The following is a 127,760-nucleotide window of genomic DNA, read 5'->3' as shown; positions in this document are numbered from 1 at the left end:
GACGTTGTTACTCCCGGCAGTGCCACCAGGTGTTAGTTCTAACGAAATTGATGTTAGAGCGTACAGCTTATTGCCTCGCGAATCGGCCACTTTGGGAAACACTATATGTTGGACCATTTGATATTAGGTATTCAATTGTGGAAAATATTATCTGAGAAACGTCTAGGCAGTGGCTCTCATTTTTTTTCAAGTCATCGTCCCCTTATCAAGCTTGTCATATGTTCATCGTCCCCTGAAATCTAAATGTTATAACTTATAAGTAACGAAGTACTTCTACTAATCCAGTAGTCTAGTAAGATTATCTGCTAGTTCACTTACTCAAGTAGTTTTGTTTTCACACTGTTTCTACTTCATCAGTTTTTGATGCTCAAAACTAAATTTTGCATACGATGGATGCAATTCAACGAGGTATTGCTGCGAAGTTGATCCAACTCAGATTTAGGTCGCATTCTAAAAAAATTGGGAGTTGCAGCCTTCTTAACATCACTCGACTCAAATCATCCACCTCAGCAAAAATGCTAATGAACGCTGCGTTTCACGGGCATATGGCAGAAAGTTGTACGCAACGCAGTTCTATGAAACACGGTTCGTTATAAAATGGGACATCGATGCTGTGAGGTTGGTCACTGGAATTCCTGCTTTATAGTATCTTCAATGCATGTCTCCCTTGCATTGTGCGCATCAATGATTTCCATCTGTTTCTGGTCACCAACTCCTGGCAGGAAATTTTCGAGCCCACGGACTCCTGAATCACCCTAATTTGCGATTTTTTATGAGGCCAATCACTGAACATGGAATGTGCGCCCTATGCAAAATATAGGTCTATAAGTGTCAGCCGAAAATGTTCGGGTGCGACGACGATTTCGAGGCTTCCAACCATTCCATATCGCATACGTTGATTATATCTGGTGCAAGTCGTCCGAAGGTCCATACTACATGTTTTTCGAAAATACATATTTACATAATTACGGCATAATTATACAAATTTTGAAGAAAAAAAACTTCCTAAATCGCATTTGTCTACAACTAGGGTTGCATTTAAAACAAAAATCAATTAAAAACAAACATGTTTACAACAAGGCCCATGTTTGAAGCATGTTTTTTAAAGCCGGCGTCACGAATATTCGATTGTGACGTCATAGTTGATTTTCATTGACAATTGGAAATACAGCTCCTTTGACGAGTTATATCCATATCCGACGAGACGGAGCTGGCATATTTGCAGAGTTATTTAAAGTATAGTCATCATCGGTACTCAAGTATAAGTATCAGTAGCGATTTACATGTTTGTAAAAGCAAGTATTTTAGGCCTATATTTTTACCTAAATGACTGAAACCTATGACTGGTAGGAGTATAAAAATAGTCTAAAATCATAAAATCTACTTGAAGTACTTCGAAAAGTAAAAGTACTTCTGACCACCTCTGTGATACTCTGATCAACGACTACTTCGGTAATATCTTAGACGGGTCGTGGATACAGAAAGAAAAAAGGAATTTCCAATTCAACTAATGCTATCAAACCAAAATGCCAAACTATTGTCTAGCGCAGTGGTTCTCAAATATTTTCAGACACGCCCCCTTGGTGATAGTGAATTATTTCGCTCTCCCTTATTATATAACAAAAAATACTAAAGAACATCCAGCATGTTTGCAATACCAACTTATAGTTTGAAGGTTACAACTGTTGATATACCACTCAAATATGAAACCCGGACTATACACAGAACAGAGATGAAAGCAAATCAGTTGAATATTTAGTAAGACATAATCATGTGTAATGGTAGTACGTAGTAGACTATATACTAGGGATGGTGTGAACCTCTGAAAGGTTCAGGTTCGTGTGAACGCGAACCTTTTTAAAAGGTTCTGTGTGAACTCGAACGTGAACCTCATGACGTCACGTGACGTCATATTGCCAATTCCTACCCTATGTTTCAATGAAGTGATAGCCTATATTAATGTACACGATACCTAGCGACGACTTGGGCCACATAATGCAACAATGCTGAAGTACATATTGGCGTTTTAAACATCGCTAAATGTATCAACTGAGGCAATCAAAGGATATAATACTCCCATAAAATCAATATCTTTCGTCGCTTTTCCCACAATTTCGACGAGGACTTACCAGGGAACATACGCTTATCCCTTAACGGTCTAGGCCAGACCGGGCAATCTATTCGGTCTCTGAGTATTGCTACATTGATATTGAGCAGAGTGTAAAATGGATTTCTTTACTTGCTACCGATATTACCTCATTAAGAAGTTATACAACAGTAGCCAACTCCTCAATCGCACGGATTTGATTTTAATGATGCAGTAAAGATATGAAGTCAAGATTGACCCCGTACGCCTTCTCGAACTTTTACATCAGAAAACGATATCAATCTTATTGATTGGTTGAATAAGCATCCTTCGCTGACTACGTATTTCGCTCGTGATGTTGTGTGATGGCGGGTCAAGCTCACAGCAGAGAGTCACTAAATATTCACAAACGGAAAGCTGGATATTTTGAGCTAACTTTTTTCACAAAGCAAGTAAAACTTTGAGATTGTCAAGGTGCATGTTCGTTTAGTGTTGATTTTTAATGCTGCCAGCGCCATGCATAGAGTGGCCTGCAGTTGAAATCCAATAAATTGGAACCAAAGATTTATAATGAAGTGAAAATTTCAATATATGAAAAAGGTTCACAGTGCAAAACCTACCAAGGTTCTGTTGTGAACGCGAACCTCTAAATTTCCGAGGTTCACACACAGAATGCGAACGTGAACCTCACGTTCACACCATCCCTACTATATACATATTTTAGCGATTTCGTTGTTTGATCCCTTCTGTTTCCTGACTTGGGCATGGCTCAAACGTACCTGACCTTAAACTAAATCAGAATCCAATGGCACTTATTTGCGGGACACACAATTTTTCTCTTCGGGTCGCAGGTGTTTTGCAAGAGAATCGTTAAATTGATTACTTTTGGAGTGCTATGAAATGCGCTTCTTAATAGTGGCATACTATACAAAATGTGTCCTAATGAGTATACTCGGAGTGGTTACTTCGACACTCTAAGCCACTCCGACTTGCTTCTTAGAATCAAAAGGCATACTATACATGACAAGCAAATATCTTATTCCTCCATAACTTTGTGTCTTTTTGTGCACTTCTGCAGAGATGTTTGACGGACAGACCATAAAGGCGTCTGTTAACACCTACTCGCATTCAACAGCGAATCCCAACAGTGTTGGGATGACTCGAGTCAACTTTTTCGTATGACTTGACTGGACTCGAGTCACTCTGCAAAAATGACTGGACTTGACTTGACTCGGCGCTTTAGAAATGTGGATTGACTCGTGACTCGGAGTAAAATTTACGATTTCAAGTCATCAAGAAAACAGTGTCGATTAAATCAACGTATCATATGTTGTTCGCGATAAGCCGTGGTCACTTCTGAGAGAAACCCGTATTTCACTGATTGTACGTTTCAGTGGTCCTCCATTGTTACTTACAGCCCAAACTAATTGACCGCAAACGAAAATATCACAGCTTACGCTGTCGTAGTAGGAAGTAGATTTATATAATAGTATCGGATCTCTGTTTCTTGGATGGGTCAGTGCTTACATTGCGCAGTGCTCACATTTACCAACCCTCTTGTATAATTTAAATCAAACAAATATAGTTTATGTGTTTATATTCTCTTGGATGTGTATTTGGGTAGTGTGGTGCACTGTACCGTATCAATTTGTATCAATTTCTCGAGGCTTCGTAATCGATCCTCTCTATTTTGGCTGATAATAACAGACTGTAGCTATACAGTTACTTATGTATTTTATTAGCAGTTCTAGGTGTGCGTTAGCAATGTAATGCCTTTTTGCATCTATATTCAACTTTATATTCATTATTTCATTCAATATAAATGGCCAATTAATCTGCCTTCCACACAGCTAGCAATATGTAATGACTTTGAATCATCACTGATACTTTGACATGACTTGACTCGAGTCACGTTCGAAAATCGATTGACTTGACTTGACTCGAGTCAAAATGAACAATGAATCGAGATGGCTCGTGACTCGACTTGAGCCAACACTGCGAGACAATATCTGATCGGTGCAAGGTCCGGTGTCAGCAAAAATTGTTATTATTATTTGGATAGTGGCGCTAATGACCGATTAGGTCTTTTGCGCCACGTACGTGATGATAAGCGTACATAGGATTTTACAGGTATTTCACACGCGACAGCAGCGACACCAATTTCAGAACCGAGCCGGAAAACCGGCGCCGAAAATGCGAAAATTATATAATTCCTAATAAATATCGTCACAGGTAGGGTTGCATTTAAAATAAAAATCAATTTATAACAAGCACGTTTAAAACAAGGCCCTTGTTTGCAACATGCTTTTTATTGTTTTTGTTATATTTTTTAAGTCATGATGTCATGAATATTCAATTGTGACGTCATAGTAGATTGACATTGACAATTGTAAATAGAGCTCCGTTTGAGGAAACATCTATCTCTATACTATATATATATACTATAGCCGTTGAGCCGACTATTTTCAGGATTTCAACCATCCCAACCGTCTCATATCGTATGCGTCGGCTATATCGGGTGGTAATTGTCCACAGGCTCATAAAACATGTTTTTTTGGAAAGTATTTACACAATTATGGCATAATTTTACAACTAAAAAACACAGTTTTTTAAAGGCCTCTGCCTAAAACACTGTCTACAACCGTGGTTCTTAACCTGGGGGTAATTACCCCCAAAGGGATAATTTGCCAATTTTCGGGGGGTAATTCGAAGTGACATTTCTTATAAACTTATGACGCTGCACTTAAACGTAAATATTAATGTAGGCTAACATATATTTTTGCGAGCTTGTATATTTTGTTTCACTTAACATGCCATGCTCTGATATCATAGTAACTAGAACCAATAGTGATTATGAATAACGGGGTCGAATGTAGTTTAGCATAATGCTAGGTAAGTCCAATTTATTTTGGAGTAGTGAGGATCATATATTGTTACATATGCTGGCAAATTGAAAGACAACATATACCGTCTAAGTTCAGCTTTACGCCTATAATGCAGTAACAATATCGTAAAAATATAGTTGTTAGTATTGAAAAGTGTAGTGGTCTAGTCCAGTCAGAAAAATTATGTCTGACATCATCGAAATGCCTTCCAAGAAAATAAGGGAAGATGTTGGAACCTTTTGGGTTCACCTTCAAAATGAATAACCATTTTTCGTCATAATAGCGTTGAACTTTCTGATGGAATTTCCTTCAATGGTATCAATCAAAACGAAATAGGTTTGCGATTGACAATTGCATGAGCTGCTATCTATTATCCTCCCCCTTTCCTGGATGTGACCACTGGATAACACAAAAACAGCATCAGCCTTCCAATTGATTTGATATTCTTAACAGGCATTTCAGTGTACATTTTGACGTCACTTTGAGTGCAAGATGTAATTTTGAATTTTTGAAAAGGGGTAGTTGCATCCTGTCATTTTCTTCTTGGGGGTAACGGTATAAAAAAGGTTAAGAACCACTGGTCTACAACATGTTTTAAACAAAGTATTTTAAACAACCATTTGTGTTAAATGAAACCCTATAATCACAGATCTTAAGTTCGTGTTCAGGAATAAAGTTTGACCAAAGCCCGTTTGCGCACGAAGCAGAATGTTTCATGAATATGCACAATCCCAACTTCCAGTTACGGTACTTATTCTAACGTTTTGTGATGTTCGTTGGTATACATCATCGGTGCATTCGAACAGCTTATGCATACACGCAATAACCTTGGCGAAAAAATATGAAATATAAATCTTGCAACTGGATATACGTTACCAAGTAGTGTATGAACAGTTTGATTATGTTTAGAAATTATTATTGATTGCTGTATTTTGCGTGCGAAGAAATACGATTTAACTAATTCTAAAACGAGTCGTGTTGGCCAAGTTCGCTCTGTGCGCCTAAAACCCTTGCACAATCAAGCAGACTTCTTTGTGACTTCCATCTACATCAGCACAGACTTGATAACTTCTTTACCGCTTCTTCGAATTTCAGATTCTTGTTTTTGCCAAAGCTTTGTATAATCGCTGGTGTGCATAAAATACGGGGTCTTTTTCGTGGATATGGCGCAGTTTATATCCGTCTTGTCGAAGGAAAAGCTTCTAGCAATGAAAGTGTCGCAGAATTTCAATCTCATAAATCCAGTAATAAACACATCATCCATTCTGTAATAAAGAAAATGTCTGGAAATCTCGTAAATTTCAGACGCCAGCCTGACTGACATTCCATAAAAACCACCTAGGCAAAAAGGAGGATACAAATTGTGCGGGTAGACGTCACGACCTATCGCCCACTTCGAGTCTTTTCTGTGTGGGATACTATGCGATTTGTAATCATACGCGCAAATAATAGGAATCCCTGAAGCAATATCACCGTGTGCTTCTGTTATAAGACGCCGGACGTCCCCCAGCATTCCCATCATATTGGGGTATATGTCATCATCAGCAGAGAAATATAGCCAGTCATCCGGGGCATTCTGCCCAATCCATTGCATCGCTGCAAGAGCTTTCAATCCAATCGTGCTATAAACGTAAAATACATTGCACTGCTGGATGTCTATATTGATTGCGCTATATTGTGTATTTATCGAATGCGATCGAAGAAGAATATGTATGAAGTCCACGTTTAGGATCTACGGGAAATCGTTGACCTGCGGGGAAAATATCGCATATCGCTCGTAACATTATAATTATCTAAATCCAAAGTCATATCGAATCAATACACATTTTGACGATACAAGTCGTTGCATTTCGCATGATGATTACAGTACAGATTTCGTCGAGTTATGGGCATCCAGGTGATTATGCATTCAACGAGGCGTTATTATAACTGTATATCCTTGATGGTAATGACCGCGTAAGCAGTGCGCCATTCTTCCTCCTTAACAAACAAACCAGCTGTATGGCTTATCATCAGTCATCACTAGGGCAATTTTTTTTTTACCTAAAAAACGGAAGATTTTGACCTAAAAAATCTAAATTTTGACCTTTTTTGACCTAAAAAAACTGAAATTTGACCAAATTTTGACCTCACGTATGCAAATTAGGTGTTTTCGCATATAATGTTAAAATTGTACTACTTATCTTCATTTCTGGTTGGAACTGTCTGTCCTTACAAAGTAGATTGGCCTGAAAAAACGTTTTTGGCTCAAAAACTGACAGATTTTTACATGAGAAACTAGTATTTTAACGAAATCTGGCCCTATGAAGAATTCCAGTAGTTACATTACGTATTCTGGTGGAAATGATTAAAATTTGTTGTAGTACAACGAAAGATCCTTTCCTACATTTTCGGGTAGAAAGTGTCTGTCCTTACTACGTAGCTTGCCAAGAACGGAGAAAGAACGTTGAACAGCAGCATTTGTTGGCTGACAACACTCAAGTTGTTCGTACACTACTGTGTGCACACTGCTGGTGACAAACCGTGTTGCTTCATTCTGACAATGTTGTCCATACCACAATTTTTCAACTTGTGCTTCTTGATATAAGAACCATGCAATGTCCGAGCAGTCTTGCTTTAGCTAGGATATTGCGGTACGTTGACCATAAAACCATGTCACTATTTGTTTCATTTGACCATTTGATTCACAATGAGCAGACGATGGTCCGTTTACAATGGTAGGCCTATAAAGTAGGCTGCAAGCTGTAAAATATCAAATGATAAGTTCACCGACAGCGCAAAATCTACGATACAAACGAAATGCAGAGGTCAAAAAATGTTTGACTTTGTAAACGATTTTGACAAATTCTGACCTAACGCTACAATTTTGACCTAATTTTGACTTTTTTTGATATGTCAAAAAAAAATTGCCCTAGTCATCACTCATCAGTCAATAGATAGCAATGCAATACACAATACATACACCTTCTCATTCATACGATACAAATTAAGCCTGCACTGATTGTTGACGAGTCGTTGTCGCGTAATACGTACGGGTATGTCTCGAGTTGATCGACTTGGAGGATATCGCCTTTGCGGAAATTTTCATTCACAAGCTCGAGTTGCTCCGAACGCTTTTCGCTGCGACCGAGGACGAATATAACTTCTATTTGCACACCATCGAGATACCGAACTGCTCCCCAGGAACTTCTCACGACATCGCGTTGCTTCACTCGCTTGAAATCCGACTTAATCATCACCAGCATGGTGAATCGGATATCTAAAATGGACGCTTTTGTAGCTTACATATCCAGGGATTTTAGGAATACTCCGTCATAACTACATTACTCGAAACAATATTTTTATCAAAGCATATATCTACTTGCGAAATCTCGATTAGGGAATGTCATCTCGATTTCGTTATCTTCTCGTACCGGTCTGCGTGTTTCAATAATCCTTTTCATTGGTCTAGTTATCTGATCAGGGACCATGCACATGTTATCCTTCAAATAGAACAGGACAATTTATCCAGATCACCGATTTGAAATCGCATCATGTGGTCTGAATCATGTGATGAGAATCGAACGTGACTGCTGACTGGCGATTGCGATTGTAAATACCCAACTAACAAATACGGTCGCTTACGTAATTAGAAAGTTTTCATGCGGACAGATAATTTTATTGCTTCGTATATTATTGGATGCCTATTCTCCCATCACTATTGCTCCTAGACAAAGCACATCTTTACATATATATGTTATGCCCCGGTGCAACATCGAGTCGAGTCGAGAGTCGAAACATTATGTGGAATTCAGCTTCAACAATAGCACGTGTCGAAAAATTGGTAGAGTTACCATATGGGTTCACTTCACCTCTTCGACCTAGCAATGTTGGGATCAAGTCACTATACCTTCGAGTCACGAGTCATTTCGAGTCATTGCACATTTTGACTCGAGTCAAGTCAAGTCACTCGATTTTCGAAGGGGACTCGAGTCAAGTCTAGTCACTCGTTTTTTGGAGGTGACTCGAGTCAAGTCGAGTCAAGTCAAGTCAAGTCACGAGTCAAGTCACAATTCAAGTCAAATTGAATTTTCGAAGTATGAGAGATGATTCAAAGTCATTACATTTTGCTGGATGTGTGAAAGACAGATGTATTGGTCATATATCTTGAATAAAATACCAAGTATCAAGTCAAATATATATGCAAAAAGGCGTATCGCTCTCGCAGACGTAGAGCAGCTAATAAAATACGTGAGCCGAAATAGAGGATCGAATACAAAGCGTCGAGAAGTTGAAACAAATTGGCATGGTATAATACACTACCCATCCATGAGAATATAAACGCATAAACTATATTCGTTCGATTCAAATCAAATCATACAATGATGATTGTTTAAGGTGAGCAGTGCGCGATGTAAGCACTGAGTCGTCTAAGAAACAGATACGTTGCTATTAGATTATTTTTCTGCTAGCACATAAACGTAAGCTGTCATCATTTGGTTTTCGGTAAATTTATTTGTGATGTAACAAGGGGGATCAGTGAAAGGTGCAATCAGTGTATGACTGGTTTCTCTCAGAAGTCACGCCGGCGTATCGCGAATTATCCGAACATAAACAAGATACAGAGATTTAATCGACACCGTTTGCTTGATGACTTGAAATTGACTCGTAAAGTTTGCTCCGAGTCACGAGTCAATCCACATTTCTGAAGCGGCGAGTCAAGTCACGTCAAGTCATTTTTGCAAAGTGACTCGAGTCAAGTCATGACTCGAGTCATCCCAACACTGGGACCTAGCTTGGAAAATATATTCGTTGGTTTCCCAAACTGTTCGCAAATGTAAGCAAGCCACGCATGTATTTTAGATGCGTTTGTTTGTTTTTGAGGTATTCATGGTGTTTGTCGACTAATATGGTCATTGGTCATTTACACCAGACCGATTTTCTTCATTTTTATTCCGTAGCTCCCGATTTGTAGCACGGGCCACTTCTAGGCTTTTATAAGACACCGCTTACGCAGATGAGATGGCGAGGAGGAGCCTAGATAAACCCCTGACACTTAGGTAGGAATTCTGGAGTCGACCTCGGTCGTACTCGAACCCGCAACCCAGTAGTGTTGCAGCTGTGCAGTATACCACTACGCTATCTCGCCACATTTTAGATATCTTGACGACAGCAGGTTTGTTATTTCCGCCAGTGGAGAAGAGTGCAATGTTGTCGATTATTAGATTCTTTGAACAACAATCTTTGAATTTCATTATAGAGAAAGAGTCTGAAGGATCACTTGCATTTCTTGGGGTATTGGTGGAAAAGAGTAACCTCGGTTTCATCATCTCAGTCTATAGAAGGCCAATACCTTTACAGAGCACTATACACGCTGGTACTCATTGTGCCCTACACAACGGAAATTAAATTTGATTTCGACATTAGTTCACCGAGCTGTATTGTTCTGTTCGGATGTTCGACTCAGGCTGGAACTTGATAATATAAAATCCATTTTGATCGACAACGGATATCAGATTATGCAATTGAATCTTCGATCACGGAGAAAAGTTGGCAATTCAAACAGTCGCCGATATACGGACCAGGCAAATGTTCTGTATATATCCACCTGCCTTGCCTTGGATCGGTGTCGGACCAGTTTGCTAATAAGGTCCATTGAACAGTGCAATCGTGCTATTACATGCTTAACACTAGAGTAGTATTTATGACCAGACCTCTCATGCCTTAAACCAGCAATGATGTACTTCCTGATCTTCAAAATCGGTATGTGGGATGGACATCTTTGCGGCTGTCTGAACTGAACGGGTAAAACAGCATGTGCCCAAATCAACTAGGTCAGTCAATCAACCTATCAATTTATCAAGGCTTATCCTCGCCACGTGATCCGCGTAAGCGCGGTGTCTTATAAAACGCGTAGAAATGAGCCTTGATAATAGTCGATATATACGGAATAAAAAAATGAAGAGAATCGTCCTGGTGTAAAATGACCAATGTAGCCGAAACACCATAAATATCAAACAAACAAACAACGTACCGATTGTTCGGCGCTTGTTCGTCGGTGCAGAGAAGTGGACGACTCTGGTTCCTATAACCAGGTCACAGCACTCAATTCTTCAATCGGTCAACATCTAATGAATACCCGGTCTGTGCCAGTCACTACAATGACGGTATGTTCACCGTGATTGCTAAATGTCGATCTGGTTTCCATTTGTCAGTATATCGGAGACACCTATCATAAAATTGACCAATTCTGATTTATACCGGCAGAAGTAGTTTCTATACCATCTTAAAATATTCCAATAATATATTCCGCTGATTGCCTGTGCAACGTCCTCCGTGTATTTTATAATTTTATTTTCGTTCATTTCCTTGTTATTACTACCGGTACAGCTGACGTTGCCTAGCGTTCTATCTTTTTATTGGCCTGTTAGGTCATACTTTGTCAATTTGGTTTTCGTTTGAATCTATTTGTACATGGTTCTTATTGTGGCGTTAACTCTTAATAAGGTACTCACTACCAAAAGTCTATGAGCTGAATGAATGACTTGCAATTATCATGCAATTATTCTTAAAAAATTGAATACAATATTATCTTTACCTCCAAAAAGCTATTCTGGTAAAGTTGCGCACCGGCAAAATATCCGTCAGATTTCGAAAACTCTTATTGGATTTTCCCAATTAGATGTTAGGAGCGCAACAATTACAATTACTGTCATGTGTTAACCACGTAAAGGTGCCTCGTCACTGGTACTTAAAGATGCATGTGCACTGTGCAGACGTGCTGTATTCTGCCCCATGTTACTCGTGTAACAACGATGGCTCGTGTTTTATTCATTTTTGATGTCCGGCGATTCATTGGCGGGCGGCCAGACACTTTGATGAAGTCTCTACAACAATCACTGTATGGCCGGATCATCACCTATATAAAGGGATCTTCTTTGCAGTTAGATATTACTGTTTGTCGAAATGCCAGCTACTTCGAATAAAGAGTGAATTGCTAACCTTCAACTCCCAAAACTGCAGTTAATTTAACGGCTCTTCGACTGCTACGGAACAGAATTGGCTGATATAATATTTTCATATCGAAATCTCGTACCGGAATTGAGATTATTCGAATCAAAAATTGCCTTCGTGTCATATCCAATTTTTATGCTATAAAAGTGTAAATTATTAAACGAGTCGAAATTCGAATCAAGCTCTGCATAATCGTACATTCAAATGCGATCGAAATCCGACCAAAATCGTTGAATCCGCTTTTCAAATCCAAATATGTGCATATTGCTCATGATGCCCTACCCAGATACTCACGACAACAATTTAGTTTGGTTACACATGAAGCGACATACCTTTTCCGGTCCAGGTGGTAGGCACCTTCCAAGACAGTGCTGAAGGCGTTAGCAGAAAGTTAAATTTATCTCTCGGACTCTCCATACTTTGCAACATTTTTAAGTTGGTCAGATGGAAGACATCAAACAAAGTTTGCGACGCGGAAGTCGGAGATACGTTCGTCGTGTTCTTTGCTTGCGTGTGCTCCGGAGCATAAGTTATCGTGACATTATTGTTGTATGTGTAGGCGTTGAGTCTAACAGAAAACGCATGCTCACATTGTTTTAGGCTTATTACAAGAACTCCAATATAAGGCTAATGGTGCAGACTTCCTCAATACTTCGCTCAGGTCTGAGTATTTTGTTAGCCACCTCAACATTTGAAGACTGTGCAATTGTGCATGTGCTAGTTACTGCATAGGTAAACATAGCTTTAGATTTTACGCGGCATACTATCTAGACTTAAAGTCTAACGGAAATGATCTTCAAGTGAAGCATGGAAGAATATCCGTAACTACATTAAAAAAAAATCGAAGACAAAAACAATTACGAGAATGTGTATAGTTAAACTGGATCATTGATAAGGTCGGGTTGCATTTGGCTGTAACTTACCTTGTTCGGCATTTCATACTTTGAGTGATCCCATTGACGTAGAGGTAGATATATGTCACTGCGCAGCAGGTAAAAATGCAGGGATAAATACATTTCCACCAAATGTGACGAGGCATTTCTCAATTCAATTACAACATTCACTATTGAGCATGACCTGAATATTTGAATGTTTGGGAATGGTTTAATTATATGGCAATAATTCAAACCTGATAACTGCTGTTACTGTCATATCAGTTTTACAAAGCATGGGTTTTACACGCTTCCTTCTGATAAAGCTGCATGCTACATGTCCAAGCTCAGCGTACAAAATTTTTCTGTGTTTGATTTTTGTGGTGGTAAGCAGGAATAGCAGTGAAAAAAATATTTTCAACAGTCTCGTTATTCTGTTTGTACATTATAAAAATGATTCATTCCGGTTTTATATGTTCTTAGAGCGGACTGGAGGAAGATCATGATCATGTATCCCCGTGCCACAGTGGCAGAGTCATCTCGTCGTCTGATAAAATCGTTTATTATTTTTAATTGTTTCTGCTTCGATGTGCAAGATTGTCATTTTGCTCTGACGACTCTCTCCGATGATCATGATTGATCGTTAGCCCTCATTGCCGGGTGGAATGGGAGGCTCCTTCAGACAACACAAAAGCATGGCTGTGGAGTCGGAGTCGGTGGAGTCGGAGTCGGAGTTTGGCTAATTTTCGCTTGATAGAGTCGCAGTCGGAGTCGGAGTCGAGAAAACTGTAGAGCTGGAGTCGGAGTCGTAGTCGGAGTTTGGCTAATTTTCGCTTGATGGAGTCGAGAAAACTGTAGTGGCTGGAGTCGGAGTCGGAGTCGTGGAAGAAATACTGACTGGAGTCGGAGTCGGAGTTTGTGAAAATTACCCTGACTTCGACTCCGATTCCGACTCCGACTCCAACTTCTTCATCATGAACACAATCGCTTACAAATGCATCTTTAAATTACTATAATAAATAGGAATTTTATGTGCCATCAATCACTGTAACGATACAGACCAGGGGCGGCCGAACCGTGTCCCACAGGCCAAATGTGGCCCGCGAGAAGGTTTTGTGTGGCATGCGAGGTAATTCTCGAAATTAGATATAACCTCAGGTAAAATTGCAAGGCCAAACAAAATTTGATTAGCCTGACCGCGAAATTTGATGATGACTAAAATATCAGTTTCGACGCATTGGCGTAACCAGGGGCCAGCCACATCCATCGCAGATCTTCGGATATGACCATAAAGTAGAATATTCCGTACTAGTTTTTCTTACCACCTAGCATGATTTATTATCACATTTCTTGTATTTGGTATTGGAACCCCTCCTGGAAATTATAAATGCGCGTAATTTATAGAATAGGGTCCAACTATACTTGCAATTAGGAGATAACGTGTCGTCCAACATGCGACTTTCTCTTGTGCGCTCGAAGCGAGATCGTCGACGATGAAATATTTGCACTAAATGACAGAAACCGTCGATAATGCTATTGTCACTGTGGCGTGTAATTTTCGAAGTAAATTGGTAATACTGTTGGAGTCGGAGTCGGTAGGTTTTAAGACTCAGGAGTCGGAGTCGGTACGTTTACAGACTCAGGAGTGGGAGTCGGTCCATTGAAAATGTGTGGAGTCGGAGTTGGAGTAAAATTAACCGACTCCACAGCCCTGCACAAAAGTGACCTCGGATCCGATGAATTGTTATCAAAGATTTACTTCAATATCATACCAAGTATCCTGCATGCTATTAGACGTTCGCTCCAGACCAATTTTCGAATTGCACCAAGCGCAATTTGATAATTGAACACAAACGATGCAATATCTTATCGTAACGAGGGCCTGGATAATCAAGGCAAAATGCGTTTTCCCATGCTATACTCGTTTCGAAAAAGGCGATTCGCTAAATTCAGAACACTAATACCGTATTCTTGCTAATTTCGACAATCGAGTTCAAGATTATTATATCAATCGATCTTACGAGGACGGCGATCATAAAGTTAGCAGATCCCGGAGAAGGCAAATTGCACCGAATGAAAAGCAAAAGGAGATAACCAAGAACAGTGGTTCTCAAACTGGCGTCCGCGACATACTATCACGAACAAGAATCTGTGGAGTATACAAATTCAGAAACGTATTTTATAACCAAATTCAAAGCTCGAAGGAAGCCCAAAATCTTTTCGTAAATATACATGAAGCAAAGTATTTGCGGCACAGTTACTCAGTATGCAATTTTATGTCGCGCTTCGTTCTTGTAGTAACTTTTGGTACTTTGGGAATACCCACTCTAGAACAAAATAAACATAATTTGACAGGAATAAGTCGAACTGTATTCCCAATTGATAATATTGCTTGCGAGCGTTCGAATGCTTTAGTCCAGGGTTGTGCAACCTTCGGATCTATTAGTGGCATTTCAGCGTTGATCGTTTCCGCGCCAGGACACACCAAGTAGGGCTTCGCAACCTTTTCATTGGCACCGAGTTTACGATAGTGTAGTGTACCATAAGTACATTGTTAACTGACCTGGATAAAGTTTGTCGCCATTCCCCACACAACATACAAATCTCCCAGAAAATCAGTAAATCCAATCCAAATCCGCTTAGAAAAAAATCTTTATTCCTAATCCAATCCAAATCCGGCAAAATTTCACAAATCCGTTATTTTTCAAATCCTAATCCTAATTCATGCTCATCTCGGGCAGTTTAATACCATGTTTCTAACCTTCTGCAATCGTTGCTGCTGTCCGGTATAATGAAATCTGTCATATCTGGGTGCCGAACAGTGAACAGTTGAAGATTGAAATTGTAACAAACTTTCTGCAATCGTTGCTGTTCCCTGCTTGGCGCTCATGCATTACCAGGATAGCATGGAGGGCTGGTGCATGACTTGAAAAGCCGTAAAAGGCTATATCTGCACTTCCTTGTCCAGCGGCATATGCACATCATGCACTCATGGTATGCATATGCACAGATCGTGTGTATGTGTATCATGAGTTTGTGTACATGCCGCACAAAACATCAAGGACAAAAATATACTATACGTCCTTCCTTCCGGTATAATGATATTTGTCATATCTGGATGCTGAACAGTTGGAGATTGAAATTGTAACACAGCAAAATGACCTCCACCTCAAAGCCCACCAGGCTGCAGCAAGTTTTTGGCGACTTTTTGACACGGAAAAGTTCAGTGGTGTAGGTGCAGTTGCTATGAAAGTTGCAAGTGTGTTTGGTTCAACTACCGTTGAGAATCAGCCTTTTCGGACATGAACTTCATCAAGAACAAACACAGAACACTGTTGCCCTGCCTCGCCCAGACATTGCTTCATTGATCATTTGATACCATCGTTCAATTGTTCATCTATTTTCCTTTTTTAGCTAAACATTTTTTACAGCCAGACTGTTCAGAGTTAAGTGCACCTGTTTGATGCTGGTGTGATCAGATTAGATGACCTTCACGGTCTCATCGATCATTCCCATCTAATACCGAATACTGTGCATGCCTATTTTCTGTACCACCATCACTGCCGTTTGATATGTATTTTATTTGAATGAAAAATAAAGACTCTCTCTCTTTCTTTTTCTATCTCTCTCTCTCTCTCTCTCTCTCTCACTGGAACACTCACTCAGAGTTACAGTGTAAAGTTACACATCAGAGTACAGCGCTCTAGTAGATAGCATGCAATGCCAGGCTTCCCACTAATTGATATAGAAACAGATAACATGATGTCCAGTCTAAAGTGTGACAAGATATATTTGAAAATGCGAGTTGACTGTTGTTGTATAATTTTTACTAACATGATGCGAAGTAATTCATGATTCCCTAAAAAATCTTTGTGGAGATATAGCTAGTTGAAATGAGTTTTTTTGTTTGTTTATTTCACAACATTGGCGTTTATCAACTCATTCGGTCATTTGTGCTCGCACAGTAATTTAGTTAAGGCTTTCGAGGTCTTTGCGTCAGATTTCGGACGGCTCCCATTCATGCCCTCTTCCACCATCGTTCTCTCTCGGTTTCCGTGCGCCTGAATCTTTGCTGACGATTTTCGTCTCGGCTCACCTTCATTGTGGACTTTTTCACACACTGCAATCGTAGTGAGGTTAGCAATGAGAAGCACAGATATACCTCCGACATATAGAAGTTGGTGTCGTGACGATGGTGCATAACCAGCTGCGCCACCAAATGCGCCACTCGCCGAGCACGCCTAGCGAGATAGTGTAATGGTGATGCGTCCGGCCAGGGTTGTAATGACTCGAGTCATGACTCGACTCGAGTCCGACTTGAGTCACGATTTTCGGATGACTCGACTCGACTCAAGTCCTTTTCTCAAAATACGGAAATGACTCGAGTCAATCTGTGTATTGACTCGACTTGGACTCGAGTCATTGCGCATGACTCGAAGCAAGTCATTGACTCGAGATTCAGACGGCCAAGACCGACATTTCATTGTAATTTCGAAGCCAACACACTATTGGGATTTCGTTTGTTGGTACTGGTGCTTGAGAATGCGACCAGAAACCGCTAAAAGTGAGGATAATTTATATATTATAAATGCGAACCATTCAATATCACCAAACACAGTTATGAAAAGTGGGTTTAGAAAGACTTTAACTGGAACTGAGCAGTTAACACAATGACTTGGACTCGGACTCGAGTCATAATACCATGACTCGGACTCGATCCTCTATTCGCTGACTTGGACTCGGACTTGACTCGGTGGAAATTGAAAATGACTCGACTTGACTCGAGTAAAAAATATAAAAGTGAGATTGACTTGTGACTCGGAGCCTTGTGACTTGGTTACAACCCTGCGTCCGGCTTCTTGATCGATAGGTCGTGGGTTCCATCTCCTGCCGGGTCAGACTAAAGACTCGAAAACTGGTATCTGCGCGGCTATCCCGCTAGGCGCTCAGCAATTACGGATAGCATGGTGGAGGAGAAAAAACGGGGGTGCAGACTTGATGAAGGCCGTATCGCATCTCCGTCGTCAAATCATCTCGAAGGTGAGGGCGAAAAAGAATACCATATATATATATCCCCCCCAGTTGAAACGAGATGCTTGGATTTAAAAGACTCTCTTAGAAGTCCTACCACAGTGTGATTCCTGTCCAGTGCTATCAATAGCTCACTACCGTAATGTGATTCCTGTCCAGTGCTATCAATAGCTCAGTGTTATCACGCGGAAAGGATGCTGACACGGGTAAACGGCGGGAGTAGTCTATGGTAACTCGTGATTCAATCAATACCCAAGAAGTGACTCTTGGTTGCAAAAAGGTTGGTGACACCTGACATACCGAAATACGAAGTCGGAGTCGTGTGCGTCTGAGGTATGAAGGTTATCCTAGTATTAGGGTTACCATTCGTCCTCTTATAAGAGGATTTGTCCTCTTTTTTGACTTTTTTGAAAGTGTCCTCGGAGGACGCCCTTTTGTCCTCTTTTTTGAGATTTTGTCCTCTTTTTTGAAAATTTAGGTCAGATTTAGAAGAAATTGCGAGTGATATGCCGTAAATTAGCACCGAAGTGACGCACCGGCGGGTATTTCGGAGTGAAAAAGGGTTACTTTAGCTCCGGGCGGAAAGATGACCTTTTTTATGAGTCATCCACCTAGCAACGCGGGAAGAAAAACGGTATTTTGATCTCTGAGCGGAAAAGATGACCTTTTTTTTTAGTCAACCGATCACAAGGTGGGAAAAATTCACCGGTTTTTGAGAATTCTTCTCCGGTTTTGCAAGTCTCAAATTTCTGAAAAAGTGTCCTCTTTTTAGATTTCCAAAATATGGCAGGCCTACCTAGTATACGTTTGGGCGATTTCATTTTATATTTTGATTATGCCTACAATCCTGATGGTAGGTCAAAAAGAACGACATGTAACAAAGTGAATAATAAAACTGGAAGATGCACATTACTTTTCTGCATAAAATGTTCAAAGACGCCCCCTTCATCAGCTCTAACGGTTAATATGATCACGTGGCCTAAGAATGGATGAATATTTGACAGTAATATATAAAACTGCCAATATTATCGACAAAATTAATTTTCCAGATAACTTTTCGAGGCATATACACTCGCTATTTTGGTGCATAGATAGTAAGCCTGTGGGGGAGTTCCGTTGCTACAGTTAAAAAATCAGTGATGACACTGAAAACCAGAAGGGCTCTCCGTGGTGCGTAGTTCCCAGTAACCAATTTCACACGAGTTGTTGTTGTTGTTAGTATTGTACATATGGTGTTCGGCTACTATGGCCTTTTACACCAGGTCTCAAGAGTCTGGTAAATCCATTAACGTCACACCGGTCTGCCGGTGAGGATAACGAATTCAGCCACTGGTAGTAAAATCCGTGGATCTGATAACAGTTTTGTGAGCTGAAACGGTATGCCTAGATTCGTCGCTGTCGTCTTCAAGTGATCGCGGTGGGTCGAGTAGCGTTCGCAATGAATTAAAAAGTGGTCGACCGTCTCGTCGATGTCGCACGTATTGCATAAACCCGTGTCGTGACACCCGATTCTGTGAAGGTGCCAGTGGAGTCTGCAGTGGCCCGTTTGCAATCTTATCAGAATTGATGAGATTTTTCGTGAGGATATGTTGCAGCTTGGCATGATTGTTTGCGAAGCAAATATTTCGTGATATTGCGAATAATCATCTGATTCCTTGAATTCATCATTCCATCTTTCCTCGCAGTGTTTGGCAATTTGCGATCGTACTTCCTTGATTGACAGCGAGATTTGTTCGACCTCACGAGCTGGGATTGGGCACGCTGCGCTTCTGGCTAGCTGATCAGCCTGCTCGTTTTGACCCACTCCTCTGTGCCCAGGAATCCATATTATATGCGTAATTATGTTGCTCCGCGACAGATTTCTGCAAGACAAAATAATTTGGGTGATTAAAAAATTATCATACTGACGATTGGCTATGGCGCAAATGGCACTCAGACTGTCTGATAAGATAGCCAATTCACACTGTGGGCGAAGATTGTTTTCAGCCCATAAAAGACCCTTTAATATCCCGATAAGCTCCGCAGTAAATACGGACACTCGTTGCGGGAGAGCAACATTAAAAGAGTACTTAACACTCTCGTCAAAGAATCCTGCGCCACATCCGTGGTCGTTTTTAGAGCCGTCACTGTAGATCCTTGTGTGGTTCCTATATTTTTCATTAATGTACTGGTTACAAGTTAGTTCAATGGCAATAGGGTGGTGTAAATTGACAATTTGTGAATAAAACTGTCGTCCACACATATATAAACATCATCCCATGGGGGATTAGGCGGGGATTGTATGCGATGAACATGTAGCTCATCCAGCCACCTAAGTCTACTCAACATGTTGAATGTGATGAATCGCTGAGAGTCTGGAAAGATTTCATGCCATGATTGAATTATCAAGTTACGGCAGGGGTGATTGTCTCTTGCTTTAATGTTACACCGATATTTAAGGCAGGAATACAAGTGTCTAATTTTTACGGGTGGTTCCCTGCAGGAGTGCTGTAGCGCATAGATAGGGGTACTATGCATAGCACCGCTGCATATCCTGAGCGCGGCATTCTGGATCGTTTGTATAGACCTCATTACATAATTTGGCGAGAACAAATAAGCTTCCTGTCCGTATTCAATAACTGATCTAATCAAGGACCTGTAAAGAGCCAACAAGCACTGTTTTGAAGCACCCCATGACGTACCTGCTAAAGAACGAAGAAGGTTTAGACGCTTAGTGCATTTTTCAACCACCATTCGGGAATGGCTTCGGTAATTAAGTTTGGAGTCAAAGATTACCCCCAAGTATTTATATTCCGCTTTAACTTGTACGGGAGAGTCGCATAGCCGTAAATGTATTTCAGGGGTTTTTCTCCGCCGGGTGAAAAGGACTGCCGCTGATTTCTTAAAATTAACTTTGAAACCCCACCGTATGCACCATTCCGAAACGCCATCAAGTGAATTTTGAATTTTACCAGTGAGTTTCGAGATTTCTAAATCCGACTCCCATAAACAGACGTCGTCGGCAAACAAGTTGACACTCGATGCAATAACGTCAGGAAGATCGTTTATCATGATTGTGCACAGCAACGGACTAATTACGCTTCCTTGAGCCGTGCCATTTTCTAATTCAAACGTTTCAGACAACGAGGTACCAACGCGAACTTGGAAAGTGCGTCTGCTAAGGAACGAGTGCATCCAATTAATTATGGTACCAGATAGTCCAAGCCTTTGCAATTTGAAAATCACTCCTTTCCTCCAAACCATATCGTACGCCTTCTCAAAGTCGACAAAGACAGCTAATACTGATCTCTTGTTCCAAATTGACTTGTATACCTCATCGTGAAGAGACATAATGCAATCAGTGGTGGATCTTCCAGGTCGGAAACCACTTTGGTTGATGTTGAAAAAATGTATATCTGTGAGCCACCAATTTAACCTATTTGTTACAAGTCTTTCCATGATTTTGCAAAGGTTGCTGGTGAGGGAGATTGGTCGGTAGGACGACGCAGCGTTGGTTGGTTTACCCTGTTTTGGCAGAGGAATGATTATGGAATGTCTCCAAGAGTCTGGGCACCGTTGAGATGCCCAACATTTGTTTATTGATTCGAGCAGTTTAACTAAGCAATCTGTGTCCAAATTCAATATCATCTTCGAGCATAGTCTGTCTTGACCTGGAGATGTGTTTTTTCTAGGCTTCAGGATTTTTTGGAACTCTTCCCAAGTGAAGGGAGAATTAATGTCCTCACCGTCTATTATGTTTTCGTGCAATGCACACTGAACTTCGCTTTCAACCGCACACCTTCTGAGAATGTGTGAAGGATCAAGGTTACGGTTGCTACTGGCTGATGCAAAGTGGCGAGCGAGCTCATTTGCTTTGTCGATGTCTTCAGTCAGTATTCCATTGGAGGAATCAAGTGATTGAATGTGACTCCATGTTTTCGAGCTAGACATTGATCGTATGGTCCTCCAGACTTCTGGTAATTTCGAGTTGTGTGTGAGTCCGTCGCAAAACTTCCGCCAGAAGTCTCGTTTGGCGGAGAGTATCGTCTTCCTTGCCAAGGCCCGTTGCCTTCGGAAATCAATTATTTCTGTCTCGCGGAAAGTTCTTTTCATTTTCAAGTATGCCACCCTTTTGAGACGCGTAGCTTTTGAACAATCCTTATTCCACCAAGGAACGCATGTCCTTTTTGATGACGGTTTGGTCAGCGGGATAGTTTCAGTGGCCGCTTTAATGATCGCGTTAGTTACTGCTTCAATAGAAAAGGCATCAGGCCCGTCAGAAGCGGATGAAAAATATTTGTGTGCATTGTCTTTAAATTTGACCCAATTTGCAGTTCGCAATGACCAAGACAAGACGTGGGTCTCTTGACACTTCACATGGAAGTTGGATTCACTAGTTATTATATAATGATCGCTTCCCAATAGTTTATCCGTCACAGAGGTTGATATCTTATGACTGACGTCTTTCGAGCATATGGTAAGATCTAACAGAGACGTGGAACCAGCGTTCGGTCTCGATAGGTTCAATCGCGTAGGCACCGTCGTATTGTTGACAAGTTCCATATCATCTATGATATGATATAAATGTCGCCCGTTCCGGTTTGAAGAAGAGGCGCTCCATAGCGTGTGGTGCGCGTTGAAATCGCCAACGATGATACTTTTCGCGCTACGTCCCGAGAAACAGCGTTGCATGACTGGTCGTGATACAACTCGATTCGGAGGAATGTAGACGTTCATAATAGAAATATCGCCTACTTGGATAGCTAACGCTTCTACTGGATCAATGTCTCCTATGTTTATCTCGCTGAAATTTATCCCACACTTTATAAAGAAACAAATTCCTCCACCGTGGATATTTCGGTCTTTCCTCAATAAATTGTAATTAGTAATCTTCGGCGTGTATTTGGATACGAGATGAGTCTCTTGTAACGCAATGATATCTGGTTTCGGGTTCGTAGTTTCGATGAAATGCTTAAACTCGTTGATTTTGCGGTATATTCCCCTACAATTCCATTGTATTAAAGAGAAGAGGGCGTCCGTTGACTGGTACTCGCAGTGTTTTCTGTCATGTTGCTCATACTGAGGTCCATGCATTCACTATTTATTTCCTCTGCGGCTGCAGAGTGCATGGTCGTTGTTCGCGATGATGTGGACTCATTAGGAACAAATCTCTGTACTTCTCGAGGCTGTCGCATTGCAATTTGCGGGCTAGCAGGTGACGATATGGCAGTATTATTGGTTTGACCTTCATCGACATTGTGGACTGGCGTGGGCATCGGTATACCGAAATTTTCTCCGGCGGACTGAGCGATAATTGCGTCAATTTGCGGAGCTTTTCCATCCGCCATAGATAGTAGCGTGTTCTTCATAACCTCGGCTACAAAGTTGAAAAATGTTGCCAAGGGAATCGTGATGTTTCCGTCGCTAGTGACCGCGAGAGGTGAAGGTGCGGAGCTTTTATTCATGACAGTATGGGGCGATTTCGGAGCGTTCGATATGTTCGAGGTTGAAGGACTCGCGCGATGAAAATTCTTATTAGGTTCATACACTGATCCCGGCAAAGTAGGAAATTCGGAACGCGATTGGATATCAGGAGCCTGTGCTTCTCGCAGATGCAGCTGTCTCGCCTGCCAATAATTGATTTTTTGATCAGTCATTATTGCGTTTATCTTCGCCTCTTGTTTGTACCGTGTACATCCGCCGTAACTCGCCGAATGAGCCGCTCCGCAATTAACGCAATAAGGTTCATTTGAACATTTCTTGTCTACATGCCTCATCCCACATCTGGTACATCGCTGAGCACTACGACAGTGTTTGGACTTATGACCATAACGATTACAATTGAAGCAACGGGTCGGGGTGGGTTATACGGACGTGTCCTAAATCTAAGAAATCCGATATTGACTATAGGCGGTAGTATGTTTGAACCAAAGCAAAGCAACACAGATCTACTAGGCTTTGATTCTCCGTCGGATCTATACGAAAACCGGCGCACGTAAGTAGTATATAGGGTCGCTCAACCGGTGGCAGGGGCTCTTATGGCGGGGTGGCATGGTGCCGAGAAACCGGGGGTGGCGATTCGCCTTTTTAGACCCCCCTCTGGGCCGCGATTCGCCATGTGTTCTTATGGGTGCGGTCGTGATTCGCCTTTTTTGCTATAGGCGGTGGCGGTGATTCGCCTGAAAACCCGGGGTCGTGATTCGCCTTTTTTTGCTATAGGCGGTGGTGGTGATTCGCCATGTATTCTTACACGGTCTCTACTGATTCGCCATGTGTTCTTATGGGTGCGGTCGTGATTCGCACTTTCAGGCATCTCTCGCATGGTGTTGAATAGTCACCAACAATAATCGCCAAGATAACACATCAGAATAGTCATCTCTCGTGGTTTGGTGTTACAAAGGTAGGAATTATAAGTAATATTTTGGACGACAATGATATATCGTTATTCTTATGGACGCGGCGACATGATAACGTTACAGGTATAGGTTGTGGTGGTGATTCGCCATGTGTTCTTATGCGTGCGCTCGCACGTCGTACTTTCAAGTATAGGTATCTCTCGCATGTCGTATTGGAAACTCGTGTTGGCTCGCTCACGCGGTGAAATTTTAGTAATCAGTTTGTCACAGAACTTGATTTCGCTGGTAAGATTTAACAAGTAACGAATAACAGACCGCGGTAACTTGAATAGCGACAAATTGTCACTTATTTCCGCTCTAACCCTAATCCTTTGTGAAGTGAACGCTTATTCAAAAGGATGTGATATAATTTTAAAATCCAACGACCACTCACCGGATAATGCTTCAGACATATAGCAATCCCTCATACCCGCTCACAAGGTAATATTTCAGTAATAAGTTTGTCACAGAGCCGTCGCAGACGGTGATTCGAAAACCAACAATTTGTCACTCGCCCGCGATCGCTATATGTTTCACGCCTCCAGAATAGTGGCTGACTCTAGTTGCGTGATAAGATCCATGAAAATATTCAATCAATGTGTTAGTTTATCAACTTGAAATGAAACTCACTACACAAATCAAGTCGATTCGTATCTGAATGTTTTAAATCGGTACAACTCTAATCCTTTGACAAATCCCTTAACGCGTTTTTGTTGAATCGAACGTAACCCGAATATTACTGACGCCGACTTTCAGCCGCATCGAATTATTCGCACATTCCGCGTCACTGTTTTCGCACTTATAGAATCAATACCAACTATAACTCTACAAGAATCAAGAATCACAAGTATGTGCATTACACAGTTATTGTCTTTATTAACTTGAAATCAAACACTTGACAAAAACACGCAACTAATCATTTGGCAACTCTAGCATCACCAAAGAATTCCAGTATTGTTGATTGAAAATCCTTGAGTCATTATTATCAAAAATGTTATAGTACCGCATCGGGATCCATTCGCGGGATGTACTAAAGGTAAATCCAAATAATCCACATTCGCGGGATGTAGTAAAGGTAAATCCAAATAATCCACATTCGCGGGATGTACTAAAGGTAAATCCAAATAATCCAGAATGAAATATTTGGACTTTGACATAGTCTGAATTGAAATAGATTGACAAACATGACTAACAACTTTCAACCCAGGTATATTTAGAGATTATACGCGCATTGATTCGAAACAAGTAATGAAACATTACAACTCTATTCGCGACCTGTCTTTACGTTTGTCAAAGAGAGTTTCAGAAATATTATCACTATGACATCTCAACATCTTAACATCTTGCCATCAACAAAAGAGTAAAATACAAAAACCTTGTCAAGTCTATCCGTTTGTAACTCACCGAACCAAAGCAAAAAGTGTCCATACGAAAAGTAGACAAGACTACGCAAGTAATCACTGCAACCCACAAACATATCATGTTCGGTTTTAGGCATATACCACCAACTCGTCTTTTTTGTTCAACTGTAAAAGTCGTTACTATGCCGCGAGACAAAGAAATTACTATGCGGTATATTTTGTAAGACAAAAGTAATTACTTCTCGGTGTCGGCGACTTGAGGTTAACATAATATATTTGAGTATACGACATTTGAAAGTATGACCATCGTAGTTTCTTACAATCGAACGCAGGTGTTATATCGAAAATTATCGTGATGTAAACATAAGGATTGTCACATTGATTTGACATATGAGATTTTGTAATAGTTGATCATTACTTTATTATTAAATTATTTGTGTTAATTAGACCCGGCATTGTGGTAAATGTTACGACAGCAACAAACTTTTCAGTACCAATGTTATTAACATATTAAGCTGTATAACTATGTGTGTCTGAAATGTTCTTGATAGGAAAATTACTCCACCTTGGTAAAAATCACTCTGCGTATCGCGGATATCAGAAAATATTACCAGTAACCAAGACTAAAGATGAAACGACAATATCGGTATTATTACATTCAACAATCAGTACAATTATTAAAATCTATCGTTCGCGATAAACAACACTAAAGATGTAATAATTCCAGTATTCATATATTGAACATCCGATACAAAATGCTTTATTATCCCGATTCCCAACGGGTAATTGAAACGACTAAGTGTAGAATCAGTATATCACAATATCGTTACTATTGAATCCAACGATTTATTGTCGGAATTTGCGACAGAGAATTGAAACATATACACTTTACAGAGTATGAAAATATCACTTTGAGTATCGAGTACCGTTCGAAGCTAGCGATCAATTCTTAATCATTTCTGTAACTCCCCATTGTGCTTGCTAAATGTAAAATATCGCGAGGTTATACACTCTAAGACTTTGATTATTGTAAAAGTAAATTGTGATATGTTTGTTAGATGCATCCAATTCAACTAGAAGTGTCTAGTGCCCAACACTCGTAATATCAAAAAGTACTTGCTACACTGTTATTTGCTAAACGTGTTTTGCATTGTTGTTCATTTCTAGTATTGATTGAAATTGTTTTTGAACCCTCAAATAATAATTCCCGACATGAAACTAAGCCGCCGAAAGTCGTTACCATCACAAAGAAACAATTTGCACGATGTTTACTAAATGTGTCCTATAGTTAGGTGTACTGGAATTATTTGTAAAACACACACACACACACACACACACACACACACACACGATCAGAGAAATTGGAAATTTTTCCGTTGTCATTCGCTAAAGTAAATGTCATCACAATACTCTGTCACTAAAAGACGTTACTTGGACGTGCTTGAATTCTAGACATAGTTCTGATTTACCCAACACAAGACCCAAGGACAACCCTAGTTTCAGCCGAACACAGATACAAAATAATACTTGTTGTGTTGTTGCGGCATCATCACTCAACAATATCACCCTCAATACAAATGATGTTTATGTGTAACATGCTATTGATTTGAACCACACCCACCTGACGGAAGAGGATTTACTCAATCTTTACAAAATGGATATTGACCAACATCACATCACCGGATTGTATCTGTTTCGCTGGATACGAGTTATGTTAGTTTAACAGTAAACAAATTTCACCCTCTTGGATTATGAACTCAATGCGTTAGCAGTCATTCAATATTTTGTTTGTGTCAACTAGTTACTTGGTATGTTACGCCACAACTCTTACAAAAGTACGAAGGATATTAACATCGCACTAAGTAATTAACTTTACTCGATATTCTCGCATTACGAAACTAAAGAATGGTTGGTTAGACTCTACAAACTGTTTCGATATCACAAGACCTTTATTGTCTGAATGGGTGTTCATGTGTCTTAAGAACCAAATAGTTCAACACAGCACTAGTACCAACAGAAACATCAGAGTTGTTTACACAAAAGTTTGTATGCGTGCAGTATGCGAATACCATGTGTAAGTCCAGCACAATTGTGGTATCCATCCGGGTTTAGTTAACACAATTTACGACACCGAGGTCACCTCATCTTTCGTAAGACAACAAACCAACCAAGGTTTCAGGATATGTCCATGTCATAGCAATAAATCAGCTACTCCAACAACACAGTACATATGTTTTCTAGTTACGGTGCTTACATCTTACACACAAATCAATCTACTTTGCTAACAAAAAGTGCTGGGTCATCAAGTGATTGTCCTAACAACAAAACAGCTAAACGTACTATCATACAAAATGGTCGTTATAGTCACCAACGGTACATGGTACAAGTAACAAGTCTCGAGAATCCAGTTATTGAAAAAAACATGAAAGTGTTTCTCCTGCGCCAAGTCGTTATGTTGACGAAAGCGTATATTGTAATATCATGATCGATTTGCATTCGTTGGTCACAAAATGTCACTACTCTAAATAATTATTTTTCACTCAAACACAAACGCATACTTGTCACCAATCGTTTTCATCAAGCACGAGTTCAAGAAACCTGCTACGACATGAATTCCGATTTAGTTTTACAAATATTTTATAATTGTTTTTATTAACACTATATCAATGTCATCAAGTTGAGTGTTTACGATATTAGTGTGTAGGTGTCTGTGTCATACTTGGAGGATCCGTATTACAATTGACTCGAATTGACTAAATGTAAGAAGGGTTGAAATGTTTCGAATCGATTCATAAGTGGTCTTCGTTGTGGTTTTCGTCGGACATACAGCACGAACTAACTGTAGACTCCTCTCTGTTGTGCAGCTACTCGGTAATCGAAATGCATTAACATGTAAACAACGATCTTGTTTCGTCACACCAAAAATAAGTTCACTATCGCGATACTCTGCACAAGACGTGCATAGCCTTTTCACACTCGTAATAGTATACCAACGTCAAGCGATAACGTTTAACAAGACCAACGACACTGAACCCACGACGTTTACCTATGTAAAATTACCACTTTCACTTGTCAATCCATCGTTTACCTGACTAAACATATTATTTTCCTTTGGAGATCTGACGTTTACCCAGAGTAAGAAACCATTTTCACTTGTAAATATATTTTTTCCTTGGCTAACAAACCTTTTTTCACTTGGAAATATATTTTTTCTCTGGGTAACAAACCTTTTTCACTTGGAAATATATTTTTTCTCTGGTTAACAAACCTTTTTCACTTGGAAATATATTTTTTCTCTGGTTAACAAACCTTTTTCACTTGGAAATATATTTTTTCTCTGGTTAACAAACCTTTTCCTCTGAGCAACAAACCATTTTCACTTGGTGGTCCGTCGTTTAGCCGAGTAAAAATATCATTTTCCTTTGGAGATCTGGCGTTTACCCAGTGTAACAATGCATTTTCACTTGGAAAAATACTTTTACCTAGAGTAACTAATCATTTTCTCCTGGGCAACAAGCCCTTTTCGTCTGGAAACTATCATTTAACTGAGTACCAATACCGTTTTCACTTGGAAATACATTTTTTCCCTGGGTAACAATACCATTTTCGTTATGAAAACTGACAACCACACCGGCCAATTTGATATTTTTGTATATTGTTACAACGAACAGTGACGGAAATATACACAGACTACCGGTTTCAGAGTATACCCATCGGTCGTATCCAGGGCTGTGGAGTCGGTAAATTTTACCACCGACTCCGGCTCCGACTCCGACTCCACACATTTTCAATATACCGACTCCGACTCCGACTCCGACTCCTGAGTTCTTAAACGTACCGACTCCGACTCCGACTCCTGGGTCTTTAAACGTACCGACTCCGACTCCGACTCCCGACTCCGACTCCAGCATTATTACCAATTTACTTCGAAAATTATATGCCACATTGTCGGTTGAATGACTATCATACAACCATTAAACATATGCAAACATATGATTAACTGTGGCATGCTAAATTGTTTCATTGTGGCACAGCTCGAATTATCCACTATGCAATTAACATGAAATGAAGATTTGCTAAATTTCCTTCCTTATTCAAGTTTTTATAACATGGACTCTCTAATATCCTGAAATGTATGAATCATTCAAATATGGCAGATATCCAATCCTGTTTAATAAAAATGTAGATAAAAAATCCAAGTGTAGCTCATACGTATGACTCAGCAACTAATAAAGAAATTGAACTTACTAATTTTGTCATTGCACACTATCCTGATTACAAGCACAAACACTCTTACTACTAACAATAGACATTGGTCAGAAATGGAATTTAGTTAAGTAGTCTAAGACCATAGCCCATGTCTAGTCTGCATGTACTTAATCAAGTATTCAAGGATTGGGACTTGCAGTCTTTCTTAATCACTTGTTCGACCCAAACAGCTAAGCTACACTACAAATATTTTTAATTTTGTCAAGTGGGGAGCATCGTTTGGTCATATCTACATCAATTTTACAATTTTGCAAAACCAGCCGATGTATTTTCTCTGTCACAGTATCATGGTATAATTCCAAAAATTGCATCAATTTTGACTGCATCGCGAAAACGCATATTGCGATTTTCTTACCCTCTGCAACTGATTGTAATTTGCAAGTAATGTCTAATTTTATCTATATCAGGGGTGGGCAACTTTTTCGTCGAAAGGGACACCTGAGATTTACGAACCATTGCGCGGGCAACTGGAATGTTGATAACCTTTTTTCAGTCGTCGATAGGAGCGAACCGAATTAGGTAACATTGCAAACAAGACTTATATTAATACGCTCTAAAATTGATAACAATATGTCATGCAACTGTGCAGTGCGCAATCAGGCTCTGGTCGCGAGAAGCACGAAATTTTTTTGCAAGATAACGACTGAATTAGGCTATAGCTATATCAATAAATATGTCGCTAACATACATTGGGGGTCGCATCTGTATACCACTGGGCTCATTTGGCAAGGACAGGATTATTCGACGTTTAGACATAGCAAAATCGATGGTATCAGTGAACATGCCTCTATCATTTTGTGCAAATGTTTTGTCGACGATCTCGCTGCGAGTGCACAAGCGAAGCCGTGTCTCCTAATTGCGAATACAGTTAGACTCAATTCTGTGCATAGCCTAATATGTATTTATAATTTTCAGAAGGGTGCTCAAATACTGAATGCAAGAAATCTAGTGACAATGAATCATGCGAAGTACTGAGAAAAATTTCAAGTCCAATAAATCTGCTATGAAATATTCTACTTCATGGTCATATACGAAGATCTGGGATAAATGTGGCTGGCCCCTGGATACGTCAATGCGTTAGAACTGTTGTTTTAGTCATCATCAAATTTCGCGGTCATGCTAATCAAATTTTGGCTGGCTTTGCAATTGTACCTGATGTCATAAATAATTTCGAGAATTACCTCGCAGGCCACACCTAACCTTCTCGTGTGCCAAATTTGGCCTTCGTGCCACGGGCTGGCCGCACCTGATCTGTATGGGTAATAATAGCAGTGGTTGGTGGTACATAAAAATTCTATTGAAAATTCTTTGAAAGCAAATGTTTTCATGATGGAAGAGTTGGAGTCGGAGTCGGAGTCGAAGTCATAGTCATTCTCACAAACTCCGACTCCGACTCTAGTCAGTATTTTCCCACCGACTCCGACTCCAACTCCGACTCCAGCTATCATAGTTTTCACGACTCCGACTCCGACTCCGACTCCATCAAGCGAAAATTACCCCGACTCCGACTCCGACTCCACCGACTCCGACTCCGACTCCACAGCCCAGGTCGTATCACATCAATATCATCGGTTAACCACATACAATATGCTCTTGTACACCGAAATGCACGCTTTGGAAAATTGGACAATAGGCTTCGATAGTTCTGTGATGTCCGGGTTCGTGCTTTGGATTTTCCAGAGTCAAAATGTCTGAATAAAACACCTCCTCGACGATGGTTGGTATGTGGATAACGGTGTTCGGAAAACGGTTGGATTTATGTCGCCCATCGCGATAACAATTCCTGGTCGAGTTTTCTCCCACATGTTTACTATATTGTGTCTTTATTGGTCAATGTATGTCTCGACATTCAGTTTGAAATCGGAAATGATAAAGTATGTAACCGGATCCGGATATCAACTCTGAATCGATAAACCAATGAACAATATTCAAAGTAAGCATGTTACACCCTGTGTTTCCACGAAAAAATACCATCCAGACATACGTCGCACTTGTTTGCCCACATCAGTATACGCGCAAATGGAGGTGTGTGACATTGCATGCAATGTGTTGGTATACAAACATCGATCCACAGACATTATCATAGCCGGTAGTTTTGATGTAGATCGAATGTCATCACACCCGATAACAATGTCATACCAATAAGCCACATTGCAATGACTCTGAGTCAATCTGAAGTATGACATATAGACACACAAACATGGAACCTTGACATGGTTATTCACACGACGGTGAAAGTAAACTGTACAACATATACCAATATTGTGATCACAGTGAAATATGCGAACCATGCACAATCATATACCCAGATTTTTGTTGGATATGTACAAATCCGATAAATCGATACATTTCTTTCCCTTCGACGTCAATAATACAAAGGTCATTCCAATTCGTCGCTCGAATGTGAGGTTCGTCTGGTGTAAAATCCATGTCAAATAACACCAAAGTGTGCCTTCCGTGTTTTATTATTTCCACCGTCGCATCTTGTCTGTGTCGTAACACTATGGTGTAGGGACTTGAAAAACGGTACTTTGTAAAACGGATTGACATGACCAACTGAATCGACGTCAATAGCCTTGTGACGACACCGTTTTAAAATGCTCCGATATGACGAGACCAACCCCGATCTCTTGTGGTGACGACCGTTTCGAAATGTCGCCGGACGAGCTAGACCCTTACGAAAGTGTGTTTTATGATTGCGTGTGAAATCGCGAGGTAGTGTTCTATTGTGGTGTACGATTGCAGTCTTCATTCCACAGAAACACACCTTAATGAATCACAGTATCAGTCCGAGATTTGCAGAATCACTGTTCGCGATATTTATCTGGAGTCGTTATGTGGGAGTAGCGACATCCATGCATCGTGACTGAAAGACTGATCGCAATCATTTCGAGCACCCATACTTCGATAGTTCACATAGGTCAAACGCTGCAGTCTCAGCAGAACATTTCTGTGTCGACAACACGACGGATATTGACCGATGTATCCAGTTACTAGCGATCTGGGTGATCTGTCCGGAGATAGGGCCATGACTATCTTGTAATGTTACAACACGATAACACCATCGAGTAAATCAGTGAACGGTGTCGAAATATCGATGTAATAGCGCGGACTCAGAGTCATTGCAATGTGGCTTATTGGTATGACATTGTTATCGGGTGTGATGACATTCGATCTACATCAAAACTACCGGCTATGATAATGTCTGTGGATCGATGTTTGTATACCAACACATTGCATGCAATGTCACACACCTCCATTTGCGCGTATACTGATGTGGGCAAACAAGTGCGACGTATGTCTGGATGGTATTTTTTCGTGGAAACACAGGGTGTAACATGCTTACTTTGAATATTGTTCATTGGTTTATCGATTCAGAGTTGATATCCGGATCCGGTTACATACTTTATCATTTCCGATTTCAAACTGAATGTCGAGACATACATTGACCAATAAAGACACAATATAGTAAACATGTGGGAGAAAACTCGACCAGGAATTGTTATCGCGATGGGCGACATAAATCCAACCGTTTTCCGAACACCGTTATCCACATACCAACCATCGTCGAGGAGGTGTTTTATTCAGACATTTTGACTCTGGAAAATCCAAAGCACGAACCCGGACATCACAGAACTATCGAAGCCTATTGTCCAATTTTCCAAAGCGTGCATTTCGGTGTACAAGAGCATATTGTATGTGGTTAACCGATGATATTGATGTGATACGACCGATGGGTATACTCTGAAACCGGTAGTCTGTGTATATTTCCGTCACTGTTCGTTGTAACAATATACAAAAATATCAAATTGGCCGGTGTGGTTGTCAGTTTTCATAACGAAAATGGTATTGTTACCCAGGGAAAAAATGTATTTCCAAGTGAAAACGGTATTGGTACTCAGTTAAATGATAGTTTCCAGACGAAAAGGGCTTGTTGCCCAGGAGAAAATGATTAGTTACTCTAGGTAAAAGTATTTTTCCAAGTGAAAATGCATTGTTACACTGGGTAAACGCCAGATCTCCAAAGGAAAATGATATTTTTACTCGGCTAAACGACGGACCACCAAGTGAAAATGGTTTGTTGCTCAGAGGAAAAGGTTTGTTAACCAGAGAAAAAATATATTTCCAAGTGAAAAAGGTTTGTTAACCAGAGAAAAAATATATTTCCAAGTGAAAAAGGTTTGTTAACCAGAGAAAAAATATATTTCCAAGTGAAAAAGGTTTGTTACCCAGAGAAAAAATATATTTCCAAGTGAAAAAAGGTTTGTTAGCCAAGGAAAAAATATATTTACAAGTGAAAATGGTTTCTTACTCTGGGTAAACGTCAGATCTCCAAAGGAAAATAATATGTTTAGTCAGGTAAACGATGGATTGACAAGTGAAAGTGGTAATTTTACATAGGTAAACGTCGTGGGTTCAGTGTCGTTGGTCTTGTTAAACGTTATCGCTTGACGTTGGTATACTATTACGAGTGTGAAAAGGCTATGCACGTCTTGTGCAGAGTATCGCGATAGTGAACTTATTTTTGGTGTGACGAAACAAGATCGTTGTTTACATGTTAATGCATTTCGATTACCGAGTAGCTGCACAACAGAGAGGAGTCTACAGTTAGTTCGTGCTGTATGTCCGACGAAAACCACAACGAAGACCACTTATGAATCGATTCGAAACATTTCAACCCTTCTTACATTTAGTCAATTCGAGTCAATTGTAATACGGATCCTCCAAGTATGACACAGACACCTACACACTAATATCGTAAACACTCAACTTGATGACATTGATATAGTGTTAATAAAAACAATTATAAAATATTTGTAAAACTAAATCGGAATTCATGTCGTAGCAGGTTTCTTGAACTCGTGCTTGATGAAAACGATTGGTGACAAGTATGCGTTTGTGTTTGAGTGAAAAATAATTATTTAGAGTAGTGACATTTTGTGACCAACGAATGCAAATCGATCATGATATTACAATATACGCTTTCGTCAACATAACGACTTGGCGCAGGAGAAACACTTTCATGTTTTTTTCAATAACTGGATTCTCGAGACTTGTTACTTGTACCATGTACCGTTGGTGACTATAACGACCATTTTGTATGATAGTACGTTTAGCTGTTTTGTTGTTAGGACAATCACTTGATGACCCAGCACTTTTTGTTAGCAAAGTAGATTGATTTGTGTGTAAGATGTAAGCACCGTAACTAGAAAACATATGTACTGTGTTGTTGGAGTAGCTGATTTATTGCTATGACATGGACATATCCTGAAACCTTGGTTGGTTTGTTGTCTTACGAAAGATGAGGTGACCTCGGTGTCGTAAATTGTGTTAACTAAACCCGGATGGATACCACAATTGTGCTGGACTTACACATGGTATTCGCATACTGCACGCATACAAACTTTTGTGTAAACAACTCTGATGTTTCTGTTGGTACTAGTGCTGTGTTGAACTATTTGGTTCTTAAGACACATGAACACCCATTCAGACAATAAAGGTCTTGTGATATCGAAACAGTTTGTAGAGTCTAACCAACCATTCTTTAGTTTCGTAATGCGAGAATATCGAGTAAAGTTAATTACTTAGTGCGATGTTAATATCCTTCGTACTTTTGTAAGAGTTGTGGCGTAACATACCAAGTAACTAGTTGACACAAACAAAATATTGAATGACTGCTAACGCATTGAGTTCATAATCCAAGAGGGTGAAATTTGTTTACTGTTAAACTAACATAACTCGTATCCAGCGAAACAGATACAATCCGGTGATGTGATGTTGGTCAATATCCATTTTGTAAAGATTGAGTAAATCCTCTTCCGTCAGGTGGGTGTGGTTCAAATCAATAGCATGTTACACATAAACATCATTTGTATTGAGGGTGATATTGTTGAGTGATGATGCCGCAACAACACAACAAGTATTATTTTGTATCTGTGTTCGGCTGAAACTAGGGTTGTCCTTGGGTCTTGTGTTGGGTAAATCAGAACTATGTCTAGAATTCAAGCACGTCCAAGTAACGTCTTTTAGTGACAGAGTATTGTGATGACATTTACTTTAGCGAATGACAACGGAAAAATTTCCAATTTCTCTGATCGTGTGTGTGTGTGTGTGTGTGTGTGTGTGTGTTTTACAAATAATTCCAGTACACCTAACTATAGGACACATTTAGTAAACATCGTGCAAATTGTTTCTTTGTGATGGTAACGACTTTCGGCGGCTTAGTTTCATGTCGGGAATTATTATTTGAGGGTTCAAAAACAATTTCAATCAATACTAGAAATGAACAACAATGCAAAACACGTTTAGCAAATAACAGTGTAGCAAGTACTTTTTGATATTACGAGTGTTGGGCACTAGACACTTCTAGTTGAATTGGATGCATCTAACAAACATATCACAATTTACTTTTACAATAATCAAAGTCTTAGAGTGTATAACCTCGCGATATTTTACATTTAGCAAGCACAATGGGGAGTTACAGAAATGATTAAGAATTGATCGCTAGCTTCGAACGGTACTCGATACTCAAAGTGATATTTTCATACTCTGTAAAGTGTATATGTTTCAATTCTCTGTCGCAAATTCCGACAATAAATCGTTGGATTCAATAGTAACGATATTGTGATATACTGATTCTACACTTAGTCGTTTCAATTACCCGTTGGGAATCGGGATAATAAAGCATTTTGTATCGGATGTTCAATATATGAATACTGGAATTATTACATCTTTAGTGTTGTTTATCGCGAACGATAGATTTTAATAATTGTACTGATTGTTGAATGTAATAATACCGATATTGTCGTTTCATCTTTAGTCTTGGTTACTGGTAATATTTTCTGATATCCGCGATACGCAGAGTGATTTTTACCAAGGTGGAGTAATTTTCCTATCAAGAACATTTCAGACACACATAGTTATACAGCTTAATATGTTAATAACATTGGTACTGAAAAGTTTGTTGCTGTCGTAACATTTACCACAATGCCGGGTCTAATTAACACAAATAATTTAATAATAAAGTAATGATCAACTATTACAAAATCTCATATGTCAAATCAATGTGACAATCCTTATGTTTACATCACGATAATTTTCGATATAACACCTGCGTTCGATTGTAAGAAACTACGATGGTCATACTTTCAAATGTCGTATACTCAAATATATTATGTTAACCTCAAGTCGCCGACACCGAGAAGTAATTACTTTTGTCTTACAAAATATACCGCATAGTAATTTCTTTGTCTCGCGGCATAGTAACGACTTTTACAGTTGAACAAAAAAGACGAGTTGGTGGTATATGCCTAAAACCGAACATGATATGTTTGTGGGTTGCAGTGATTACTTGCGTAGTCTTGTCTACTTTTCGTATGGACACTTTTTGCTTTGGTTCGGTGAGTTACAAACGGATAGACTTGACAAGGTTTTTGTATTTTACTCTTTTGTTGATGGCAAGATGTTAAGATGTTGAGATGTCATAGTGATAATATTTCTGAAACTCTCTTTGACAAACGTAAAGACAGGTCGCGAATAGAGTTGTAATGTTTCATTACTTGTTTCGAATCAATGCGCGTATAATCTCTAAATATACCTGGGTTGAAAGTTGTTAGTCATGTTTGTCAATCTATTTCAATTCAGACTATGTCAAAGTCCAAATATTTCATTCTGGATTATTTGGATTTACCTTTAGTACATCCCGCGAATGTGGATTATTTGGATTTACCTTTACTACATCCCGCGAATGTGGATTATTTGGATTTACCTTTAGTACATCCCGCGAATGGATCCCGATGCGGTACTATAACATTTTTGATAATAATGACTCAAGGATTTTCAATCAACAATACTGGAATTCTTTGGTGATGCTAGAGTTGCCAAATGATTAGTTGCGTGTTTTTGTTAAGTGTTTGATTTCAAGTTAATAAAGACAATAACTGTGTAATGCACATACTTGTGATTCTTGATTCTTGTAGAGTTATAGTTGGTATTGATTCTATAAGTGCGAAAACAGTGACGCGGAATGTGCGAATAATTCGATGCGGCTGAAAGTCGGCGTCAGTAATATTCGGGTTACGTTCGATTCAACAAAAACGCGTTAAGGGATTTGTCAAAGGATTAGAGTTGTACCGATTTAAAACATTCAGATACGAATCGACTTGATTTGTGTAGTGAGTTTCATTTCAAGTTGATAAACTAACACATTGATTGAATATTTTCATGGATCTTATCACGCAACTAGAGTCAGCCACTATTCTGGAGGCGTGAAACATATAGCGATCGCGGGCGAGTGACAAATTGTTGGTTTTCGAATCACCGTCTGCGACGGCTCTGTGACAAACTTATTACTGAAATATTACCTTGTGAGCGGGTATGAGGGATTGCTATATGTCTGAAGCATTATCCGGTGAGTGGTCGTTGGATTTTAAAATTATATCACATCCTTTTGAATAAGCGTTCACTTCACAAAGGATTAGGGTTAGAGCGGAAATAAGTGACAATTTGTCGCTATTCAAGTTACCGCGGTCTGTTATTCGTTACTTGTTAAATCTTACCAGCGAAATCAAGTTCTGTGACAAACTGATTACTAAAATTTCACCGCGTGAGCGAGCCAACACGAGTTTCCAATACGACATTCGAGAGATACCTATACTTGAAAGTACGACGTGCGAGCGCACGCATAAGAACACATGGCGAATCACCACCACAACCTATACCTGTAACGTTATCATGTCGCCGCGTCCATAAGAATAACGATATATCATTGTCGTCCAAAATATTACTTATAATTCCTACCTTTGTAACACCAAACCACGAGAGATGACTATTCTGATGTGTTATCTTGGCGATTATTGTTGGTGACTATTCAACACCATGCGAGAGATGCCTGAAAGTGCGAATCACGACCGCACCCATAAGAACACATGGCGAATCAGTAGAGACCGTGTAAGAATACATGGCGAATCACCACCACCGCCTATAGCAAAAAAAGGCGAATCACGACCCCGGGTTTTCAGGCGAATCACCGCCACCGCCTATAGCAAAAAAGGCGAATCACGACCGCACCCATAAGAACACATGGCGAATCGCGGCCCAGAGGGGGGTCTAAAAAGGCGAATCGCCACCCCCGGTTTCTCGGCACCATGCCACCCCGCCATAAGAGCCCCTGCCACCGGTTGAGCGACCCTATATACTACTCACGTACACTACGCGTTGATCACTCAAGATCTGTTTCAAATCGTCGTCTGACATATCCAAGGGTACATTAGCAATAACTCCACGAACCTCTGGCGCTCTGACTTTATGGAGTTCGGCGCGAACTTCCACTTTTTTGTCGTTATCTCCAAGATTATTGCAAGCCATGAGATTAGATAGCTGTTTGGCATTGCTGCACTTAACCCACAAATCCCCCGATGGCAAAACTTTGATTTCACTATAAGACCCCCCAAGTACACGATGAAGCCCGTTGTTAATGGTAATCGGGTTATATTGACGTAAAGGTTTCGTTATTCCTTTGACCACTGCAGCCAAATTTACTTCCGCGACTACAGTATCACTAGCCATCCCTTTAGACGCAGGACCTTCTAAAACATCGCTAGCGAAACGCTTTTGTCCGCCGCTTACGCTAGGCATCTGATGCCAAATATATCAGTCGACGAACTATTTCTATATTCACTATACTGTTATAACAACAAATATAACGACTACACCTGGTTTAGAGACGTAAATCTCTGGTCGATGTCACAGCAGTCGTACGTTCCGTTGATTAGGATTGGACGTCCTTCCTCGACGACGTTCGCCACTCGAATGTCACATTATGAGTATATGACGTCCAGATGGGCCATGAGGACTCTCTGCCGGAATACACCCGTATGCTGTGATCGAAATACCAACAATGAGGTTATAAACACACCTGCATCAAGCTTAGGCTACTATATACGGAATCAGTGTGTTATGTGGTCTGGGGTGTACGAGTTTCGAGTAAACGATAAAAGTGTGTGCCATGACAAAAAAGGTTTGAAGAGCAGTCACCTAGAATCACAATTATCTTTATAAATTACCCGAATTATAAATTAAATTTTATGTCTGTTATTGATTTTTGGAAAAGTGTCCTCTTTTTCTGATCTGAAAATATGGTAACTCTAACATACATACAATCATACATGAATTAGGGTTACCGCACGTCCTCGTTCAGGAGGATTTGTCCTCCTTTTTCGGGTTTTTGAAAATGTCCTCCGAGGACGCCTATAAATGTCCTCCTTTTTAGATTTTGTCCTCTTTTTGAGGAACTTTGGTCAAATTCAAAGCATATTCGACCGAGATGCCGTAAATCAGCTCCGACGGGTATTTCGGGAGCTGAGAGAAAAGTTGACCTTTTTTTAGTCAACCACCTGATAAAGTGAAGGAAAAAAAACAGTATTTTGAGAAAGATGACCTTTTTTTTCAAAATATTCCAAAATATGGTAACCAAATATTCCAAAATAAGGTATGTAATTTTAACTCTCTACGTCATTCCCACTGTGATGACGTAATAATGGCGTCATGTGACTAGATTCAAAATAGAGGTCGACCGATATTGATATTTACAGGCCGATACCGATACCGATATATCGGCTCTCTCACAAGGCCGATACCGATATCATAGGCCGATATTAATATGGAAGGAGCAGAGAACAATTTCACCAAAAATATTATATATTAGGCAAGGTGGTACTTGTACATGCCACAGAAAGCTGAACAACAAACGAGAAAACTTAAATTGAAAAGAATTATTGCTTTATTGTGCACATTCGATGAAATTTGCGATAACCCAAAAAGCAAAATATGATATAGAATTGCTGATCAGTCCAGAAAAGGTAGATTTTAATGCAGGAAGCATATAGTTTCTCTGCATGCTCATTGCTCACCCAGCTAAACTCAGCCTGCAAGGGTAAATCTGTCATATATCGCCCTTTGTGTCGTCGATTTCTTGAGATTGAAAACACGGAGCATTGAATTTCCGAAATTTTTGAATTTTTTTAAAATATAAAATCAATCAATCAATCAATCAGGTTTATTAATATTTTCATCGTTTCAAAACATCACAAGACTGCGATACAATGAAAAGATAGGAAGGTGTCGAAACAACTTGGAGTAGCCATTAAGATCAGACACCCACCTTAGCCTAGAGGCATGCACACTGAATGAAAAGTAATGCAAAGAATATAAGACGCAAGTGACAAAATGAGGTGGCATGTGGCAGCGGAGGGCGAGGTCGATGTTAGGTCGTGCTCCGGTAATCCTGAAGACTGGCTAGTATTGATTTAGAAGAAATTGCTTGTATTTCGACTTGAATGCGGACATGCTCGACGACTGTCGGATAGCCGGCGAGATGCTGTTCCACAATTAGGGTCCGGCATACTGGATAGAGCAGTGGTTCTCAACCTTTTTGTCTTAGCGGACCCCTTTCGGACCGTCATGGACCTCGCGGACCCCCAATAAATTTTAGTTCCAATTTAGCTCAAATATCGTGCAATTATCATCTGTCTCGTGCAAATGATAACTGTAGGCTTAGTGATAAACAGCAACAAAATGACTTTTCTTGAAAATAATATCATATATTTCATTAGGGATGGTGTGATCGTGAGGTTCACGTTCTCGTTCTGTGTGTGGATCTCTTAAATTTAGAGGTTCACGTTCGCAAACGAACCTTGGTGGGTTCTACACTCTGAAACTTTTTCATATATTACATTTTTTCACATCTTCATAACATCTTTGGTACAAATTCTCTGCATTTCAGCTTGGGACCACTCTATGCATGGCGCTGGCAGCATAAAAAATTAAACACTAAACGAGCGTGCACCTTGCCAGTCTCCAAAACTTTACTTGCTTTGTTACAAACGTTCGCTCAAAATAATCAGTTTTCCGTTAGTGAATATTTAGTGACTCAGACTCAGACTGTGAGCTTTACCCGCAATCACACAACATCAGGAACGAAATACACCACATGTAGGTAGTCAGCGAATGATGCTCATTACACCAATCAATGAAATTGATACATCGTCGTCTAACGTAAACAATCGATCAGTAGTACCGGATCCCTATTGATTTGATATCTTTATTGTATCATAAAAAACAAATCCGTGCGATTGGGGCGTTGGCTACTGCATAACTTGATGATGTATAGTGATATCGGTAGCAAGTATAGAAACATTTTTAGACTCTACTCAATATCAATGTAGCAATAGTCAGACGCCGAATAGGCCTACATTGTCCGGTCTGGCCTAGACCGTTAAGGCGTAAGCAGGCTGGTAACATCACTTCGTCTGCCCCCCCCCCCCAAACGTTGGTCTTGCCCCCCCCCCATAGGGTGATAAATCGTACTTCCGGGGGGCGTCATAGATTAATGTTCACGTTCACACAGAATCTTTCAAAAAGGTTCGCGTTTACACGAGCCTGAACCTCTCAGGGTTCGCACCATCCCTTTATTCATGTAAAAAGTTTGTTGACTTCTATTATTTCAAAGCGTTTCTGCATTTCTTGAAATACGTGGTCGTTTCTTGAAAATCCGTTCCTTCAATTTGATATGAACGAGTGCCGAAAATACATTTCCACAAATATAGGTGGTGGTGAATTTAAAATTTACGCGTAACGCTTCCGTCGACACAGTTGGGTATGATCGCTACAAATGTGGCACCAAAATTGACAAACAAATTTATATGAACATATAACGTCAAGCCTGGTCATTTTTATCTAGCAGATTATCTTGAAGTTATTGTGGAAGAATGGTTATGTATATCACAGGAGAAAATGGATTTTTGTAAACATTATCAAGTCATCGTGATTAACTTTACTCATCCTACTTTTTTTCCACAATCGCCAACAAACATGTCTAAACAGCAAAATGTTTGTATCAGTATAAGCTAGTGACAATTTAGCAATTTAAATGAGTCTGCATAGTAGGATATTTCAACTCAGATGGTTATTCTGTTGATGTGAGCTCTTGACTTTTACTAGCAATGAAGCGAAACTGCCTCGTCATTTTCCGAATTAAAAAAAATACAAATTAGGTTTTCAACTATTTTGAGGCTTCGCGGACCCCCTGAAAATGCTTCACGGACCCTCAGGGGTCCGCGGACCCCCGGTTGAGAACCGCTGGGATAGAGCAATGCGTTTTCTTGTATTCAGTCCTGATCATATGGTAGTTATTGTTCTTCGATGACGCGCATGTGCTGTACTTGTACGCTTTTGTCTCCGAGGTGAAGTAGTCGTTGAAATTTGAGGGACATTGACCGCAATGGAACTGATACATAAACTTGGCAATTTCTAGCTGTCTCATATCTTCTAAGTTTTTTTTCATCATCATCATTGGTTTATTAGCAATTTTATCAGTTCAATACACCACAAAAATGCGATACAATGAAAAGACAGGAAAATGTCGAAGCGACAAGGAGTAGTCTATGGAATCTGACACCCACCTTGGCCTAGGCGATGTAAAGAGGAGGCATGCACACTGAATGAAAGTAAAGAAGATGGTATAGAAAAAGAATGCGACAAGAAATAGGGCGGCATATCATGGGAAGCGAGATCGATAGGTCAGTCGTGGTCCGGTAATCTTGAGGATGGACTGTATTTATTTAGTAGTAATTGCTTGTATTTCGACTTGAATGTGGACATGCTCGTCGACTGTCGGATGGCCGGCGGGATACTGTTCCACACATCAGGTCCGGCATATTTGATGGAGCGATGATCTTTTCGGTCGATCATATGATATTTGGACGACGTGGACGCGCGTGTGTTGTACTTGTGCGCTTTTGATTCAGAGGTAAAGAAGTCATTGAAATATTCGGGGCAACGACCGCAGTGAAACTGATACATAAACTTGATACATAAACTGATACTGAAACTGAACTGAACTGAAACTGATACATAAACTAGAACACCAAATCTTCTGAGAAGCGATTTATCAGTTGCACATCCAGGCATCCGTGGTGCTTTGGCAATGATACGGATGATCCGATGTTGAAGTTCTTGCAGTGGGTCAATTGTATTCTTGCAGGCAGCACCCCAACAAAGAATTCCGTATTGTAACTTTGATAGGAATAGAGTGTTGAAGAGAGAAAATATCGGCCGCGATATCTTCATAGGTCGATATCGATAATCGGGAAAGCTCCAAATATCGGTCTCGATAATCGTCCATGTCGATAATCGGTCGACCTCTAATTCAAAACCGAATCACTCAGATTGATATGCTAAGATCTACAAATTATGTACAAACTGCTTTTCACGGCGTCAATGATATAGACGTGACGCATCAGTGACAACGGCGGCGCTTTCGCATCAACTTGAGAGGCTTTGTTTCTTTGTTTGTTCGCATTCGCAATTCGCGCATAGTTGGGTAAAATTTCGACTTCGAACCTCCCGTGAGGACCCAAGTTTTCTGGTGAAGCTTCTAATCCAGCTGAGTAGGTTGAATTCTTTCGGATAAACTAAATTTATTATATCTGCCCACATAGTTCACTGTAGTGTGCATGCCTCCTCTTTACATCGCCTAGGCCAAGGTGGGTGTCAGATTCCATAGACTACTCCTTGTCGCTTCGACATCTTCCTGTCTTTTCATTGTATCGCATTTTTTGTGGTGTATTGAACTGATAAAAATTGCTAATAAACCAATGATGATGATGATGATGTAGTTAAACAATGTGGCATCTGTGGTGTGCTTGTGGAACAGCATCTCGCCGACCATCCGACAGTCGTCGAGCATGTGCAATGTGCATGTCCGCATTTAAATAGAAATACAAGTAATTTCTACTGAATCAATACTAATCAGCCCCCAAGATTGCCGGACCCCAATATGACATATCGACCTCGCTTACTGACACATGCAGCATTCAGTTGTGTCTTTACTTTTTATGTTATCCTTTCTTGGATCCCAGATTGGAATTGGTGACAACGTCAACATCAACTTTTCGTTTAAATAATTAATTATTCAATGTGAGAAACCTGAATTGCAGAAAACAACGGTTACAACGCAATACAATAATTGTAAAATCGAGTAGGTTATTCAATTGCATGATTGCAAAATTTTGCAAAGATATTTTCACGCTTCACAGCTATATACTTGTACTCGTTCTTAGTTGCTAACAAGATGGCGAATGATGAAAGATTTGACAGCAGAGCAAACTGGTTTAATAGTTGCCATGATCTATTGTACTAATCTTCTCTCTGACGCCACTGGGGTTGAATATCTTTGGTTACAATTGTCTGAACAAGGCATTTATTTATAGTCTTCATCATCCGGCTGCAAATTCATAGAACCTGAATGAAGTTCTGTACCCGCTTGAGAATCTCTTATTTAAATTTAAATCGTACACTGATCAACTATTGAACTACCATCCACCAATGTTTTAGTCATGTGAATTGCTAATGTTGAATGTGGTGTACGACTGTACGTTATGTGGTATCTGCATATTTTCTTAGGCATGAAGGCATCTGTCACTACTACTGAAGCGTCCAGAACATGAAGACACTTGCACCTACAAACCACCAGGAATAGAGTGAGCGATTCTGGAGAACAAATGATGATGGAGTGGCTGCCTTTGGAAATCCAAGCTTCTATTCTAAAACTGCTAACATTTTCAGATCTACAAAACCTGAAAAAGGTATAATCACATTTCACAGCTATTCTTCTACTGATCCTTGGTTGCTAACCTGGTGGCAAATGATGAAAGATATGTCAGTAGAGCAAACCGCTTCAGTAGTTTGCCGTGATCTATTGTACTAATCTTCTCTCTGATGCCACTGGGGTTGAATATCTCTGGTTAGAATTGTCTGAACAAAGCTTTTATTTATAACCCTGCGTATTAATAGAACTTGAATGTGTTCCAATTTTAGGTTTCCAAACACTTCTATCATCTGGTAACTACAGAACGCGATAGCTGGCTTCGGGATATGTCTCTACAGGATGCATTACCTTGCTCGAAATCTCTATTTGGACTGCTTTGGTATGTTCTCTATATCAAGGCATAGGTCCATATATAGTCAGCTTTATAACTGGAATTATTATACTAGTATTGACTGTCTGATATGAAAGTGATCTCCTGGCCTATGTCTGAGATTCCCCCGTCTATAATACATGTGTGTGCTCTGTGGAATGCTTCTCTGTCCTGAACGATAGCCTTTTGACCCAGATTGATAACAGGCAACTCTGCAGGTAAAATTATAATTATATGCATTGAGTCCAGACCGCTAGCGAGTAAGTAGCTGTTCCTGCCATAGACGAAATTTACTTATAATGACAGTGCTAACTGCTATTACAATGTTATCAACTTGAATGCAATATTTTGATGAGGTTGGAACACTTAAGAAAATTCCACAAGGGCGCCAACTTGTGGAAGTCGCTCATTCATTCTACTAATATCAAGTTGGACAAATTCGAGAATCTTGAATAATTATAATGCATTCGGCTGTTGATATGTTGTTGGTATTGAAAAATAACTTTACTCTCCCATTTCAATTTCACAGGCTGTCAGACAACGGTAACATTGAAGCACAGTTGAAGCTGGCTGTGATCCTGCTGTACAGCAGAACTGGTGAGTGTAATTTTTCGGCTAGTACATAAATGTGTGCAGAATTTTCACGTGTTTGTTTTGCAGACTACATTCATTTACAAACTATTCAAGTATTCATTGCTTGATTTTCTAGATATAATGTGGTGCATGTTTTGCTTGGTTATTTTTATATGAAATAAACAAAAGTGCTCCTATTTTGGTTTTTACAATGAGTCCTTTGTGTGTTTCTTTCGGATGCCTTTACAAGAGAGAGAGTTTGAGGTGAACTATCCCTCCAGTGTCCCTAGACGCAATCATTTATCGACATGAATGTTACTATTTAGCCGACAACGCCCCAACGAAGACTGCCAAACTACTTTTCGGGCTTGAAAAAAGCGGGGCGGTATGGAATGGCTTTGTTTGGTTACGGAGAACATACTTGCAACGCGAAGTCTTTTATTAAGCTGACGCGTCCTATAACTCATGTGCTCATCCGTCCTCCGTGGTCTGACGCTAGGATTTGTAGGAAGGAGATGGTCTTCCAGGAATTGAAAAAAAGGGCTCTCGACGAGGACAATGCGGGGGTCTGCTTTTCGATAGGTGTCATCCACTTGCGTATCGAGGTAAAAGCAGTTTGCCGTTAAAACAGGAGCGATTGAACTGTATTGAATGTTCCAGCAAGTTCCCCTGTTACGCTTGCTTATGCGAGTGTAACTCTTCGGTTTAGAGGTGCCTTGATGGGAAGAAGCTGTCTGAATTCTGGATGGAGAAAGCTGCAAGGCTTGGGGATGACAACGCAAAGTATTTCCTTCCAGAGATGATGACTCGCCCACCCGGATGGTTTGGCGCGAACCGTTTTGAGACTTTTGCTCATCTCGAGTCAGGAACTCGGTTGAGTAGGATGCGTGATTTGCGCGAGATCGCCTCAATGAATTGCCAGAACGCCAAGGTCAGATCTTACCCGGAGTCCGAACATTGGGGTCTAGTGTATCTGTGTGCTTAGGGTATGAGTTGAGAGTTCAAGTATCATACATTTTGTCGAAAGAGTATGGAGGGTGTGGAAAGTTTAAAGATGTAACTTTTTCGAGACCAAGGAAAATAGCGACAGTTATACACCACCAGTAGATAATTCTGGATTTTTTCACCATACCTATTTTCCAACTTCAATTTGAAACAGCATCATATTTAGAATGTGGTGCCACTTCAACGTTGCTTCTCGTGGCATTGGCAATTTCTCATACGGTTAACAATTCCCGGGGGCCTGAAGACTCTCGAAATTGAATGTGAAATCTTTTCAAGAATATATCATAGATGGTGTCGGTCTTATCCAAACGTATGACAAATTTTGGGAATCACTTCTCTTACAGATTCGACTATGCGGGCTCTATGCTCTTGGGCACCATGACGGCATATCGGCACCTGAGTCGCGTTCCGTCGTTAGAAGTTTTTTCGCCGAATCCAAGCCTGCTTGGCGGAAGTCGCTTTTCTGCTTTCAGCACGATATCAGGCCGTACATGAGGTTAGTTGTTCTGTGAATCAAAGCTCCTTGTATGTGTAACAGTTTTAATTGGAGCCTGACAAATATCGGATTTTTGAGACAATAGCGTTAAAAACGCATGACGAGCACCTTCACTGATAACCTTGATATATTCGGCCGATATTCGAAAGGTCTATTGGCTAGCTCAATTCATTTATTTCAACAGCTCTACAGCCATCACTATGCTTGAGACATGCAATCAACTAGAAAGGCTGCATCATGATACTAGTACTAAGAAATATCAATATTCCCAGTGTAAGAGTCGCAGATTTATTTCTCCCACTTAGTGCTCAGATGCTGAGATGTCATGCAAATTGCCAATATATTTTACTAGTAAAGGCCGATACCGATAGTTTCCTTTTCACATTGTGATATAGACTCGATTATATCAGCTAGCCGATTTAGTTTTGATATGAATGACGAAGTCTATTGATTTCAAAAATTTAGAATTGAAATGAAAGTTGGAACTGGGCAGTGAAGTTGCATGAAATTATGCGATGCACGTGAACCGTTCCATGGGCAATTTGAGCATGTGACAGCTCACAGGTGGCACTCGAGCTTCTGGATTAAATGTAGAGTTGGGTTTGCATTTTGGTTACTTTTTGGGTTGTTACATACCAAGCTCATTTGTGTGCTTGAATGTCGGTCAACGGCTAGAGCAGGGGTACTTGACCTTACTTTATCCCTAACTGTATTTGGGGGTTGGGTGGACCCTCTGACCGCAAAATTTGGAAGTCGATTCAGAGAAAAAGGTCATCACTTTCGCCAAGAGTCGCGGCGTCATTTCAATCTAGTCAAGCTTATGACTAATACTGCGAAAATAATTGTAATCGCTTTCAACTAACCCTCATCATGGGCTGATTACCTGTTTAAAGCAATAGATAGTGTTTGTATTGTATGCGTGGCATGTGGTGAGTAGGCCTACTGAAGATATGACAAAATAAGGACGTAGTCAAAAGTAGGGGAAGATCTTGAAAGGACAATTTAGTTTCATAGAGGTTCAACATTGGCCATTCATGAACCCCGTCAAACTAGTCTGTGGGCCCTCTGTGCTAGAGCCAACTAAACCATGGCTTGTGGCTTTTGGTGAATCACTGACGAGAATATGATTATAACAATGTTGCTTGACTGATACATCCCGAATATGATTTTTTGTGCTCACTATTCGATGTCGATATCTCGAGGGATTAAGGTAAGAAATAGCTTTTGATGAACGGGCGTTCTATTTTACCTAGATTCGTCCTAGTCGATTGGCTGATAGAAGTCGCTACGCTGAAGTCATTTGGCAGCTCCATGTTACACAAGACTGTGCGATGCCTTGATGAATATTTGCGTGTGAGGCGTGTCAAGCGCAAGTCGTTTCAACTGATCGGCATTGCCTGCATGGTGTTATGCTCCAGGTAGGATAGTCGCTTTTTGAGTTACGCGCAAAGGTTTTGTAGAGGGCGGCGCCTTTGACTTTGGGGCCAGAGTAATTCATCATGTTTCAACTATTGACCTTTGCGTGAATAATTGGAATGAGATTGTAATTGTCTTGTGTGATTGCAACAAACGATTTGTTGACGATGCCAAATGATACTGCTGTCATTTTAAAGAGAAGAGAAAAAGGCAATGTAAGATTTATTTGTTGTATGGTCTGTACAACATTTGCAACATTATGACGTACGATCAAAGCAAACACCATGACGACCCCATGGAGAATAAAAGTTTGAAATTTCTTAATCGATTTACAATTTTATTTCTCTGATGGAAAATTGTTTTAGAATTGAAACAGAATATTATAATATATTTAGCGGACCGGCAGAAAACATGCCGCGGCCCGGCGGTTGAGAACCACTGCTCCAGAGTGGAAATCATTCTTTTATTTGATCTTTCTCTGTAGACTTTATGAGAATGATGTGTTGTCTGTGAGAGAAGCAGTGTGGCTCACCGATTCCAACTTCACGTACCAAGACCTGGTATTGAGATTGGCTGAGATTGTCGCGGCTCTCAAGGGGAACATTCAGGTATAGAGTAGGCTGCTTCATCCAGTGTTATTCTTGATGTGTTATCGGCTATATGTGACTTGAAAAACTAGTGCGTGCCAACCGCCTCTGCTTTCGAGGGGGTTTATCTCGCAGAGTTGGAATGAATCGAGTGATTTTCTTGCAGGGTTGTAACCAAGTCGCAAGGTTTCCGAATCACAAGTCAATCTCGCTTTTATAGTTTTGACTCTCGAGAGTCATTTTCAATTTACCACCGAGTCAAGTCCAAGTCAGTGAGTGGAGGGTCTGGTCAGAGTCTTAGCGTTGTGACTAGAGTCCAAGTCATTGTGTTCTATGTTTAGTTTTGAGTGCAATTCACTTTTCTCAAGTCTGCGAGTGATATAGAATGGGTCGCATTCATAATATGGTAATGGCCCTATTTTCCAACTAACAAGATTGATCGACGAAATACCAATAATGTGGCAACTTTACTATTCTTCGCGAAGTTACAAATGAAATGGCCGTTCTAGTCTCGAGTCATATGACTTGGTTTGAGTCATGCACAATGACTCGGGTACAAGTCGAGGTCAAGTCATTACAACCCTGTTTTCTTGAATATCAAAAATAGACTCAATTTACGTCACAGCCTATGTTCTGGTGTGTCTCATTTTATAGTATCATAAGTGGAGATACATTCGTAGTTGTTGCGAGAGAAAAGCCGCATTAAGGTTTGTATGTTATCCATTATAAGTTCGTAATGAGGGTGTGTAGTTTCTTGATTGGTCGTGCCGGTTAGATTAGCATCACTGTTTGTTTTGCATTCAAGTACCAGCGTTAACTCATGTTTAGTGGTCGGATTCAGGAAATTTCATGAGATCCATGAACTGGTTAGCATTGCTGGTTACTGTTGATCACTTGTTGTAACAGAATTGGCTGAAAAATTGACTTTTATGGCCGAAATTATCCTTCGAAATGTTTTTCAGCGCACGTCAATACTGGATTACCTTCAAGTGTTGAGTAAATTAAAAAGCATAAATAACAACACTGCGAGCGTGTCCGGGTTTGTTCGGCAATGTAGATGTAACTGGAAAGGTTTGACGCCAACGAATGTTATCGTTTTTAGGTTCATAGCGGATTCAACTTTGCTCTATGCAGATACTGGGTTGTTTTCGTGTGCCGTTGTGGCCTGTTGCTGCTTGCTCATGGCCAATCTCACCGTTGAGCCGGGTTTGTGACAGACGTGAAGATTTGTATAGTCAATGCAACCCCGGGCTGTCTTTTCAGATAGCTGTCCATGGAACGAAGAGCTGGTGGCGTTTACCGGGATTTTCACAAGGGATCTTCGCCAACCTGCTATTGCTTTGCATGAAAATTGGTGAGTTTCGGCAGTGGCGGGACCCGAAAGAAAGTATGATTTGGGCTGAGTGGTTGGGTGAGAATGTGATGAACTAACTCGAAGAATCCCAGGCAACGTGAGAATAATCATCGGTGCTGATGCTGACTGAGGCATATCCACGGGTGGGGTCAGATCCCCTTTCAAAATTTGGAAATGATGTCAAATACTGCTTTGCCTGCTGTAAACTGATCATGATCATTTATCGGTTCAATAAGGTCTACCCTTTCTGATAATTACACCTCTGACTTGTGTCAGCCGAAAATGTTCAGGTTCATTTCAATATCATGATATTATTCAACAGTTTATTATAGTAAATTTTTTACAGTAAGGCAAATATGTATCCTCATATTAGTTAGGTTGTCGAAAAAAATCATTCGGAATGTTGGAATTTTCCTAGTTAATAGGAAACTACCAATAACGTTGATTTATTTTGCTAATCCTGTGAACGCTCCAGCTATGACTGTTATTGGCTGTTGAAATAGAAACCTCCGCCACTAATCCGGTACGAATGAAACTCCATGAATTGAGGATAATAATACTTCAACGTTTCATGTTCTTGCGCAGCCCACTACTGGCCAGCGTGTTTTTAATGTGATTGAATATTGTGTTGATCTGAGACGGAGATGCAGTAATTTTTCGGCCCAACACACCTTATCCATTTTTACAGCATATCCATGAAAAACCCAGAGGCTATGAAATTACTCAAGTACTTTTCATTGGATGAAAGACATACGAGAAGTTCTGGACCGATTGCCCGAACTGACGTACGTTGATTTGGTGTGAACCGATGTGTTCTTAGCATCTTACATCTGAATGACGACTGAGAGCTCTTATTCAACTTGCAAAAAATTATTGTGGCGGTACAACAATGGCCTGATAGGCAGATGATACTTTGTCATATTCAAAAACGAGTCGGAATGTGATCAATTCCTTGTTCGTTAAAACTCGCTTCACCCTGCCATTCACAGTCGAAAAAGAATGCAATATATCGCTGTCATTTTTGGACGTTTTAGTCGAAAAGCATGATACCAGTAAATTTGAAACATCTATCTTCCGAAAACCGACATTCACAGGCCAATAACTACGTTGGAATTCATTTAGTCCTTGACCAACCTCGTAGACACCCTGGTGTATAGAGCGCGCGTTATTGATATGTTCGGGTAACAAACTGCGTTTAGAGCTTGACAACATCCGCAAAACCTTACTCGATAACGTTTACCCTGAACGCATCATCAACTTCTGCATCAAGAAAAATTATTGAGACGATAGATTTCGCGTTGTCGGAAGAGGCTGTACGCACTTTAATAGATGTGCCTTTGAGTCGACTTTTATCAAAAAACGCCAACTAAGTCTGTGCCAACAGAAGAAGTGATTGTAGTAATTGTACTATATCTCTGCGCCCCGATTATTCTATATTACATGCCTGTGACGTAGTATTTTTTGTGATACGATTGTTGACATACAACGTTCTTTCCAATTCTCTACTAGTTTCTGACGATTACCCCTGACGAGTGTCAGCTGAAAATATTCAGGTTCATTTCCATATGAATATACCATTCAATTGTATATTGAAATTATGTATCCCCAAGAAGCCCTCCAATAATAATTGTGAACGGGAGAGTGCAGTCTTCTGATTTCAAATCACTCGATTGGGCAAAGTTTGTACGCCTGTTATCTTTCTTGAAATGCGGTTTGATATTCTTGCCCGCTCGATTTTGCAGATTGTCAGTTATGAAAAGTTGCTCAGTTTCTTTGAAGCCGAAGAGAGTCGCCGTGACACCGTACACTGCCCGTTAACTTCAAGTACTGTCGGTGAGTGTCGCTGGCTTGTCTTTTTGCTGATCTGTTAAATGGTGGGAGATGTACTGTAGACCATGCGTTGGAATATATCCCACCATCCATTGTGTCGCTTATTGCTGGAGGTGCCTTAATGTCGACATGTCCTTGTATGATCTTTCTTGCATCAGCAATTGCGTAGCTTGGCTTGTATTTGCCAGGCTTTTATCATCACTATAATGAAGTGGCTGCTAGTGGTGTGGTTAGGCTGTGTCACTTGAGTTCATACTCCCAGTATGTCTGGTCTATTGGAATTGGCGCAGTAACCTTCTACTCAATTACCTGTAGAACTTTCGATTTCCGAGAGATTTGATAACTGCTTTGTATTAGAATGTGAAAGGTTTTCAAAGTACTGAATTAGTTTTGAAAAGTCTTGTCTGCAAAGCAAGTAGATTCGGTCGTTGGTTTGCATACTTTTGGCAGTCAGTCAGTGGTGGCTGCTTTCAAAATTGTAAGATGGAGCTCTGTGACTAATGCGAAACAACTAAGGAGGTATGCAAATATGTGCAATTGTGCATTGGTGCAATCTTCGAAAATACATTCAGCAGTTACTAGGGATGGTGTGAATGTGAGGTTTGCGTACAGTATCTATCTTGATTTGATATGTTTATTGTATCATAAACCCTAGCACTATCCGTAGCAAGTATGGAAACCAGTATTTCTCTGATCAACATCAATGTAGCAATAGTCTGATGCTTTGATAGTACATTGTCCGGTCTAGCTTGGACTGTTAAGGGTTAAGCTTCTACTCCCTTGAAAATTCTTATCGAAATTGTGGACAAAGCGGCGTTCACATGAACCGGAACCTTTGAGGGACTCGCACCATCCCTAGCAGGTGCCGTGATGGCTATTTCATGTACAAACCACCGAAACAAATTTCTGTTTTTCAAAATCCAAAGCGTGTAAGTCAGGTTTGTAACGACTCGACTTGGACTCAAGTCGTTGCGCAATGCGTATGACTCGGACCAAGTCATATGAATCTAGTATCAGACGGCCAAGACCGACATATCATTGTAACTTCGAAGAATAGTAAAGTAACCACAGTTGGTATTTCGCCTATTGGCACTGCTACTTGTGAATGCAACCATAAAATGTTGAAATTGATGAAAATTAGTGTATTTTGAATGCGAACAATTCGATATCACCTTCACCGAACAGAGTTTAAACAGGACTTCCAACTCGAAACTGAACAGTAGGGCTGTTCAAAAATAACTTTTTTTCCTGAATCTTGCAGGTTACGTGATTAAATCGTTAGGTTGCCTTGAAAAACGACGCACACCAAATTTGAATTCATTCCAACCAAAATTCGCGGATTTCTTAGAGTTTGAAAATTTCGAATTTGCCTATGAATGCAAAAAATTTTTTTTTTCAAATTTTTCTTCCAACCCCATAAAATTGTTGCGCTGTCTTCAAAGATGATGCAAAACAAATTTGACTCAATTCCAAGCCGTAGAAGCGGAGTTATTTGAGCTTTTCGATGACAATTCTGGGATTATCCCCCAATCAAGGATAATCCAAGAATTATCATCGAAAAAGTCAAATAACTCCGCTTCTACGGCCTGGAATTGAGTCAAATTTGTTTTGCATCATCTTTGAAGACAGCGCAACAATTTTATGGGGTTGGAAGAAAAATTTGATAAAAAAATTTTATTGCATTCATAGGCAAATTCGAAATTTTCAAACTCTACGAAATCCGCGAATATTGGTTCGAATGAATTCAAATTTGGTGTGCGTCGTTTTTTAAGGCAACCTAACGATTTAATCATGTAACCCGCAAGATTCAGGAAAAAAAGTTATTTTTGAACAGCCCTACTGAACAGTCAATGCGACGACTTGAACTCAGACTCAAGTCATTATACCATGACTTGGACTCGACCCTCTGCTCGCAGACTTGGACTCAGTGAATTGAAATTACCTCGACTTGACTTGAGTCAAATCCATAAAATTGAGTTTGACTTGGGGCCTTGTGACTCGGTTACAACCCTGCTGTAAATCGAATTGTTTTGCCTAAAAAATTGTTCAGGTAGAAGTGGAAGTAGTGTGAAAATGATCACTTGACTTAGTAGTGCAAGTACGCGTAACCTACTTAAGTACTTCCAATGAGTAGAAATAATTCGTCACTGACTCCTTAGCGTGTATGTCAAATATATGTTATTGCCACGCTTTTTCGCAGTTGTTCCACTGAGCATTCGAACAAAATCTTTAGTGTCTGATTTATGTCCCAGTTGTACGTTGCCTATTTACAGACTCTCACCGCTCCGCCGTTATCGCCGGCGACTCTGCGGCCTTCGAGGACTGCAATATAGATACAGAATCGGAAACTCCGCATCTCCTGTCCTCTGCCTGCGTGGATCAAGCGCACACGAGAGCTCGCAAAAGAGTGGGTGGTGGCTACCAGAACGGTGCGCTTGTCGTTGGCGCTGGTCGCGAATCGGAGAGTGCCGGCGACGCCCTGCCGCAGTTGAAATCCGTGAAATACACTTGATGATATGTTCTGTAATCATTATTTTTATGTATCATTTACCTGAGCTATATTGTATTGCCTTTTTAATGTACTCTATTTTTAACATGAAATCATAAATATATTCGAATTTGTGATATGAATGTCAGAAGAATCTGCCAAATCGCTTCCCATCCACTTGGCGAAGGCGGGGTGCACATCGGTAAATATTAAATAGCCATCAGTGTTTGGAGCGCAAAACGAGTAGCTGTCCCGTTCTAAAATTTGATCGACTATGGTCGTGCCCACTGCCCATCCTTGTATGTGATTGTCTGAGGCTACGAAATCTCAGAAATTTGCGCATGACAATTCTAGTCAAAAGCAAATGATCAATAAATCTAAATAGGGCTCGATGTGAAGTTAGTACATTCGGCAAATCAAAATTGCTGTCACGACCGCAATCTCCTTACCCCGTGAATTGGGTTCACCTGACATAATATCGCGCGCCTTGAAGGCTGGATTCAATTTTGCACAGTAGATGATTGATCGCAGAGAAGAGCGGCGGCGCCTGCATGCGTGCCAATGCATATCTCAATTCCTCATTGTCTTCCTAATCACCAACGAGAGATGAACTTCTTTGGTAGTGATGTTCAGTGTTTTAGTTTATAAATGCAAATCGCAAACCCATCCCCGTTGCGATTACTTAAGGTAGCGTACCAGCACTGCCGTTAGTAGGGATGGTGTGAACGTGAGGAAATTTGGAGGTTCACGCTCACAAACGAACCTTCGTATGTTCTGCACTGTGAATCTTTATATATAAGCCTACAATTTCCCACGTCATTATAACACCTTTGGTTGAAATTCTTTTCATTTTAACTTCGGGGGCGCAGACTAGATGACCTCATGGGGCCGTATCGCAACTCCGTCGCCAAAGCATCTCGATGGTGCAGGCGAAAAAGAATATCATATCTCTCTCTCTCTCGGGCCGCTCTATATGCATGGCGCTGGCAGCATAAAATATCGGCACTAAGCTAGCACCTTGACAATCTCAAGAATTTTTCTTGATTTGTCGCAAAAGTTTGCTCAAAATATCCCGTTTTCCGTTTGTGAATGTTTGGGGAGTCTGCTGTGAGCTTGACCCCTAATCACACAACATCAAGCAAGAGCGAAATAGGTTACAGTGGGGTAAAACACGCACACCATCAATATGACAGAACAAAGCGATCGTTGAATTATATGACTATAGTTAGTTATCCATAGTTGAATGCGTCACAGTATCACAAAAATCACCTAATGGTCAGACGAAACTGTCACTTTGATTTCCACGCTCGAATAAAGATTTGTAATGTTTTATGAGAATTTATGACTTATACACATTTTCTTACCAAAAGAGAGCCTTCTGCAACCAGGTGAAATGTCATATTTAACGAATGCAACAGAGAGGTTTCCGGTCCTATTTAGGATTTCACTACGCGTAGTTAAAATTAAACCATATTCCGAAGGCGAATTCACGCAATAACCACTTGTTAGCTGATCCACAAACCATGGCGACCTCGAGGCTAAAACGCCCGCCTACCCGTGGGGTATAACGTCTCACCCCATAAAGTCCACTAAATATCGACTGAGTAGCCGTTTATGGGTTCATCACTCAAGGATCTCTTCCCGAAGAACGCTATTTCTATCAAAATTGCGATTCAGCTGGCGAATGGAGGCTATCCCGCTGAGTAAACATTTTTAAGAACTTCCGATATACATTTGGGGACGGTTAAAAAGTCAGTAGACTATGTAGGCTGCTTCACCATTGTAGCATAATGTAGCCCGAATTGTCGCTAGATATCGTGTACACAGTACAGTACATTAATATATCAAATCATTGAAATTTACGGTTAGAAAATTAGCATCCCCATTCCCTAGCCGTTGGGCTCGGAGCGCAACGTTATGTTACATACGACGAATTTGAGAATTGAGAAGTAATAAAAGTGATCAAATTATATCAGTTAACAAATTTCCCAGTCACACTCAGGTTTATATTGTCCGTGTTTGTTGGAACTAAAATTGGTGGCTGGCAGTCGAATTATTGAGGAATTGCTATCCTCACTGAGCGAAATAGCGTGATGGTGAATCACCATTGGTGATGCGTCCGGCTTCTCAATCTGCAGGTTGTGGGTTCGATCCCCGGCCGGGTCACACCAACGGTCGTATCACATCTCCTTCGTCAAAGCATCTCGATGGTGCAGGCGAAAAAGAATATCAAATATCATATCTCTCTCACGCGTGCTACGCGAAATGCGTTTGGCATCCATGTATTTTGTGTAGGCCTACGCCTTTGTATTCGCTCGTGGCGATCGTGTTTGGCCTCTTCGTCAGTGCGCAGAGTTAATTGTCAAACAAATCTTATGGAATTGTATCGAAGCGCAGCCCGAAGTTTCATAGAGAGGCAGCAGGCCAGTTATGTGGTAGCAACCCGAGCGAGTTAGAGTAATACCTAAAAATGCAAAACCCCATGGAAGTGTAGAAGTTTATTCTTCCCGCCTGCAATAAAATTGTAAAAAAAAAGAAGTTTGGGACCACAGCTGCGGAATAATTGAAAGCGATTCCATGTCAAATGATACCATTCGTAGACATATTTGTGACATGTCCGCAGATATAGAAGACAATGTAATTTATTCTTTGAAGCAGAGTAAATCCTACTTGAGTGCTCTGAAAAGGTAGAAGTAGTTCGTCAGAGACCACCTCAGAACGACTGTGGGTACTGCTAACTGCTAAGTATTCTAGTAGTTTGCAGGTTCCGTAAGCCAGAAAACGTTGAGAACCACTGTGCTAAGGTGCCACGAACTATTTTTTTAATTTCAAAGGGTGCCGGGAGGTCAAAAAGGTTGAGAGCCACAGGGCTAAGCGAATACTTCAAAGTCATTTCTCTTTACTGACATACATCTAGGGTTGCATTTGAAACAAAAATCAATTTAAAACAAACGTGTTTAAAACGATGCCCTTGTTAAAAACATGTTTTTTTTAGCCATGACGTCACGAATATTCAATTGTGATGTCATAGTGGATTGACATTGACAATTGAGGATAGAGGGTAACGAAATATCAGTACTAAAACTGTTGAACCGACTATTTTGAGGGTTCCAACCATCACTTGCAGCAAAATGAAACCCTTACCACTTGCCATTTATACTCACTCTTAAACCGCACTTTACAGTATGCCTACATATAAATTTCAGATATCCTTGTAAGACACAATGCGCACAATGATATGATCGCGTTGACATTTATGACACAAATCCATAGCAAAGACTATACGATACCAAGATTAACGCATATGTATAGTTCAGAAAACATAGTAAAACAATCCAACTGCCGTTGAAGATGAGATCGCAGTGACGTAAGGGTCTTGCTATGAGACAATAGATATATTTAACTTAAAGTCAAGTTCTGGCATACCGTGTAAATCGGTAAAGTATAGTCAACAGAAGAAAAAGTAATGCTTTCAGCTCAACTTCTGCCGAGTTCGACGTGAAAGCTACAGAACACATTCTGTCCACAGTTCGCACGAACCGCAAACAGAGAGAAAAAAAATCGATTCTTTTAAACAAACGCACATTAAAACAGTAGATAAATTCGCGACAAACATCACTTATAATTGGACCCGGTGAAGTTATAATAGTACTCTGATTAAGCATAAATTTAAGGCTACGCGTCCGATTTGCATAGAGTGTGATCATCTTAATACATAGATATATTGTAGACTGGAATCCGTCTTTGAAAATATTCGCACGTCACAATGTTACATCGGGATTGTTACCATAAATATTCGTTCGTCAACGGTACACAGTATACTGAATTACTGAATCAGGTTGGCCGTGCTTGTGCACTGTGCAACTACGCTGTCTACATCAGGGACATACGAGTGTCGCATCTGATGCTTGGATCGGGATAGGAACTAGTGTAATGAGATTTCATAAACGAATCGGTGACGGTATATATTAGAATTTTCGCACAAAACTGGAAACATTGGCGATATCTTATTGCGCTTTGGTGGATTTTCGGTATGGGCCAATGTTGCAAATGACAGAAAAAATGTGGGTAGTGCACAATGTCACGAAATTTTGCTGAAAATTTTGATTTCACCCCCGCTGCTAAACTTTCTACAACCATTATGTAAAAGGGTGACGAAATCTCAGACAAATCGCGGCCAGATGCTTCGATATGAACTCAATTTCGAGAGACTCCTGAACACACAGGTTCAGCCGCAAGTTCAGGATGATATATTTTACAATTACGCCTTTGGCGACTTATTTACGGTGTTCGCGTGAAGAATAAAATAAATTTAAAAGATATGATTGTGGTTACAGCCGAGCGCACGCAACGGCTTACGTTATAGAGAAACAACCTATTCATGACTCCGAGCAGCACGGTCATGATTTTCCAAATCCCCATCACTGAAAACTTTTCCATAAAAACGAAACGCAGCTATTTACAAAGGCGAGAAACGGAAAAACGGTTTGGGACACTTTCCACGTGACGTGATTTCGAGTCGTAACAGTCTTATTGCACTTGTTTTGATATCGTTGCACGCTTTATCTCATGTTCGGACTTCTGGGCGGCAGCGCCGGCCTGCCTTCCACGACGGACGGTCGACTTTCGCGCGGGGGAACGGGCGGGGCGCTTTCCCCGTGCATCGTCGGGTTATGAGGGCCCCTGAAGTCATACGGAGACGGTCTGTAAAGATTTCAGTGTTGATGGTTGGCAGTGGAGATAATGAAAGTGTAGCCAGGTATAAGTAGCAATTTCCACGACGTGTCAAAACTACTTCAAGTGGAGACACAAATGAATAATAAGTAAAGAAGTAAATAAATTTGAAAAAAGGAGAATTAGTCCAGAAGGGGCTTACTTTCAGCAGTTCATTGGAGGTGGCTATAACTTGAAAATTGCAAGATGTATACAAGCGACTAACGCAAAATGACTAATTATAGTACGAATATGTAGAACCTTCGAAAATATAGTCGGTTAACGTGAAACAGTGGCTATTCTGATAGTGTCATATAACGATTTCATTTATAAGAGGATGCAGACTTATATCCCAAACTACTTCTTACATTTGATAATTCAAACGATAACGTAGTTTTAACAAGAAGCGTTAACGCATCGGTACTGCAGGAAATATTGCCGATGCGTGAATACATTTTACGGTGTTGCAAGCGTATACGCGCTTATGGACAGTCATCCGCGTGCTTTGTACTTTTGTAAATCTGAACCGAATCGAACCAGGTAATTGACGGAACCGATTCAGGGTGTTCGGATCGCCCGCAAAAACATTCACCATTGCCGACTCTTCGGGCTGGTCGGTCACACTTTTCAGGTAAAACCACTTGCATCTGCATTTTGAAAGTAGGTTTGGGATATGCTGGCGTTGCTTGTCGGAGTGAAATCGCCACCAACAACGGAAAAGCGCCTTACATCACGGTAACTTAATATATTTTTGAAAATCGAATAGATTTATAGTGTCATGTGTCATTACGCGTTGGTGACTATGACGATGCACCTTGTAATGTCTACCACAGATTAACTGAAAAAGCATGCGACACGTCGACTATTACTTCAGTCCTTTTCATATCTTTATTTCCTACTTCTACTTGGTAGATTCGACATGTCTTTGAAAATTTATATACATGAAATTGAGAAGAAATTTACAGTAGCTCCTACTGACCATTGACCATGAACAGTGACCACCCATGCTGCTCGCGATAAATTGAGAGGTTTCGTAATCGGAGAGGCTCCGCGATCACTTCAACAACAGTGATTGATATTTTCCAAACCGTGACAAACACAAATTAACGCGTACAGATGGTCTACGAAGCCTTTCTAAGCGCAAAGTCCGGTAAGGAAAGGCCGTGGTATATTTTTGCCCTCGGTGTATTTGTGGCATATACACCGTATACACCCAAACACACACGATATGTCCATATGCATTCAATGAATGCATTGTGCGCATATGCCGATGGACAAGAAACGTGCAGATATATCGTTGTAGGGCTTTCTAAGTCATGTCAGCAGGGAAGTCATGTATACCGGTGTTAATAATAGGGTCTGTGGTCTGACCCGGCCGGGGATCGAACCCACGACCAACTGAACGAGAAGCCGGACGCTTCACCATTACGCTATCTTGTCGAATGTCCGGTATGGCTTCTGATAACGTGTATTGCGACGGGACCTTCATTGAGACGTGTCGTCGGTGCGAAAAATGACTGCACCGTTTCATGCAGGAGCAGTGGTCCCCAGCCCTCGCAGAAGTGGTCTGCTACCTACCCGGACATTGGTGCATCCCGTGGCGCAGGTGTGGGAGGTGGGTGACGGCTTGGAGAATCGCTTGGATTGGACTTGACCGAGGACGAAGAAGAGCCCTGAAAACGGGAAAACTGAATTTCATCTGTCATAACGATAGCTAACAGAATACGTGAGCACGCAGACATAATCGAAGCAACTCACCTTTGAATCTACAGACCAGCGAGTGCGAGTTATGCCGGATGAGTCTGGGCGATGTGTGGGTGACTGTTCGAATGACCTCTGAAACGGACGTTTAGCGTGATATTGCGCAATACGAGACTGCGGAATTCAAAACCTCACCCGTAGGCTGGTACGGAAGCGTCGAAATGACGGATTCGGAGACGAAACTTCGGAACCAGAACCAGATCCGGAGTTGAGACTCGCTGGAAAGGTATATATTGGATTTACTTAATCAACTAGTCAACTATTTGAGTATTGCCCCGCTTTCAGCCAAGAGTGGCATTTTATAAACCGTATTAATACATAGCGTACCACCACGCTACGGAAGGCTATATCAATGAAGGTAACGGGAATAATCGATATGGAATACTTAAAACAGGCAGCGTTGGTACTCAAGTAGAAGGAGAAGCCATAACTACGGTGTTATGAGGATTTCATTATCAAAAGCAAGTAGTTCTGTCCGACAAACTGTTGAACTCAGAGGTGCAAGTATTTTAAAACACAAGTTCTTGCGTAAGTACTGCAAGTACGGAAACAAAACATGACTACCCCGAAAAAAGTTGAAGTAATGTATTACTGGTTAATAGCTCGATTTTGGGCATTGGATTTGTCGACAGGCATAATATAACGCACACTCATTCGGGTGCTGGTGATGAGAAGAGTACCCATGGCAACGCCTTGAGGCGCGCTACGTTCCATTTGGGAAGATGAAATGAATTCGATATGACTTACGTTGCCGTGTTCGTGGCTCTATCCTTGGAGGCCTGTTCTCTTGCGCGCCCTGCAAAGTAATCAATCCGCGATAAACCACGCGATCACAATTGCGACCCGCCGAAGCCACTCACGTTTCCCGACGTGGTCTCCCCGTACCCGCCGGCCATCTTCATCGCTTCGTTTCGCGTTTTCAGCAACACTTGCCCGTACGTGGACGACCCGGCGATGATAGGATCTGATATTTTAATGCTGCCGCTTTCTCCTGCAGCGATGAGCATGGGTTTGTATATGGATTTCGAAAGTACTTCAATTTGAAGAGTTTGAGGCCAGATTTTGAGTAGCTATTTTCACAAATTCGTATATATTTGGAATTATACATGAGATTTCTAATAACTTATTATACAGTAACTTGATTTGAAATGAATTCCTGATACCGATTTAAACTAGGATTTGAAAGCGAAAATGTTTTATTTCCGTCACGAAAAATTACTGTAAAACTAAGCAGGACTGCGCTTCGAATCCAACGGCAAGGCGCAGCCGATTCTACCTCTTGATTTCTTTTCGTCCCTGGATCGCATCAGACTCTGCCTCACTCTTTGCAGGTTTTCTTGTTGAAACTGAAACGACGCCGCTCTTTCCTTGTGTTTTCTCTCCCATTCTTTAAACCGAAAGACGGCCTGCGTGTAAGATGAGTGATGACTGATGAGTATTCAAAATACTACATAACTGCTTATTTACGTCTGTTTGCGATAGAAAATAGCGGACGTTTATTTAGTGGTCGTGAGGAAACTAATAAAACCATTACGAATTAGTGGTGTAAGAGGTGGAGAACCAGATTCGTGTTTCCTACAGCAAACGTTTTGACTGGTTGAAAGATATTCACCTGATTAATTGTTATTTCGCTGTCTTTCACTTTTTTCTGCAGGGCGATCAACTCTTCTTGGGCCGGGGATACATTTGAATGAATTTCCGGTAATAGTTCTGAAACGTGGGTCACATATTTTGTTGCGATTGGTGTGAATAGCGAAAAGGATAAAATGTTCAGTTTGATGTCAGTCTGATGTTGCGATAGTGCGCTCTAAGTATCGTCAAATTGATATCGAGACATTCATCAACATTTTTTATATTAGATCTCACAAGGGATTGGTCGAATTGTGAAATATGCTATTGCATAAAGATATACCGCAAAGTTCTCTTCGTAATTATAATAAGTATTCACAATATCAAACATCAAAAGTGAAAATACTAATAGCATCGTCATTGCCGAGCTGAACATGTTGAGAGTTTGTGGACATCAGTATATGCATCTTCTATAGCAGGGGTTCTCAACCCGCGGCCCGCGGGCCGCATGCGGCCCGCAGACGATTATTTTGTGGCCCGCGACATCCTTCATTATAAACACAATTATTGCTGACACGTATTGTAACAAATTAATTTAGATACTTAGCTCTTTTATCGCACCGTCCCTGTTTCGTTTGATTACTAATTTTTGAATGCAGTGGTTCTCGAACTGGGAGGCGCGCCCCTTAGGAGCGTGAAAGCAGCTGAAAGGGGTGCGACGCTGCGGTCAACTGAAAAAAAATTTCGCGCTGCGCGCAATTTGTCTTCGGTTCATAGTTATTTCTCTGTATATAGTCCGAATTTCATATTTGAGACTTCTCTCATCAACAGTCATAACCTTCCATGCCATCAAACTAGCCGTTAGTAGCATTCTGGTTGCATTTTTTTATATGACGATAAGGTGGCACGAAATTATTCTCCATCAAAAAGGGGGGGGGGGTGTCTGAAAAAGTTTGAGAACCACTGCTTTAATGTGCTCTCGTTTCTTGATATATGCTCGACTTCAGATTGTTATTGTTTTGAATCGGTATTCTGCTGGACTGTGGTTCAAGAGAATCCCGCTTCGTAGTTGGCCTGCAATTTTAAAGAGTGTTTGACTCACTGCGAACGGTTGTTGAGATTGCCGACAACGTTACAGACGCATCGTTCGAAATTACTTGGAATATCGCTAAATCCTATAAATCTGCTACAGAAGGTGCGATTTCAATAAGACCTTAACATACTGTGCGAATATTTGCTGTTTCCGGAACTTGGCAGCAAAGACAATATCACCTGACAAATTTCGAAGATACAGTCGTCTGATTCAATCGTGTCCAGACGAGTTACGTCAATGTCAGTCGGTCGCATGTTCTGAAACACGTTGCCGCGTAGACTGCTTTAACCCAACCTCGGAGAAATCCACCGACATTGCATAACTAATTATCTGGTTGAATTTTATCAGAGTGGACATATATGCAGAGGATATGCTGGCTGGGCAAACGTGGTGAGGGGGCCAGCGAAAAATATTAACTTGGCAAAGCTAACTCTGTAACTGTTGATGTAGGGCCCCAGGCATGGAAGGAAAAGAGAATGGTTGATTGGTTTACTCAGAAATGGCCCCCAACGCCAGACTTCCTCTCATATCACTCAGAGCTCAGTGTGATAATGGCCTCTGTAACGCAAAAGTTACCGTAATTTTATAATTGCTCACTCAGGCATTGAAACAGAGAGTTCGGTTCTCTGGTGGAAGGGTTTTAAGTTGCATATACCGACTTGGCAATGAATGCAATGCACGCTGCATGAAGGGATTTAATTGCGCCGCTACAAGATACATATTCTCACAATAAGCAGCAGCTGCAAACTTACGAAATCTGTCCTTTGATGCTTTATAATGCATAAAAATGTACTAAATGCCCGTATACGAGTGGTAAATAGGCTACAGTAGCCTAAATTTAATTGTAGCCCACAAATACACGGTAATATTGTTCTGCGGCCCGCAGCGTCTTTTGCTGTTAAAATGCGGCCCGTTACACAAGAGAAGTTGAGAACCCCTGTTCTATAGCATTTTATTTCAAAACATTGAAGGTCAAAAGTATGTGTGTTTTGATGTCAGTCTTCGTACCTCTGGGTTCGAAATTCAACATACTGCCTAACGTTCGATCATCACTTTCTCTGGGAGGTGGAAGCGGAGGAGGCGGGGAAAATCCATCTGTAAATATAACGAAACTTGTAGTTCGTACCAATGATTGTCATATACGAAACGGTTTCAGGTCGACGGCGAACACACATTCTTAAACACATGATGATCGAAACATATTATCCAGCATGCATTCACTAACACATATTAGATAACACACACCGATGAGCACACATTTGCTGACGGACTATCTATTTCCGAATGGTGTGTATACTTACGACTTGACAGTACGCTTCCCGGTCTCGACGGTGGTATTTCCTGCGGTTTGTCAAGAATTTCGTAATCGGTCTCCGGCTCCTGTGAACCTCCCTGCAACATTCTCCGGATCATAGATTCGGAGCCTTCTTTGGAATGTGGCTCGGCTTTCATTAACGGCTGCATGGGCAGATATCCAACTTCGGCGGATATGGGTGTCAAGACTCCGTCCAGTTGGATGTAGATGCTATTGAATAACAGTTGAGTTAACAGGATCACATGCAGGTCAACATTGCATTTGTATATTTGTGCGTGAATGCTTATTGCTTACGCGTGTGTTTGCACCCCGCACTCTGACAATATTCATTCTCATAATGCCTTTGCAAAACTGCAACAATATTATTAATCGCAGAGAGGACTTGAATTGTTCAAAGCAATATACAATCGAATATACTGGATTTTGTAACAAGCCAATAGAAATAGGTCGATGTAATGAATTTTGCTGAAACAGATATACTTAGTTTGAGCATCTGTCGATTCGGCGGTTGCAAAACTACATCGATTAGTATTCAAAATAGTATTCAATAATTCCCCGTTTTAATGTGCATACAGTTTCGAAATACTCTTAACAGGCTAGGCTGCATGGAAGATATTGTATATTGAAAGGAAGAGTGTCAGTAATTTTAGAAATGCGGAAGCATTATGGCGATGGGCGTGCGTTCCGAGAATGGAAATTCGGGCCCAAAGAGAATGAAGACGATACAGCGCTTTGTGTGATATGATCTTATAAGATCAGTCTATTGTGGTATTCAAACTGAATTGGATAGCTTGTCTATGTGAATTGTGAAGCTATGACATGGTGAAAATGATGGAAGTGTACATGTACAATCTCCTTGCCGAAGGGCTATCCTTCTGTTGTGAACTTGAACCTCGAGTTATGTTCGCTTGCTTTGCATCGCCCAGTGCTTGTGCGTTTACACGCATTTGAATATTGGTAACCGTCAGTATGAAAGAGCGAAGCTACATTTTACTAAGTGAGTGACACAGCGCATTCTTTCCTGTCCCGGTGGATTAGCATTCTAAAACCGCCGCTTTTGCGGGAATTTGAATAGAATTGCGACTGTGAGCAACACGCGGAAAGATGTTATCGCTGACATATCAAAAGAGAATAGCGTAGGCTATACAGTTGCTGAAGAAGCAGAAACCTATTCAATACGAGGATGAATCGCGAGACACAATCGCTGTCGTGCTATCGGGTGGGAATGGTAACTTTCGATGATTCAAGTCACTGAATGGCATTCTCTATGAATGCTGTCGCAACAATCGTGATGTTACTGATGATCTATGTAGCTTTATCTTATATGGGACGGCAGTTGGCTAGAATGCTCTTTGCAAGATATGTAAAAATGTCATTTCGGCACTGTTTGGTTTCGCCTATTGAGCGAACGCAGAATTAGCGACTAGACTGCAACGAAACGCGGGCATTCGACGTGTTTGTAGCATTCGCATGCTATCCGATACTTTGTGACGGTCAGTAACGAAGTACTTCTACCTTTTCGAAGTACTCAAACAGATTTTGCCCACTTGCACTACTTCCTCATGTGGTTATGATGTTAGACTACTCCTTACTTCTACTTAACAATTGCTACTTCCACTTGAGTAGAAATGTCCGAAGTTATTTCTACTCCTACTTGAGTACCAACGAAGACTACTTCTTTTACCTCTGACGATACTAAATCGAATGTTGAAAGTATATTTTAAAGTCAGGATATACCACGGTATTTTATTGTAATCTTTATTCGTGCAAACAATTAACGCGTAACTCCGCCGGTGTTACTGTGATTAGGCGCCTCGGAACGTCGGAATAAGCCATTTTCGACGCGCGCAGACAATCTCACTTCAGCTGTATTTTGAAAGACGTGAATATTTTTGGTTCATCTGTTACTTGACAATTCGTACCAACGACATATTTCCGATATTATTAGCAGCACGACAAACTGTAAGCATACGCAAAAATCGACATCATGACATAGGGCGAACGAATCCTCGCCAACCCTAAATACTTACTCTTCCGGTTCGTTTGTCTCTCCGGGCAACTTAATGTATTGACCCTGCACCATTCCGGACATGATTTGCGATATTTGCAGACTGCTTTTCTCGCCATACTCTTCGTGCACCAAGGCCGCCACTTCCTACAGCACAAGAAAAACAGTTGGTTAACTCTGAGATCGGGGAGATTGCTCGGCATTGTGTATTCTGCCACCTACACACTGGATAGCGCCGCCGGCATAGTTTAAACGCGAATACGAGATAAGCGATTTCACTAACGTGGCATGACTGTTGCCAGCAGCGTAGGCACACGCCCGTTGATTATAACAAACAAATTTTTCCCGCCAAATTCGGTTGACTTACGTGTAAAAATGCCGAAACCTGCTCTCAAATCTCATGTTAATTTGGGAACTTTTCATACCTACGCCAGTCTGGAGATTCCCAAGTCGGCAGTCAAGTACAGTTCCGCAATTATAGCAACATTACCACGCCGGTCGCATTGCTGATTGCGGGACATGTTCTTATGCATTTGCGCGACACAATGCCAGGAAGCGCGCATCCTGGGTATGTTGAAATTTCAACGCTGCCGCTTCCTCGCTCTATCCGCAACTAGAAATACAAGTCGATAACGCATGCAATAACTTTCGTACAATCAGGTGCGATGCCGTAGTAGAACTTACACCCGGGCATGGCGCGTGATGGTACTAAGCCACGGCAGCTGTAAAATGCCGCACGCATCAACGCGCGGTGCTCTTATATATACGTTCTCGCGCGGACGAAAGTCATCAGAAAGCATCGCGCATGACTCCTATGAAAACTTCCTTTCTTGGGAAGTCCTCGCAATAGATATATTCTATTTCGCTTACGAGCAATCGATGACTGTTCGCAAAAATGTATTGTACTATTTCGACCGCGGCACACAGGCGGAAAGAGCCGTACCACGGAGTGAAATAGTACTCACACTTTTGCGCAGTGACTGTGTCGCGTCCGCGAATGCACAGCGTTAGAAAATCGCGGCCGAAACAGCTTTCCTACTCACCATGAAGTTCTGCATGAAGTCACGCAGTGGCCAGTGTCCGAACTTCTCTGCGAGGGTGGTAGGGTAGTCGCCATCGCTGTTGGCGGTGCCGTACGCGTGGACCGCACCCGGGCATTGCAACAGGGCGGCGGTCAGGTCGCGCAGGCCGTACATGGCCGAGAAATGGAGCAGGGTCGGGACATATTCGGTGCTGATCCGATCTGCAATGTTATTAGAACCAACGCTTATCGTCTATGTAAGCTGTATAGCTGTAAAATGTGAGGATGTGAAGTCGATATAGCCTGATCCATTTACACTGCCAACGTGATATTGGGTGTAAATTACATTTGCAGAATTTTTTTGGTACAACATTCCAGTTTAACATTTATACCAGTTGTAATAAATATACCAGTGGTAATAAATATACCAAACACGTCAATTTTTATGACGCCACATGCATAGGGTGAGTGCACCAACCCAAGATGTCGCAGTAACAGATATAAACGTAAACAAAACCCACCTTTCCCATGCATATGGCGTCATTTATAAATGTGCATTTTACTGATATACAGCACTAGTAGTGGTACGGTACGAATTACGTGCCAGAATGGATTAGCATCCCATGCCATCGTTAAAAGATGGTAAATACACCCATTATCCAACTAGCTCATTTGCAATAAAACCATAACTATATCCCAGTCATGGTGCGTGATGACCAGCCTATGCCTACATGTCCACTGCACCAAATTCACTAACGCGACTCTAGTTTCTTTACTGCGGCAACATAGGTTCACACAGTAGCTACTATACTTCAGCCTCATCTAACCCTAAGCTTATCGCGAAACGAGCCAACTCGACGGTCGCGACTCTGGTTCATCTGACAGGGAGAGAATTTCAATTCATACCATAATAATAGAATTTCCTGCCGGCGCATGTGGGCAAGTTTCGGCGCGCTTCTTAGAAGAAGCTTCGGGAAAAGAGGCGGTAGAGGAAGGATATTAGCAGATTTTGAAACGGAAGTTACAATAATAGCCCTGTACGTTATGCTGTCTAGTCTAGTGGAGTCGTTTAGAATGAAGTGTCTTGAATAACGGCAGATCGCGGAAAGTGCATTTCGGGTTCGCCGGCTACTGTATCGCACATGAACACAATGTATCTAGCACGATGAATAGACCTTTATGTAATTTCCGGTTACAGGTAAAGTGACGAATCTTTGTGAAAGATATAGCAGAAAGTAAACTCATCGAAAGGTTTTATATCAACGTATACAGTACATCGATCCATTTCCCAGTCTGTAGCTATCTCCCTTCCGCTTTGCCAAAGCTGCATACATTTTATTACAAGTAAAATGACATCCACATATTGCCCGCTTGCGCATATAAGAATATATAATGGCTGAGAACAAGCCTGAATTCACATAGTCCCGCAAGAACGCATAATCGCCTAACAAGTGCACGATAAAATCCATTCATATCAATCACTGCTCACGCGTTTCTACGAATCATAACGCGGGAAGTTATAAGATTTCGACTTGAAATCTTGCGAATTAAAATCACAAATCATCAGCACAGCCGATACACCACAACTATATTTTCCGATATCAAACCGTGGAAGAATAGATAATAATTACAGGAAGTGAGATATTTCGGCACAAGTGCTTTCCACGACTGCTTTGAAATTCTATACTGGTTTCGCTTGTACCATACGCCATTCAGGCAGGGATACAATGGTTTTACTGCAAGCCGTGACAATAATCGAGGTCAGCGTTCTTGGTATTCGGAGTCGTTTGGGAACAGTTTTGATAGATCAGCTAACAGCAGTAGATTGTTGGTGGAATTAACAAAATGCATTGGTAGTCTTTGCAGTGTGCATAACCCACCGTTAGAATTTGGATACAAACCCCGTATATAGCTTACGTTCCGAATTGATCAACTTCCGATCCAAGACACAATCTGGCCTACAATGACAAAATCGATACTGGTACAGCTGACTTGCACTATTTATCCCAGAATTACACCATTATGTGTTTGCGATAAACTGAACATTGGTCTATTCTTTTTAAGCAGAGTAAACTGAATAGGATCAGCTCACTGCAAATGCTCAACATTGAGAGCATCGGTACGTACCTTCTCCCAAGCTCTGATCATTGCCGAACACGAGAAACAATTTGTTATCGGGAACATACTGCTTGAAGGATTCCGTCAGTAACCTGCAACATATTATCAAATCCAGCACAACATACCCATCCGAATTTCACAGTCACTGGCGTATTGCAAAGATAAATCGCATGCTTTAAGCAAAAGCTGGCAGCACCAGTAAATATCTTACCAGTTGGCTCGGCTTAACGAACATGTTCCCGACAACTATACGACTAACCGCACAATACCGCAACTGTTTCAAGATAATGATTTTACACACAGTGGAGTCTCAATATATTCGTGTACAGCCCACATAATCTTCTTCCTTAGTTTAGAATTGTAGGAAGTTAACCCTTAGGTCACATTCAGCACTTCCTTGTTGAATACACATGCATATTCATCGCTAAGATTATTAGGCCCACAATAAAACCCTCAAACAGTAATCCTGCCCTCGGAAGTTTACAAAACAGTAGACGCAGACCGATATTTCTCGATTAAATCATCTCAACGCTCCACCGCCTTTGCAAGCGATTTAATTTGTTGGTATCTTCTCAAATCCAACACACATCCGTACGATAGAACCCACGGGCCACGCAGGTATAATTACTGATTCTGCTGTGTCCAAAACAAACAGACATTATGCCGATGCGTGTAGGAGTGGAATCAAATCGCCTTCCTGTTTTCCTTACTGTACCATCTTGCTGGTTATGATGGACATTTCGAAACCAGAGGTATCAAATAGCAATAACTAGACTGCGCGAGCGCTCAGACTTCAATATACAATGTTGTTCGAAGATACTTCCGCGTTCGTGAGCCACGCATTCTTAAACGGCGTTGACTCACGGAAGATATATCATAGATGGGCATCATTTGAATTTTAGTTGATAGCGATATGAATGATGATACATGCACGGATGGCGCGGGTTATTGGTACATCTATAACGTTAACGGTACATCCAGGAAGGTGTACAACTGTACATCGCCCTGCGTCCCTATAAGAGTGTCTCTCGTGTCTACGAAGTATATTTGTGTTGACTTACCATCACTGCTTCAGTTTTTGATGTGAAACTACCCTTGACCGCATAGATTCCTACACTGCTGCCATTGAGTAGGCTAATTACACTGGTCATCATGTATTTTTAGGCAGACAAAGTAAGAGTGGTTTTGGGGGTTCTGAAGGGCACTGATTCCGAATATGACCTTAGTTTTTGTCAAATTGGCTCTTGTTTTGGAGATAACCAGGCCGTGTTATTTTTGGCATATGCCATTCGATTTTTATTTTTGGCAGTTTTGGCATCGTCCTCTAAATAGATAGTTTCAGCCTCGAATTAGTCACAAAAACGCTTTATTTGGGCTAGTTTGTCAAAAGACACCACAAAATGTGCAGCATCCACGTATAATCAGTGTCAACAAACAATAAGAAAAAACCTAACGATTTCATAGGTTAATAATATCAAACGAAACCACAAAATGTGCAGTATCCATCGGAATCGGTGCCAATAAGCAAAAAAAAAGCCTAACAAACACGCTCAACAGCTGATTGTTACAGCTGTTGAATAGACTTAGCTCGTTTGCACTGTAACAATGCTTCCAAACTCAGGTCACTAAGTTTCTCCTAAATTCATTTCTCGCCCAGCGAATCTGGGAAATATCGGCTTCAACAGTAGCCGTTGAGGGAAAGAATGTTGCCAGTCATCCACAAAAGGTTTTCAGAGCTTCAAAATCTTTGGAGGGCCGAACCGGCTTCCATGCATCATGAAAAGAGATCACTTTGCCAGTGCCATCGATCTCATCGCGGAAAGAATTTTCTTCCCGATCCTTTTCCAGGAGTTTCCTGTGTTGTCTCCCAACACATTCTATTTAGTAGCCCGACTATCATTTCTCCTTCAGTCTACCGATATATTTTCGGAGGACTTTTGTCACTTCAGGTGGCTTTAATATTACCAACTCGCATGGAAGAGTCCTGGAAAAGTTAGCTTGTTTAAGAACATTGACGCAACAAGACAGTCTGGCAAAACGAGACTATGCAGCTCAGAAATAGCCAGACAGTTTGTTGCGTCACAATGTTCAACTCGATCACAATACAAAAACTGTGGTTGATTTTGGGGGTTCCAGTTCCATGAGCAGAATATAATATATATTTTTATAATCAGTACTGCGGCAGCTTCTCATTGATACACGTTTTATCAAATTTAGCACTCGACAAGCCGGTCAAAAATGGTCGTAAAATTGCCTTTGGACAAATGGAAAGTATGACGTAAACCAAATGCAGTCAGCCGTTCAATCTCGCTGTGCCCACACCATTTAGGACACCATGCTTTCACCCCTAATGGGTGGGCTGGACCCAGATTATGAAACCTGCCTTTCACAAACGCTCATCTCGCTTGTAAATTGGTCCTGTTAACACAACACTATGAACGAAATACACTATTTGGCAGGCCGTGTTATTTTTGGCATATGCCAAAAATTGCTTATTTTTGGCATTTTCAAATTTTTATTTTAGGCAGTTTTGGCATCTGGCTCCTGAAATGCCAAAAATAACACGGCCTGGAGATAACCCATGGGGCTATTTTGACCAAAATCTCCTATTTTCGCTGTAGCGGTTAGATAGAAAATCGGCTCAGTTTTGATGTCTTGGTGGAACCTCTGCTCTTGCTAATCAACAAGATCATATATCAAGATGACTGAACAGGAAGTGAACTTTTATGCTCATGGTTGTTCCAAGTTTTCCATCAGCAGATACGAATTTTCGGACCAACTGTTTGTAGTTGGGTGCTTTGGGATCATCTAAAAAGTTTTATTTACTACATCTTAGGATGAATTCCATGCAGTGAACTCCTTCCTAATATGAAAATTAGAATCTTTCATCCTTATTCGAGTCTGATATCTATCAAATATACCTGATTTAAGCTTCTCGTTAGATAGGGATATACTATAGGCATATTCACTTTGTTGACTCAGAGGCAAATTATACATTACAAGTCAAAAGACATGACACGCATATGAGTGGTGTAGTTAAGCTTTTCAAGAACAAATTTTACAGCTTTATACTCTTCTTCAATCTTGGTTGAATGACCCATTGACACAGGAGAATAGGTATTTCCCTTGTGCAAAATTACAGTTTTAGGCTTGAGAAACAACTTTTTTGACAAACAAATATTTCGCACCAGGTCATGTTAATATTGATATAATGACTGAGGACGACATGAGGGTTCTTCATAGTCAATTATCTATTTATGCGCAGTATAAAATTAGAAAAAACTACGATTTTCTTCCTATCAAGTGAAATATTCGAGGGTAAATACCGTAATTTTGGGCTTTTAGGGGTATAAATATCTTCATAACAGGAGCCAATCTGGAAAAAATAATGTGATATTCGTAATCAGCAACCTCGAAAACCTCAGAAACATTTCTCAGATGTTCTGCCATTTTTTTTATTTTGTTGACCAGTGTTATCGAATCCTTCGGAATTATTTTTGCAATACTACACGTATAGTCACGAAAACGATGAAAAATTCAAGCTTGTTGTGAATGGCGTGCGTAGTGTATTTGTTACTGTTGGAGTACAGAGTTGAACAAAATGATTCAAGTACTCGCACCCGAGCCGAGTAAAGTGTAAGTCGACTTTTGTCCAGTGCCAAAGCCCTGCTCATGGCAGTTGCGATTTATTAACGAGATTTCTTATTTCGATTTATCTATACTTTCTTTCAGCGAGAAAGCTTTGAACAGTATCTGTGACACAATCCGACACCTATTATTGTTCAAGGAAGCGAAACGTATGTAAAGTGACGACCGACAATAATCGGCAGCATTAAAAGGCGCCATACCTAGGTTGCCATCCGGTACAACCTTTGAGAGTGCAACTGAACGGCAGATTTCAACGACTACTTCACCTCGGAGACAAAAGCGCACAAGTACAGCACACGCGCGTCAACGAAGAACAACTACCATATGATCAGGACTGAATACAAGAAAACGCATTGCTCTATAAGGTATGCCGAACCCCAATTGTGGAACAGCTTTCGCCGGCTATCCAACAGTCTTCGAGCATGTCCGCATTCAAGTTGAAATATAAGCAGTTTCTTCTATATCAATACTAGCCAGTCTTCAGGATTACCGGACCACGACCTAACATCGACCTCGCCTTCCGCCACATGCCACCTCATTTTGTCGCTTGCGTCTTATATTCTCTGTATTACTTTTCATTCAGTGTGCACTGTGCATGCCTCTGCTTTACTTCGCCTAGGCTAAGGTGGGTGTCTGATCTTAATGGCTACTCCATGTTGTTTCGACACCTTGCTATCTTTTCATTGTATCGCAGTCTTGTGATGTTTTGAAACGATGAAAATATTATTAAACCAGATTGATTGATTGATTGATTGATTGATTGATTGATTGATTGATTGATTGATCAAGAATTGAAACATTAGCCTTTTCCTACGATGGCCTAACCAGAGGTGGTCAATGTAGTCTGGAGAGCTAATCGAGTAGAAGTAGAAGTAGCGACGCAAAAGTCTACCAGGCACAACTAGGAGTAGTTCATTTAAAAGCAACCTACATTACTTCAAGTAGAAGTAGAATTGACTGGCTTTACATCTACTTTATTAAGTAAGTAAATCAGTAATTATTTCTGAAAACAGTCACAATACGTTCGCATGGACTGTCAAATGCTGCAAATTGAATTACCGAACGTGCAAATAGCTTGATTCATATTGATGCATCCCAGGATGTGTGAATTTTCGACAGCATAAGCAGCCAACGGCATCGGGGGATGTAAATGATAGTTTTGCCATGGAAAAGCGATTCCAATCTTTTGTTTATATGTCATTGCACGGGGCCCTCCCCATATTATAAGGCCCGTAGTTTAAAGTTAGACATGTGCAATCAGGAGAAGTTGTACCGGATAGGTTTACACTTCGCGCGAATAGTATACGTTAATAAAAAATATGGACGATCGTAAAAATGTCATGTACTGGAATTTTATTTCCGGAAAATAGAGACAATACTACATTTGGTTTTAAACATACAAAAGAACTTGAAGAGTTGCCCCGAAATTTTTCACTCTCTCTATTTCTCTCTCTCTCTCTCTCTCTCTCGCTCTCTCTCTCTCTCTCGCTCTCTCTCTCTCTCTCGCTCTCTCTCTCTCTCTCTCTCGCTCTCTCTCTCTCTCTCTCTCTCTCTCTTCAATTGGAGGGATATATGACTTCCACGTGACAAACTGAAAACAGCGAGAAGTAAGTAAACCATTACGACGTAGAAGTAGAGTAAAATTAGATTTACTTGAGTAAATGCCACAAGTAGTGGAAATCTACTTGAGTACTTCGAAAAAGTAGAAGTACTTCGTTTCTGCGCACCTATGAACTTAACCACGTCTTAGCTTTGAAGTCATAGCGAGCGTGCTCGAATTAGTCAGGTACTCGATGTCACCCAGCCCAACACACAGCTCCTGGCGGTTACATCATAGGCATCGATGAAGACATTACGGGCAGACAACATCGCAAAAGCGGTTCGGTGATGCAAATATTGTTCAGTCATGGGTGATATTATGTGACGCTCAGCGGACTTGTGAGGATGCTCATTCCCAATATGACATGGATATTATGCATGCTGCCATGGCCTGTGCTACCCTTGTTTTCGAACAAGATCATACAGAGAAACCACAGTGCTTCGCAGTTCGCACGCTTCATGCAAGGACCATTGATGAGCATCGGAGCGGAGTCGGAGTGTATTCGGAGCGGAGTTTTGCCGATTTTGTGACACTCAGAGCGGAGTCGGAGTTTACTACAGATAGTTATTTGGAGTGTTGTAACTTTCGCCCCCGATATCTCTGAATAGCTTTGACCAGAAGACACTATTGATTACAAACCAAAACACAGGCAATTGACACCTTGTAAAGTTGTAATATGACGGGTAACATGCAAAAATGATCGCCAAGTGCATTAAAATCAGCCATCTGCACTGCAATGCGATGCACTCCAGTGGAGAGTAGACAATACTATAAGTCCAACCATATTATCACATCCATTTAGTAAAACACATTACCAAGTGTACCTTGCTTGCCATTCTAATACTATATAACCGGTTAAAATGGTATGATTGGCCATGAGCTATCTTAACCTAGTGATCTAGCAAGGCAGACTGACGAGACTGGACGAGATTTTTCGGATTATCTCGGAGTCTGGGATTGAGCTCTTCGGAGTCGGAGGGAGATAGCCTCAGAGACCAAAGTTGTCGGAGGGATTAGGAGTCTCTAAAAGCACTATCCGCTCATCACTGGCGAGGACTAGTTTGCTACAAGTCCACTAGGTTTGAAAAAACTTCTTGGCACACGCCTGACACCGAGCGGGCAGGCTTCGAACAAGTCGGTCGCGTGGGAAAGGAGAAGGATGCTATTCGCAGTGGGAAACGATTTCCTACATACAGAAAGTACCTGTTGATCTCAGCAATACGGCGTGTCTATTTACTCTTGCAGGTATGCTACAGCTTTCTCCTAACGGTAGTGTCTCAACGGTGATTTCCATTTTATCTGCAGCCAGTTTGCAACCACTTGTTTTAGGCATTGCCAACCATTAAAATAAACTGCTTGAATTTTTCATAGTGTAGAAAGAAATATCTCTGATTGCACTACTTGATACATGAATGTTACTATTACCAATGTTTTCAAGTTCAACAGTTATTATCGTTTCAGTTTATCTGCAGAAATAAGAAGCTTGGATTAATTTAGTTTGTGCATTATCGATCGGTAAAATAGCGATAAGCACAGTTCCACTGCGGTCATTGCCCCGAATATTTCAATGACTTCTTTCCCTCGGAATCAAAAGCGCACAACTACAACACACACGCGTCCACGTCGTCCAAATATCATATGATTGACCGAAAATATCATCGCTCTATCAAATATGCCGGACCTGACGTGTGGAACAATATCCTGCCGGCCATCCGACAGTCGACGAGCATGTCCTGTCCACGTTCAAGTAGAAATACAAGCAATTTCTACTAAATATATACTAGTCCGCCGTCAAGCTTACCCGACCACGACCTAACCTATCGATCTCGCCTTCTGCGACATGCCACCTCATTCTTGTCGCTTGCTTTTTATTATACTATCTTATTTTACTTTTTATTCAGTGTGAATGCCTCCTCTTTACATCGCCTATGCCAAGGTGGGTGTCTGATTCCAAAGACTACTCCAAGTCGCTTCGACACCCTGCTATATTTTCATTGTATCGCATTTTTGTGGTGTATTGAACTGATAAAAATTGCCAATAAACCGTAAAACATATAGCCCAGTATCGCTGGTACCCCATTCCCATTCCCCACCATAGTGAATTCCAATTCCTAAACAAGCCTAAATATAACTTCTGCGATGTAAATCATGAGAGCAATATACTAAGACTCTAATTCACAGTTGAGAAGAATTCGAATCGCCATAATAATTTAGGTATATGCGCAAGCATTTGTTGATATTTCATCAAACCACAAAAGTGAAAATGGTCAAGTAAAAGATGCAATTTGGTCGACGCCTCCCACACTTTTAGTAATCAGTCGGAGGTAGATATTTTCACGATCGTGGGATGCATTTTCGCGATTGACGTTAAATGTCTAACGACGTTACAGATCATTGCAATTTTCAAACCAGATATTCTATTACCGCGATACAAGGATTATTTCGACTGGTTATTGCGATTATTCCACTCATAAACGTGACGCAAACTTTAACTTATCCCGAAAACATTTTTGACTTTAAAAACCTGAAGTATAAATAGTAAGTTGTTTTGCTTTAAAAGCTGTATAAAGTTGAAGTAGAAGTATAAAAATGTAATCACTCGAATATAAGTAGTGCAAGTTTAGGAGTAAAAGTACTTCGTTTTTCGTCAGCTCAGAAAGGCTTAGCAGTAGAGAAAATCGAAGTTTAGTGAATGGTCGAAGTAGCAGGAAACGACTTAGTAGGTCTGATCAGAGTGCGAGAAGTGTAGTTTACATAAAATAAAGCAGAATGGTAAAGTGATACCCTTATCTGGCGTGAAACGTCCAGTTGAATTGCAAAATGGTAGTATCAAAGAGAATGACTTGCACCAAGGTCCTGTACTTGTGTGATGCGTTGCTATACTGTCTATAGCTCTGCGAGGAATGTAGCATCACTTCGTGGAGCTAAATCGGGCCTGCATATGCCATGCATTTAAGTGTCTTTATGCATAAGGTACAGGTGCTATATGCCACATATTTAGGGAATAAGCGGAAAGGTCCTTACTTGTCTATTTTGTCTGTTGCGGATGAGTTCCTGTCGAGAGGGTCCTCCTGAAGGCCTTGGCAAAGGAACGACATTGGATTGTTGTGATTGTCTAATATGGCGTAGACTCTGTCCAGATCAGATTGGAACCAGACTTGGAGATCATCTCCTAGCTGAAAGCAAGTTTGTTACATGAGTATCGCGGAAGGTTTCAAATGAAACGTCGAATAAACACGGTGTGCAGATATGGTTTTTACAAAATCACTAGACACGATGCAATACAGTTCATAATTTAGTTTTAGATGTATTCACAATGGTATTATATTCAGCGTATGAATATATAATGTACACGGGTAAAACAGGATTTGAAGAGATAGCCATGTAGCAGGGTACGAATGGCATTTGGATTTGCGAATAAAAACTCAAGTGAGATAGCAGGAGTGTGGTATTTTTCTCGAATTCAGTTATGACACTTATATAATAATACAAAAATACAAAAAAGTAGCTTAGTTATTTAGGTTATGGGGGTTCAGATGGGAGAGGGATAGCGTGGTTAGCACGATATACAGTGGAGGAGTAGCAGCATCTGCTGCCGCCCATGACTTTGGTTGACAATCCCACCCAAATTTTGAAATAGTTTCAATCTTTTCAATTATATTTACTGGAAATCTTGTTGTGTTTACTAAACAAAGGTCACAACCTCATATTTTGCCGCGCCATAGCAGTCTGCCGTTCATGGCGCAGAGCCATAAGCGCCAAGTGACTGCTACGCCACTAATACAGAGACTGATCGTCACGGGGCATACAAATTAATAGCCGGACCAGGTGCGAAGTAAATTCCAGGCCTCGAAATCGAAACTGACACGACACAATCAATATTTGCATTTTGTATACTGGGCACCGAAACGCGTACAAAAAATAGTTATCTGACAAAACTGTCCACACAGCATTTTGAATTTAGTTTCGAATAGTAGGATATAGCCACTAATGTGGATTAATGCGCACTGTATCGAAAACATATGTTCGTAACGCAAAACTATTGAAAGTATCATGATACAAGAACGCGTTTCATTGTTGAAGTTCTATGCAGAGTCGCTGAGGGAAGTCACACAATCCCACAATAGGCTCGAACGACATAGAAAAACGATTGTCCGATATTTCCTCAGCAAATGTCAATCAGATTGTTCACTCGATTCAACAACAGGGCTGGCTAACCGATCTTTTCACTGTTCTCTTATGGGTTCCAGAATATTGAACATCGGATATTGGTTGTCACAGTATCTAACCAAGTGATAGCAAAGTTGATGAAATCACGCTTGTTGGCGAATGAATATTCCATTGTACAGTTGGGTATGACCGACCTCAAATTGATACATAATTTCGGTTGGTCATCCAAACGAAATGATGTCAAATATTTCAGCTATTTGCCAGTATTCTGATGACCGTGGTCGCGATTTGACGCGTACGACATCGAGTACAGTTTCAAATTTTGATGGGACGGGATTAAGTCGTTCTGGTGTTCTAGATATCTTCTGATGTTTCGAAATATAAGAAAGAACGAGATTCAGATTCGCTCAATGTATCGAAATGTCAAACTGTAAGCATGCTGCTGGCGAGAAGTACGCTTTGAAATCAGTGTTTTTCAAACAAAAGGTACATCTACTACGGCTTTTGGCATCACTCAAACACTTGAGCAAAATATATGTTGGTAATGTTCGAGGTTTTGTCATTCACGTAGACTCCCGAATTCCGCGAAATTGACACAAATCGCTGCCGGGTTGTACGTGCACATGAAGTAACAGGGAATAGTTATTCAGTATAGCGGCCTCGGCTTCCACTGTGAAATTACAACATTAACACCATTGCCTGCTCACTGTCTGATAAGTAAGCGGCGTAGGGAGATATTTACCCCCGGCAAATACCACCAATAAGATCGTAAGGATTCTAACATTCATTGTTTTTGCGTCACGTGCATGGTTTATTGGCTCCAACGACCACTGAGCCTGAGAGGTTAGTATTTTAGGAGAAACATTTCACTATAGTTTGGTTTCATGTCGTCATCACATGGCCGTTGAACCAGGCTAACATTTTGGAGGACGGGGCGTACGAAATTCAGCGTCGATGTGACGCAATAATCTAAATAACGTCACAATTCACGAAAACAACTTACAAAAACAAATTCGCAGCTGATGTGAGCAAAGCTGACAACTATGATGCAAGGACACCCTACAAAAGTACCGCAAGGCTCATATTGATTCAACCTACCGCAACAACGGGGAATTGTGAGATACTCGGCATATTAGCACAATGACTCCAGTTCTCAAATATATATCGAATATTTATTATATTGATTCGAGTAGTAAAACATTATTGAAATTATACGCTCCCCGCCACTGAAAGTTAATATATCAACAAGAATTTTAGTTTCGATGGTTTTTTCCACTGTGAAAGTCTTGAAAACTTGATTGACCGTATCGCAGCATACGAAGCATATGGTACGACTCTGCGAACGTCAGTGATAATAACATATCTCCGAAGAGTCATGATCAACCCAAAACACTGCCACAAAGTGCAATGAAATAGATATGGTCGAAAAGACCAAATTATCTTAACGTGATATAGAACTGTCATTGTATTCTTTGCGGACGCATATATAAAAGGTACATATTAGATCTTTGACATCTTACATACTGTAACTACGTCACAATGAGTGATACTCGAGATAATACTCAATTTTGCCTGACCCTAGTCATAATCCACAATAAACATCGCAGTTACATGACTATGGAAGCATCCCAGCAGACTAAAGCGATGAATATCCGTGGGAATAGATGTCGACACCGCGACATCTCTTGAGTCGACCGGTACAAGCGTTCCCGCCACCGGATAACAAGCCCCGTGGGACACGTTCCATTTAACGCGCAATGCGCGCGAATATAGACGCCGTAAAGCCGAATGGTATCTGAGCAAATCTTGACCATGATATTCACAAACTAAAGACAAACAGCTTTGCCGTGAGCTGAAAATGAGTTGTGGGGTTCGATGGGAGATACTTTAGTCAAGTAGCAAGAGCGCGTTGTCAACAGTCAATTTACTTACCCCTAGGACCAGACACTATCGAGTACCTGATGGGTAATTCTATTCTGAATCGAATGTTAGTCCTCCAGTCGATTTGAGTATCATTGATGATGACGTCACACCAGTATAAATGACACGGGGAGTTGAAATGCGAACCTTTATGGGACCACAACGGATGTAATGCCAGTTATGCATCACATTAAAGCAGAGAATGATGACATACGGCCCGCGACGTGATTTTGAGCGGCCCGCAGACAGTTCACAGTCTACACTTATACGCGATAGTATCACCCGTGGTCACAGTGTGCCGGAAATTTGCACTACTTGCTTACTACGTCAAATTATAGCGACTGTAGGTATTCTTTCTTTTTTTCGAACACGTATAATAGTGATTGTCAGTTATTCTTTAGTTCTTTTTTTCTTTGTGTCCGTCATGTAGCCAGACTTCAAAAAACCTGTGCACGCAGCTTTCATCGACAGCAGATGTCTCATTTACATGAACAGCTATTGAAGAAGATTACGTCACTAAATTCATTGAATACTGTTTTGGTCACTATGCTTCAAACTTGAAGATTTACGTTAAATATACGTTTAATCCTTGTATAGTTGGATAAATACGCGTATAATGTATAGATTCAGGAATCCGGCCCGCCGAGTGTTTCATTTTCCCACATCCGGCCCGCCAACTGAAGAAGTTGCCCGCCCCTGCGTCTAATTGGTATTTATTCGACCTTACCGATATTTCATATCACTTTGTGACAATGCTGTGGGCTTATCTCGACTTCACAAATACGTCATTTCCACTAACATGCATAGCTTTTCACTACATATTTCGAATGGTGCTGTTTTACGTCCAATCGAGGTTTACCGTCTTCCACGATGGAAAATTGTATCGAAACTATATTCTCGTTGATACATTAACTCTTAGTGGCTTGGAAGGAGCGTATTATTCCAGTACTTGAAAAAAATCATATCTCACACGAATCCTTACAGCCAATACTCGATTCGGATTCGAGTACTGGAATCATGCTGCCCATCTATATTATGTATAGGCCCCGGATAGGATATAGGATGTGCTTTATCGATTTGTCTGTCATACGCCTATATGTAGTCGCGGTTTATAAGGGATTTTACCGGAAACATCTGATTTTAAACAAGTAATGAGAAGCGGTAAGCACAACCAACACCCGGAGATTGTCAGTAACGAAGAACGTCTACTTTTTCGAAGTACTCAAGTAGGTTTTACCTACTTGTAGTCTACTTACTTTTTCTTCCACTTCTACTCTTACAGATTTTAGGCAAAGCTATTTCTTTTTTGCATTTTGGATTTGGTATGAAGAAAGCAGTTTTTGGATTACTTTGATGTGCGCAGTCCACAGAAGAACCACTTACAATAGACATCACAGGAACACCTGAACATATTTTCGAAGATTGTACCGATGTACCTATTTGCATGCGTCATTTGCTATTTAGCATTACTCACGAAAATCAGGCTTACAATTTTTGAAAGTGACAAACAGTCGCCTAAATCTACTCTTACAAATTACTTGCTTGAGTACTTTAAAGACCTTTTAGTTTCTACTTCCACTTGACAGCAGTCTTGAAAATTGCTACTTCTACTTGTGATTGAGTAGACATTCGCGACATTACTTCAACTTCTACTTGAGTAGCAACAATGATTACTTCGACGATCTCCGTTAACACCCCACGCAAGGATTAAGGGCAAGCATCATGTGCCGGTAAATTTAACAGCAGATCAATGGTATGTGTGCTTTTCGGAGGATTTATCATCCACGTGCCCGTTCACAACACAATGCCTTATCGTGCTTGAGTTATTTCACAATATCAGGCGGTGTTTTGTTTATTTCCAATACCGCAATATAGTCGCGCCAATTTGGCGACCGAACAACGCGTGATTCAGCCCGGATTGACGAGGGCATTTGCCGAGGCGCGGCATAACGAGCCCTGGGGAATCCGCGACTGCGAAATCTATGCGCGACAGAAAGCAAACTCGAATGACCTGCGTCCTTCTAAGCTCCGGCTGGCTGTCGTTTTCGCTCGCGACGGGTGTGCAAATCAGTATTCTCGCAGTCACGAGTCCCGGCGGGTGGCCTGTCGATTGAAACAGAAAATTATGATATCGTCGGTGGGAAAGAAAGAATATTCCTATTTGCCTCTAAAACCGCTTGATGCGTTACCTGATAATTTACAAGCACATGTTAAAAGGTTTAATGGCTATCGATAATAATCATCGGTAATGAGCAGAGGTGTGTACACTTAAAATACAAATGGTGGTGTTTTCCTCCATGTCAAGTCTAGCAGGTTTTCCGCCATTTAAACATAGTACATTGAGATAACTGTTAGCCCCTATTACTCGAACTCATGATAGATAACAAGATTGGTGATATAAAATCTGACGAGTATCAGCCGGAAATATTCGGGTTTATTTCAATGTGAAATATTTCGATATGAATGTGCTATTCAATTCCACCATATATCATGGAATGATAACCCTTCCTCGAATATGTCGGAAATGCTTACCACCCCAACCCTTCAACCCTAACTGCCTCGCATATCGTCGTATTATGCAATGATGAAGGATGCTAATCCTCTTGATGTACTACTATTCGATGTATTCAATTCGAAGATGATTCGAACCCGAACCCGAATCTTCCACACTTTCACTTCACTTTCACTTTCACTTTCACACTTCTTCACTTTTAACTGAAAGAACACACCAGCTTACACTGGCGACAACAAAGCGCGCGTGATCAACCCGAAAGGTGTTATGCATATCAACAAAGCCCATAGTATCATCCTTGGATATATCCTCCAGGAATAGGAGTGTTTGGCTCATTTCCATAAACCGGGATGGGTGTAAAAGCAATTTTCGCACCGGGAAGTGTCGTTGAACTATAATTTGTGCTCTACATACGGTATGGGGAAATCGGCAATATGTACACGATATTCGTTTCAACACCAATGTGTTAAGGTCGACTTCAGAACCTCATCCCTAGTGTTGGCGGTTTATCAAGTCTACTTGCTTCCATCCGATTCGCGCAAGCGGTGTGTTACAAAATGCTAGGAAGAAGGCGGGAGGTGTTATAAGTCGGCAGCTCTAGTCGCCCTTGCGAAAAAGGACCATATATATCCACAAAATAGTATATTCATATTGAAATGAACCCGAATATTTTCGGCTGACACTCGTCAGGGGTAATCGTCAGCAACTAGTAGAGAATTGGAAAGAACCTGGTGACGTCATATTTTGTGATACGATTGTTGATATACAATGTTCTTTCCAATTCTCTACTAGTTGCTGACGATTACCCCTGACGAGTGTCAGCCGAAAATATTCGGGTTCATTTCAATATGAATATACTATTTAATTGTATATTGAAGTTCTGCACCTCCAAGAAGCTCTTCAAATATCCACAAAACGATAATATGAAAACATCAACAATTTTTGTTTAGTTCAGGTCAAAATATCAGAGTCTTACTCAGTTATTAATGTTGGACATATGTTTGCAAGTGATAACGCCTCTTTGAGCATGCGATCGACTAGAGCGAGTCTGTTAACACGAGAGAAGTCAATCAGAAGTTAGTTGGTGGTTGAGAAAGTACCCGCAATGTAATTATTCCAGTTGAATCGCGGCGACTCACCCGATTCGATGTTCTAAAGGACTTATTCTATTCGAAATGCTAGCTTCGAATCTGACGGCATCAAAAAGATTCGAATCGATTTTGAATCAGTGATTCAAATTGTCCATCCCTTGTAGTGAGGAAGTGGTATAGCGTACAGTAGATACGCAAATTTGCTATGGATCGCGATCACACGGCGAATTTGATAATAATATCCATTTGTTACTATAGGCACTAACAGTCATATTTATTCGACGTGAGCTCTTTGCCTAATATGACCTTTAGTTGGAAAATTAGGTCGATTGTCATACGGTTATAAATTCAGAGCAACAGTTGTGGTGCATGAAGACGGCGTACAACACTTTGAGTCAGACCCGGGAGCTGGAAAAACTGCCAAGACGATTAATCAAGCTCTACTTAAAAATTAGCATCTGCCTATGATCTAAAAATAATTGCAGGTAAACAATACGTTCCCGGTGATGCGTGATCTGGCTGTAATTATTCCCCGTTTGCAATTGATTTCCACACAACGTCAGCCAGCATGAACTGTACGGCTCAATGGTATTTGTAACCGCATATTGTTGGTGGGCACGCGTAAGGACATGATACGAATACGTAGCCGCGTAGCGATGCCAGATATTTTACAACAAGTGAAATCTCGTTATTCAAAACTAAGGTCGCGTCGGTCGCATATGGCACATACGTGAATCACGTGCGGAAACTCGAAGCGATAAGTCGCCAGCACAGAGAGACTGTATTTGAGGACTCAAAAATACATTATCTTGCTATAAAGTCACTTACATACCAAATTGCACCGCGCACATAAGTGCGAGAACTGAAGACACGCCGACCGTTACCCTATCAAATGAATTGGCATGACATATATTGTTTAGCAACGTATATAGATAACTCCTGGATTCATTTCAGCATTCCAATGATTTCACACGTAATCCAACCCACCCGACCGCTATGCACGTAGTTGTAGACACCTGTACTTGTGGATACATGTGTGTGACGTCATAAACTGATATGAAGTCACAATGTTCGAGACCCCGATTTCAGCACATTTCGCCTGCGTTACGAGATTGGGCTTTTAACATAAAGTTTTTTCGTCTTAACATTCACAATATTTCACATCAGTACGATAGTCAATGCTGAGCTCAAAACAAGAGTTGTGATTCTGGTGGTTTTTAGATTTGACGCTGGTCTAATTCAGGTGGTATTTGTGGATTGTGAATGCAAATCAATGGAATCCACACTAATCGACCACTACAACTCAAAGATCATTCGAACCACGAATAAAAACGATACCAACCAGGATTAGGCAGGAGTAACGTATAAGGATTGAAGACGGAAGCCCTTGCTTCTGTCGTTTTCCTCTCGGACACGAGCTGGATGATGTATTCGATTCCTGACCCGATTGGAAAAGGTTTATTGCTGATAAATGTAACGTGCTGTTCTTTGTCCTGAAATAGTGAATGGATCAGTCTTTGAAAGTTATCCGGATCATGTATCCGTTTCGCTTCTTAATCGGGTCCGGGTCCGCCGATAAGAGTCGCTTGAGCGTTGGGAATTTATGATATCAAAGGCCCGATATACTTTACGCTGCATCAGCAATACCAGTTACGTGACTAATCAGTAATTGATAGTAGCGCCTTGAAAACAACGTACAAGGCGGTATAAGATCAAATACGCAATTACTCTGCTTTGTGCAGAAGTATATCCACGGTCTAATTGCGCTATTAACTCAAGTGTTTGTGCCTTTTCTATTGGACTATGCCAGTTTTACTTTCACAGTTTCCAAAGGCAAATTTCCTTGCTCTTCATCATTGGATCTTTCCGATTATCTGATTCATCTCTCATGAGAAGAATGCTCCAACTTGTTAGGCGATATGTCCCTCTGTCACGATCATAGCATATACTTTGAAATTCATGGAATATAGTGCACTTCCAAACTATACTATATACTTAATATACTTTCACGTAAGTTTGTAGCAGCATTATTTATGATTCCAACATAGCGGACATGTATGCAGCGAGAAATTTGCCACAGACTACTGACCGGAAAGTCAGAGGAAAAATTGACACATAGCCTATACTTTATTTCGTTTTTACTTCTATTTGGATCGCGAATATCGCTACTTTCACATGAAGAGCACCAGCGAATACTTTAACTAATTTTCATTACTCGTTACGAAAAAATCCTATCCGAAGTTGTACAAATTGTGGATGCCATGATGATGGCAATAGGATTGCAACTTTACGCTGCGGTATGACAGTGAATACGGATGCATACTTCTGTGCTCATAATGCTGGGATGAGGCACGATGTGAATCGGTGATAGTATCGTCATGATTTCTGAAAATATTTGGCTCGGATTTTTCGCCTGGATGATATTGAAGCCGTCGTGATCTGTGAAACCTGAATTGGATTGTGTTAGCAGTGTAAATTTACACGGGATGAAGACGTTCGCACACCAGACGCGCTGATTGTGCCGTATGGGTGGGACATTACACACGCGATATGAACTAAAATGTAGCGGCCTCCGCTAAAACAGATTTAGAAACGAGACTCGAATGACTGTATACACGCTATATATCCTGTATTAAGATAAACAGACGCTGAACTGGGTTAACCCCTTCGCAAATATCGCGAGCAGCAACTTGCAAGTACACCACGTCACAATTTCTAAGTGACGTCACGCGTATATGTCACTACAGAATTTGTAGATGATAAAAATATTGCTTCCTCCGCTTCAAACATGATTATCGTAGGTGTCACCCGTTCATTGGTCGATATTGAGTGGTACTTATCGAAAGATATTGAAATATAATATATCATAGTTAAAATGCTGTCAGTGACGGGTAATTCCGGATGATAATGTGCAAAAAGTAACAATAGGTATCGCTGCAGAAAGCACTTTTTATATTCCAAAACTAGTATATGGAGAAGAAAATTATAACCTAATAATTATAGGATATAATTCTTCAATCTGAGAATGGAAGTTGACCATGATAGGCAATCACAGACTGTCCAGCCTGTAGTAAGATTTAATAATATATTCATATTGAAATTAACCCGAATATGTTAGGCTGACACTTGTCAAGGGTAATCGTCATTGCTCTTTCCAATTCTCTTCTAGTTGGTGACGAAATGACGATTACCCCTGACGAGTCACAGCCGAAAATATTTGGGTTCATTTCAATATTATTATATTATTCAATTTTATATTGAAGTTCTGTACCTCCAGGAAGCTCTTCAAACACTTCTGTCGTAGGAGTAGGCGGGCATATAAGGGCGTCATCTCAAATAATAGCTATGAGATAGGCTTCCTCGAACTTACCGCATAACGTCAATTTGGCTTCTTGGTAAAAATTTTTATTCTTCGCATCGCCCAATAGTAATATGATGACGCGTTCGGGCTGCATCTCCAGCACTCCGCTGTTACGAAATATCGACTGAAAATCACAATAAAGCTGTTACTCAAGGCGGCAGTGCACGCAGCGAAGTGTGCTGTACCCTGTAGATGTGCATCCACTTGGTAATTTTGATAAATGATTACATCGTTCTAGCGAGAAACATGTTCTTTAGTGCGACACTCTTGGCTTGTCAATGATACAAATGGAGCTATATGCCCCGGTAATACACAAACCGTTGATTTTAGCGACTTTTAAGTATAACTTGCCGAAACCAACGATATTTGATGCTCTATTTGTTTTTTCGTCTTTGCTATTCATGGTTTTTCGACATTCATTATCATTTTTCACCGGGCCGACATTCTTTTTTTATGATTACCGAACTGTCGCCTTTAGCGCGGCCTCAAATACGGTTCGGATGGCGATGAGGAGTCTGGATAAACCTCCAACACCAACGCCGCGCTGATAACTTGATAATTTCATTTCGCTATGAGGACAACTGGATCTTAACACCACAATGCGTGCGACATGTGGACTCTCATCAGCGCGATATATATCTCCGACCACTAAATACCGAATTTGGGCATGGTGACGTAGTTGGGACCGTGACGTTACATAGAGTTCGCCACTTCTATTACAGACATTTTTAATGTTCTTTTCTCAGGGCTGTGAGCGTATACCTCGAAACATCGATATCAATGGATTGCGGAAGGAAACGTAATTATGTTGCTTCTGCTCACGGCCACGGAGTTACATCGTTTGTGTTTCCGTGATACTGTAGCGCAGCGTGTAATAAGGTTTTCATCCAAACATAACAGCTAACTTCTTTACCACGGGGTATATGTATGCCATACAAAGCGGTGTTAAGCCCTGTACAGTAGGGCTGTTCAAAAATAACGTTTTTTTTCGGATTCCAGCCATCCACTTATTAAATTGTCAGGTTACCCTAAAATACGCTGCACACCAAATTTGGTTCAATTCTAACCAGTATAGGACTCCGCAAATCCAATTAAAATTTTTAATTTATTTAGAAAAATTTTTTTGCCAGCCCCATGAAATTGTTCAGCTGTCTTCAAAGATGATGCTGAGCAAATTTGACTCAATTCCGACCAGTAGAACCGAAGTTATGTGACTTTTCCGTTGATAATTCGCGGATTATCCACCGATCAAGGATAATCCGAGGATTATCACCGAAAAACTCACATAACTCCAAGCAGCACTCCAACAGCAAGGACAGCACCGTTTAGTTTCATATAATCATCGCAGCAAAATTAAGATAGCGATCACCAAAACCGCAGGCATACGTTGAGCCTATGTACGTACAGTACAGGTACACTTTACAGCAGTGGTTCCCAAACTTTTTCAGTGTCAGGGCCAAATTTAGAATTTCATAGCACGGTCGGGGCCGCACGAATACCAGGGCAATTAAACGGACCCCAATTTCATCCAATAATGAAAATCGCCTAGACGCGCGAAGCGCGAAAATTTTCTGTAATTCATGATAGAATCGATCAATATGATCCGGAATGGCATATATATTGCCATCAATTTTTATCCTCTGTCTGCTGACGTAATCAGTTTTACAGGTAGATCCGAGGGAACTGTGTTTGAAAAGGTAGGGCCCCTCAATAATAATTAAACATCTTCGGACGTATATAGCCGTTGTCAGGAACGAAACAGCACTTTGTCAGCCCCTCCCCCCCCCCAAAAAAAAAGAATAGTAAACTTGAGTCTTGGGCTCCCATAGGGTGATAAAACTATCCCTATTATCTTGTTCGCTTTACCCACGTAACCAGTTGTACTGTTAAGTGAGCCAGCATGAAGCGCGAAAATGTTCGAGAATTCATGATAAAATCGGTCAAATGATCGTAAATTGCATATATATTGCTATTAATTTCTTGACCTCGGTGCTCACGTAATCAGATTTACCGGTAGAGTTGAGTGAGGTGTCTTGGAAACTGTAGGGCCCATTAGTATGATTCCGTAACATGTTATTTCGTGACCTCCTGTCTGCTATATCAGAAAATATAGAATCGCCCAAACAGGCTTCTAATATAAGACACGCACACGATTTCAAATTGGTATTTCTTCACTGGAATATAATTTTTCCCTGCGGAATGGTATTTGTCTCGTGAGGTTAAGATTGCCAAAACAGTATTTTGTATATATAACGACGTTTTCGGTCAGCATAAGGGCAGTCCTGTTCGGCAAAGATTTTCTCGCTTGGTGCGTCGTGGCGCGGTAAAGGCAAGCGCCGATATGCCTAATGCCCATTTCTATAAATCTTAAAAGATGCATAAATTTTCCAAAAAATACTTCATAATTTATGCTAATTCACGAAATAATTTTAAGCCCCGTTCGAGCTCGCCCCCCCCCCCCCCCTTCACTGAGGGTTTGGCGTGCTGCAGTTACAGTCTTGTCTTTACCTATATCTATAGCTACTGCTCGTTCAACTGGACGTAACGATAGTAGTATACTCACGACTTTCCTACAATCTTAATTAAAAACTCCAGACTCCAAGCCCAGCTAGTGTATTTTATAAATATAAATTTAATTTTTTGTCAAGAACTCGATTTCTTACTATTTTGGGGGGCCACAATAAGGCCAGCTGGGGGCCGCGCTTGGGAATCACTGCTTTACAGTGTAGGCTATACTGTACAGTGTACAGTGAGTATACGTGGAACATCGTACGATACAATATAATACAGTTGACAGCCGCAAATTCGAGGAAGCATAGGCTACGCGTGGGTTTTCTTTGAGTTTAATCGAACATCCTCCAATTGTAAATGATAGGATGAATCGACCAGCCTAATGGATCGCCGATATGGGACGTCGCGAATGAAAAACTCGTATCCAACTGTAGTCACAGCGGGAAAGCGGATATGGAAACATTTGTACAGTACAGCTTTACATCGTTTTCCCTTGAGAATATCGCGATAAGACATAGTGTCAGCAAATCATTTCGCGTAATTACGCATTGGTATTGTTGCGAGTATGTCTGCTGTGTATTTACGTAGGTTCAGTAGTGAATTGTGTTACTCTCTTGGGACGCGCAAACAGAGTTCTGGTAAGTTGTTGCATCTCCCGCGAAAGCCATCATATGATCAACTTATACGACGCATGAATGACCATTGGTCATTGACAAAACAAAAGTAGGACATGATGAGTAATATACAAATAAATATAATATTTATATTGAAATGAACCCGAATATTTTCGGTTGACACTCGTCGGGGGTAATCGTCAGCAACCAGTAAAGAATTGTATATCAACAATCGAATAATATATTCATATGGAAATAATCCCGAATATTTTCGGCTGACTCTCGTCAGGGGTAATCGTCAGCAACTAGTAAAGAATTGGAAAGAACATTTTATACCAACAATCGTATCACAAAATATGACGTCACCAGCATGATATTTCGAACGAGAGAGCGTTCAATGTACTATTTTCAGGTGGTACACGAACTCCTTTTGTTGACAGAGTTTGGGTATGAATATACTATTCAATTGTATATTGAAGTTCTGTACCTCCAAGAAGCTCTTCAAATATCAACAATCGTATTACAAAATATGACGTCACCGGCATGAAATTTCAAATAATCATGGAGGCGAGAGCGCTTAAGCTTAATGTACTATTTTTAGATGGTACACAAACTCCCGCTGTAGGCACAGGCTTGATTGGCGTATGCTGATAAGAGTCGACTCCAACGATCCCAAGACCCTTTTTAGTCAACACAGCGGGAATTTTATAAATGTGGGTCATCCGGCAGTCGAGTTGGAAATACGACCCTTTTTAGTCGACACAAGAGGATTTTCAGCAAAAAATTTCAAATCAGCAGTTGTTGTTGTTGTATGTGGGGTTTATGGTGCTTAACTACTAAGGTCTTGCGCACCAGACCACGTCGAAAATATTATATCCGCAAAAAATCAGCAGTTCTCTAGTGCGGCAATCTTACTTCTATGGTTTGTTAAAAGTGTCCGCCTTTCCAGATCCCAAAATACGGTCATACTAAATAGTAGTGGAAGTCACAGTATATTTGATATCAATAGATTCCAAAAGAATTTTGTGTTCCATGAATGAAATATATTCAACCTAACGCGTGGGATTCTCAATTGCGATAAACCCGATGTAGAGATTGAAGTCTGGTATGGGTTTCCCTGTTCGGAATCAAAGAAATCGAGCTAGAATAGAGTGATACTATTTAACTGTGTAATATAAAGGAATAAGAAACATAAATTTAAAACAATAATTTGTATCGGGTGAAAAACTGTATCAAATTTAGACTTAGTTAAATTGCGACAAAGTTTAAACATAATTTCGACCGATAATCACATCAAAATTACCGTATTCAACAATCCAGGCCTAGAATACAACCGTGGAGCAAATGTAAATGAGCTTTGAACATGATACAACGTGAATATCCAACCGATTAAAACAGAAATAAAGAGTCGAAGAGCTTCTTAGAGGTACAGAACTTCAAGATTCATATGAATATACTATTCAAATAAAAAGTTATTAAACGATCAAACGCGACCTGTATGCATTCATGCATGACGATTCGAGCTGAAAAAAGTTATTCATGTTATAAAATATACCTGCAACGCGAGTCGCAGTAACCGAGGTAAGCATGCCTATAGTAGATTTCGGTTGCGAAATGATACAATCAAATACAGCATCGTTCCAGGGCGAATCGCGAAACCAAAATGAGTCTAATTCTCAAATTCAATTCCCCCAGTATACTCACGTCCTTTGCTTTAAGTATTTTAAGAACTTCGGAGTCGAATAACAACATTTTGAAGTCGCAACTGTTGACGTTGCAGATTTCGTCATCGGCCAGAGTTGTGACGTTTTCAGCCAAGACATCGAGGTTCATATCTCTGTCATCCGGTATGGAATGCAAGCGATTAGATTTATTGGAATGTTAGAGGTAGATCACTACATTCTCGCGATATATTAATACCAATTTATAATTTACACAATATAGCATACACATCGGATGCTGACAAAATTCAGGATGTCTCTTTGATGAGCAAGCTTTACATTCAAATTTTTCAAAATTCATACGAGGTCGAAATCCACAACTGTTTAGAGCAGTGGTTCCCAACGTGGGCGATATCGCCCCCCAGGGGGCGATTTGTCGGCCTAGGGGGCGAAAATGACGAAGGGAGCGATAGGGGGGCGAAAATGGACAAAGGGGGCGACAGGGGGCGAAAGTAGCGAAGGGGGCGATAGGGGAGCGATGACGTTTTAAAACAGCTATATAGGAGTCAAGTCGGAGAAATGACCTTTTTTTTCAGTTAACCCATGGAAATTTTGTTGCAAAAGTGTAAAATTCGACATAGAGCCGGAAAGTTGACCACTTTTTTTAGTCAACCCGCCGATGATTACAGATTGTATACCGATTTTTCGGTTCACAAAATCTGGGGGGCGATGATCGGCGTAGAGCTTGAAAAGAGGGCGATGAGTCGAAAAAGGTTGGGAACCACTGGTTTAGAGCAAAATCTGGTTTGCCCCTTTCTGGTTACATCCTGGAACTTTCCACCAGGCCCGAATGACGTCACATTTGCAATTTACAGTAACAGATAGACTATGAATCTGACAAAGACAATAACAGCCATGGGTCACATCCGGCGTTTTAATCCAGCCCCACGGTCACCTGAAAATTAGTCATGATAATCTCGTGGGTCGGGAAGCTATTTCAGGTTGGTCGCGAGCATTTCTAAATGTTACAGTTTTGTATATAGGCAATATGTCATACAAGGCTGCTTCTATTTGTTATGGAATGCCAGCAATCTTATAATTGGTATGATGGTAATTTTATTGGTATAAATAAGAAACTATTTTAATACTGACATTCTCACTCTCACATGTTACGGTTGGTCGAAAATATGTGTACCTCAATTTTAGGTATATCTGGATATATTCCGAGCTGTAAAATCAAGCCAATCAAGCCCAGATTTGATCTGATAATATATAATGTACTAGCTCAACTTGCGCACTAATAGTATATTAAATGTGTGTGTGTGTAGTCACTGTAGTGTATACATTGATTCCTTTCTCATTAGTTTGTTTTTCATTTCTTTGGTCATATCACATCGTGGGTCGCACAATAGCTTGCATTAAAAGTTGATCGCGAACTGAAAAAGATTGGGAAGCACTGGACTAACACTTTATTGCTCATATGTTGAAGGTGTTTCTTTTGACGTGATTACTTCAATATGTAAAACCATCAGTGTTTTGGAAGAAGCGCATACGCCACCAAAAGCGATAACCGTTATTTTGATAACACGCAACCAAAATTGGTGACATCTATTTTTATGAAACACGCAAACAGCACGGTGGAAATCAGAGCACGCAACAGCGAGAAACATAACCGTCACCTATTGACATCTTCAAGTGTAAATTTGAAACACATGACATTGAAGCAGGGATATATAGACTAGATCAGAGGTCTCAAACACGCGGCCCGCGGGCCGCATGCGGCCCTCGAAAACATTTTGTGCGGCCCGCGAAGACATTTTTCAATTTCAAGTATTCAAGTATTCAATATATTCAAGTGCCATATATCTTTTTTATATTTAAGAACTTAAAACTTACTGTAAAACTACTACAAAAACCTGAAATCTAAACAAACTTCACTATCACATCACTTCCCAAAATCTACCATGCGGTGGAAGATCTCTATTACGTCACATTTCAGGTTCAAATGATAAAACATGAACCGTTGATGATTCGTGACTGAAAATTGTGATTTTGTTTGGTACGACCTTTCGTCAAATTAATCGATTTTGGATTGACTGGGTGATAAACTAAAAATGACTCGAGTTGAGTCGGGTCAAACGGAGTAGTTACTTGGTAATCCTATGGACGCAAAAATCTATGAAACCATCGTGGGGAATAGTAATATATCAAAAGCCCGTAGCTTGCGTTGCGTAGGGTATATATAATATAGATATGTAATCAGGCCTGTATGGAAACCATTGGCATTCTGTAGGCCCCCGTGACGTATATTTGTCTTCATCCTGGATGTTTTTTGTTCTCTCTGTCCGTACTATTATCGGTGGCGAGTATGGTAGTGGTACGATCCACAGCTGTAACACCAATGGAGTTTTCGGCGATTGGTCATTTTTATTCCAGCGGTTCTTAACCAGGGGCCCGTAGCCCCTTCGTGGTACAAAGCACCACATCAGGGGTTACGAGATGCATTATGGAAATTGGCCCATATGCTGTGGAATATTTTCTGGGCTAATTTATTTAACTGGAAAATATTCTTCGCGCTACGCGCGATTTTATGTGAATGATGGGCTGTCTGATTTTTATATAGGTACCATCAGAAATTGTGTTGAAAATCGACAGGGGTCACTGGAAATCTAATTGAAAGCACAGGGGGTACGATCGCTAAAACGGTTAAGAAAAATGCTTTTACTATGGAACAACAATGATTATATTTAAGTCGTTATTGATCTGTTCCAATATTAATCGAGGAAAACCGAACGCTGGGGACTAGTTGGATATTGAATACCCCTGTTTATTGATGCTGCGGCCCGCGGCGTCATCACAAATTAGTAAATTGGCCCGTGAGCACATTTGAGTTTGAGACCTCTGGACTAGATATCCCAGCATTGAAATGCCAGTTGTAGTTATGAGGACTTTATGGGTATTCCTGTAGTAACAAAGTAGCTAACCGATATATATTAGGTTAAGAGATAGCATCAACCCAGACGTAAGCTTGGCAATGAGCTCGAGTCTTGAGTCAAGACTCTTGACATGTCCACTATCTTCAGTTTAGTATGTCCATTCAGTATCTGCATACACGTTATCATTTACAACCGTTGGGGATATGTCGCGGATCTGGACACACATCCATACCACCCACCATAGATTTGGGAAAGCCAATGGAACTGTAGTGTGAGAATCACTGGGGAAGCCCACGAATCTATACGCGCGGACCGTTACGTGTCACCAGCATTAACTCAGACGGGAATGATCCTGGCCTAATCAAGTCTCCCATTGAATTTATCACATGCCACTACATATGCCAAACCGTCAGGTACAGGTACGACATTGAAAAAATCCCGCGTGCATTTAATCCATATTGATACATAGAAACCGACATCAGTTTTTGTAATATTAGCGTCTTCCTGTCATAGTTCACCGTAACAGGCACTTGATTCATATCAGTCACAAGCTCAATAGAAACAATTCGCAGCCTGCCAGCATGTCCCTGTAATGTACAGTACACAGTGTACAGGAGTACAGCAGCGGTTCTCAACCGGGGGTCCGCGAAGCCTCAAAATAGTTGATAACCTTATTTGTATTTTTTTAAATTCAGCAAATCACGAAGCAGTTTCGCTTCATTACTGGTAAACTACAGAGCTCAGATCAACGACCGTTTTTGCTATTGAGAGATGTTTTGTTGGGGATTGTGGAATAAAGTTGGATAAGTAAGGTCAATAACGGGGACTTCGAAATTTTTACAAAAATCCATTTTCTCCTGTGATATACACAACCACTTTCTCCATAATAACTTCATGATGAGCTGTTAGATAGAAATGACCAGACTTGACGTTATATGCTCATTAAATGAATTAGTTTGTCAATTTTGGTGCCATATTTGTTTCGATAATGCCCCAGATGTGTCGTCGGAAGCGTTATAATTATATTCGCCACCACTACCGGCACTCGTTCATATCAAATTGAAGGGTCAGATTTTCAAGACACGGCCACTTATTTCAAGAAATGTAGTCGCAGAATTCGTTTGAAATAATAGTCGACCCAATTTCAACGTGAATAGTATATGATCTTATTTTCAAGAAAAGTCATTTTTTGCTGTTTATCATTAAGCCAACAGTTATCCTTTGAACAAGACAGATGACGATTGCACGATAATTAGGCTAAATTTGAACTAAAACTTCGTGGGGTCCGCGAGGGTCCGTTACGGTCAGAAAGGGGTCCGCGAAGACGAAAAGGTTGAGAAACACTTGTGCTCATGCACAGTTTACTGTACACACTCGTACATTGATTTTTCGCATGATGAGATTGTATACGGATGTTAGAGGTTAGCATCAATGGCTTCGATACATGCACTATAAAACCTTCCTCACTAGCACCCAAAATTGAGGCTGGTCCGGTTCCCTTTACGCAAATATACGAGATTATTTTACTGGGAATCAGCATTCAGCACACTGAAGCCTAAGCTACTGGACGTTGACACTGACAACTTGAGCGATGGGAGTCAAAATACAAAAATGCATCGAACATCGCACAAAAGCGGATCGTTTAAAAATCCTGGCAGCATCTGACATCTACGTTCAATACTCTGTTTGACCTTCGTTCAATACTCTGTTTGACCTATATACAGGTACACACACCTGTACTCTTCTGGTAGATCGTCCATCAGCAATTTCTGTATGTAGTCGGACCATTGCTTTCCGACTTCTTTGTCGCCATGAAGCAAGGCGACAGTGATTCCGCAGTCTGTTAAGAATTTGAAAACGGCCATAAGAAACTTTTCTGCAGTAGAAATGGACGTATATACGGAATACCCAATATTGGGCCAACAGGATTTGAACTCGAACGCGAGTCTTAACCCAGTACCGGAACGTGAATAATTCACAGGGGCATAAAGGTGGAACGAATTCGCTTTTGATCACATAACTAAGCCCGTGGCCAACTGGCCATATATTAAATATAATGCCGGTAGAGGCAGTCAGTCCCTAAAATGGCAGCAACACATTGTGATTGGAAGATAACTGGACTGGGAATAGCTACCTGTCACAGTCGTGCTACCAAAATTTCGATTCGCCCCTCCCACATTTCATCACGGCCACGCCCCTACTCCTATCACATGGAATGATGATATCAGCGTGTATTCAAAGTACACGCTGATGATACGATACATGTAATAGCGACGATAGCGTATTGCAGGGGTCACCAACACGCGGCTCGCGAGGTCATATTTTGCGGCTCGCGACTTGATTTGAAATTTCGGAAAAATGCTTTGTAAAGCATTTTGAAAGGCTGAATTTTATGTCAATGCAAACATATTGTTGTTGATGCTCAACCTAAGCTTTTCTCCTGTGCCCAATATCAATATTCCTCATTAGCTAATACGGCTTCGGCGATGATACTATCATTCCATGGAGGAAGAATTTCCTGATATGAATGGGCAATGGGCATATTGCCTTGGCGTAGCATGGCTCACCAGTCACCACTGCCAAGACCGAGAGAACGACTTCAGGCACTCAAAAAGACCAAGCTCTGCGAGGATATAGTTGACCTGCAATTGCCGTAGCTATAGCTAACCCCAGTATCGATTCTTTAGTCCAGGGGTGGCCAATCTACGGCAGTAGAAAGAAAATTATGCAGGGTCGACGCTTATTTCGACTAGGATGTGTTGGCGGCCGTCAATATGCAAATTGAATTTACGTATTGACTTCCTAATTAATGAGAGGTTTGATTTATTCTTAAAATTTTGTTCGCGCTAGGCGCGGTTCAATGCGAGTTGATTTTCGATGATAATGTAGTAGCTTCCTATGTAATCTGAGCCCCAGAGTACAGATGAGAACCGTAGAAGAAAAAAGATGCGCCCCATAAAGATATACCAATTTGTAATCGTGTTCTCCTCATAACGAAAGAAGTTTGTTTCTGGTAGGCCTACGTTTGGTAGAATCCAATATTTTTCCACTATACCGACAATACTGATGGGATGTCAAGAAATAACAGCATGCAACAAAGGGGACTAATAACAATTGGCCCAACCAAACATGCAACACAGCATTAATAACTTCACTAAATTTTCGAAGACACCCCCCTGCATCAACTCTACCGATGAATTTGATCACATGAGCTGAGAAAGGATAAATATTTGATAGTAATATGTGAAACTATACTAATATTAATGACGTAATTCACTAAGAATATGAAAAGATTTTCGCGCTTCGCGCGACTAGATAGCTAATCCCTGTGCCTATAACATGACTACTCACTATTTCGGTGCGCATATAGTAAGCCGATATCAGTAGATAGAGTGGTCCGGAGTTCGTCGGTAATGGATATGGACAGTTCAGCGTGGATATTTGGCTTCACTTAGCTCATTACGACTATGTACTAGGAAGCGGCCGTAGGCTACATAAGTAATTTAAATGCGCGGCCGTCAATAGTAAAAAGGTTGGCCACCCTTGCTTTGGTTGCTGAAGTGTGTTGTCAGGTATCGTGAGCAGCTCATAGTTCAAAATAGAAGGAACGTGATGATCATGATTTTTTTGGTTGTATTGGTATTTCTTCAATATTTTTTCTTTCGTGGTAACTATACCCGTCGTCCATGTTCGACAGCACAGCGTTGTACTGAGGTAGAGTTATCAAAACATGGCTGTTAAACTGTGTTGCTTATTTTTTATCTCGATATTGAAGTCATGCGGCCCGGGGCCTGTACGATTTTTGAAAAGTTGTCCGCGACCTGTTTTGAGTTGGCGACCCATGGTGTAGTGACTGTAGTCGTACGTTCCACAGCTGTGGCACGAGTCCGACCGAGGGCTACTCCAAAATTCATACTTAAATTGAGGTATATCAAACCCCCTAAGGAATTATAATTCAGAATATCGACCGGGTCTCAATGACCATATTAATCGAAATACTGTAACAATAACCATGCACATACATGCAATGCGATGTTACAGCATTGTCCGTCTGCCTACATCAACGCCGTTCGTTTTAAAGATAGTGACATCGCAATCCAAAGGATGCAGATATTAGTTCATATATTTCCAACTCGTATCCTGCTTACAAGGTAAATGAATCTCGAATGCTGGAACAAAGTGAATGTGGAACCGAACATGGAAATGGTATGATGGCATTGATGCTAGTACTCGCAATACACCGAACGAACCACAGTTACAATTACAGCCAATATCCGAAATCAGCACGTTATCGTAATACAGCAAAACATTTCATTTCCTAGACGCAATCCTATGTACCAATCTCGCATGCTGGGGACAAGAAAAAAACGTCCAGAAATATTATGAGCACTGCGCGTGGAAGTTGAGGAGTTTTTGATTGCCAATTGGGCAATGTCATGAATTGATCGTAAGTCCAGGATTCTCGTTGCGACAACCATAGCGATATTTTACCGTGATGCTTGTAAATGGAATAACTCAATAACACACCTATTTTGCTGTGCCCGGGATTAACAAACTGTCGTCATGGCATTACCCGAAACAACTGCTAAAATGTAAATTGAATGATGTATTCATATTGAAATAAGCCTGAATAGTTTTGGTTGTCTGTCGTCGATGGTAATCGTCATCAACTAGTAGAGACTTGAAAAGACCGCTGTATATCAGCAATCGTATCACCGAATATGACGTCACCGGCATGAAAATTCGAATTAATCGAGGCGAACAGATAGCTTATGCTCAATGTACTATATTCAGATGATACACTAACGTGACTAACTCCTTCAGTTGGCACATTTGAGGCATATTCGTGCCAATAGAAGGAATTTGTGCATCATCTAAAAACTAGCTGTTCGTCTCGATTATTCGAATTTTCATGCCAGAAACGTCACATTTGGTGACGCGATTGCTAATATGCAATGTTCTTGACAATTCTCAACTAGTTTCTGACGATTAGCCCCGACGAGTGTCAACCGAAAATATTGGGGTTTATTTCAATATGAATAATTGAATATATTCAACATGTTTTGTATATATACGTATTATACGGATCAATAAAATGCGTCAGGCGTTGTTAAAACCAGAGTGGGCCTGCTGAGGGAATTCATTTTATCTCTGTTATATAACAGGACCATAGAGACGCTGTAAATAGAGGTAGAAAAGGGGGTACGCGGAGGGCGGATCAAACCAATGCAGGCGCGCATCGTGAACACTGCGAAGCTCAATATCCCAACGAAATTTGAAATAATCTGTTCGTGTCACCGTTCAGATGTTATGTCACAACGTCATTCGTGACACAGTGCTTTGTGTCAGACATTTAGTGGGTGTGGAAGTTATTTGAAATACAATTTGACCTCATCCATACAGACAGTGACGCAGTTAGGGGACTCTCGGACTGTGACATTGTAATGCAACCTGTGTTCGCCATGTCGCAATGGATTCATGGCATCGCGGGTTTGCAGAAATTTGCGCTCCACTCACAAGAAATATTTTTGTTCCGCAGCCCATTTCTGGACATGACGGCGTCACAAGAGTGCAGGATAATGAGTGCGAAGAGCGCTTCTTGACCTATACTACAGTTTTTCGATAACTTACAATTCCTACTGCGGCTGTTTAGCATAGCTGTTCTTTCAATCCGCTCTTGAACTGTTTCTATCTTCTTGCGAAGCATAGCTAAGGCAATCGTTGTAAAAGTATTATAATACCATGTACATTAGATAGGCTGAGACGTGCAGCCTTACCTTTCATGTCGGACATACCGCGGCGATACATAATCGACGATCTCTCATATATTCTAAATTATCATTTATAAATGTAAGAAATGAAATGAGTGGGTATGCCTAGTCTTGATGCTGGCTGTACTTTGTTGTAAAATTTTGATCAGAATCATTAACTTCTACAGAACTGTACACATAATTTAATGGTTCTTCATGTTGAAATTTCGTTGCTTGAGAATGCTCATATCATAACGACTCATAATCCTATTTGACAAATTTGATTACCTCCAAAGTCCCTGACTGGATAAGAATTGTATTGAATTATAGATATTATTTCAATCAAGTAATGGTATAACGAACATCACTGATAGCACACTCGCTTTGATGCAGTTTCGTAGTTGCTGTCTACGACACGACACGACAATACATTATCCTTCATCTTTCAGTAATTTACATGAACAAAATCATCTCCACTTGCCGATCGACTACATTAACAATCCACGCAAAGTCGGTTTGACCACTACGGCGTCTCTCAAAGACCCGGAAGAGGTGCTGTGCTGTTCAAGGCATGGTGATGAATATAGTATACAAGTCAGTTAGTCATAATGAATTGATATATGCTAAGATAGCCATAGTGTAAATATAGCAATGCGGGTACAAGTATCAACACGGATGGTAAACTGTCAAGACATGTAATGTATATTGTATTATATCGTTTAGACAAGTTCGTCGGTGCAATCATAGATGCCATATATTGTAAATACTGCCAAAGGGAGCGATGGACTGGAACATTACCGAGATGGCCATAAATCTATAGTGTCATAGGGACCTATGGAAACGTGTGCGCTACCCCACGGGTCGGGCGCCTTTTTTTCTCCGCGAACCGGTCTCAAAATTCAATTGTTTTTTCAGGTCGGTCTTCAAATGCACAATTTTATCCAACATCGAGAATTTATTGGATCCCAGTGTTATTCAATCTGAGCCTCTGGTTAGTTTTTTTCGATGATCTTCATGAGGATGTCATATTAGTCTTCACATCACCGTATAACACATTGCCGATGTGTGACGATATTCCACCGTTGAAAGGGACTCTTGACAAGGAGATAGCATCTTATAGAGAAGGGTTGTACAACGTGAGGCCCGAGACCCACTGACTAAACTGCGCGGCCAAATTGAGCCAATTCCGAATAGTGTCGGACCAGCAAAATCAGTTTATACCAAGGGTGGGCAATTATTTTTCTCCGCGGGCCAAATGAGAAGTAGAAAATACGTTGGCAGGCCGAGTGAAATCTTTTAGCTATATTTTGCAGCGTATTTTAATTTTATTTTTAAATTACATCGGTAATAAATGCTGCTCAGTTAATGTGTTGATGTTAGGTAACGAGAAACTGACGGTTAATTCAAAAAATATATATTAGCCGTCATGATTCGGAACGATGTTGAACATGATACATTTTCAACTGTCTTCAAACCCGTATCCACGTTCTACCATCAAGAGACTGAAACAGTGAACAAACTTTTTTAGGCACGCCTCCTTTTATGCCAGTGAACAATTTCGCGCCTCCCTCATCGTGATATCACAAAATATTGAAAAGAGCAACCAGAATGCTAGCAATCCCAAAGGATAGTTTGATGGCAAGGAAGGTGATGGGTGTTGATGAGAGAATTCTGAAATATCAAAGTCGGACAGAACAATAACTATGAGCTGGGGGTAAATCGCGCAGAGCGCGAAAAAATTTTTCATTTAACCTCGGTTTCGTGCCCCCTTCAGATGCTTTCACGCCCCCGAATCTGGATTGCGCATGCGAGGTACGTAAGCAGCGAAATTGTGGCATATTAATTAACAGGCTTCAACGTGAACGAACGTCCTGTCCAGTTGATACAGCCCAGGGTTTTAGTCCACGCATCAACATTCAAAAATCAAGGTTTTATGTTTTGAATTCAAAGCATCCTCTCGCGGGCCGCACAGAATAGCTCAGCGGGTCGCATTTGCCCAGGTCTGGTTTCTACTATAGCGTGATCCGGTACGTTTCAACGAAGCTTATGTGGGCTGTGGGCGTCAAATAACACACAAATCACTAAAGTATGCATGCATATGCTGACTTCGCGCATTAATATTTTGAAAACATTTATCCGAAAACCTTTAATGTTTTTGCGCCTTTGCCTCCAGTTATTCACGATTGTTATGTGGAGTCCGATACCGCAATTATGTTGAGAAGTCTCGCCTTCCCATAATCGGTACCAATTCCTGCTGAGATGGTAGACCTTGCAACTATTAAAAACCCTTATGCAAACACACACTCCTGTCCTAGACGTAGAATCGTTCATATGGAGCTATTAATGTATTGCCGATGATTTGTTGCCCTCATTATCACTACCAATTTTCGTTCTTGCTGCGACCCATGCTAACATGCTAACACGGGCGCCTGACTAGAGATTCAAATCTTTAGTAAATAATGGTGAAGCAACGACTGGCGCCCTTCAAGTAGGACCATCGTGGAATAACACAAATTGAACACGAAATTCTGCAGCAATGAATATCACCCTCGTATAGCGTAACACGCGAATACTTGCAATCTGCGCACTACGGATATTGCGTCCCACCGTTCTTGCGAATAACGCAAAATAAGCGATCGTTTATATTTACAACTTATTCAGCAACCGGTAAGTTGTAATAATTTGCTATTTGAACAGTGTAAAATGCAATTTGCATACTCGTCGCCTAGCAGCGACGTTCAATCCCGATTTACCTTCTAATCACACATCACTTTGACCAATAGAGATAGGGGTCGGTAACTCGACATCGACATGCACGTCTTCAAAATTTCAAACAATCGAAGTTACAATATACGATCCTCTGTTGGGGGCTGCCAGTAAAACTGCACTCGAGTCACTGCAAAAACTACAACATAAGGTACTCCGTATCACAGCTAGGGCCCCAAAGGAACAGATTGTCCAAATGTCCATCCAAAAAGTCGTGCTAAAGAGATTCGATATCCTAAACATAAACGATATTCGGAAACTAGAAATCGCCAAGTTAATGTGTCAGTTCCACTGCGGTCATTGCCCCGAATATTTCAATGCCTTCTTTACCTCGGAATCAAAAGCGCACAAGTACGACACACGCGCGTCCACATCGTCCAATTTTCATATTGTCGACCTAGAAGATCATCGCTCTATCAAATATGCCATGTGGAACAGTATCTCGCCGTCTATCCGACAGTCGACAAGCATGTCCTGTCCATGTCCACATTCAAGTCGAAATACAAGCAATTTCTACCTAAGGAATATTAGTCCGCCTTCAAGATTACCAGACCACGAATTGACCTTTCGATCTCGCCTTCTGTGACATGCCACCTCATTTTGTCGCTTTCTTTTTATGTTACCTTCTTTTACTTGTCATTCAGTGTGCATGCCTCCTCTTTACATCGACTTGGCCAAGTTTTCTCAGCCGTGGCACAACGAACATCTCATCTCAATCGTTACATTGTCTTCTAACATATCTTTAAAGTTCGAGTTCAATTAATGTTAATAATCGTTACCTGTCCATGTAATCGTAATTGCTTAATGCGACATTTTGCTGTAATCGTAATAGTGCTTTTTAGAAGTAAGCTTGATCGTAATCGATTATATTGGGAATCGCCCCATCTCTGGCGCGAGGATGGTGATGATGATGATCGCGAACCGTGCAAAGCACCGTGTAAATATATTTCATAAGGAATGAAAACGGTACGGTGGCACAAACAGACTAGCGCCAATTCCGCTGATACGTGATGGTTACGGTTCCGCACTGCGCGGTATGTACCTTAGTGAGGCCCCTACGCGTGGTATTGTTGCGCAACGACCAGTACGCATACAATGAGACAGGCGAACTGATTTCACATTTGATTTGCAGATATATTGCTTACAGAAAAAGTAACACAGACTTTCACCTGATGGGGTTACAACTATCGATTAGCAAAAAGCGCTGGTCTCGATAAGCAGCCACAATTAGCGTGTTGGCATTTGGCGTACAACGAATCGTTCTGTGGAGTTGTCTCGAGAAAACAGCGGTTGATTGTTCGTATATTGGTCTATCAATTTTATGGTATCGACATGCTGCAGTAGCTTGTCATCAGCTTAGCACTCGCAAACCTATTTCCTGTTTAGATGCGATCAGCACTGAGCAGTGAGCACTGAGCAAATCCGCGAATGGCAGCGTACCGGTACCAATCACATGTTGAGCTAGAAGTGAAATAGGAAGCTTTGTTGCAATACCTAATATACTTTTATCCAAATCAAGCGGTACAAAAAGAGTGTCACGTCGTGACAGTAAGAACCGCCTCATTTCATGTCAGATGCCTTTGCTCTTTCGGTCTATCCCAGTGATATAATGCTACTGATGATCAAAATGATATATCGGCCAATCGACTTCAAATACCTTCGCTTTCACTGCTCATATTCGGCATAAGCGATCACAGAGAGTGAGAGAGAGAGAGTGCAATATGTATCCCTTTCACAACAATTACATCAGTACATGCAGTCGCCTACTAAGTAGTAAGTATCAGCATCATAAATTTATACTCACTCGTGCGATCCATTGAATCAACATATACTAATATATATAATAGATACTAATAGGCTGTAAATGTATGACGTAGTTGTAAACCGCAGACAGCATTTATCAACTGCATAAAGCCAACTTAGTCTCAACGAACCAACAGGAACAATCGCCTGACTATATTCATCCAACACGCGTTTCATAATTGACGGTCATCCGCCGATATGCTTTTGCATACCTCGTAACAATTCTGTTGACTCGGACAATAAAGCACGTTTATACGCTCGGCTGGACTGGATGGCGAATGGCTACAAGCCCACGTTGCCACGTGGATGATGTGCACTGATTTCATGCAAATTTACTCCACCACAAAGATAACAAAGTAATATGATGGTACGCCATTCGTTCCACGTTCAAAACGAGAAGTATTTCTTTACCGCTAACCGTTCGCGTAATGACTCAACACGTCGCTGCGCTACCACGCATAGGAGCGCGTTATGAGAAATCATCGACATAGGATGTGTGTGTCGGTACGTAAGGATAGTGAAACTAGTTTACGGCGATTGTTACAGCGGAATACGTCGTCATCTTGAAATTGGGCGACCCAAAAGTCAACAAAACCAAGTAAACATGTATCATAGTGTTTTAACCTAGCCCGGGATCGCATGCGTGAGTGTAATACTTGCCAATGATCCAATCGGGGTTATCTCATCGTTGAGCTGCTACCTCTAAATAGTGTGGTCGGCACGACTATTCTGAGGACGTTCCTGACGTCACGTCGATCATAATGTACACTACTATATCGGTAACGTCGAGGTAGCTGATCTACGAGAATTGCAGTGTCCTCCGAACGTTTTTCGAAGGTGTCTAGAGACCATGCACTGGTGCAATTGTGCTCACTGTAAATGTAAATCCTGTATACAGCATACGTAACCTGAGTGCGGTTTCGTCATCCATTCTTTCCGACTGCCTATAATGCCTATGCAAGTCTCGGTTTTACTCGGTCAGCCACGACAGCTCATTCAATGCCAAGCCTGGCAATATGATAGATTGAAACTTCAATATATCAAAGTGACGCATGGAAGGTACTCATCAATGATGTCATCAAGTTAAAAATTTATATGACTCCATCAGCTGCAATAATAATTCCTGGACAACTTCAGTAATCGATCTAGTAGACTCTTCTATTACGCTCGTAGGCTATCTACAGCAAAGCAAATTTATTTTGAAAGCTAAGATTTTAATTGAGAAATTCTTCCAAGTAAGCATTCCCTCAACATAGCAAATGTCGAACATGTTCGTAAGCCATATTACATAGGGTTACCGCCCCCTCCACTACAGCTACTTTCAAACGCATTTAGACAAATTTTAACGACTTGCCTGTGAGCTTATTGCAGCTCATTGACGTTTTTTTTATCAATAAACGATAGAATGAGACATGGATACGTAGCATTTTCGAGCAAAAAATATTAACAAGTCAATCACATCGACACTAATTTCCGAGAGGAGAAAAAGTGCACATGGAGTCATGGAGTGAAAAGTTTTCAAGAAAAATGAACCGAAAGCTGTAGTTATTCACAGAGGCGAAAACTCAGACTATACCGTTGTATGCAAGTCCGTGGGGCACTGCTACATAACTTCTGCCTCAATAGGCCCATGTCTTACCAAGTAGTTTGGCCTAATCCGATATATCACGTGCTGTGCACTTTAAGAGTATTTTGAGATGTCGTCCCATCTCATGTTTTCTTAATTGAGTTTAGTAAGTTGGGTCAATGCGGCAGTTACATAATCTTTTTTACTATAACTGTATCTAATGGGCCTAACGCTGTTGTGAAAGAAACTGCTGAATAGAAACGTCAATGACCCGACATATTATGTATTATGTATAAGCTTGATAATGAAGATTACCATTGAAAAATCGTATTAATTTTGGCATCATTTGACTGGTCCAGCAGCCCGTCATGCAAATTGAGTTTGGCATGGCAGGTCTTCAATATACATTACACAAATGCATGCATCTATGAAACGCTGCAATGTAGGCCTAAGTTATAGGAGCGAAGGTTATGAAGGGATTTAAACGAAATTAATCCTATACCTCGTCCTACCTTTGATGGCATTTCAAGCTTAATTATCTTACAGAGCCTAGCACTTCCCAGACCGCACGTAACAACTATACAAGAGAAACCATGCGCTAACTTTAATACAAAAGAATGAATCCGAAATGCGCAAAAACGTGATGACTATATGGAGATGACCTGAGCACAAGGGATGGTGTTAACCCCTGAAAGGCTCTGGTTCGTGTGAACATGAACCGAACATGAACGTGAACACGAACATATGACGTCACATGACGGTATAGCGTTAATGCCAAACCTATACGTTTCCGTACAGTAATATACTGATGCGCACTATACATAGCGATGACTCAAGACTCAGGCCACATTATGTTACAATGCTCAGACTTAGACAACTAGATAATTCTAGTGGTCTAATTTTACTAAATTAGAGCGAATTGCCAGTAATCTAATTTTAATCCAATTTGTGAAATGTTCCTATGCTCGAATATTAATTCTAATCTAATTTATTATTTTCCTGAAAATGTCTCTCTGTCCATGAATACCTCTCTCGCGAAGGGAAATTCAATACCAAGCCGCCATCGTATAACTTACACCTAGGGCTGGGGAAAATCGAGTACCTGAGTGATATGCTTCGGGTCGAGTCGAGTCCATGGCCCAGTCTGCCGAAATTCCCCACTACTTGCTTAAACGTCAAATCTTAGTGACTGTATGCAGGGCCCTAACAGCACTTCGTCAGCCTCCCCCCCCCCAAGACGTTGGTCTTGGGCCCCCATATGATGATAAACCGGACTTCTGGGACATGCCCAGACCCACAGGCCCGCCTTAGGCTATACGCTGTTTTCCGCTACTTATCATGTACATTGGGGGCCGTTTACTGAGTCAGCTTTTCTCGCCTAAACGCGCGAAGCGCGAAAAAATTCTATAATTCATTATTGAATCGATCAATATGATCGGGAATTGCATATATACTGCTATCAAATTTTATCTTCTCTCTGCTCACGTAATCAGATTTACAGGTAGAGCTGAGTGAGGTGTGTTTGAAAAGGTAGGACCCCTCCATAATAATTAAACATCTTCGGGCGTACACCCATAAGCAGGAACGAAACAGCACTTCGTCAGCCCCCCCCCCCCTAAAAAATGGGTCTTGGGCTCCCATAGGGTGATGGACCCACCGCCAATCACGTTGTTCGCTTTTGCCACGAAATCAGTCTGATTAGTGAGCACGCGCCATGCGCGAAAATGTTCGATAATTCATGATAAAATCGGTCAATAGGATCAGGAATTGCATATATATTGCTATCAATTTCTTGTCCTCTCTGCTCACGTAATCAGATTTACAGGTAGGTCTGAGAGAGGTGTCTTGGAAACTGTATAGGGCCCGTTGGTATGACTCCGTATCATGATGTTATTTCGTTATATATATCAAATAATATAGAATCGACCAAACGTAGGCTACTCATTTAATAGACGCACACGATTTCAAATTGGTATTTCTTCACTGGCATATAATTTTTCCCTGGCATTTGCCTTGTGAGGTTCAGATTGCCAAGACAGGAACATTCGGCGCCAGTCATTTAGGCGCAGACATGGCGGCGCCTGTCTGACAATGCTGTTCTCAAATCCACATTGTCTTCGTCATTATCGGCGAGAAATGGCTTTGAAGTGACATTGCTGCCGTTAAAATACATTAATTAAATACGATGTATTCCTTGTATATGTGGATAAATAGGCGAATAATATATCGATTTAGCAATACGGCCCGCCAAGTATCTAATTTTCCTATATCCGGCGCGCCGACTGGAGAGGTTGCCCGCCCCTGGCCTAAGGCGATATAGGCTGCCTGGTTTCACTATTCCTGACCAGCAGATACGGCATCGACGATGGTAATATCATTTCATGGAGGAATAATTTGCTGATATGAATGGACACATTGCCTTGACGTGCAATGGCCCACCACTGGCAAGACCGAGACGCTTAGAAAACGACTTTGGGTTTCCCCAAAAGACCAAGCTTTACGAGGAAATAGTTTTCCAGCAAGTAGCTTACCGTGTCTAACTAACCTAGGGTTGCCATACGTCCGGAATTTCCCGGACATGTCCGGAATTTCACTGTTCAAGCTGGCGTCCGGGAGGAATTTCTAAAATATGCCAAGTGTCCGGAATTTTGAAGACTTGACGTAGGCTCATATTTTTTTCGTAAATCAACATAAAAACATTATTTTTGGGACTATTCATGCTGAGGCATGATATTTTTCTTCGCGCTGCTCTCGATTTACTATAACATTTATTGATTTTAATATGGAGATTACCACCCTCGCAAAAGCTGCAATAAAATATAAATAAAAACAACCTTCATTTACTGGAATAAGCCTAATTGTAATCGCAATTATAGGAGAACGGTTTATTTCTAGAGATCGTTAAGGCAGTTTAAATACTTTATTCAAAGTTAGTGGTTCCAAACGTGTGGGTCGTTTGACTTTATTCTGGGGTTTGCGAATATGTTGAACGTAATCAGGTCCCAAAATAGCCCGTGAGTAAGTCTGGGAAAAGGTGCTGACTTCTTTTAGTAATCAGTTCGTCAAATTTTGATCTGGGTCACGGAACATTTTCAAGTTGGAGATGGAGTCGCGACCATAAAGGGTTGGAAACCACTGGATCGGTTACCCAACATACAGCCACATACTCCTGAACCGGATCGTGACCACCTCTGGTCTATGAGCAAAGCTTTTCTAGTGTGACGCCATAACTCATTTTGAAATCCACTAGTGGGCGCTGAAGAGTGTCCGGAATTTGGGTCGCAGAAATATGGTAACCCTAAACTAACCCCAATATCGATTCCTTAGTCCAGGGGGCGCCAATCTGCGGCAGTAGAAAGAAAATTTCGCGGCCGTCGACGTGTTGGCAGCTGTAGATATGCAAATTGAATTTCCGAAATGACTCCCTAATTAATGAGAGGTTGGAGTTATTCTTGAAATTTTCTTCGTGCTATGCGCGGTTCAATACGAGAGTTGATGTTTGATTTTAATATAGTATAGGGTTGCCACAAGTCCGGAATTTCCCGGACATGTCCGGAATTTCACTGTTAAATCTGCAACCAAGAGAAAATTCGAAAATATGCCTAAATGTCCGGTATTTTGAAGGTTTGAAGTGTTCTCATAATTTTTTCGTAAATTAACATAAACTACATTATTTTTGGGCAGATTTATGCTATACATGATGTTTTTCTTCGCGCTGCGCGCGATTAAGTATCACATACATTGCTTTTAATATGGAGACTACCGCCCTCGCAGAAACTGCAATCAAAATTAATCAAAGTAACTTTGATTTACTGAAATAAGTCTATAATTGCGATCGCAATTAGAGGACAACGGTATATTCCTAGAGTTGGTTATGGTCGTTTAAATGCTTTATTCAAAGATAGGGGTCATTTGCCTTTATTTTGGAGTTCGTGAAGATGTTGAACGTAATCAGCATCCAAAATAGGCAGTGAGTAAGTCTGGGCAAAGCTGCTTGCATTTTTTTAATAATCACTTTATCAAATTTGAGCTGGGCCACGGAACATTTTCAAATTGGAAATGAAGTCGCGACCATACGAAGTGGAAAATCACCGGATGTGTGGTGTTTTTATAGCTCAGTGGTGCGCAGCGGCATTAGGTTAGTAAATAATCTTATCGGTGTGACCTGAACATGACATAACGATGTACAATTACGCTCCCTGTATTTTCGAAGTCATCATCCTCTACCAGCTCCACTGCTAACTCTGATCATGTGAGCGGAGGGAGGATCAAAACTATATAGTAATATATGGTAGAACCAATATTATTGACAGAGTTCATAGAAAAATTTTAACGACCAGCTGCATATTGCAAGCCCCCCTAGCAGCTGCATCGATTACTCTATGGTGGGTCCACCCAGAGCAGTGTTTATTTGGGCGGGAGGGGACTGAAAAAATATGGTTTCGGTCCTCGTTAGCGGTTACAGAACACAACCTCATAGAACTGAACGGGATCGTGACCACCTGTGGTCGATAGGTAAAGAATTGCTATTGTGACGTCATATTGACTGACTATGTACTCATACCTCATTTTGGAATCCGCTAGTGGGCGCTAACAAGTGTTCGGAATTAGAGCCACAAAAATATCGTAAACCTTATATAGTAGTTCCTGAGCCTCATAGTACAGATGCGAGCAGCAGAGGAAAATGATGCGCCCCATAAAGAAATACCAATTTGTAATCGTACGCAGGAAATTTGTTTCTGCTAGGCCTACGATTGGGCGAATCCAATATGTTTCCACTATACCGACAATTCTGATATGATGTCAAGAAAAGAAGCATGTAACAAAGGGAAATGATAGCAATTGGCCCACCCAAAGATGCAGCACAGCAATAACTTTCGAAGACACTCTCTGCATCAACTCTACCGGTGAATCTGATCACATGGGCTGAGAAAGAATAAATATTTCATAGTAGTATGTGAAACTACACTAGTAATATTAATGACGGATTTCACTGATGAATATGAAAAAAAATTCGCGCCTTGCACGATCATAACTCGGATCCCTATGACTATTCATAACATTGACTATTCACGCTGTCGGTGCGCATGCGTATGGCAAGCTGATATGAGTAAATAGATTAGTTCGTAGTTCACCGGCAATCGACATGGACAGTTTCAAGTGGGTATTTAGCCCCCAGTTAGTTCGTTACGACTATGCACTGGAATGTGGCCGTAGGCTACATAAGCAATCGAAATGCGGTCGTGAATAGCAAAAACGTTGGCCACCCCTGCTTTAGTTGGTAAACAGTGTTGTCAGGTATCGTGAGCAGCTCATAGCTCAAAATAGACTGAAAGTGATGATCGTAATTTTTGTTGTATTTGTATTTTTCGATGAAAAAATTATTTATTTTGTTGTAACTATGTCTGTCGCCCATGATAGAGGGCCCAGCGTTGTACTGACTTAGATTTATCAAATCGTGGCTGTTAAACTGCGTTGCCTATTTTTATCTCGATATTGAAGACATGCGGCCCGCGGCCTCGACAAATATAAAAAGTGGCCCGCGACCCGTTTTGAGTTTGCGACCCCTGGGCTAGACAGACATGTTACTGGCTGAAATACTATCTCATCCTAAAGAACCCGATACCTAACAAAGGGATGGTGTGAATCTCTAAAAGGTTCAGGTTCGTGTGAACGCGAACCTTTTCGAAAGGTTATGTGTTAACGCAAACATGAACCTTCATCACGTCACGTGATGTCATATTGCTAATTCCAACCCTACATTTCAGTAAAGTGAGGGCCTATATTATTGTACACGATACCTAGTGACGACTCGAGCCACGTATGGCCATAATGCTGAACTACATATTGACGTTTTAAATGTCGCCAAATGTATCAGCTGGGGCAGTCAGATGATATAATAATTAATCCCGTAAAATCAAACTAGTCTGATCATACCCACATCAAACAGGTACACTTGACGCTATAAAGTCTGGCTGTAACCTACCTAACGCTCGTTTGCGAGAGCGAGCCTTCAAATTTCTGAGGTTTACACAATACACACGTAACGCGAACATGAACCTTACGTTCGCACCATCCCTACTCACCACGATGACACGGAATATAGCTTTATCGGTTCTATTTGTTTGACTAAAAACTTGTGCGGCTGTCAAGTTAAGTCACTATTTCTGGTCTTCTATTTAGTCTATCTCATCTTACATTTTTTCAAAACCATGTTAGTCCATATCGAGTTTGCAATTGTTCAGATGAACATAATATTATCGGATTACAGCATGCTATGAGAATGCTAATAAACGTCCGTTGGGTGGGGTAAGCGAGCCAGCAGGACATCTTGTCGTCAGCTCTCTGCCCGAACAAGTTTACAAGCACCAGTATTCAATAATAAATCAATAATCGTCAGATTATATTTTGATCTGAACAATACACACAGTGCATAATGCGATAAGGCACAATGTGATGTAATGAATGGATAGGAGTATGCTGAACGACCAGTTGCGGTCTCTTGAACTGGCATCCACCTCGGCCCCAGCGGTAAGATGAGTAGTGGTGGCGATGAGCACCTAACGCCCAGGCAGCCCAAGTTTGATTCCACGGCGGAGGTAATTGTGGGATCCTCTTCTCCGCGTCGCTGTTCTAACGGCGACAATCATAAAAAATACCCGATGAAAAAGCGCACTCGCAAAGAATGGAAAGAGCAAAAAGAGCCGCGGAATAGAGACTAACATCGAAAAAGGAACCTTGACATCGGGAACTAGGCCGAGCTGGATGCCAGTTTGAGAGACTCCAACTGGGCTTTCGGCATCCTCATATCTGCTCAATACATCGCATTGTGTTGCTTCAAATGAAAATATAATCTGACGATTATTGACGATTATAGTGCCCGGTGTCACAGTTACTTTCTCGATGTTAGTCTCTATTCCGCGGCTCTTTCTTGCTCTTCCCATTCTTTGTGACTGCGCTCTTTCGTCGGGTCTTTTTTTCGCCGTAAGAACAACGACACGGGTGAAGAGAAGCCCAGAATAACCTCCGACGTGTAATCGAACCCTAGCGGCCTCAGCCTAGTCCATCATAGTTGTACCTTGAGAGCTTTCCCCTGTATCGTCCCCACTACCCAGACGGGGCAGAGGTGGTCGGTAACGAAGTGCTTCTGCGTTTTCGGAGTACTCAAGTAGGTTTTACCTTACTCGCACCACTTACTCAAGTGGAAGTATATATAGCAAGATTGTGTAATGGGTATGGGTCCGGCTACTTGATCGTTATGTCGTGGGCTCGATTCCCGGCCGGGTCAGACCAAAGACTCGGAAACTGGTATCCGCCGCTATCCTGCTAGGCGCTCGGCATCCACGGATAGAATGGAGGAGAAAAAATAAACGGGGGTGCTGACTAGAGGACCTTACGGTCGTATAATCGCATCTCCGTCGTCAAAAGCATCTCGGTGGTGCGGACGAAAGCGAATACCCCCCCCCCTCCTTCTAGTTGTGGCACATGCTGCGGTAAGAGTACCAAATTAGGGTAAGGTATTTTAAAGTATCGTATACCCTCATACAAAAGTTGGTACCTCTATCGTATAGCAAGCAATATACATTTGGGTTGACCGAGAGCACTTCCTGGGATGTGGTAGCTGTGCAGTGTGCAGTGTGCAGCATAAAATTTCGAATTTATATTCACGTTTCCCGATGTACCACACAAAAGCCTCAATTACGTTTTATCGCTTAGTAATAGACCTATGTATCTTCATTAAATATGAGCATTAGCATGAGTATGAGCTTGAACATGCATGCAGTGGGGTAGCCAATAAATGGAAGGTGCCCGTGTACTTCCAGATTTTCGATTTGGACGTTGTGATTACATTCGTTTTCACTATATATCAGACCCTGGCAAGTGTGCTCATCATGCTCATGCTCCGGCAATCTATATATGCGTAGCATTGTACAATAACCAAAACGGTACGAAAAAATTACCCTGGTACCAACTACGATGAATTTCAGCGAACCGTAACAATTTTCGGCGATCCGCTCCACCGGCGCAATCACAAGAATACATCGGATCTGTATCAATATTTACGTGCCAATTTCCATACCTTGCGCAGATTTACGTATCTTGGTTGCAAAATTGACTGGTCTTATATGCCGGTGACGTAATAGATCTTGCATTATGAATCCATCAAATCAGCTGCCGGTTTGATGTGAACTCATTTTAGTATTCACAGAGAGTCGATGCGAATATATCAAGAGGGGGTTCGATGGTGAGCTTTTTGCACGGTCGCGATAAACTTGATGCGTGAAAAATTATTGGTACATTTGACAACGCAGTACCAAAGTCGTATTCACCATGAAACTTGGGAGGATCATTTGGAAATATTTTGGGGGATGGAAATTTGTTGACAATAAAGTGACGTCACACAGACATTGACGTGAGGAAATTAGAAAGCGTAACAAAGCCTATAGATAGGTGGAAAATTGGGGGTGTGCAAATGTGCTGTTCGTTCACCTGGTCAAGTGGAAATGATTAAGCCAGTGGTACTCAAACGGTGTCCACGGAGACTGCAAATATGCAAAATGGTAGATAACCAGATTTGTATTTTATTAAATTGGAGAAATCACGAGGCAGTTTCGCTTCATAACTACTTAAACTTCAGAACTCCCAAACAGAACGGCCGTTTGAGATGGAATATTCTACAGCGCAAACTCATTTTTATTGCCAAATTGCCAATCGCCTACTGATACAAACATATTGCTGTTTCGAGATGTTTTGTTGGCGTCTTGGAATAAATTGCTTGCAAATATCCATTTTCTCCTGTGATAAACCGCTATTCCAGAAAAAATACTTTAAGGTGACCTGCTAGATATAAATGACTAGGCTGAACGTTATATGTTCATTAAAGACATATTTCTCAATTTCGGTGCGATATATATGTTTCGATCATACCCAAAGGTGTCGTCAGAAGCGATACGCGTTATTACTACATTCGCCACCGACCCATCTTTCGTGGAAAGGCATTTTCGGCACTCCCTCATATCAAATCGGCGGCCCTGATTTTCAAGACACGACCGCGTATATCAAGAACGGCAGCTACAGAATTTGCTTTGAAATACTCTGAGTCTTCCTAATTTCTACATAAATGTGTTCATGTTATTTTGCAAGAAAAGTGATTTTGTTAATCAGCAGCCTACAGTCAATAATTGCACAATACAAGGCGACGGGTGCACGAAACTTGAGCTAAATTTAAACAGAAACTGTGAGGGTTCCGCGGGGGTCCGTGGCTGTCCAAGGGGATCCGCGAAGACAAAAAGGTTGAGAACCTCTGGATTAAGCCATCTTGTCGAAAGTCTCTGAACTATCATTACTTTCAATTTCCGATCCCAATCGACCGGCAGCAGTCGACTCGAATCACCGGTATTCGAATTATTGCACCTTCATCAACCCTAAAACGACATGTCTTCGAAATACAGCAAATTCGGGGCGCACTTTAAGTCTCACATGACGAAAGGTCACCACCTGCCCAAACCGAACTTTCACTGGTCAGTCAAATGATATGAATTTTTGAATGATGTGGATAATTCCAGCCGTGTAAAATAGCCGCAAACCAGCTGTATTATTATTTTCATCCGTTTAAGACACACAATACAATGCAATAAAATGAAAATTGAAAAGTTAGTTTGAGTGGGCACCATCGAAGCGACTTGGTGCAGTCCATTAATCAAACATCGGCTTGACCTATGCCAGTACCGTTAGTGATAATTCATTCTTCGATGGTCTGCAATATGACGCGTGTCCTCGTTTTTCATTGAGTGCTGCGTGCACATCCTTGGGCTTCCTCTTACCTTTTTTTTGTGAATGAGTGAAACTCGTCAGGTATTTTGTTTTTTGCTATGAAGATCCCCATCTAAGTTACCACCTTTCCGAACGTAAGTTACAGAAAAACACAGAATTTCATTGAATTCTTTGTCCATTCATTTATTTATGTTTTTATCAGTTGCAAATGGCGAGATAGCGCATGATGGTATAATCCACAGCTGCAACACCAATGGGTGGTGGATTGGAGTCCGACCGAGGTCGACTCCAGAATTGCCAGCACCTGTAAGTGTTAGAGACTTATCGAGGTTCTTCCTCGCCATCTCATCCGCGTAAGCGGTGTCTTAGAAAAGCCTAGAAGTAGGCCGTGCTACAAGTCGGCAGTTACGGAGAATATGGAGAATCGACCTGGTGTAAATGATCATTGTAGTCGACAAACACCGTGAATACCACAAACAAAAATAACAAGTTTCAAATGCGACAAGATTTCGATCCGAAAAAACACTTGCTTCGAAGCGGTAACCCAATGTGTACCTATGTGCCTGAGGACTCCATGGGCTCCTCAACGTTGTTGGCGTTTCAGAAGCCCGTAGGAAGAGAGAACCGAGCTCTAAACTCACATGTAGAGACCCGAAGATGAACGCGCGAAAGTGAGTGCGAGAATGAAGAGTGGGATTGTGCGAGACAGAGCATCACTAAAGCAAAGAAACTTGACTTTTTATAGAATGCACAATGTGGAAACATGCGACAGAAGTGCGTGACTGACTCTGTCTATAGTCACTAGCCAACTTGCTATGAAAACAGTCATTTTCAAAATCGAGTTACGCATCCGCAAATAGCCGACAACAGAATAATTTTAACGCGCTGAATTGAAACGGACCACAATTTCAATCGATATAACGATCGGTCCTTTTGTCTTTCAGTTACGCATGGCGTACGGAGAATCTGTCGTCTTATACCTCTTGAATTATAGTAGAAGGCAATTCAAAGGTCATCGTCGTCAAGGTACTTCAGTCTGGAACTGCTTACTACGTCGATACTTCACATTACCACTGATTCCATCTCAACGCAGTCATGGGTGATGACGCAGCCGATTAGGTCCCAGAACGTCATGTGACAAAATGAAAGTTGCATTTTTAAATAGGCCTATTTCACTCTACTGTAGTGTATTTTAGCCGATGATACGCAAAACGATTCATATTATCCATGAGTTTAGTGTGCAGGTAGCTGGTGAAGGAAAGTAACGTAGCAAAGTTTAGATGAACACGAATTGTTCATACTTCATAGACGCATCGACACTTTGCATCAACGTAACTAAGAAGATTACGGGCCCCATTCCCCGTGTATAATACTTTGGGTATATATAATAGGTCCCACGCAATGTGCAGTATGATTGTGTACATTAGTTTATCGTAATCTAATTGGTTGTATAGCTCAAATCACACTTTGGTCTGAATCGAAGAAAATGAAAAATAACATAATGATGATCCAAAATGTTGTGATAAGCTGTATGGCGGCGAGCTAAATGCGACTATATTATCGCGGTCGAATGATGCCTTTTGATAAATGACGCGTTATTCAATGTAGAAACATATTTTGCAAAGTAACAAAAGTTAAGATGCATCAAATTATTCAAAAATGTTCCTACGGACAGGTCTTATAGTTCGGTGTTGCTCAGCATATAGCCTATTCCAAGTTTTAACCAACGATTTGACATGGTGTTGCAAGTTGCGAAGACCGAGTCCGACAAGGACAAGCAACACTGCGATGTACAGCTTCCGCTGCCCTCCGATGGCTCCGTGACTGACCATGACCACCCATCACACACGGAGGTAAGCGGAATTCTGATTCCAAGTAAATGGTGATTACGGACTTCCGTTTTTAGAATGATGCCAGTGTCCTTACTCCAGGAAGAATGAGGATGACCTGCATGATGGTTAGCATTATGCTGAACGTGATGTTGATCGCGACTGTCGCGTTCCTGGCTTGGAAGGTGTTCTCCATGCATCGGGACCTGGACGGGTTGCAAAAGGGCGCGGAATACGAAATAGTACCAAGAGATGCGGTAGGTTATTTCCCATACGTATACGTAGCCAGATATGGTGATGAACTACTTATCCGCAATGTATTCGCTATAATACTTCATAGAAATCCTTCCCTGCTTAAATTCTGGAGTACTTGCTATTAATGCAAGTAAAAACTTGGTCGATGCAATATCCCATCCCATGTGCATGTGCAGCTTTAGTCAGAGCTCACCGCTACTCCGGTCCATATGCAAGTATGCAGCCCATGGTCATGATGTCATATCAAGAAACTGTCGATATACACTATTCAATGTACTGTATACACTATATATTACTTCTAACGACATATAACCATCGGGATTTCGATGAAATTTCATGGTTATCGCTATGTGCCCATTGTCCCAACTCATGATATGAGGCAACGATAAGGTATTCAAGTGTCCAATATAATGGCAATGGAAGTTGCTGTGAAAGCTAAAAGAATGATTGTTTGAGGTTTGCTGAACTCTATATTCGATACACAGTTCAGTTGATGTGCATAGTGCGTGAAGGCTACAACGTCAGAACTGACGGAGCTAACGATTAGCCTATATTTACCCACGCTTCTCGCCACCCGATACAATCTATTTTTGGTTCTCCGCAGTCCGTCATAGCAAGAATTGCTTTATCATTCTGAGGTAGTCAAGCATAGAACGTGGCAGTAAACTTCGCTTTCACGATGGATTCAAAATTCTATATTGGGCATCAGTAAGAACAAACTACAACGAAAACTCCCACCGATCTAATATGCGCCCAATCGATTGAATAGTCACAGTTCACAGAATAAGTAGGTTCCGATGCGGTTCGATTTAACACAGATCGTGTAATTAGCTCTAAGATGATGCAAGACAGCAATTCATAACACAACCTCATTATTGCAGGATGAAGACGTATCTTTCATCGACTTGCGTGGCTCGCTGTCAAAAGAAGGACACGAGAAAGTAGAGTGGGTAAGTAAAATACAGACGATAACCTTTCGTCAAGAGGCAGGCAGGCGTATACTGTCGTCGGACCTGTATAGTAGGGCTGCTCAAAAAGAACTTTTTTTTTCCAAATTCCAGCCATTCACTGATTACATTATCAGGTTACCCTAAAAACGCTGCACACCAAATTTGGTTCAATTATATCAAGCGTAAGCCTCCGCAGATCCAATTAATAATTTCAATTTATTAGTTAAAATAAAGAAAAAAATCAAATTTTTTTGGTTCAATTATATCAAGCGTAAGCCTCCGCAGATCCAATTAATAATTTCAATTTATTAGTTAAAATAAGGAAAAAAATCAAATTTTTCTGTCAACCTCATGAAATTGTTGGGTTGTCTTCAAAGACGATGCGAAACAAATTTGACTCAATTCCATCTAGTATAGAAGCGGAGATGTTTCAGTTTTTTGTTGATAATTTGGATTGTCCACCAATCAAGGATAATCCGAGAATTATCAACTAAAAACTCAAATAACTCCGCTTCTACTAGTTGAAATTGAGTCAAATTTGTTTTGCATCATCTTTGAAGACAACCCAACAATTTCATGAGGTTGACAGAAAAATTTGATTTTTTTTTAAATTTTCTCTAATAAATTAGAATTTTTAATTGGATCTGCGGAGGCTTATACTTGATAGAATTGAACCAAATTTGGTGTGCAGCATTTTTTAGGGTAACCTGACAATTTAATCAGTGAATGGCTGGATTCCGTGAAAAAAGTTATTTTTGAACAGCCCAACTGTATAGCGCAGCTTCAAATATTCAATATTGGATAAGTTCAGAGAGGTTTATTGGCTCTTTTCTTCAGGTAAGAGAGCACTGCCGTAAGAAATCCCGCTGGTTCCGTCAAGTAACGTTCTTCGTTCGCTTCCCGCGCGACATGCCAGAAGACTGGTCGGATGATGCATAATGTCGTACGACTTTATATGTACAGTTCGTCCTATATTAAATGCCTAAACCAATAGCAGGTGGATATGCTATAAATATATTTAATCAATTCCTTGGTGACCGATATTTTACGTATTGCAATAAAATAAAAATGTCGTCCAAGTGTTTTTGGAGTGCGAGAGACTATATGTTGGCGACGTTACCAGATAACTTTTTGCCTATGGATTTCCAGCCTATAAGATTCAAAATCAGCAGTTGAAATCCAAACTTAACCTTGCGTATGGTATATGGTATCTATAACAACATACAAATGAAAAGGACCTCGATGAACTGATGACTCTCGCCAGTATACGAAATCAAAGACAAGCCTATATAGTTGCAATCAATCTAGCAATAAAACGCTAGTTCAAATAACCGATTGGTGTCCTGGGTGTAATCGGCACAGTCGGAAATGCACCTATAAATCCAGTTCTATAATCGCGTCAGATGTATATTTCCGCGTAAATGGCAAATTACATTTAATAGTATATGTATACGACTTTGTTCTATGCCGGGGCGCAAAAGGCAGTAATAACGCGATTAAGGTGTCTCCGAAATTTAGTTTCATTTCGACTGAAGAACATAAACCTGACCTACACCTATAGTAATTTCCACGAGGTATTTGGGCTAACTGGGTTTAAGCTAGGGATGGTGTGAACGAGAGGTTCACGTTCGCGTTCTGTGTGTGAACCTCGGAAATTTAGAGGTTCGCGTTCACAACAGAACCTTGGTAGGTTCTGCACTGTGAACCTTTTCCATATATTACAATTTTCACTTCATTATGACATCTTTGGTTCGAATTTATTGCATTTCAACTGCGGGCCATTCTATGCATGGCGCTGGCAGCATAGAAAATCAACACAAAACGAGCATGCACCTTGACAATCTCAAAGATTTGACTTGCTTTGTTACAAAAGCTTGCTCGAAATATCCAGCTTTCCGTTCGTGAATATTTAATTTAGTGACTTTCTGCTGTGGGCTTGACCCACAATCACACAACATTACGAGCGACATACATTAGCCTACATGTAGTCAGCGAATGATGCTTATTCAACCAATCAATGAGATTGATATCGTTTTTTGATTTAACAAATCTAGCAGGCGTACGGGGTCAATCTTGACTTCATATGTTTACTGTATCATTAAAACCAAATCCGTGCGATTAAGGTATTGCATGGCCACAGCTGTATAATAGGGCTGTTCAAAAATAACTTTTTTTCCCGGATTCAGGCCATTCACTGATTTTTAATTTTTCATTATAAATAAAAAAATTTAATTGGATCTGCGGAGCCTTATACTTGATAGAATTGAACCAAATTTGGTGCGCAGCGTTTTTCAGGGTAACCTGACAATTTAATGCCTGAATGGCTGGAATCCAGAAGAAAAAGTTATTTTTGAACAGCCCTACTGTATAACTTGTGGGGTAGCCTAATATCGGTAGCAAGTATAGAAACCTGTTTTACACTCTGCTCAAGATCAATGTAGCAATACTCAGAAGCCGAATACATTGTCCGTCTGGCCAAGGCCGTTGAGGCGTAAGCTTATATTCCCTGGCAAGTCCTCGTCGAAATTGTTGGCAAAGCGACAGATGATATTGATTTTATGGGAGTATTATATCATTTGATTGCCTCAGTCGATACATTTAGCGACGATTAAAACGCCAATATGTACTTCAGCATTGTGGCATTATGTGGCCCGAGTCGTCGCTAGGTATCGTGTACATTAATATAGGCTATCACTACATTGAAAGATGGGGTTGGAATTAGCAATATGACGTCACGTGACGTCATGAGGTTCACGTTCGCGTTCACACAGAACCTTTGAAAAAGGTTCGCGTTCACACGAACCTGAACCTTTCAGAGGTTCACACCATCCCTAGTTTAAGCCACATTTTGCCGATATCACTTGACTTCGCGTGGTGGCGAGATAGCGCAGTGGCGTAACCACGGATGCAACACCAATGGGTTGCGGGTTCGAATCCGACCGAGGTCGACTCCAGAATTCCTACCTAAGTGTTGGGGGTTTATCTAGGCTCCTCCCCGCCATGTGCTCCGGGTAAGCGGTGTCTTACAAAAGCCTAGAAGTGGGTTGTGCTAGAAGTCGGCGAATACGGAAAAAATATGAAGATTATCGGCCTGGTGTGTATATGACCATTGTAGTCGACTAGCACCATGCATACCACAAACAAAATTGACTTCATGCTACAAGCCGGCAAGTTGTAACTAAATTGGCAATTGGCATGTCAATATTCTAGCGGACAGTGTCTCGGCGAACATCCAGTCCAGTCTCGTGAGTTCGCGTTTCATCTAACACAGGGGCGGGCAACATACGGCCCGCGGGCCGGATCCGGCCCGCGAAGGGATTTTGTCCGGCCCGCGGACAGTTTTCCGTCTTACATGATAATGTGACCCGTGTACCAGTCTGCCTAGATTTCCCACTACTTGCTTAGTACGTCAAATTTTAGTTACTGTATGTTATTATATACGTGTATGCGCACTGCGCAGCGTGCAAGAGTGGAGCTTACGCGTAAGTTCGTCGAAGCGAGAAGACTTGCATTACCTGTGGCGAGATAGCGTAGTTGTATAGTCCACTGCTACAACAACAATGGGTTGTGGGTTCGATTTCGACCGAGGTCGACTCCAGAAGTATTCGAGGTTTATCTAGGCTCGTCCTCGCCATCTCATCCGCGTAAGCGGTGTCTTACAAAAAGCCTAGAAGTGGGCCGTGCTACAAGTTGGCAGATACGGAATCGAAAACAAGGAATATCGGCCTGGTGTAAATGACCGTAGTAATCGACAAACACCATGAACACCACAAACAACAACTTGCAATATCGGTATTTACGATATATTCAACCCTAATGTCGTTTGTGGTAATCGTGGTGTTTGTCTACTACAGTGGTCATTTACACCAGGCTGATATTTCTTATCTTTGATTCAGTAACCGCCGACTGCCATGGTAGCATGGCACATTTCTATAGGCATTTGTAAGACACCGCTTATGCCAGAGGTCGCCAACTCAAAACGGATCGCGGGCCACTTTTCAAATTTCGTAGAGGACACGGGCATGTATTCAATATCGAGACTAATTTGGCCACACAGTTGAACAACGACGCTATCTCGTCACCTACTCAACCTTAATGAATTGATATTTTGGTAAATTTGGTGTACTGGGCTTATTGAACGCCTTGAAATCCTAATTAAGGATTGCACCGTGTGTTGAATGATCAGATAGAAGAAAACATGGCGGCGCCTGTATGACAATGCTATTCTCAAATCCACATTGTCTTCGTCATTATCGGCGAGAAATGGCATTGAAGTGACATTGCTGCCGTTAAAATACATTGATTTAATACGATTTATTCCTTGTATATGTGGATAAACGGACGTATAAAATGTATCGATTCAGCAATCCGTCCCGCCAAGTACTTCATTTTCCTTTATCCGGCCCGCCGACTGGAGAAGTTGACCGCCCCTGATCTAACACGAAGCCATAACATACTTATTCGTCTCGCTGTGATAGATATGACAGCAATCGAAAATAATACGCCCACTTAATATATAGGCAGAGATAATGACTTATAGCAACGTGTACACTGTACTGTAGTGTACACTGTACAGCTATGGTATTTACGAAGATGCGAAATTTTTGTTTCAATCGACTCATCTATAAATGATTCACAATAAACTTCAAAATCTGTGAATGGAGCTACCGTTAATGTTAAGAAATGAGGCTTGCAGATTCGGTCAGACGAACTGTCAGAGTACCCACTCCATTTCATTACGTTCAGGCGAACTAAGTCATAATGACGAACGTGCACTAGCTCTTATATGGTCATCGGTAGAACCAGAAAAAGGGCTAATATTCATGTTCCCCGGGCAGCATTTGTCGATTAAATATTTTCCTTGGCCTTAATTGTAATTGCTGAGCAATCAAGAAACAGAGTTTAGTAGGCCTAATGAAGTAATGATGGTCTCTGATCGGTATTCCTATTTATATATTAATTGATATTTAGATATTATTCAAATATGTTTCTAGCGATACCAAATTTTAACATCACATATGTTAATATTGCCATATTCATTCGACTCCAAGCTTTCGACCGACTCACAGCAGGAACAAACGTCAGAAAATACGGTTTTCCGCATTTGAAGTAAATAAATTGTATTTTCGTTGTGGCGTAGTAATGACAAGTGAACAAATAGCGAACGGCATGTAACAACGCAAAACTTAGATTGGCATAATTTCAATGGTATGAACATTGAACATATTGTTGCTGCGAAATTTAGAAAATATTTTAATAACACCTATTGGCGACGCTTTTCGGCACGTGGCCTTTAGCTTCACGGATAGTGAAGAGCACAGTAAGTAAACCTACGTAGTAAGTATAGGCCAAATGATCGGTGTCTATGACATTCGCATGTGGTTAGGAAAAAGCAATGCAAACACACTTGAGGTTAATCCAAGCAATCAAGTTTAGCTTGTCAAAATTTATCATTATGTCAAATTTGTATTCGATTGGACTATCCGAATGGTGAATCAGAATTCAAGCACATTAAGAAATTCTCCAACAAGGTCGCTGGACATGGACGTTTTAAAAAATTAGAAATATACCTTGGGGGTCGCATAAATTGTTACACAACGCTATACCATATAAGTCGGCTGATAGAAGTTTCCGCGATGCAGAAAACTAGTGCCACTATGACTATAGCTATGACGTGATTCTACAATCATTATTCTGCAATCGTTTACAAAACGATGCAAATGTAGCGCAAATGTTTCTGCTGTATCCTTTTTTAAATGCGACACAACCGGGAATAGATTAGATTCCATGATCGCGATACAGAAAACAGAGTTGCACTATGACGTGCAATCGTTTTTTAGCAATCGT

The 127,760-nt window shown here is 40.9% G+C and overlaps 4 protein-coding genes across 6 annotated transcripts; 2 read left to right on the top strand and 2 right to left on the bottom strand.

Annotated features, from left to right (window-relative positions):
• Nucleotides 1-5,591: 5,591 nt before the first annotated feature.
• On the bottom strand, nt 5,592-8,492 carry LOC145458307 (beta-1,3-galactosyltransferase 5-like). Its single transcript, XM_080336639.1, has 2 exons — nt 8,005-8,492; nt 5,592-6,593 (listed from the first exon to the last, which is right to left on the bottom strand). Exons 1-2 carry the CDS (start codon nt 8,214-8,216, stop codon nt 6,017-6,019), a joined length of 789 nt encoding a protein of 262 aa, XP_080192765.1. The 5' UTR covers nt 8,217-8,492; the 3' UTR covers nt 5,592-6,016.
• A 35,669-nt stretch (nt 8,493-44,161) lies between these two features.
• LOC145458987 (cyclin-F-like) lies at nt 44,162-55,727 on the top strand. The gene is made up of 16 exons (XM_080337503.1): nt 44,162-44,318; nt 45,334-45,515; nt 45,748-45,857; nt 46,378-46,445; nt 46,748-46,806; nt 46,868-47,026; nt 47,131-47,352; nt 47,771-47,922; nt 49,176-49,340; nt 49,823-49,946; nt 50,888-50,964; nt 51,028-51,131; nt 51,189-51,279; nt 51,968-52,064; nt 53,022-53,112; nt 55,383-55,727. The coding sequence occupies exons 2-16, from the start codon at nt 45,432-45,434 to the stop codon at nt 55,619-55,621; spliced, it is 1,842 nt and encodes a 613-aa protein (XP_080193629.1). The 5' UTR covers nt 44,162-44,318; nt 45,334-45,431; the 3' UTR covers nt 55,622-55,727.
• A 3,107-nt stretch (nt 55,728-58,834) lies between these two features.
• LOC145458480 (uncharacterized) lies at nt 58,835-107,642 on the bottom strand. 2 transcript variants are annotated; one of them, XM_080336855.1, is made up of 22 exons: nt 102,997-103,027; nt 102,851-102,928; nt 98,954-99,059; nt 94,327-94,459; nt 89,507-89,621; nt 88,460-88,584; nt 87,479-87,629; nt 84,545-84,636; nt 79,468-79,619; nt 71,205-71,287; nt 69,100-69,299; nt 68,079-68,203; nt 66,035-66,258; nt 65,742-65,828; nt 63,684-63,781; nt 63,348-63,477; nt 62,932-63,062; nt 62,819-62,867; nt 62,207-62,289; nt 62,069-62,146; nt 61,889-61,983; nt 58,835-60,301 (listed from the first exon to the last, which is right to left on the bottom strand). In XM_080336855.1, the coding sequence occupies exons 1-22, from the start codon at nt 103,025-103,027 to the stop codon at nt 60,160-60,162; spliced, it is 2,508 nt and encodes an 835-aa protein (XP_080192981.1). In that variant the 3' UTR covers nt 58,835-60,159. The 2 variants fall into 2 exon arrangements, with proteins under 2 accessions (XP_080192981.1, XP_080192982.1); XM_080336856.1 differs by lacking the exons at nt 102,851-102,928; nt 102,997-103,027 and adding an exon at nt 107,540-107,642.
• Nucleotides 107,643-120,527: 12,885 nt separating this feature from the next.
• LOC145459181 (uncharacterized) lies at nt 120,528-122,992 on the top strand. 2 transcript variants are annotated; one of them, XM_080337815.1, is made up of 4 exons: nt 120,528-120,732; nt 120,786-120,969; nt 121,852-121,913; nt 122,751-122,992. In XM_080337815.1, the coding sequence occupies exons 1-4, from the start codon at nt 120,616-120,618 to the stop codon at nt 122,850-122,852; spliced, it is 465 nt and encodes a 154-aa protein (XP_080193941.1). In that variant the 5' UTR covers nt 120,528-120,615; the 3' UTR covers nt 122,853-122,992. The 2 variants fall into 2 exon arrangements, with proteins under 2 accessions (XP_080193941.1, XP_080193940.1); XM_080337814.1 differs by having other exon boundaries at nt 120,529-120,732; nt 120,786-120,965; nt 121,845-121,913.
• Nucleotides 122,993-127,760: the final 4,768 nt, after the last annotated feature.

The sequence above is a fragment of the Botryllus schlosseri genome, chromosome 16, assembly GCF_051294905.1.
Source record: "Botryllus schlosseri isolate E-star chromosome 16, Bs_hap1, whole genome shotgun sequence".
Classification (NCBI taxonomy): Eukaryota; Metazoa; Chordata; class Ascidiacea; order Stolidobranchia; family Styelidae; genus Botryllus; species Botryllus schlosseri.
Note: the sequence above shows the minus strand (reverse complement) of the source record. Positions and strands in the feature narration are given on the sequence as shown.

Excerpts from the sequence above, each read along its gene's own strand:
- LOC145458307 (XM_080336639.1), bottom strand. The coding sequence starts at position 8,216 with ATGCTGGTGATGATTAAGTCGGATTTCAAGCGAGTGAAGCAACGCGAT. Across the intron at positions 6,594-8,004 it reads GATCAACTCGAGACATACCC|CACGATTGGATTGAAAGCTC; the intron begins GTACGTATTACG and ends TTACGTTTATAG.
- LOC145458987 (XM_080337503.1), top strand. The coding sequence starts at position 45,432 with ATGATGATGGAGTGGCTGCCTTTGGAAATCCAAGCTTCTATTCTAAAA. Across the intron at positions 46,446-46,747 it reads CCTGCTGTACAGCAGAACTG|CCGACAACGCCCCAACGAAG; the intron begins GTGAGTGTAATT and ends GTTACTATTTAG. Across the intron at positions 51,280-51,967 it reads ATTGCTTTGCATGAAAATTG|CATATCCATGAAAAACCCAG; the intron begins GTGAGTTTCGGC and ends CCATTTTTACAG.
- LOC145459181 (XM_080337814.1), top strand. The coding sequence starts at position 120,616 with ATGGTGTTGCAAGTTGCGAAGACCGAGTCCGACAAGGACAAGCAACAC. Across the intron at positions 120,733-120,785 it reads ACCACCCATCACACACGGAG|AATGATGCCAGTGTCCTTAC; the intron begins GTAAGCGGAATT and ends TTCCGTTTTTAG. Across the intron at positions 121,914-122,750 it reads GACACGAGAAAGTAGAGTGG|GTAAGAGAGCACTGCCGTAA; the intron begins GTAAGTAAAATA and ends TCTTTTCTTCAG.
- LOC145458480 (XM_080336855.1), bottom strand. The coding sequence starts at position 103,027 with ATGTATCGCCGCGGTATGTCCGACATGAAAG. Across the intron at positions 88,585-89,506 it reads AGCCAAATTGACGTTATGCG|GTTTCACAGATCACGACGGC; the intron begins GTAAGTTCGAGG and ends AATCCAATTCAG. Across the intron at positions 62,868-62,931 it reads GGGAGACCACGTCGGGAAAC|GGCGCGCAAGAGAACAGGCC; the intron begins GTGAGTGGCTTC and ends ATTACTTTGCAG.